The sequence below is a fragment of the Brassica napus genome, chromosome C9 (genome assembly GCF_020379485.1).
Source record: "Brassica napus cultivar Da-Ae chromosome C9, Da-Ae, whole genome shotgun sequence".
Classification (NCBI taxonomy): Eukaryota; Viridiplantae; Streptophyta; class Magnoliopsida; order Brassicales; family Brassicaceae; genus Brassica; species Brassica napus.
In genome coordinates this window covers 56763259-56865076 of record NC_063452.1, presented here as the reverse complement: position 1 = coordinate 56865076, position 101818 = coordinate 56763259, and the positions used below count along the sequence as shown (strand labels likewise).

The window sequence follows — 101818 nt, the reverse complement described above, 5'->3', positions numbered from 1 at the left end:
ATTTAACAACTATGACCTTAATATTTGTTAACTGACAACCTTAATTTGTAACGTAATTGTATCACCTTAGATACTAACATTTTTTGTAGTACTATGTTAACTAATGGAAACTTCACTAAGGCCAAACTTAACATGTCAAATTATATGCTACCTTACCGTTTAGATGCTAACATGGTAAAATTAAAAACCTTAACGTGTTTGTTAACCACTAACATTCTTTGTAATTTTGTATTGACCGGTAGGTTCTTCTTTCGAGGTGTAATAATTTAATCATTACTGATGGCTGTTACCGGTGTCTGTATAGTGCTAACACGAAACTTAACATCTTTGTTTTTTTTTTTTTTTCCCAAATTGAAAACTTTATATATAACAAAAGGCTTTTACAACCATCAAGAGCATATCCGATTACGATTCCACAAACCTCCCCAACAAAAACCGTTATGATACATAACTACACAATCATCATCAACACCCACATAAGGGTGGACCAAAAGGAAATTGCCATGACTCTGTTAACTATCATATGCTCCACTTTCATTCACGTACATATGATCCAACCAACGTGGATGGCCAACCGCTACATAAGACTGCATCAGACCAAGCTGCCTGACACTCTGAGCGATGAAAGAGGCACATCTAACTGAAGCCAAAAGTCCAAACCTTAACTCCCATGCCTCGAGAGACCGTAGCTCTCTCTTAATCTCTGTAGCTTCAAACTGTAAGTTAGGCCACAAGGCGGGTTTCTCTATTGCCTCAACTATATCCCCAAAGGTTGAAAGAAAGATCACCTTATTCTTCTTCAAACTCTTCATACTTTCTAAAACCCACAACCAGATCTGTAGCTTAGCCTCATTGATCGACTTCACATCTGAGAAAGCCCTCCTACTATGTAGTAGAACTCTTCTCTTCTCATCTTTCACTATCCACGCCGCCCCCATGAACCCAAGACCTTTCGACCAGTCCATGTCAAACTCACAAAGGACCCATCCTTTGGCAATTTTCGGAGCATTACCTAGTACTCCCTTCTCTATCACACCCGCCTCCACTTGGTCCATTCCACTCTGAACTTGTTGAGCTACAAACCATACATCAGCTTCCTCTTTGGCTTTCTTTCTGATTTCATCTGCTTCAAACAATTTTCCTTCAAAGATAAAGGCGTTTCTGTTCTTCCATAAGTACCACAGGACCCACGGCCAGCTTCTGTTGATTTCAATATCGAACCTTACATCCTTACTCACCTTCAGGAGGTATGCGATGTTTTCATAGATCGAATGGTCGCTGAAACCACCCCGAGGAGAGGGGATATTGGATACCGCCCAACACTTCCTAGGTAGGTGGCAGGAAAAGAGTATATGGTTCACCGATTCCCCTTCAAAGCCACACAGCTGACATCGATCATCGCACTTCATTCCCCTTTCCCTTAATAGATCAGCTACCGGCAGGGCTTGAGACACAGCTTTCCAAACAAAAGTTCTTATCTTAGGGGGCGTCTGCACTTTCCAGATTTGAGATTTCAGGCTATTGAGGGATGGTTGAGCTTCGGCAACTTGACGTATCTCTTTGCTCTTTTCCTGGGCCGCTAGCCAATAACCCGATTTAACCGAGTAAGCACCTGATTTGTTAAACTTCCACACCCAGAAATCTTCTTTAGACGTCACCGGTTGGTTATTCAAAAGAATTTGGATGTCTGAAGGCACAAAAACCTCTTCCAATGCCTGAATATTCCATCTTCTATTTTGGAAATCTATCAGCTCCCTTACCCTCAAATTCACATTGAATGTACAGTTTTTTATCCAGGGAGCTCTCATGCCGTACCCATCCGCTTCATCTTCTACCCATTTGTCCGTCCAAACGTGTATAGAGTTTCCATCGCCAACTCGTTTCTGCAGACCTTTAAGTATCAGTTCCCTCCCAGATAACAAACTTCTCCAAGCAAAGGATGGCTTGTCACCCAGTTTGGCGTCCAAAAAGTTAGAACTTGGAAAGTATCTGCTCTTGAGGAATCGGGCCAACAAGCAGTGGGGGAAAGTAAGAACTTTCCAGGCCTGTTTAGCCAGCAACGCCTGATTAAAGGCTTCCAAGTCTCTAAATCCCATTCCACCACTCTCCTTTGGCAAGCAAAGCTTCTCCCAAGCTATCCAATGGATTTTCCTAATATGCGCATCAGATCCCCACCAGAAGTTTGCCATGGCACTGGACATATTGGCACAGATTGTTTTCGGGAGTTTAAAGACTGACATCGCAAAAACAGGCAGGGCCGATGCTGACGTCTTTAATAATATTTCTTTGCCGGCCTGTGATAGGTTCCTTAGGTACCAAGCATTCAGTCTACCATTCACCTTTCCTTTTAAATAGCCTAGCAGGTCTACCTTAGAGCCGCTAAAGCATTCCGGCAGCCCCAAATATTTGCCTGAACCTCCTTCATTCGAGATACCCAGCACCCTCTGAATCGCAAGTTTAACAGCGGGATCAACCTTAGATCCAAAGGATACGGCTGATTTCTGCAAGTTGATCGTCTGTCCTGTTGCACAGCCATACACCTCGAGCACTTGGTTCAGAGTCCTAGCTTGATTTTCAGACGCTTTGCACATAAACAAACTGTCGTCGGCAAATAGCAAATGGTGAACTGAGGGCCCCTCCTCAACAAACTTCAAGCCGTTTAGCAAGCTTAATCTTTCTGCTCTATTCAATAGGTGTGTAAGCCCTTCCGTACACAACACAAATAGAAACGGCGAGAGGGGATCACCTTGTCGTAGACCACGTTGCGGTTTGACCATCCCAAAAGGTTGATCATTCACCAGTACTGCAAAGGAAACAGAAGTGACGCATGCCATAATCAGCTTAACCCATCTGGCGTCGAAACCAATAGCCTCCATCAAGCTCCTAAGATAGCTCCATTCCACCTTGTCGTATGCCTTTGACATGTCCGTTTTCACCACCATTGTCTCAGTCATGATGCTCGGATTAGTCCGTATAGCATGAACCGCTTCATGGGCAATTGCAATGTTATCTGTAATCAGCCTCTCCGCCACGAAGGCAGATTGATTGACGGATATCAGCTCAGGGAGGATGGGCTGTAGGCGATATACCAATACCTTTGCGATGATTTTATACAGGACGGAGCATAAACTTATCGGTCGCATATCAGCCATAGTCTCGGGCTCCTGGACTTTAGGTATGAGACAGATATATGTGAAGTTCCAATCCGCCGGCATTCTCCCTGTTACAAAGAACTTCTTTACTTCAGCTGATACTCTTGGCCCTATCTCATCCCAATATTGTTGGAAGAAGAAACCCGACATTCCATCCGGCCCTGGAGCACTTGCGCCTTTTATACTGAAAACAGCACATTTGATTTCCTCATCAGAAACTTCGACGGTCATTTGCCGGTTCATTTCATCTGAAACTCTTGGTCTCATATCCTGTAGCAAAGGCTGGTAGCTTGGGGGATTAGAAGATCTGAAAAGCTCATTAAAGTAGTCGACCGCCACTTGAGCTTTTGCTGCTTCTGACCATTGCTCTACTCCATTCCCATTCTTGATTCTAACCAGTCTTTTCTTCGCTCTGTTTGCCTTAACCGATTCATGAAAGAAGTTGGAGTTTCGGTCACCATATTTAAGCCATTTTTCCATGCTTCTCTGCTGCCAGTAGAGTTCCTCTTCTTTATACGCTCTACATAGCTCTTTCTTTATCACCCTGATCGCATGCCAACACGGGTAGTTTCTTGATTGAAACCATTCTAGCCTCCTCTCCAAAATATGAATTTTATCTTTGGCATTGAAGACCCTCTGTTTCTTCCATTCACTCAAAGCACCACGACAGTCTCGAAGTCTTTTCGCCACATTTCTATTTTCGGACCCTTCCGCTGCACCTCTCCACGCCTCTATGATCTTATGTTTCACTCCCGGTTGAAACAAGAATTTTTTGTCAAATCTGAACTGACCCACTCTTCTTTCTTGATAAGCTTGAAGTTTCAGTAGCACAGGTCTGTGATCAGAGCCTCGTTTGTCCAGGAACCTCTGATTCGACCCAGGAAAAAATCTCAGCCAAGCTTTATTCCCAAAAGCCCTGTCTAGACAACATTGGATCCACTTATGCCATCTTTGCCCCGCCCATGTAAATCTGATGCCAGATGACTCTAGTTCTTCCATTCCACAAGCCGCAAGCATATCCCCAAAAGGTTTGAATGAAGCTTCAGATCTCATGGGGCCTCCCGTTTTTTCATCATTGTTGAGGATGTCATTGAAGTCTCCAATTAAGCACCACTTATCTCTTCTGGTGACCCCTATCCTGCTGATTCTTTCCCAAACAATCTCCTTCCCCTCTGAAGACGGTTCACCATATAAACATGAGAGGAAAAAACTAACCTCTCCATATTGAACCTGCATATCGATCAGATTCTTATTTGCATATTTAATATCCAGCTTGATGTCGCTTTTCCAAAATAATGCCAAGTCCCCACTCAAGCCTCTCGGATCAATTGTGAATACCCTATCATACCCGAGCCACTGCTGCAAATCCACCAAAATGTTTCTACAATTCTTAGTCTCCATTAAGAACATGATCTCCGGGAAATGAGTTCGACGTATTTCCCGGAGTCTCTGAATTGTCAGGTCTTGAGTACGTCCCAAGCCCTGGCAATTCCAGCTCAATATGCTCATTAAATATTGGGCGATCCCTTCCTCGGGATCACCTTTAGGGTTTTAGACTTCTCCGAAACTAGAAGATCCCCAACTTCAGTTTCTACCTTTCTCTTCTTACTCCCTTCCACTCTCTTATCAGCTGCTTTATCCCATAGGACTCCCTCTTCCTTTTCCGCGTTCAAAAGCAGCCTAGGATTTCTTCTTGACTTGGGAGGACGTCTACGCTGATATGTTTTCTTCTTAGTCCCGGATGAAGCACACGGTTCCGAAAAACCAGTACTAAACACCGTCGAACTAGGAGGAGAACCCATATAAATGGCATCAAACTTAGTGTCATCACTTCCACCCATTGTGATCTTTTCAGCGTTCCATCGTCCTGCTGTATCAGCTCTGATTGCAGAAGCCATAAATTTCTCCTGTTGGTTTCTGCCTTCCAAAGGCTTCTTTAATTCCTCATAGCTGAAAACTATCCCTTTCCCTCTGTCAAAGTCTTGAGAAATAATGGGAGGTGTCTCAAGTCTCAACATTGTACGCTTCAGCATAGGATCTTGTTCCACCGCAGCTACCGAGCCTCTCACTCTTTCTTGCCTCACGTATCTGTCCTCTTCGGTGGCCAACATCATATACTGTCTCATTTCATCCAGCACCTCTTTTATTATTTTCGGCTTTCCAGTAATTGAACTTATCCCCACCTGATCTTCAGTAAGAACTCCAAAAAGAGGATCATTTTCTTTTAAAACAACTTGTTTTACTTCCATCTCCTTTGAGATCCTTTGGCTTCTTACAAGAGTTTCATCTTTTCTTCTTTTCACTACCAGAGGACACACCTTTTGCTCATGGTTCAGCCTATGACAAGTAAAGCATCGCTTTTGGATCCTTTCATAGTCAAAATGGATCTTCACCGGCTTTGCTCCTTTAATGTTGACAACCCTTGACATCTTCAAAGGGTTCGCCACATTGAACTTCACTTGGACTCTTTCATAGGGTTGAGTTTGCGGTTTTGTGGGGTCAAAGATAAATTCCTTAACTTCTCCCAGCAGCTCTCCCAGCGCCATGATAGCTTCCTTTGTGTAGTAATTCATAGGAATGTTGCTAATCCGCACCCACAGCAGAATAAACTGCAGATAATCGTCTGGTGGTTCTTCAACCCACCTCTCAATCGCCAAAGCCCATTCATTGAAGGTATGTACTCCTTTCGCCAATACATCAAGTAAATCGTACTCATGGTCGAAGAAGAATTGAAAACGCTCCTTGGACAGAGCCACTCCTCGACATCTACCCTCCTTCTGCCATTTTCCAGGCATCCTCCAAATTAAAGTTGACATTTTCTGGCATTCTGGGTTTAGGATTCTACCCACCAGACTCAGCTTATTCTTCTCATTCGAACAGAACCCCGGTAGATCCGGCATTTCGAACGGTTCATCTTCTTCCTCCAGTGAAAGAGCCATCAAGGCTCTGTCCATTGCCGCCGACATCGGTAAAGATAATCTTCGAAGCTCCAATCAGACTAAAACCAAAGACGTTCACCCGATTGATTGCCCCAAATCCGATCTAGCTTTTTCCACGTAACATCTTTGTTACTAGTGACTAAACTACTAGTACAATCTTTTAAATTGGCTTACAAAAAGACTTTTTCAGAACTTTATCTTGGTTCTCTCTCTACCAAATCAAGTTGGAATTTATGGTTTTTCATAACTCGCTTAAATACACAATCAAAAATTCAAAACATTTACCCTTACATACCCCCATTCGCTGTTAGAAGAAGGTATTTTTACGATTTTCTGAAAAATTCAAAATGTACCTTACACAGCTGTCAAGCAGAACGAGTGGATGGAGTAGTAGATAGCTGGAAACCTATATCTGATTAAAACACACAGATTTGTACTTCAAAGATCACACACAATCTCACTTTTCTCACCTTCTCCCTTACGTGTCTGCTCACTAGGGGTAAAAAGGTCAAGGAGTAGCAAAATATATACAATGGCCGAGGTTTTTTTTGTTATAGAGTAAGTTATTTTTTCTTTGTACATCATTTTATTAGTTACTAAAAATTGGTGTAAAGGGATTACCAAAAAAAAAAAAAGAATTGTAGTAAAGAAGTAAAAATGAAAAGAAATAATTGTTTTGGTAGGGAAAAGTCGTGGTTACGTTGAAAAGCCAATCAGTCCACAACCTGTATAAATAGTTTTGGCCCATAATCCACAAAAAGCGAGAGGAATGTTCGCTAATAATAATAAATATTCAATTTGAGAAAAGATTCTTTTGGGGAGGACTAAACTAGTTCGTGAAATTCTTTAGCGTAAATCATTCATTCCCTTGAATCTCTCTCTCTCTCTCTCTCTCTCTGTAAATTTCGTCACCGTCTCCTCCAAATCTATCTATCTTCGTCGCCTGATCTGTCCTCCTCTGCTTCCATAACAAAGAGGAAACACAAAAGACAAAACAAACAAACAAACAAAAAATTAGCGAGAGTTCTTTTTTTTAATTGGTGAATTAGGAGCGATGGGACAAGCATTTCGTAAGCTATTCGACACATTCTTCGGCAATCAAGAGATGAGGGTAACGCTTCATCTCTCTATGCTTGCTTACTTTTTGCAATTATGTGGATTGTTTGTTTATTTCCTTGGGTTGTTTTGGGATGGATCTCGCTCGTGTTATTTTATCGTTGATTGTGTTGGGATTTTTAGTCAAATAGCTTATCATAAACAAATTGATTGAATAGAGAATTTGAAGAAATCTTTTTAATTGGCAGGTGGTAATGCTGGGGCTGGATGCAGCTGGCAAAACTACTATTCTCTACAAACTTCACATTGGTGAAGTTCTCTCTACTGTTCCCACCATTGGTAAACCTCTCTCTCTCTGCCTGTTTCTTAACAACTTTGCAGATCTTTAATAGCTCTTCTTCTCATCATCAGTTTGTAAAATTAGTGTGATTGATTCCTTGGTTCTGGAACAAGTTTTTAGATACATCTTTGGTGGAAGATGTTAGATCCATTCTATTAACGCCTTACAAACAAACAAACAAACAAAAAATTTGATTGTTATTTAGTAATCAAACAGCTGCTTTTGCTTTAATGAGACGAAAGTTGGGATCAGAATGGATATATTCTCCTTCAGTTGAACCCTCATTTGATTGTAGCATTCTGTAACGATGCCGCCAATATATGTTTGTGATGCCTTTTACTGCTCAAGCCATGTGTGTGAATTCTCTTGTGCCATGTCAGCAGTTATGAATGATAGATGATACTTGGTGTGTTATTTATATCGATTCCTATGAGGTCATTGCTTTGTACATTTCTCCTTCGGTTGCTTATTTTTCAACTTTTGGTACGCAGGATTCAACGTTGAGAAAGTTGAGTACAAGAATGTGATGTTCACGGTTTGGGATGTTGGTGGCCAAGAGAAACTCAGACCTCTTTGGAGGCACTACTTCAATAACACTGATGGACTTGTACGCTTCTTCTCTCGGCATTTTGGTTTTAGTCATATTGTTTTGCCAATCTCTATGTTTGTCATATGTTATTCTCATCTTTGGTTATTATGATATTTGCAGAGTATAATATTATATTGCTTGGCTCAACTTTGAGATCTTTGTATATCTTAAACTGACCATGGTCTAAAGTGTACTCTAACATGCGCTTGCTTGCAGATATACGTGGTAGATTCTTTGGACCGAGAGAGGCTTGGGAAAGCAAAACAAGAATTTCAGGTTCTTTTCTTCTTATCTTAGATTTTTCATAAGACATTAGCTAGCTGGATAGTTACTTAACCTGCTCTCTTATTTCCTCAGGAGATCATAAAAGACCCATTCATGCTCAACAGTATCATTCTCGTCTTTGCAAACAAACAAGACATGGTAACATCGAGCTCTAGTCTTGTTTCTTTTTGTTTAGTTATTCCCTGATCTATGTTTTATCAATTCCTCAATTAGACTTATTTAATCCATGCTGAATGTTAGAGAGGAGCCATGTCACCGAGAGAAGTATGTGAAGGTTTAGGCTTATTTGATCTCAAGAACAGGAAGTGGCACATACAAGGAACTTGTGCTCTTCGCGGGGACGGGCTTTATGAAGGCTTGGACTGGTTATCATCTACCCTTAAGGATGTCAAAGCTGCTGGTTTCACCTCCGTTGGACCCTCCTTTTAACTCTTTTCACCTGGTAATATATGAAAACAACCTGAGAATCCACCAAAGCTAATCAGTCTCAGTGACCTTGAGTTCTTGAAAATGATGTCTTTTCTCCTTGCAGGTTGTAAAGCAGTTATCACACAAAAATCAGAATCTCTAAATACTTTTGTTAGGGAAAGATTCCTCCTCCTCTCATGGTGCCAACATTACAATATACTGAATTTGACTACTTTTTTTTTTTCCATGAGAGCGCTTTCACTGTATATTCTTTTGATGAAATTTGTTTCATCTCTAAACGTTCCCTTTTTGGGTCATCTTTTGTCCGATTGAAATTTAGTTTATAACATTCTTTTGAAATCATTATTCTATTTTTATATCAAGTATACAACATCAAAGCTGTATATATAAGGAAAACATCATTACGATACTTAATAATGATTATATATTTAAGTCTTCTTATTATTTTTTTTTATAAAAATGTCTTCATTGTTATTATAAGAAAAAAGGCGATCGAAAGTCCACTTCATTTGAGGGATTACATATATTTCTTTCCATTTTTAATAAGTTGGTGCAAGGGAATAGGCTGACCACCTGTACTCTAATTTGGGAGGATAAAAACCATGTGTGAAATATATACCATCTTCTCTTGCATCCCAATAGTTTTTCTTACCATAATGGACAATGATACCACCACCTTCATATGCCTTCAACAATGCATAGTACTTGAAACCAGGTCCCTGCCATAAGCCACAAATGACTTCAGTCTTGAAAATACTTTCGTAAAAACTGAAATCATAGGTTTGCCCATGACTCAAGAAATGATCGCCTAGATCATCTTCGTCTGTGATACAATGGACCCTGAGAATGTTGTTTGGTTGAAGAGAGTTGTTAAAATGTACAGAGTCTTTCGGAAAAACCGCTCCATTACTCAACTCAGCACACAATGCAAAGATAATCAAAAAGCATGAGAGGCGGCGAGTCATTGTTTTGATTTATTGATTTGTTCTATGTTTGTAAGTTGGTATATATTAGAAAGATATAAACTCTTGACTTCTTAAAAGTGTTTCATGAAGTAACGTTCATGCATTAAGTTTTGCTCCCTTTCTGAATCTTCTTAAAACGAGTAATATACTTACCATAATATGAAAAAGGAGTCGATGCTCAATTCCGCATTTTCTACAAAGCTTCTATACATAATCATACATATTAAATTATTACTGTTTGACTAATGACTTCGATATACTTTTCTTCATTTATCGTAATACTTTTGGTCAAATATGTGAATATTATTTTGGGGTTGCCAAAAATAACTTAAAACTTTTTTTTATAAAAATGTAAAATTATATTTCATTGTCAATCAAATGCAAAAATAATCTAATTTGTTAATAAAGTTATCATTTATTCATTTTTACGAGCAAAAAAAAATTAGAAAATTTCATAGTTAAGCGTGGATAAGATAGAGTTGTGGTCTGATGAGTGATCTATCGGAAAATAATTCGTAATATTATGAACAATATATAATTTTGTAAAAAAAATTTTGAAAAGGATAATGAGTTTGAATTCAAAATATATTTTAAACTACATGTTTGCCAGCGATTTTGCTGGTATAGAAATATTATACGAAGAAATATATATTATGTTTACAATATAACTTTTGAATAATAATTAGAAAATTTTTAAATTAACTTTCTAATTTCAAATAGTTTGATAAAAAAAATGTCAGTACTATATTTTTAGAAAACTGTAATACTTAAGGATAACTGAATAAAATTAATCTATAAGTCACCTAAATTATCTCTTACATGTAAATCAACATTTTAATTGGTTTAGATAATTGGTTGTAAAATTATTGTAGAATTATTTTTTATTTTATTTTAACACATGAAAAAATTAAATTATTTTAGCTGTCAAGAAAAAAAGAAAAGAAATTCTTTTGTGTAACTCCAAAAAGACCAAAATGATGGTAGGAGGTTTCCATCTTAAATTTTTCAGTTCAAAAGACATTTCGTTAACTCTCTGGATAGTTCCTTAACCTACTTCTTATTTCCTTTTGTTTGGCTATTCCCTGATCCATGTTTGTTAATTACTCTATTGACTTTAAACCCATGATGGATACTAGAGAGGAGCCATGTCACCGAGAGAAGTATGTGAAGGGTTAGGCTAATTTGATCTCAAGAACTATTGAACATTTGCTCTTTGTCTTGACCTTCTTGAACTCTTGTAAAGTATTGTGAACCCACACACTCTTTTTCTCTGGATTTTTCTGTTTTTATTTGTGTAGAGATTTCTTTAACAAACCACCTTTTCATTCATTCTTGCTTACTTCTTACAACTGATCACACTTGAGTCTTTATAGTAGACTTATTCCTCACGCTAATCATGATTCGTTACTCACTTACACATAACCCATACCTCTACTCTTTAGATCATTCTTACACTCCAAAGCTTCACTATTCTAAAACTACTTAACATCTATCTTGCCAACTCTCTAGTCATATCTGAACTTAGTTAGTTTACTAACCAACTAACTCTTAACTTGTTTAGTTTGACTTCTCTTCTTCCTTCCTTCATCCATGAAACTTGATTATTCTTCCACTTAGTGGCGGACCCAGACTCATTTTTAAGGGGTGTCAAAAACTGGGCTTTGGCCCAATATTATAATAAATAAAAGAAATTTATCCGAATAAATACATGAAGACGTATTGAACTCGCGTTATGGTGTGTCGAAAGGAGATTTACCTGACCAAATGAGCTACCAAATCTTCACGGACATGTACTAAAATAGTGAACTTTAACATTTAACCTGTGTCAGGTGACACCCTATTCACTAACGTAGGTCCGCCACTGCTTCCACTTCTTCTTGCTTGTTTTTCTTATTCTTATCACTGTCTTTCACTCTTTCATTTGCAGGTTTTACTCAAGGAATCATTTCTCAACACTCCCTCTTAATTTCTTGAATTGTTGCCTAGATTCTAACTCAGAGTTTTAAGGTTAGTTACCTTAGTAGCTTCTTTGCTTGTTCTGTTGTTTGTTAGAGGAGGACTCATCAACACACTTGCATAGCTCCTTGGCATGTTCAACTTCTCTGTTTTACTTGCACTTTAAGTCTTGATAGGTTTGGTTTCTTCTCCAACTTTGAATTGATATCAAAAGGCTTCCTGCAACTTTTGCCTCTGATGTAAGAACCTTTGTTGACGTCGCAGTGACGTTCTCTTCTTTCTCATTGGTGGTTGACTTGCCACACACACGTAACTCACTTGTTCCTTCCCCACCTGGTGGTTGAATCTTATGCATTGATGGGTAGTTCCTCTTGTACTTGTCCACTTTCTTGAAACTTCCAAAGTTAAATCCTTTGTGCTTTGGCCCTTGATCCATCTTTTCTTTTCCATGTGACTATTTATCTTTTTTTTTTGAGTGTTGATCAACTGATTTGCTAATCAGTCTCTGCTCTCTCTATTTCTCAAATACACTTTCTTTTCTTTGGTTGGTGTCCTCTTTGATCACCAAGTTCTTCATTCTGGTTCCTTGAACCACTTCTTTGATTTTCTTGATATCTGTTTTGTCTTTGTTAGAATCTGTTTTTCTCTGCCTCTCACCATTGACAGCTTCTTCAATCTTCCATGATTGCAGTTTTGATTCTTCAAGATAACCAGCTCCTTGGATACATACTTCCTCACTTGCCTTTGGATCAGTGGTGGTTGTGGTTGGTCGCTTGCATATCTCCAAGTGAAGACAGAAGCTTTTCTTAACCATTCCAATATCAGCTATCTTTCTTCTCGATTTGTCATGGATAATACACCTTTTATCCTTGAAGGTAACACCAGAGTCGTTTTCAAACATCTGAGAAACGCTTAGTATATTCTTGGCTATGTTGGGGACTAGGAAAACATTTCTGAGCATATTGAATAATTTGTAGAGCTGATATATCTTTGTCTTTGAGTGCTTTTAAGCTTGCCCCTTGCATAGTCTCCTCCTGGTGTCTCTGTCGATTTTGATGGAGGATCTAGAACTCCATCTTTTACAACTTCTCACGGTTCTCTGTTCTTCAAGGTGTTTTGCATTCGAGCTGCCCAGAACTCATAGTTCTGTCAGCAACCAGTTGAGATGATTGTAGGTTTATCGACATTTTTCACTTCTATTATTCCTTCACTTCTTCTTCTTATATTTTGCATGAACAGGCTCCACATCTAAGTATGCTCTGATACCATGTTGAACTTTTGCTCTTTGTCTTGAGCTTCTTGAACTCTTGTGATTTGTGAAGTATTGTGAACTCACACATTCTTTTGATCTATTTTTTTTTCCTTCTATTTTTATTTGGGTAAGAGATTTCTTTAACAAACAACTTTTTCATTCATTCTTGCTTACTTCTTACAACTAATTATACTTAGTCTTTAAATGCATTTTAGTGAGTAACAAATTATTTTATCCGCGATTACATGTACATTATATGATCTTGAGCCATGTACAGTATCAATATAAATATTTTAAATTAAAAAAGAGAAGTAAACTAGGAATATAGAGTAAATTATACATAAGTATGATTATCTTCAGATATTCATTCGGGTTAGATATTACCCGTTCAAATTCCGATATTCAATTTCTCCTAACTTAATTTTACTACTGTGGTTTGGATTCCGGTTCGGGTTTTTGATATCAAGTTCGGGTATGGGTTTCAGATAAAATGCTCATACCTACATAACATAACTGTTAATGTTTTTCAAAATAATACATAAGGGATATTTAATTCTTCTTATAAAAATTTATAAAAAAGTTTATTAATTGTTATAAGAAAAGGGAGATCGAAAGTCCACTTTATTTTGTTGGGTTAAATATATTTATTTCCAATTTTAATGAGTTGGTGTAAGGACATGGGCTGCCCACCTGTACTTTAATGTGGGAGGAGTTGAATCATGTGTGAAATATATACCATCTTCTCTTGCATCCCAAAAGTTGTTCTTACCAAAATGGAGAATGACACCACCATCATATGCCCTAAACAATGCATAGTACTTGAAACCAGGTCCCTGCCATAAGCCACAATTGACTTCAGTCCTGAAAATACTTTCATGAAAACTGAAATCATAGGTTTGTCCAGGATTCAACAAATGATCGCCTAGATCCTCTTCGTCCGTGATACAATGGACCTTGAGAATGTTGTTTGGTTGAAGAGAGTTGTTAAAATGTACAGAGTCCTTCGGAAACAACGCTCCGTTACTCAACTCAGCACACAATGCAATGACAATCAAAAAGCAAGAGATGCGTTTCATTGTTTTGATTATTGATTGTTCTATATATTTAGGGTGGTATATATTAAAAGATATGAACTCTCGACTTTTCAAAAGTGATTCACTAAATAATTAACGTTCATGCATTCAGTTTTGCTCCCTTTTTGCATCTTCTTAAAACGAGTAATATATTAACCATAATATGAAAAGGAAGTCAATGGTCAATTCCGCATTTTCTACAAGTCAACGGTCAATTCTGCATTTTTTACAAGTCAACGGTCAATTCCGCATTTTCTACATGCATTAATGGCGTGATTGTGTTTTCTTTTATATGTGTGATAAATCTCTTATATATTAATAGAAAAACATTTAAAAATTTATAAAACGTAGTTTGTACTAACTAAAAAAGTCACATGTTGAGTTGTCACGTAATTAGAATGCTAATTTTACTTACGTGACGGCTTGAGAATCAATTGAGAATTTTGTTAATCTAAAATTAAATTGTCAGGGAATGTTATATTATTTAGTATGTCCATTATAGACCATTCATTTATCAAATTAAAATTATTATATATTCTTTTCTTAAATAAAACTTACGGAATTACTTAATGTGATTAAGGTATATATGATAATTAATGATTTTAAATAATAAAGATTTGCTAACAATATGTATGCTTTATATCATTTTTGTTGAATTATCTATTATTAAAATAAATTACACAATTACACTAATCATATAATAAAAATTTAGATTTTTTGTATATATTGTATTTTGAATTTTTTAAAACGATTATAAATTATTAAAACTGTTAAAACTCTCACATATACTTTCGTGATCAAGATTTAATTTTTTTTTCTATAATAAGATACAATGACAATAAAATCATATGAATAAATAATTATTTTAATAGGTATTTATGTTTATATATATATATATATATATATATTTCATATCGTTTAAATTAAACTATACATCATATGAAAATACATACTTATATTTTGATATCTGCGTTGAACATATATTGAAAAGTTAATATTTTAATTTTGAAATCTTCATTCTTTTTTTAAATAGATTATAAATTATTGAAACCACTAAAAATTACATATTAAAAAATCGTTGGTGTAAAATTTTGTTACACAAATATGCAAATAATCATAAAATCATATGAGCAGAAACCTCATTTAATAAATATTCATATTAAAAGTATATTATATATCTATGTTAACATCATTTAAATTTAATTATATATCATATACGATAGATAAGATTGATTGTTTTGATTTATTTACCCTAAAATGATTGCGAGTAAACAAGAGCGGTCGTTTGATTTATATACGCACACCAATTTATTACATATTAGTAACTGATTTCTTAGTTATTTAATATATAATTATTATTTTATTATTTCATAATATGTAAAAAAACATAAAATAAGTAATAAATATAAAATATTTATTTTGCACAAGATGCAAATCTTCACCTGAGTATGTATCTCTTTAATAATTTTAAATCTTAAACATTTTCTAAATCTTAGGCCAAAACAAAATAACGAAATGAGAATAAACTCAAAAATTAATATTTATATCGACCAATAACCAAAATGAAAAAAACGACACCGAAATGAGAAAAATATTGAAGATAGATAGGATTGGCGCGTGAACGTAAACTTCTCATAATCATAATTAACTTTTAAATTTCTAAATTATGATATAAAACCGAACTGACATAGTTTCATTACAACCAAATAGTAGGCCTGAGATCTTCGGCTTAAACGTTAGGTTCTTATGCGATAAGTGATTTTATGACCTAAAATATTTTTAAAAATAGGATCAGCTCATCAGTAAAAAATTATGCAATTAACAAAAAAGTTTTTAAAAAATTGTTTAAGGGCCAAAAATATTAATACGATTAAGAATATAAATTTTATTTTTCTATATGATATCTCTTAAATAATTTACATATAAAATCATCTTGCGTAAAGCGCAAGTTTTATCCTAGTCTGTTTATTATATTGGGAATTTTGTTCAGAAATAAATGCAAATTTCGTACGAATAAAGAAGCTGAAAATTTATACCATTTGATGCTCAATACATATCATAAAAATTGAAAATTTACACCAAAAAAATAATATTGCCAATTTGCCATATGACTATTATAAAATTATATATTGCTCATTGTGAATTTACCCTTACTTATACAATATTACGAATCATTTTCTAATAGACCACTTATCATTTCACTAGTTCTACTTTAGTTCAAACACTATAAAGTTTTTTTGTTTTTGTTTGGTCATAACAAATAAAATATTTAATATTTAAGGATAGTTAAATAACATTAATATAAATCACTTAAAATCGTTCTCTTACATACATGGAATCAACATTAAAACTAGTTTCGGCAATTGATTGTATAATTACTTTTTACTATATCTTAACACGTGCAAAATTGAAATACCTTAATAGTCAAGAAAATAAAAAAAGAAAGACCTTTTTAGTATAGCTCCAAAACGATGATTGAAGATTTCTGTAGCTATGACATATGCATTGTTGAATTATTTTACTAATTTTTTTTCATTTGGTTGATTGTTGTCAATTTATTTTAAATCCAAAAAAGTATTGTTCTTTTATGTGTTTTTCCAATGGATTTGAGTAAATAAAAACTTTAGATATGATTTTGAAAAATTATCTTTTAATTTTAGATACAATTAAAATATTAAAATATTAAGGGAGAATTGCCAAGTGTGATTCAAAACTTGGAGTCAAACCCAAAACAATACCCCAACTTGGGTCAAAGACAAAAGTAACCTAAAAGGCTATTGAAATTACAACTATTCCCTTGTGACCAAACAAAAAAACAGAATTTTTTTTACGTTTCTACCCCTCGCAAGTCGTCTGTTTAGACGACTTGAAAATAAGTCGTCCAGACGACTTAACTGAAAGTCGTCTGCTTAGACGACTTAACTGAAAGTCGTCTGGACAGTTAGTCTTAAACATAATTTAAAAATTTTGTAAAAAATATTTTGATAAGTGAAAAATGGGAATTATGTAATTAACATATGTCTTCGGAGGTATAAATTAAGATATAACAAATTTCAATTGTTTTCAGCATAGATGAGTGAAAGTAGTGAGTCATGATATTCTTTAGTTTATGTTTCATCAACATATGTTGTAGTATTGTATGTGTTCTTAGGGTTAGATTTTGGAAAGCATTAAAACCGTTTTTGAAGATTTTTAAAATTACTTATGCGTGTTCATTTCTGTGTATAGTAAACACTATTTAAGTATAATTTGATTTTATAACGTGGTTAGTTAGTTAATCTAGTCATTTTAGTTTAGGGGTTCATTTTAGGGTCTAGGACGACTTAATATTTTGTCGTCTGAAAACAGACGACTAAATATTAAGTCGTCTGTTGTACATTATCAGCCAGAATAAGTCGTCTTAACCGGACCAAACCTTAAAGTTTACCAATGTACTTTTAAAGCTAACCGGATTATTTACCCAATATATAAGGTGATTTTTTTTTTTTTTTTCATTTTTCGCGAAATTCAGAAACCCTAACAGTTCTCTCTCAAAGGCGATTTCGAATTCCCACGATTTCCGAACAAACCATCGTTCTCAACGTCGGCTATCTATCTCACTTCATTCTCACCGTTGTCGCCGCAGCTTCTTCTAACCCTAGCGCCGCCGATTCCTCTAAACCCTAGCGCCGCCGATTCCTCTAAACCCTAGCGTCGCCGCTTCCACTATTTCCGAACAAACCGTCGCCCTCGCCACCGTGGTCACCAACGTTCTCACCGCCGCTTCCTCTAAACACTAGCGCCGCCGCTTCTTCTAAACCCTAGCGCCGCCGCTTCTTCTCTGTAAACCTTAGCGCCGTTTCTCTGTAAACCCTAGCGCCGGTAAGTCATCAATCTCGAGGAAAAGATGAACATAAAACGTTGTCTCTATTAATTTACTCATTCTCACCGTTTCACGTTTATTTTTTCAGATCTATAACCGCAATGACGAGTACTCCAACTCCTTCTGCGACTAATCAGGTCCGCTTTGTACTGGAAGACTTGTAAGTAATTTAAGTCGTCTGGAAAGTCTTCCAACTGGACGACTTAGTAGATGACTTAAATATAAGTCGTCCATTTGGAAGACTTTCCAGACGACTTAAATTTAAGTCGTCTACTAAGTCGTCTGGACTTATATTGTTGTCTTTGATTATTTTGCAGACAAAAAAGATGGATATTCCAGAACTCCCCCGTAGGTTATACACATCAGGGGAAGAGCCAGAAGCCCACAATAGCATTTCGTATCATACGGATAACAGCAAGTTGCATACTGCTCTTAGGGAACCTCTTACTGATGACGAATTTGAAGAGTTGAAGGAGTCGAGTTTGGGAGTTTTCATCAAGTTCAAGGAGCAGGGATTTGGTTGGGCTTCAAGGCTGGTTCACTACATGCTCAGTTTCAAGCTGGACATTAAGAAGAAGTATGAGATGTGGTCTCTCGTTGGTCCAGAACCTTTGAGGTTTTCACTGTTAGAGTTTGAAAACCTCACTGGTCTAAACTGCGAGTACATCGAGGACCTTGAGACACCAAAATGTGACGTTACCCAAGAGATGGTTTCTTTCTGGGGGATGCTGGGAGTTCATCTGGAAGCTGGGCCAACTACTGATCAGATAATAGCAGCACTGAAGAGATGCGGGGATTGGTCCAGGGAAGATCGCAAGCGGCTCGCGTACCTCTCCATCTTCACTGGATTCATTGAAGGGAGAAAGTTTTCAACCGCTACACGATCTACTCTGGCAAGGCTAGTGATGGATTTAGAACGGTTTGAGAATTATCCATGGGGGAGAGTCGCGTTTAAGGTGCTGATGGACTCTTTGTGGAACAAAGAAATTACTGGCTGTTACACCGTGGATGGGTTTATACAAGTTCTTCAGGTCTGGGCGTACACAGCTATGCCGGAATTGGGTGCTAGTATTGGTGGTCCCAGAGCAGACAGTCCGTCTCCACCGATACTGGCTTACGAGGGCAGCAGAGGCCGCAGATCAATGAAAGCTGTTATCTTGAGTCAGGTATTTACTTCAATCCAAAAGACTGCGCAGACGACTTATAATAAGTCGTCTGGAAGGTCGTCCAGCTGGACGACTTATCTAACTCGATTCTTCTATTTACTGCAGACCCGCGTGATCAACTTTGTTGAGAAGGACATTAGTGAAATGTGGCCAAAATGGGACTCTGATGTTGAGGACCTGCCCGCGGAGAACATCATTAAAGTCATGTATGAGCGGAGACCGTGGAAGTGGACCATGGATTGCTGGGAAGTCACTGGTACTAAGGTCTATACAAAACCTAAGGTTGTGACTCCATCGAAGAAAGCCAAAGAGATGGTTGTGTTGGAGGAGGAGGAGGAAGACAATCCAAGACCTCGGAAGAAAGCTCGTAAAGAGGCTCCTAAAGTGGCTAGTGAAGAGGCTAGAGAAGAGGCTAGAGGGGTGACCAGAGAGGATTTGGAAATTATGTTCAAGGGCGTAGCTGACTGCATGAAAGAAGGTTTTAAGAAGTGCATGAGGGAGATTAGGAAGTTGTCCGATAGATTGGAAGCTGTGGAGAAGAAGGTTGGTGTCACCAATCAGGCTACCCCTCCACCTCTAACCAATCAGGCTACCCCTCAAGATAAACAGCCTACCCCTCTTGCCAAAGAAACCGGGGGTAGTAACAAACAGGCTACCCCTCATGCCAATGAAACCGTGGTTAGTAACCAGCCTCCTCCTCATCAAACCAAACAGCAGCCTCCTCCTCCTCAAAAGAAACAGCCTCCTCCTCCTCCTCAAAAGAAACAGCCTCCTCCTCAAAAGAAACAGCCTCCTCCTCCTCCTCAAAAGAAACAGCTTCCTCCTCAAAAGAAACAGCCTCCTCAAATCAAAGAGATTAGTATCAAATCCAGGGTTAACTAGTTGTCCAGACGACTGTAAAAGTTGTCTGGACGACTAGTTGACCCTGGACGACTTAAACGTAAGTTGTCTGGACGACTAGTTGACCACGGAAGACTTAATTTTAAGTCGTCCAGGGTCAACTAGTCGTCCAGACGATTTATATTTAAGTCGTCCAGGGTCAACTAGTCGTCCAGACAACTTTTATTTAAGTCGTCCAGGGTTAACTTGTGTGCAACTTTTATTGCAGAGATGGTTGCCGGAGGATACAGCAACCGAGGCGAACTCGGTATATAAGATCTTGCCGGAGGATAAAGCAGATGGTGTCACCTCCAAAGAGATTGTTGCTGTCACTTCCACCGATCACCAACCGAGCCTCGCTTCCACCGATCAACAACCGAGCCTCGCTTCCACCGAGCCAAGCGATCCAGTTTCAGAACCGAGCCTGGTTGTATTGGACAAGCGTGCAAAGAGTAAACGAGCGAAGAAACCTGCTCCCACTGTGAGATCTCCTTATACGGCAGAGAAAAAAAAAGATAAAGTGGCAGCCTATAATCCATTTCCGCCAGTAAACAAAGATAAGTTGAAGGAACTCGCTGATTGGTTGAAAACTGATCCGTAAGTGATTGCTTTACCCATAATAGCTTGATTTAGTCGTCCAAAACTGATTGCTTTTTTGTTTGCAGTCATTATTTAACTAAGACCGAGGACAAACCACGTACATCACCAACAATGTGGTACCACTTCCTCCGGACAGCCAGAGAATGGCTGGAAGACTGCGTAAGTCTTCTGCACACGATTTAAGTCGTCTACAAAGTCGTCCAAGTAGACTACTTTCCAGACGACTTAAAGATAAATCGTCTGGAAAGTCGTCTACTTGGACGACCACGTAGACGACTTATATTTAAGTCGTCTGGTAACTTCTAACTTGTTATATTTAATATGCAGCATATAGATGCTTGGATTAATGTGCTAAGGCAGAGGTATCAGGAGAACCCACAAGCTTTCAGGAGCGAGCGAATGTGCTTCCTGGATCACAACTTTTCCCAGTCTTGGAGAGAGCAGTATCAGCTCTTCAAAACATCGGAACCTGATCACAAAGGTTTAGGAAGAGTTCTACCTGGTGGGGCGTCGAATTTTTATGACGGATCAATACCTTCATTTTGCCAATCAAACAAGAAGTGGGGGAAGGACATTGATGATATCTATGCGCCAGTGAACTTGAACGACAATCATTGGGTTGCTATCTGGATATCGATCCCTAAGAGGCACATAGTCGTCTGGGACAGCATACCTTCATCTAGTGTACCAGACGCATGGGATGCGATAATGGAGCCTTTTCTCCAGATGGTCCCTTATCTGCTTGTTGAGTGCGCAGCCACCGACGAAATACAGGTCAAATACGGGTTGGAGCCATACACATATGAGAGACCGCTGAAAGGTGTACCCACGGCCAACAATGGTGATTGTGGCGTGTACGCTGTAAAGTACATTGAATGTCATGCTCTTGGGGTCTCCTCTGACCCTAAAGACTTTGCTAGGTGCAACGCGTAGAAAATGAGGGATAACATGGCGGTGGATATATGGAAGGAGCTTGTTGATCAGCATTTGAAAGAAAATGTGGATGGTGATAAGTTCGTGGGCATGTATGATTAGATTTGTGTTTGTATTTGAACTTGTCTTTGTATTTGAACATGATTTTTTAACGAGCGAAGTATTTGTATTTCAGTTTGTCTTTGTATAGATTTGTAAATATATAAGTTGTCTGGAAGAAATAAGTCGTCTGGAAGGTTTTCCAACTGGACGACTTACAAATAAGTCGTCTAGAAGGTTTGGACGACTTATTATAAGTCGTCTGGAAGGTTTTCCAACTGGACGACTTACAAATAAGTCGTCTAGAAGGTTTGGACGACTTATTATAAGTCGTCTGGAAGGTTTTCCAACTGGACGACTTACAAATAAGTCGTCTAGAAGGTTTAGACGACTTATTATAAGTCGTCTGGAAGGTTTTCCAACTGGACGACTTACACTGGACTTCTAAAAATAAAATACACTAGACGACTTAGTAGAAAGTCGTCTAAAAATAAAATACACTGGACGACTAAAAATTTAGTCGTCTGGACGGGTAATCAAGACTGGACGACTTAAATTTAGGTCGTCTGGACAACTAGTCAACTGGTTGTGTTCATTGTGGTTTCGTATGGCCAGTTTCCTTGCAGTTTGAGCATCTCTGTGCCCTGTGTTTCTTCCTGGGTTTGTGTCCTCTCATCCTAGATAGCTCCAACCAAGATTGCCATCTTGATTTCTTCGGTCTCCCCTGACCACGCTTTAGTTCTGGAGGAAAGCATTTTCGTTCCTCAATATGTTGTGACACGATAGGATATATATTCTCTGAGTATCCTGCATACAGATAATTCTTTGAGTACAGTGGACATACAAGTGTGGAGATATGCAAACCAGCATGTGTTCCAGCAGCTATAGCATGAGAGCAAGGTATTTTCTCCACTCCATAGACACCACAATCACACTTTGCATGTTCCAAATCAACCACACAGTCCATTTTGCCACCTTTGACAAAGAAATGCCATCCATCAATTGGTTCGACCGTCATCGTATCCGCTATCTCTTCTCGAACAGCAAGCAAGTATTCAACACCCCGGCTATGTTCAGTTGTGAGACTCAAAGCATCTTGTCTCCTTTTCCAATACCATTTTCCTAACTTCTGCCTTATGAACTCCAGCAGGAACGTAATCGGAAATCCTCTTGCTCGCTTCAGTGCGGAATTAATAGATTCAGCAATGTTGCTTGTTTTTATGTTGAACCTGTTCCCCTTACAATAAACCCTTGACCATAGCCTGACGTCGGCTTTCTCCAAATACGTTGCAAGTTCCGGGTTTGCACTCCGTATCTCAGCCATGTACCGGTCAAAATCGTAAACCGTGTGAGCATAAGCAGCCCCTTTCACCAAGTACATGAGATGTTTCCCTTTAAACTTTTTGACAATGTTATCTTGAAGGTGATAATAACATATTCCTCGGGTTGCCCAAGGAAACACCTTATCACACACACTTTTAATGGCCTTGTGCCGGTCGGAGACTATCACCAGAGGCTTGTCATGAGATATACAACTAGCCAATTTTGTGAAAAACCATTCCCAAGAAGGTACATCTTCCTCATCCACGATCCCAAAAGCCAATGGGAATATCTGAAAATTGCCATCTTGTGCGGCTGCAACTAACATAGTTCCTCCATACTTTCCACTTAGGTGAGTTCCATCCACCACAATGACCCTTCTCTGATACTTAAAACCTTTGATAGAAGCTCCAAAAGAGAGAAATAGATACTTAAATCTTTTCATAGAATCAAGTTCTATCGCCGTGATAGAATCAGGATTTGCAATGGAGATTTGCTCGAGATATGATGCCAGACGCGAATACCCTTCTTCTGCTGATCCTCTCACCAATCTTTGTGCATATAACAGTGCTCTGTATGAAGTGGTGTAATCAAGCGCCATGCCAAACATGTTCCTCATTGCATCAGTGATATGCTGCGGAGTTATCCCATCAATGATTCCAACACGATCAATGAAAAGACTACCTACATACTTCGGAGTACAGTGTCTCCGCTGAGCGATTCGGTCTCCCACTGAGCATAAATGTTTTTCCACATACTTTGTTACCCAAAACGTGTTTGTCCCATGTTTGACACTCGCTCTGACCTTCCATCCACAATAGCTAACCCGACATGTTGCCACAACGAGAGTTTTCGTTGATTTGTATAATCTGAAAGAAAACTTACCCCTCACTGCTGCCAACCGCAGCTCTGAAAGCAGTGCACCCTTGCTAACAAAACTCTGGTTGACATAGATACTGGTACCATTCGATTTTCCTCCTTCAATAGCATTTGTCTTAGCATATGTCTTTTGGATTTCTTCAAAACAAATATTATCATCATCTTCCTCGTCCTCATCTGGAACCTTTCCATAAAGACTGTAATCCCCACCATTCTGATCCGTTTCACCAACAATAGAATTATCAGCATCCTCCTCCCCATTTTCCTCCTCCCCATCTTGATTTTCATCTTCAACAAACTCATTATCACATACATCTTCAAAACATTCATCAGCTTCATCATCATCACCAACATCTTCTTCCCATTCACCAGCTTCATCATCATCACCAACATCTTCTTCCCATTCACCAGCTTCATCATTATCACCAACATCTTTTTCCCATTCACCAGCTTCATCAATATCCCTTTTCTCTGAAACCGTTTCGACCTTGCTGCGGCTTGATACACAAAGACATACTCTATGGGTTTTGAGTATCTCCAGCAAGTTTCGAACTTGTCTATCACTTGTAACATGAATGGGAAGACTGCCTGGAGCCATCATCATTTCTGCTGGTAATGAGTAGCTAATCTCCACACTCACTGTTCTCATGTCCATGTTATAATCTTCTTGAGCCATTGCAACAAGTTCAGCATGTGTTGAATCTTCATTCAATAAAAACAATCTTGCTCCTTTGAGATCATCAACCACAAAATCCCAACGGAAATCTCTCAACAACCATTCTCCATACACTGCATGTAACTGAAAAATCATCTGCAAATATTCAAAATAAAACACATTAGTAAACATAGAGAAAATGAAGAAGTTCAATAAACATTGCCGCAGAAGACTTAGCATTAAGTCGTCCAGAAGACTTAAAGGTAAGTCGTCTAAAGAGGTCACTTTTGCAATTGAAAATTAAAAGGGACGACTTAATTCTAAGTCGTCCGGCTTTGTTTGTTAAAAAAAAAACTTCAGACGACTTATATATAAGTCGTCTACGAGAAACGGGCTAGTTTTGCATTTGACCGAATCGTGTCAGATCTTTGACTATTTCTGGACGACTTATAATTCAGTCGTCTCTGGGAAAGTTAAAATTTCAATATTTTATGAAAACTTGACGACTTACGTGTAAGTCGTCCTAGGTTAGTTTTGTAATTGAAAAATAAAACTTCATAATTTAACTTTAACCAGACGGCTTAATATAAAGTCGTCCCTCCAGAAGACTTAATTTAAAGTCGTCAGGGGAAAGCAAAGTCGTCCAGAATTTTTCCCAATTTTCTGGTCAAACCTTGCTTATCCCGGACGACCTTAAATTAAGTCGTTTAGCTGGACGACTTTCATCTAAGTCGTCTGGAGAAAGTTAAATTTCAAGTTTTATTTTTCAATTACAAAACTAACTTAGGACGACTTACACGTAAGTCGTCAAGTTTTCATAAAATATTGAAATTTTAAGTTTCCCAGAGACGACTGAATTATAAGTCGTCCAGAAATAGTCAAAGATCTGACACGATTCGGTCAAATGCAAAACTAGCTCGTTTCTCGTAGACGACTTATATATAAGTCGTCTGGAGTGTTTTTTTTTAACAAACAAAGCTGGACGACTTAATTTAAGTCGTCCGTTTGACCAGAAGACTCATCAGTAAGTCTTCTACATACAGATGACTTACTAGTAAGTCTTCTACGCGAACAGATCTTGAAAAAAAATTCAAATTCGTACCTTAAACTAGGTGAGATGACTTCGTTTGCACACAGGGTCTTCTCCAACCACCCAGAACCTCAAACGAAAGCAACCGTAAGTCAAAACGAAAGAAATATGGCTCTGTCAACCATAGCCCATATTTTGAATCAAAAGCTTGAGTTTTTTGGATGAATATAGAGAGAAAGTGAAAGAAATGTTGTTTTTAGTTCATAACAATTGAAACAGAGAGAGTGTAAAGAGATTTACGTGCATTAAAAGGCATTAAAAGCTCCAAACAGTTCGTACAAGGTTGTTGCCACTATTCATTGCAGTGGCAATATTGTAAATAATTGAAGAAGATGAGGTTGAGACAGTAAAGAAGCCATTTTCGAAAAAAAAAAAATGTTAATGGCATTTTCGTAGATAAAATGTATGTGTGGGGTTAAAATCTCAAAAAAAAAAGGAGTCAAAAGAAAATGTTAGTTTTCTGTTTGACTCCAAGTTTTGAGTAACTTTTGCAAAAAACCCAAATATTAAAATTAAAGATAATTTATTGCAAAATTACTTTTTATTTTAAATAAAAATCTAAAATCATCAACCATTCAAAATTTCACCTATGAACATACATACATGTAACCAAAAACCACTTAAATAATGTATCTTTTAATATAAGAGTGATATAATTTTTGTATGATTTATAAATCCTTACAAATATACACTTCTACAATTACAAATAGTATTATAAGCATTTACAAACAATTTTTTTTTAATAAAATTTTATGTTTTATTGTTCACATTGTTTACAAGTCTTTGGTTACATGACTTAATAATACAATTAATCGTTAAAATAACAATTATTTTTATTTTATTTTTAAATCTGATTAAAGTACTAAATAAAATTATTGAAGATGATGATTCTAGAATTACTTTTATTTTCGAATTTATATAAATAAATAAAAATATAAAATCTCATCAAAATTAGAACAATACTTATAAGATTTCACATATAAACGTAATGTAATCAAAAATCACTTAAATGACATCTATTTTGATATATGTATAACAAGAAGTGTGATATAATTGTGTATTATTTATAAATCTTCAGAAATATATTACAATTATAAACAGATCTATAAGCATTTACAAATGATTTTATAAAAAATCAAAATTTTATTAATGAAGTTATAAACCTTAATAAATGATTCAATAACAGTTATAAGTAATTTATAAATTCTGATAAAATGATTTTATAAATGAAGTTCCTTCACCATTTTCACGAGTTTCCTCATGCTAACATCTTTCAAATTCTCTTCATCGATCTCCACCTTCTTTTTCTTTGCCTCGCCTTTGCTCTCTCCATTATCATCACTGTTAACAAGATTCATCATCACCATTTACATGTTGTTCTCCTTGTTAGTAGTACCGACATTGTCCACCTTCATAGCCGAGTTCTTTGATGCTGATTTGTTTGGTCTTGGAAACTGAGCTGAGATGGACTCTGCTACAAATGGAGATGGTGGATCTGTGTTAATTTACTGTAGCCTCTTCAAAAGGAAGAGGAGAAGCTGGAGCAGGTACAGATCCTTCTGGTTCAGAAAGAATCATCTCTTCTTCAGCAATATCAGATTCAGATCCATGAATGGTTTGGTTTGAATCAGCTTCAGAGATAGTGAATCCGAGTCAACACCAGAATGATCTCCTTCCAAATCACCATCAGTAAGGTGCACCACTGTGTCTTCATCAAAAGTGTTGATTTTCTCAGTCGCAGCAGGATCATTCTCCTGATTTGTCTGTTCTGTTTCGTGGTTGTCGGCTTGGTTTCAACTATGCACTCTCATGAATCATAATACTATGCACTCTTTCCCTATCAACAAAAGTAACGATTGTACGTTCATATATAAGTTTTTTTTTTTTGAAAAAATTCATATATATATATGTTATGTTGAATTAAATCACATGTTAATATTTTTCAACTACTGACCTTGTTCTCGTTGAATATTTTGACACACAATGAAGCTAGATCTGTCAGTCGTCACTCTCTATCAGCCAACCGTCTTAGGCGTTTGTGCGTCCAGATTACAATAACTGTAGATCCCGTTTGCTTCTAATGGTAAATAATCTTAAAAAATCCGATATGAGGCACAAATATTAATTTTACGATCAGTTTTTACGAAGCGTAATCAACACAGAAGAACTAATGGAAGGTCCATACGAATAATGATGGTGGAAGCATTTTAAACACAAGAGTTTCCCGTTTGCTTACTGCTTTTCAAAACGATAAGTAAATAGTGGGCAAAATGAAGGCGAGCCCGCTGGTCAAAGCGGCAAAGCTTCATATCATAGCCGTTTGCTGAGTTGACTTTTTGAAAAAGTTTGTTGCGTTGACTTTTCAGCTTTGTACTTTTGTTTACGTATCCTCGGGGGATATTCGCGTCGAAGATTATTCGACAGAAAAAAAACTGATAATCTTTTTTTTATCTTGAGTTAAAAACTGATAATTTTACAAGTTACAATGCCTCAGAATTGTAGGTTACATACATATTACTGTGTGTTCAAAAAAAAAAAAAAAAAAAAAAAAAACATACATATTACTGTACATTACACACGGCCTGCTGATGACAAGAGGCCAGCAGTGCACCCGCCCAGGACCCATTGCTAGAGGGGATCCATAGTTTTTTTTTAATGTATCAGTGTAACTCTATTTTTTGTAAACTACACATATAATTTTTTAGAAAAACGAAATTAATAAATATAAAATTTATAAATCTAACTTTATGGAAACAAACTCTTATTTATGTTAATTTTTTAAAAAAAATTTAACCAAATTATAGTTAATATTAAAATATTATAATCAACACTAAAAGTAGTTACCTAATGTAAATTTTTTAGGCATGAATATATTTTATCAAGACGTCTTCGGTGACAATACAATTCAGGTATCCATTTCACTTTCACTTTCAGTTTCATCAATTCATTTTTTATTCTTAAATCCAAGCGTATTTTTCTTTTTATTTAACTTTTATAAATTAACTTGACTTTTGTGAACAAAAAAAAAAACTTGACTTGGAAGTATAACCGACTAAAGATATTATATTTTGAAGGTTTTTGTAGAAGCAAATGATTTCATTCTAAAAAAAAAAGCTATAAAAAGAGCAAGACTGTTTTAATTTTATGGTTATGCTTACCTTTCCAAACGAAAATGATTTTATTTGACTTTTAGCTACAATATCAAAATTTCATTTCATCGGTTTAGAGTTACCTTTTTCTTAATTTTTCCCAGGATTACATATAAGGCTAATCATTACAAGTTTTCACGAAAATTTTGACTATATGATTCCACCTCGAATGAGACATTAAATTTTGACTATATGATTCCACCTCGAATTGATTACGTATAAGGCTAATCATTACATATAAGGCTAATCATTAGGTCGTTAAATATTTTTGCTAACTAAGGTCGTTAAATATGCTGCCACCAGTGAAAGAAATCTGCAAAGGGTACCATTAACGGGACATGACTACCATGGGTCATTGTGATATTAACCCATTATCTTTTTTTTGTATAATATAAATTTAATTACGTTAGATGGTTCACCACGACTTCCCTTCTGCCTCTGCTAGGGTCTCCGTCGTTAGATAAATTTTACGTCGACGAAGCTCTTTCCGCCATCTCATTCTTTAACGATTGGGGATTTAAGATCGGAGACACTAAGAAACCCTACAACACCATTAAGAGTTCCTAACTCATTCATGGTAAAATGCAATACAAATTTTCATTATGTATCAAACAAACAGACACTAAGCATTATTGGGGTTACTGGCCCATTAGTAAAAGACGCACACACCGTTAGTGAAGTATGCGTTTAACCTCTTATTTTGTTAGGTATGTGTTTAACCTCTTATTGTGTTAGGTACGTATGCGTTTAACAATTTATATATATATATATATTTTTTTTTTGATAAAAAACAATTTATATATTGATCACACATTACATGTACTTTGAAAGTAAGCAAATTAAGTAGTGATTTATAATAGGCATTAAATGTTAAAAATTACAAAATAATTTGATTGTTTGGGTTTACAAAGTGGATTTACATAATTAAATTTACTTTAGTTAGCTTCATATGATTTGATCGGAGCCGTTTGATGCGTACGTTGACTAGTTGGTGAACTATTGAAAGACACACAAGTTGGTGAACTAGTTCTGATTTGGATCGTTAAATTGAACCTATTTAAGTTGTTATCTTTATATATTTTAGTTATCTTCAAATAGATTGTACATATGACACCAGTTGGTGCGTTTTCTTTTCAAGGATATATAATCTTAGTCAGCCATTTTCCGTGTGATGATTATAATTCTTCTTTTGAAAGGGTTTTTCATATGGATCAAAGTGTATAGAACAAATGAAAGAACCTGTTTCAAACAACTACCGAGTAAAGGAAAATGAATACAGATTAATCTGAACCTTCCCACATAATTTCAGAAATTAATTAACTTTACTATTGTATGCAAGGTTGCTGATTTTTCCAAAATACATGTCACTTTATTGATTGATTTATTAAAACGCGTCACTTCAACGACTAGAAGAAACATAAATTCTAACTAGATCAAGTAAAGGAACATTTCAATTACGCGATCGTCTGTTAAGTAAGTTATGCCATTTTTATACAGAATTAAGGTGATCGTGTGTGTGTACAGCTCTGCTAAATTAAATGGATTCGTTAACTTATTATCAAACTAGTAACTAGTTTTCTTCAGGTCTAAGGTTTCAAATTCACTTTTGATTCATAGTTTATTCTACCAAATTTGTAAATGGTTTTGTCTTAATAAACTTATAGAAAACATTGATTGTATAATCCATTTGAGATTAAACTAACTAAAAATTGATTTTGAACATTTAAACGATGACATGATCCATCATTAACAATTTGACGCTATATGGTTTTTATTGTTAATTTTATCAGCAAATATTAGCAAGCTACATGTATTTTACTGGTTATACGTATATATACAATAAATTTAAATAACAAAAACTTAACCATGCATGTTTTGTATATCAATATTAACAAGCTACACGTAAATATTAAAATTTTATTAGATTTATATCTGTAAGGTAAGTGGGAAAACATACCCATGCATGTGTATACTACGTACAAATAACTATCTTGAGTAAAAAAATTAAAAAAGTAAAACTCTGTTACATCTATTTAAGCAACTACTGGAGCCAAAAGCTTCAAACATATTAAAAATCTAAACGCTCTCTCTAAACGCTCTCAGTCCACATCTCTTGTGTGTTGTTCATCAATCTTTTAGATAATCTTAAGATTAGACAGATCGCCTTTCGGGAGAGAAAAAGGTAACCATTCTGATCAAATACAAAATGAAACATTTTAGATAAAACTTTTTATGAAATGATGATCATGCAAAGATTTTTCATTTTAAAAATCGCTTGTCTATCCATGAATACCAAGTAGTAAAATGAAAATTTACTGATGCTGTGAAATCTAATTTTAATTGAGTTATAATCATATCTGTTATAATCAAAGTGTACTATATGTTTATTTTGGATGTTTATATTGTTAAGAAAATGTTGATTAATAAGTTTTAGTTTTCTTACAAGTTGATTATTTTTTGTTTTTTTTGGCGGCAATTAATTAATTTTTGTTTTGTAACATAAGAAATGGCAAATGACAATGTTGGTTTCAATGGCATGATCGGCACGGGAGGAGCAAACAACAGGAAAAAATGCAGTTAAACTGGAAGCAAACATGCGACGTGAACAAGCAAAAAATAATCAACAAGATGGTGAACCAGCGGAAAAATTTTCCATTCCTGAAGTAATGTTTAGTTATTATTCAAAAAAAAATGTTTAGTTTATGAACTTTTGTCCATTTGCTTTGTGGTTTCTTTTTACATATGAATTCTAACAAAATATTTTGATATTGTGCTAAATGTTTTATTTTTGTACAGGACTATGGAGATGGTAGTATTATCAACTTCATTTGGACTACTACAAATAAGCGGCTGCTAGAGCTAATTATTGCACAAACGGAGGGTATCAATATTTATATTTTTTTTTATGAACCAATATCAATATCAATATTTATATTTACTAAGACTAAAAGGGATGTTTGAGACTGAAACTACATAACTAATAAGCATGTATTATATGTGTTGTAATTGTAGTTGATTGCTGGGCTTGGGCTTTAGTTAGAATTTTGCAGTTCTTCCACAACAAAGATATAAGTGTAGTTGCTCAGCAAACATCTTTGTCAATCAAATCTCTTGTCAAATATGTGATATTGGGGATGAATGAAGCAAAGGAACCAGGGGCCCAAAAGAAACTAAAGAAGAAAAGTTTGGCTGTTTCTTCTTTAAAAAGGGCCATTGATTACATTCTCAATGTGGGAATCGAAAGAGACTATGGAACACAGGTATATAAACTAAAGTAAATTAAATTCTTATGTAAATCCACTATACAGATATGTTTGTCTAATAAAATATGTGTCTCCTAAGTAAGTCGCTTAGTAAGTATAAGTTTTGACTTACTATTGTGACATTATATTGACTAGAACATTTCCCGGGCTACGCCCGGGTTTTTTGCATAAAATTTAACTACAATATAAATTTAAATGTTATTTTTTGAGTATATATACATGTATATTTTTACAGCACTAAAAGAAAAATAATTTATGAATCTGAAACTATTTAAAATTAAAATTTATTGTTTTTTTTTTGCAATGTGCATATTTGGTTAACTATGAAAAAAAACCATTTGGATACCCAGAGTATTGTACCTAAAAATTGTTCTGTTCCAAAATGCTTCGGTTCTTCAGACCAAACTAATCTTTGAAATTTCAGATTTCTTGCTACTCAAGCTACTATTTGGGGTTGAAGGGTCGTTGAAGATGTTAATGAAAACAAACCATGTATGATGCATGTATCATATGACAGATTTGAACCGTTTGTAAACACAATAAACAAAAACCACAAAACAATGAGAAGACTAATATGACTCACTTCGCTTTCGGTCTTGAAGAAACTTTCAAACAATGAATAAAACTAACGAATAATCTCATTTGGAATCTGTCATTTTCGGGGTTTGACGATCATGTGAAATACAATTTATGAGGTAATGTTGCAAGTTTTGATCCCTTCAGCAAAGATATTGACTCTTTAGAGCATCGGGCAAGTTTGTAAGTACATGTGATCCCTAATTTGCCTAACGAAGCCACATAAACATTTTGAAATTCAACAAATAATGTATGCTAAATCATCTACTTACAACTGTTGCTTTTCTTCCAAGTAACTTTGCTGAGAAGAGTAACCAATTCACACGAAGGAAAACAAAAACAGAAATTGATAAATACGGAAAACAAAAGAGTTTGGTTATTATTTCCCACTTATATTACAAATATAACAAAATAAAGAGACAGTAAACCAAAGAGTTTGATTCTGGAAAACCTTTCGGCTCACCTACACCGGATTTGATTCCACAAATGAATTGGTATCCAAAATTTCATATCGAGTGAACAAAATAATTGAACAGAAATTATTGGCATGCTTTACGAAGAAGCTCTAACGAAGATGTAGCTTTCCTTTTGCCTACCTCTGTTTCCAATGTTGGACAGATCCATCAGTGGGCACAACTGCACCGAATCTACCTACTGAGACCAGCCTCTCAGTGTCTCTCTTACACAGCGAAAGCAATGGCTACGCCTTCTCTCAGATTGTAGCTTAATCCACCCGGAGAGTATCTATAAATGCCAGTAAAGTATTAGTTTTTACTATCGCGGCTTTCATGTCTAGGTTACTTATATAGTCCAACAGTATTGTCTAAGCTTCATCAACACTTAGCATTTTTACCAATGCAGCTACTATACCGGCTCTAATCGTCCTGCCTTTGTTTCCATACTTAAGGCAGCGACTGAACAACGTCGTTGCTGCATATCTCTTCTCTCTCAGGTACTCGTGCTCGAGAAGATGAAAGTTTATATTTTTGTTGCTTTTTATTTTGATATTTCTTATAATTTTAGTATAAATTTTAAATTACTTATTTTATGAGTATTTTAAAATTTTACTTTTCATTTCTTATAAAACTTGTCTTCTAAATAGTTTTTATCAACATAAAATCTTAAAACCCATCTTCAACTTTATATTTATATAGATTGATTAGCCATTATTTTAGTTTATTTTGTATTGTGTAATCTATTATAAATGTATGTAATTATTTATATATAATACAAATACTTTATAAATAAATAAATAAACTTATAGATTAAATTTCAAATTTTATTAGTTGAGATATATTGGTATTAGTCACCTATTTATTTTTATATATACTATTTTAATGTTTTTACAAAAATTTAGACAAAATTTTTAGTATTCTCTTCGGATGATATTTTCTGATAGAATAAATGTAGCTCTTTAATAATTCTGCGAGTTTTTCTACTTTTTTGTTATTTTAAAAACTGATACTTACTATTAATTTTCTTTATTTTTAGTAATACAATTAAAATGAAACATTAATTATTATTTTTATATATAAACAACTTTAATTATTTATATCACAAATACAAATATAGATATATAATACATATATAAATTTGTTACATAACTATTTTTGCTTTATTAATTAGTTAAAATATGTACATTAGAACATATAATTGACTAATTAGTAGTCAAAGTTTAGTTAAACTTTAGATTTGAGTTGGCATATGAAACGCTTGCACACTTGGAACAGATACACCATGTCTCAATAGGAGGGAGGGATTCGCTAAAGTTCTAATTAAATCACTCCAAAACATGTTCGGTCACCAAGAAACATATCCCAATATATCAAATCGAAGAAACATTAAAAGATCAAAATAACAATATTATACAAACAAAGATTTTGAAGAGTCTCTACCTAAGATTTCTATACAGTTCCCCACACATTCTCAGAAGCTAGACCCTCAACAATTAGGTTTCCGTTCTCAGCATCTTCCCTGTTAGCCTTTTCCTTGTTCAGGGTTACCTAGTCACGCTACAGCCATAGCCCGATCAGTTAGAAGAAGATATATGGAGCTCGAATGAAAACAGGGGATGGTATACCAAAAACATTAAAAAGAACTACTGAATCTGTACGCATAAGGAACATTCAAGACATCAATTTCCATGTGCTTTCCACTAAATAAAACGTAGGGAGAGAAGGCTGTATGACTAAAACGTGTGACGGATGCTTCTCCCACAAAACACGATATACAGGCAGCCCATCCTCAGAACTTGCAAGTGTACGTAGACTCAGTAGCGGGGGCACCATCATCAACTTTTCCAAAAAATTTCTTCCATCTCCTGTTTCTCCTCTTCGCCCATCTGTTCTCTCTGTCTTCACTCGATAATATGTAATTAACGTAGTCATTTGAACAGGGAAGTTTCATACCAAAAAGATTTCAGTTGAGTTGTCCATAAAGCTTTTGACAAAATGTATCATTGTCATCTGGACATTTACGAATTTATAAATCTTTACTCTAATAAAAGATGAGCATTCTCCCTTTGTATATCCAGAAAAAAAAAAACTCGCATTTCCAACTTAGAAATCTTCGAGGTTTACCAATGTAGTAGCTTGGGTACCATACATACTTCCTCTAAACTGGTTGGAGCCAAGTTGCCTGGAAACACAATTTTTCTTTTTAACAAAACCCAAGGATTCTTCTGATTAGCCTCAAGGGAAGCTACAGTACAGTAATGAGAAATTAGCGGCATAACATATCTTAGAGTTTTTTAGTGATAGCTTAAAATGTCGTTACCTTCTTGATCCAGTGACTTTGGCTCCATAGAAATCTTCAGGAACACCTTAATGTGTTGTCACAAACATCACCTATGAAGCAAAACAGTTTAACCAAATTAAAAAAAAGAAAAGAGGAAGGGTTTAACCTTTTCAGGTAACTTTGATTCTGAGGTATTTTGTGGCCAAAATCCAAGGTTTTACAGTGAATTAGCTATCACCATCACCGTCTAGAGCAAACCCCCCAATATCCTTCAAGGTATCAACTCGAGACATGATGAATCCACGTTTATGTATCCGGTGAAGCTTTTCTGCAATAATTAAAATGATGCAATATTTCTGTATCTCCGGTAGATTTTTCTTCCTTTTCTCAACAGCTGTTTTAGAATCGGAGCACACCCACATTAATTCCATCTGATGCAGCCTCAGAGACCTGAAACTCAACCCCACATGCTCTGAATCTTACTTCAAAGTTTATTAAACCTCATTACCTATTAAAAGTCGTGACTGATGGAAGATTATACAGCAAAAATAAAAAGAATGTCTTAAAAAAAAAAGAGTAGCTTGTGATCACCAGTTGTAATCAGAAACAGAGGTGGTTCATTTAGATAGCCAGTAAAGACATATATAAATCGAATGGACGTTGTGAAGCTGATTTGCAGACTCTTTTTTTTTCCTCTTGAAGATGATGTTGATGATCTGGATGGCTCTCCAAAGATTTGACACAGTTAACTGTAAAAATAAAACTAAAATCGTTCAAAGAAAGAAAATATGGAAAGTATGGAAATTAGACCACATAAGTGAACTAAATACGAAGAAGACAAACACAAAGACTTAAGTCTTGAAGAGTGTTAATCAGAATCAGTTGATTTGACCAGATTGTTCTGAGCTGTAAGGTGGGATCGCCAATGCCGGTCTCGCTTCACTGTACTTCTTCCGTTTCTTAATGATAGACTTTTTAGAAAAAAAATTTGTTTCAGAAAGATGTATTTTTTTGTGTTTTCTATAATAAAATTGTAAATTTTAAGAAAATTAATTGACTTTATTGAATTACTATTGGTCAAAATTTATTGAAAATTGAAAATTGCAGAAAACAATACATTTATTATGGTAGTTTAATGTGTTTTATTAATATGTGTGAAAATACCAAAAAGTTTATCATTTAGGAACGGATAGAGTATTATTTATGCGATTAACTAATATAGTCCAGGAAAAAAATGAGCAGACCAGATAGAATCAGCACTCAAGATTCAAGACCAATAGAATCACCGGTGGCATAGCTTTTTCGGCAATCCGGTGAAAACGGCGTCTTTGCTATTAAACACCGGCGGAGTGAGATGTTTTCTCTATGAAAGCCAGCAATTTCCTTGTGAACCATAGTGGTGAAATCAGAAATCGATTGAGCTTACGATGACGACTAAGATATTTTCTACTTTATAGTTTGCCAGAGCTATAAGCGACTCTAACATATATAATGGGATAAACAATGGGAGTGGATCGATAACGATTAAAGAAGTAAAGAAAGAAATTTAATGATATGATTAAGAGTGGGTCGACTTAATTAGTCAGAAACGGTTGTTTGCAGAGATAATTGACTTTCCCGATGGGAGACGATGAAGGTGAAGCGGAGTTCTCAGGGATCACTTGCTTTGGAATATGTTTGGGCCAAGAGATGGGCTGTCTGAAACATAGCCTTTCAATAAAAATGATGCTCTCTGATTGGTCCCAATTAAAAATCCGACGTGGTGTGCTCCCTGCTCACCGTATCAGGCTTTTAGTATTGTGACTAGGGATTAACCCGGGGTACACCCGGAATTTTTATTTTTTTCTAATTTAAGTTGTTAAATTATTTATATTTAGGTTATGATATATATTTATATAAATGTTAAGATGCGTGTCATAATTAAATTAACATATTTTTTACTATTTAAATATTTTTTTTGTAATTTTGTTGGCTATCTAGTTATCATATTTAGCAAAACTATCTGTTGAGTGTTGGAATAAATGTTTTAGATATTTAATTAAACTTCAGAGTATTTTTGGATCGACCACATACTCAACAATCGATCGATCCGTAAAAAGATGGTCGATCTCCTTGGCCAGGTAAGTACAATTTTAGCAAAAAAAACTTTGATTTTCAAATATTAAGTATATAACTATTCTTTTGAAGATTGTTTTTTTGAGTTGTATTTTTTGATTAAATTATTGTATTATAATGTTTATGTAAATATTTTTTCTGATGTTTGAATTTGTGATGTTAGTATACTTAACCTAGATGATATTGATGTTTAACAATTTATTTTTTTCTGGAAATAGAAAATAATGATATATCAAAACGTATTTAATACTTGTTAAATGATAGTATAATGTAAATTACATCCATTATTTGAAAATAACCATTTGTTTTTTTATTTTTTTTTAAATCTGAAATTATTTTTATTTAAAAACATTATTCATATATAATATAATAGTTTAAGTTTGGAAGATTAATCTAAATATATAAATTATGTATATTTTTTAAAAAATAATTTAAGATATTATATATTGAGTAACTGAATAAATGTTGAATTTCTTATCTTGAAAATGAAAATTTTATATTTTTGTCTTCATGTTATACTCACCAATCCAGAATTGATATTTATAACTCAGTATGTTTTTAAAAAAACTTAGTTTTAAGTAATAAACGAATTTAATAAATTAAATTCATCACCTATAATGTTCTGTAAACTATATTTGAAAACTCTCTAAAATTATATTTTAAGCATAATATTACTATTATTTAATTTAAGTTATTTTAAGCATAATATATGCTAAACCAACTTAAATTATATTTACAATAGGACCATCCTAAACCGGTTAATAAACCAAAAACAATACTAAACCAACATGAACCAATACCTGATTCGGCGAGGAAAGAAGTGTTTCGGGATAAACGCTTGAATGGTTATTAACTGTAATGATTTGATCATGAAAGAGTTAGTATGAATATTAACAATAAAATTATGGATTAGATTAATTTAAATTTGTAAGAATACCTTTGAGTCTATGAAAAGCAATTCAATTCCCATGAATAAGTTTGGCTTTTGGAAGTTGCGGGTTTCCCAACAATGAATCCACCAAACAAAAAGTTCGTTGTTATAAAAAATCTCCTTCAAGGTCATTAAAGGTTTTTGGGACGGCAAGAGTTGATGGTGGAACCATTTTTTTGCTCGAGTGCTTTGAAGTTTTCCTTGATAGTGTGAGGTTGATGTTGATGGAATAATGACTTTATAGGGACTTTCTTGATGTAAAACTATACATTTTTTTTGTTTAATGTGGCATTTCCATTTTTATATAATTTACTACCATTTTAAGATAGATGTACATTTTAAGATAGATGTTTAAATCTTAATGTACTTTTTCCATTTTTTTAAATGTTTATTTCCATTTCTTATATTTTTTATTTACGTAATATCTATATTTTATATTTTAAAATAGATATTTAAATCTTAATGTACTCTTTCAATTTTTTTAAATTGTGTATTTACTTATATTATATATTTTACATTTTAAGATAGATGTTTAATGCTTAATGAACTTTTTTCCATTTTTTTTTTAAAAAATTGTATTTACTTATTATTATATATATAATTCATATATTATATATTTATATTATTTACTTATTATTTATTTTCCTGTATATATATTTCCATTTCTTGTACTTTTTATTTACTTAATATCTCTATTTTACATTTTAAGATAGATGTTTAAATATTAAAGTACATTTTCAATTTGCTTTAAATTGTATATTTCCATTTGTTATACTTTCTATTTACGTATTATCTATATTTTAAATTTTAAGATATATTTTTAAATCTTAATGTAATTTTCCATTTTTAAATTGCGTATTTATTTATATTGTATATTTACTTATTATTTATTTTTCTTTATATCGTGTATTTCTATTTCTTATACTTTCCATTTACTAATAATTTTATATTTTAAGATAGACTTACATTTTAAGATAGATGTTTAAATACTAATGTATTTTTTCCATTTTTTTTTTTAAATTGTGTATTTCCTTTTCTTATACTTTCTATTTGCGTAATATCAATATTTTACATTTTAAGATAGATGTTTAAATATTAATATACTTTTTCTATTGTTTTTAAGTTGTGTATTTCTTTTTCTTATACTTTCTATTTACTTAATATCTATATTTTACATTTTAAGATAGATGTTTAATATTTAATGTACTCTTTCCATATTTTAAAAATTGTGCATTTACTTATTATTGTATATATAATTCATATATTTATAATATTTACTTATTATTTATTTTTCTATATATTGAGTATTTCTTTTTCTTATACTTTATATTTAGTTAATATCTATATTTTATATTTTAAGATAGATGTTTAAATCTTAATGTTTTTTTCCATTTTAATGTAAAACAACAATGTTTAATAGAAGAACTTGGACAAATAGTCAAACAGTTATATTTATGTTTTTTTTCTTTTTTATAAAATAGTAATGTTACATTATGGAGATAAACCATTTTTTTTAGTGAAAAATGGTAATCTTACATATGTTTAATGTATTTTTTCCATTTTTTATGTTGTATGTTTACATATTATTGTTATTTTTAAATGTAAATAGTAATCTTACATATGTTTAATGTAGTATTTCCATTTTTTATGTTATATGTTTACATATTATTTATTATTTTCGAAATTATATATAATGTTTTTTTTTATAATATAGTAATGTTACATTATGGAGATAAGTCGTCTTTTTTTTAGTGCAAAATGGTAATCTTACATATGTTTAATGTAGTTTTTCCATTTTTTATGTTGTATGTTTACATATTATTTTTTAAAAATAAAAATGTAAAATGGTAATCTTACATATGTTTAATGTAGTATTTCCATTTTTATGTTGTATGTTTACATTTATTTATTATTTTCGAAATTATATATAATGTTTTTTGTTTTTTTTAATAAAACGGTAATGTTACATTATGGAGATAAACCGTCTTTTTTTAAGTGAAAAATGGTAATTTTACATATATTTAATGTAGTTTTTCCATTTTTTTATGCTGTATGTTTACATATTATTTATAATTTTCGAAAATTAGTAATATTAAAATGTAAAACTATATTTTATGCCACGTGTCATCTTTCTGGAGAAGTTTTTTTTGCTGATGTGGATGCTCTATGGAGCCTCAAAAGGTCCCTTTTATTAGTATAGCGGTAATGTTACATTATGGAGATAAACCGTCTTTTTTTAAGTGAAAAATGGTCATTTTACATATATTTAATGTAGTTTTTCCATTTTTTATGTTGTATGTTTACATATTATTTATAATTTTCGAAAATTAGTAATATTAAAATGTAAAACTATATTTTATGCCACGTGTCATCTTTCTGGAGAAGTTTTTTTTGCTGATGTGGATGCTTTATGGAGCCTCAAAAGATCTCTTTTATTAGTATAGATTTGCAGATGAATAAAATCAAGGCGATATTTCTTACCAAACCCAACGCGACTCCTGCACACATCAAAGGACTACTGGTCCCTCACGGTCTTATCGGGATTAGTGTTGATGTAGATGACAAGTTTCGTGAACTTAAGAATGTAAGTGAAGTAGTGATTTATGTTTTACAATAGGCCAAAGATGACAATAATTACAAAACTAATTTATTTATGTGGGTATGCATAAAATAGGAGATCAATGCATGAACCGCGAGAAGGGATGAACAGGCACGCTTTGATCATCGTTGGTCATGGGAGGACAAAGGATAACAAGCTGTTTTTCATTGTGCAAAACACATGGGGTACGATCTGGGGTATCAATGGGTATGGAAGGATCATCATCGAAAAGACATGCCCTATCTTTTACGTTGGTGAATTGGTGAAGTAGTTCTGATATGGATCGTTAAATTGGACCTATTATAGTTGTTCTTTTTACATATTTTAATTATCTTCTTACTGTGGTGGTTTTCTTTTCATGGATATAAAATCTTAACTACTCAAACATTGTCTGCGTGATGATCATATTTTATCTTATTATTATAATAAAAATGGAAAAGATATGCCCTATACTCGGTCTATTCTTAAAGTTTAGACCTTGTCATCGTTTTTAATTAGGACTCTAGCATATATAAAAATTCAGTATAGCCAGAATGATTCTACCAAACGTCATATAGCTTACACAACAAACACTGCCATATAGGTTGATAAAAATCAAGAAACAGTGACTGAGGCTAGAAGTCGACACATTTTACATCACAATACAAATATACCAATTTGCAAACACTGATCAATATAGGTGAGTGTCTATAGGAGTTGGTCTGCAGAGGATGGGAATAGGAGCTTTACAGTCCCCTGGAAATGTCACCACCTTGGCCTGGTACTCTACAAGAGGTCCATTAGGAGACTCCCGAGCCATAAACGTTATGGAAGATTTCCATGCAGCCGCCCAACGTTTAAAAACTCTCACTATATGAACAAATTCAACTGTTTTTCCCTATGAATGGAAAGTAAAAATCCCGATCAACCCAATGAAATATTTATCATTCATCAGTTTAGTGCCTAGTTCACTAATTACCTTTGTCTCGTTGAGTTTCTTAATACACAAGTTAGTAAGATTTGTCATTTTCTCCCGAGTAGTCTTGTTGTCATACCCTATCTCCTCCAGATCTTTAATTGGATAGCTTCCGCTAAGGGGTATATAGATGAAACCCTAAATTCCAGAACAAGTAAATAAGCCTATAACCTTAATTTCTGTAAAAATCGATGGAAATGAATAAGAAGAAGAAGAAAAAACCATTACCTTACTATGGAAAGCCTTACGTTTGTCGAGACGGTATTGCTCATAACGTTCCTCGTCAGAGAAAAGCTCACGATGATCTGGATCTGATTCATACTCACGACCTTCGTAGCTGTCCACGTCCCACTCGGGCATAGGATCCAGTGGATACGGGTCATGTGTATCACTATATCTATCGTCTTCCTCCTCATCCACGTCCTGGATTTTCATGGTCGGCGAAGACTGCTGTTCGGTCATGTCGTGAAGTAACTAAGAAACCCTAGAACCTCCAAACACAATTTAGATAATTCTAACTGGTATTATATCCCGTGGATAAATGCAAAAAGTTTATAGCTACTATTATGCAATTCTCTGTTAGGCCTACGGCCCAGCCCACTAACATTCCTCAGTTCACTTCCTTCAGTTAATGGCAAATACACGGAGCTTGCGTTATACCAAACACAGTTCTTTTCATCCACGCAGGACTGGTCCTGAAAGTTTGGAGGCCCAAGACCATTTAGTAAAGATTTAAAAAATTTGGGGGCCTAAAAATTTTTTTTTTACAAATTGGGGGCCTATTTACATATAAAGATTTTCAAAAATTTTGGGGGCCCAAGGCGAATGTTTCATTGGGCTTGGCCCAGGGCCGGCCCTGCATCCACGGTGAATTTCGATTTTCGAGTTATCGAGACCGAACCTATTGAAGATCTTTCCTAGTTTTTGTTCCTTAGAGCATCTCCAAGAGCAATCTTAGAACAGGTGCACTGAGAGTCTCTTTCATCGTCTCTACACATTACAATAATAAGTAAAAATAAAAATAAAAAAAATAAGGAAGAGTGACAGAAAACTTGCAAGACATCTCTGCCGAAAGAACCGTTCAAAAAAGTGTGAAAGATTTTGGTTTCAGGTGTCAATATTTAAGTGGTTTATGTTTTTTAAAATTAAACTTTAATTAAACTTATAACTGATTATTATAAAATATGGTTGAGGTACTCTAGAAAATATATTTCCCACTAATGGTGCTCTTATATTTAAGGTTTGTTGAATCTTATTAGGCCTGAGCGTTTTTACCTCAAACCGAAGTACCTACTTAAACCCGAACCGGAAAAACCGAAACCGAATCCGAATTGTTATACAAAAATATCCAAATGGGACTTATGAGCTTAGTACTTTGGTGTTTGGTTATAATCCGAACCGAACCGAAATCCGAACTATGATCCGAAGATATCCAAAATTAGTTAAATTAGTTAATGTTTTTATATATTTTAAGATGATTTAGATATTTTAGAGTATTCAAAATATTTTTAAGTTTGTTTCAACTGTTATTTTGTATAATTTTTAGTTAATTTAGTTAGTTTAACTAAATTTTAATTATATTTGTAAACAATTTATATATGTTGAAAAACAAAATTGTCAATTTTTGAGGTTTAGAAAATAGATTTGCGGATGATTTTAAACGTTGGTTACATCCGATCCGAACCGAACCCGAAAGGAACCGAACCGAACCCGATCCGATAATTAGTAAAATCCGAATGGTACTTCTGAGCATAACACCGAAAATCCAAAAATCCAAATCACATGTACTGAAACCGAACGATCCACCGAACGCCCAGGCCTAACCTTATATTTGAGGTTTGAAGGTACTCTTCTCCGGTGGTAAACTTTAAAACGAACCTTATAAGTTTTAGATTTTTACGTTATAATCCTTACTTTTGAAAAAATCAAATAAAACATAAACTTTTATAACAACTAAAAACATACAATAAAAATATTATAAAAAATATTGATTAATAAACTATTACATCATAAATAATGGAGTTGTGTTTACTATAGCCTCTTCAAGCAGAAGGGGAGGAGAAGTTGTAGCAGTTGCAGAACCTTTTGATTTCATCTTTGCGTCAACAATATCAGATCCATGGATTCCATGTACTGCTTGGTTTGAATCAGCTTCAGAGATAGCGACATCCGAGTCAACACCAGAATGATCTCCTTCCAAATCACCATCAGTTTGGTCCACCACTGCTTCTATAACATAAGTGTTGATTTTCTCAGCCTCAGGATCATTCTTCTGAATTGTTTGTTATGTCTCTTGGTTGTCGGCTTGGTTTGAATCAGCTTCAGAGATAATGTCATCTGAGTCAACACCTGAACTATCTTCCTCCGATTCAGCTTCTGAATCACCTTCCGGCTCAGTTTCTGAATCACCATCAGTTTGGTCCACCATTTTGTCTTTGTCAAGAGTGTTGGTTTTCTCAGTCTCGGAATCATTCACCTGAATTGCATGTTCTGTCTCTCGGTTATCAGTTTGGTTTGAACCAGCTTCAGAAATAGTGCCGTCTGAGTCAACACTAGAATTGTCTTCCTCCGGTTCAGCTTCTGAAACACCATCAGTTCGGTTCATCACTGCTTCAACCAAAGTGTTGGTTTTCTCATTCTCAAAAAAGTTCTCATGGATTGCCTCTTCTGTCTCTTGATGCTCGACTTGTACTAAACTGTCGAAAGCTTGAACGTTCTTGGACTCTGCGATAGAAAGACATTTTGGTTTAGAATTTAGAAATATAGACAAGAAAATTGATTAGTGCTCCTAATTTGTTGCATACCTTCATTGTCATTATTTGTCTCAGTGTTGGCATGTTCCGAGACAAGAATATCACCAAGATCAATATAAATCTCAGTATCTCCAATCTCATGATCATTGTCATTCTGCTTTGAACCTTCCTTAGAAATAGCTTTATCAGCCTCCAATGTTTCTTCTTGTTTGTTTACTTGGACTAAACTCCATGGAAGCACTTAAATCTCTACCTGGGACAACCTCACTATACTCAGTTATCTCCGGTGAGCCTGCATATAACCACAAAACGCATTATATACCAACCAGTTCACCTGATCAGAAGCATTGCAAGAGAGAAAAGGCATTGTATCTAACAAACCAGCTGGATTATTCTCCTGTGCAGATACTTTTTGTTCTATTTTTTCAATATTCTCAGCGTTATCCAAAGTTTCTGTAGTCTTCAAACTCAGGTCAGCCATACATTTCTCTAACAGCCTGGCTGATCTCCTTGTGCTGTACGCCGACTGAACCAATTCACCCTTCTTACTCTCCAAAACTTTGCTGCTACAAGAAGTTGCTCTTGGAGCTTTCCTTGTGCTCGTGCAGCAGGAGTTTTAGCCACATTGGCTTCAAACTTGACATTATTGGTCTTAGCTTCTTGAGCAACATTTTCTTGGTCCATTTCTCCATCAAGAGACTTCTTGCTCGTCAAACGACAAGAACGGTTCACCAACTGTGATGATGATGGCTGAGGTTCAGCTTTTACTGTTGTCTTCCTTCGCGTTGTTCTAACTGCCATATTTGGAGGTAGCTTTGCTACACTGGTTGGCGACTGAAGAACATTGGAGTCTGACCGATTCAAGTATTCTTCAAAACCGTCAACCTGTAAAATTATAAACAAAAAGAATCACAAAAACAAAGCATTAGTGGTGAAACTCCTGCAAATGCATATTGAGTAAGAGAACAGAATCTATGTGCGTTCAACGAAACCACAAACAATGACGAAGATGGCTTAACAACAAATCAGAATAGTGATCTAACAACACAGACGTGGAGGTAAACTCCCGCCTCGTTACTAATATTGTATCTGCCATAAAATGCAAGTAATATTCCGAAAAAGGATACCGGAAAAATACAGTTACTTAGCATTTAGTTATGGGCCATGAACTGTAAAGCCCATCTAAAAGCGTAAATTGCAGTCTTCGTTTTCTGATATTTTATAAAAATGCTCCGATGCCGGGAATCGAACCCGGGTCTCCTGGGTGAAAGCCAGATATCCTAACCACTGGACGACATCGGATTTCGTATAATCAATTGTTTGGGTGATATTCAGTCTAACTTCAATTAGCTACTCACTTGTGGTTGATTAACATCATTCTCTAAAGAGGGCCAATTTGTCCAACAAACATTACAACAACAAATCACATTCATATAACATCATAACACCGAAAGTTTAGGCTGCTATTGCAACATAATAATTCGACGTCAAATTTTAGTACAACACTCCGGAAACACACATAACATAAAGGAAAGAGTTTGTTTGCTAGGAGTCGTGAGTCTTGTCCAAATCCTCCAGGCTTGTTGGACGGTGTTAAGCTAGATGGGTTTCCAACCTAAAACCAATTGGTGATAAGTGGAGTGGCCCATCCATCTTATATTTTACTAAGGATCCCTTCCAATATCCGATGTGGGACATTTATCCCTAATACGCCCCCTCGAGATGATGGCTCTTTGAGCGTCAATCTCGGAATGTTCGGGCAAGGATCGATGGGCCGAATTTGGGCTAGATCGATAATGGATCGGATTGGACTACATGGATCGGGCTCTGATACCATGTTAAGCTAGATGGGTTTCCAACCTAAAACCAATTGGTGATAAGTGGAGTGGCTCATCCATCTTATATATTACTAAGGATCCCTTCCAATATCCGATGTGGGACATTTATCCCTAATAGACGGAACCAAGCTTTCTCCTCCATTCCGGAGTCCTCTTGACTACCGCGAGAAAGCTTCTCGTCGGCCGTGTCGGTGGTGGAGGATGAGGAAGGTCCAAAGACACCGGTTTGAGGATGAGGAGACCAATATTTGTCAGACTCGGACTTTATCAATTCATCAGGCACTTTACTCGGTTGCAATTCTTCCTCTACGTTCTTATCATACGCTGATGTGTGAGCATTCCTGTTAAGCAATACACTAAGAGGAGACAAAAATTGATTTTAGTGGTAATGTGGGCGTCTTCCATGTATACATATATATCTTTTGGATTTTAGATGAAAGTTTGAATATGAGTTCCGTTGTTCGTTAGGTGAGACATTGACTATAATATACAACCACGTACGTGCATATATATATATATATATATATCAAGAAAAACGGTTAGATCACCCCACCGATACATCTATTTAGTACTATCGCTTACCAACCCTATACTATTCTTCAATTTCTCAACTATTTGATTTTTACTTTAAAATTGTATATATATATAAATATATATATATATATATATATATAAAAGTTTGGTATGGTTTATGTTGATTCAGTTCACCCAAGTTAGCTTTTGTATTTGAAATTTTCTTAGGAGTAGTATAGCCTTTTGTTGAAAAAAAAGTTTGGTATGGAAAATAAATGGCTATTGAAAACCTTACCCATGCAATTCGTTCATTTATATAGATTTTAATTCTACTAATAAATAATGATTTGACGTAATGTTTTCATAATGATTAGCCATATATCCATGATCTGAACGATATCGTTCCTAGCTCTCATTACGTTGCATTCCTCTGCAGATTTTTAACTATATATACAATAATCCAAAACCTACTAACATTTTGTGCCGACCCATAGGATGAAACCTCAAGAATAGGTTATTAGTAAGAACATAAACATAAGTCTACACCAAAAACTTACTAATAATCGTTTAGAATGGATGTACTTCACATTTCTTAGGGACGAATATTACTGGATGTACTTCACACTAATCATTATATATATATATATATATATATATATATTGGATAAGGCCATTTAATGTTCTTTGAAATTTTCCTTGAGCGATGATGTTCGATCAAATGTGTGTTAGAGCTATAGCTAATAGGAGAATTAAATTGTACATGTATTTCTGGATGGAGAGTTTTCACTGGTGTGGTTTTGTGGAAAATATAATTGGAAAATTCATGAGTTGTTTTTAAAAATCATTTCCTACCTTAAATTTTCAGGAAATATCAGTAGTTTATTAAGTACATTCATTTTCGAAATATTATTCACTTATAAACATCAAAAACAAACATGCTCCCTTACACCAAGAAGATTAGATACCTTTAATTAGTGCCACGAAAAGTAGGCAACAAAAAATGTCTTTCAGTTTTTCTATACTTATAGTTAAGAAGATGGGTGAATAAGATACCATTTAAATTTAGGAGATAATGGTCAGCCCAGGTTCATTCGTATCTAATTTTTGAATAAGATATCAATATCCATTATTTTGCACGATGTGTTATAAAATGATGTCTCAGATACAGGATAAATAAATTAATGACTAGAGGTGAACGAACGACTGAAGTTCTACATATTCGATCTTTTTATGATGACTTTCTCTTTTAAAATGCTGATAAATCAACGCATATAATAAGTGAAAATCAACGCATATAATAAGTGAGGACAGTCTCTTAAATTTATCTTTATCACTTGACCTTTTGACCTTCTCCCATATGAATGGAATAATCTCACTAATGACACATGTCATATTGTGAATGGAATATTTTTGGCCTTTGATATTATCCAATTGGATATGCCATATCCGAGTACAGTGTCTGTGCTTCTATGTAAGAAATACATCTCCATAAAACTAAAAGTCTAAAACTAATTAATTATTCACTGATGTTTCCTTTTGCATTTTCAATTTTTTTTAAAGATTTTTTTTGTAACATTTCAACATTTTTGAAAAATAAACATTTTAATTTGTTTTGCAGCTACAGTATATAGTTGTCTGCAGATCATTGATATGATGATTTGATTTAAAATCTTGAAAAGCCCACAATTTAGGCAAGACACTAGGGGACGGTAATAAATAAAAAGAAAGTTCTTTTTTTTTTGGTAAAAGATAAAATAAAAAGAAAGTTCTTCTTGAGTTCCTTTTGTGAATGTGTGTTACTCTTTTTAGCTGGTTTTGTATTTGAAGCAAGGTTTTGTTTTGATTGGGACAAATAACAATAGGAAGTAAAATATCAACATCTCCTATGATTCATATTTATACATATATATATATATATATATATACGTGATAGATAACACAATAATATAGTCAACCTGTACATCTTATTTACTCTCCGTCCATGTTTTGCTTTCTATTTTTATCCTTTCAAGAAATATCAAAGGCAGAAAGATTGAGAGAGAAATGAAGAGGTACCGATCGAGAAGCGGAAAGATCAGATGCCACGGCGCGTGGGAAAGCGCATGAACGGAGGCTGTTAACTAAGTGCTTCCCGATCACCTGAAGACTCTTGGATTTGGCTGCCATTCAACTTTATTTCTGTACTCAAGATTGAGAGAGAGAGAGTTGTGTTTGGATGAGTATTAATTGTGAATACTTGCAACTTGTCTGTTTTTATAATACTATACAAGTGTGGAATGAGACAAGAGAACGATTCCCATGTTGCTCCGTCAAATAATAGTATATAATTAGTCAATTCACCACCGATCCAACGTCACCGTTTATACCATGTTGAACAGCATGAACATGGACGCTTTTTATGAACTAGGCCCATCTTATCAAATAAAGGACGCCCATGATAAGGAGCTCGAGTCAGCTTCATTTGTATATTTATTTTTTTTACAAGAAAAAGGTCAACAATAGGAGATGAAAATGTATTTACATGCTGTAGTGAAGAGAGGAAAAATAGCTTTCGAATCTTCCCTTCAAATTATATGGAGAATTTGGAATTCAAAGAATGATCGATTTCTGTTACTCCAATACGAATGAAGCAGCTCAACACAGTCAATAGAAAAAACTATGATGGATTAAAAGGAGTGGTTTGAATACAATGCATAACTCTATTTGAAAAAAGTAGTTCATTGCATGATATATCGGATAATTGTGAGATTAGATGGGTGTTGTTATGATCAAGGTGTTGTTAAATGGTTTGGTGATAAGTTGTTATTTTGCCTTGATGTAGAAGCAAGTGCTTCCTTAGGGGTAATGTTTTGTCTAGACAACATTGGTGCCTACTGCCTATGAGGTCATACTTGAGAGTAATTCTAGGTCCTTAGAGCATCGTTATTGCTAGGACCAAGATTTAGTTTCTTAGGATAGTTTATTAATATATGAGCATTAAGAGACAATGTTAAGATACTTGCATAAGAGTGTAGATTATTGGTAGATACGTTTTTAGGTTCTTAGTTAAATAGTAAACATATAACGGAGGACAGAGGAGTGAGAGATATCTGGTTTATAATCGATTCGGCGGAGAGATCGGTGGACTGAGTGGTCGGTTGAAATCGACGGAGAGATCGCCATCAACTGAGAGACCACGAGAGAACGGAGACGATGTGAATGATTACGAGAACGGAGAGATCGCTGTCGACTGAGACACCACGAGAGAACGGATCGGTGTGGAGTGAGGGGTGGGTAGAAATCGGCGGAGATCACTCCGTGGAGTGAGGGGTCGGTTGAAATCGGCGGAGATCTTTGTGCTCTGGTGAAGTCGCCGAGGAGAGAGAGAAGGAGAGAACGGAGACGAAAAAAATGATTTCCACACGGTTCACGCGACTTTCCCTATCCCATTCGGTCTTGCTCTCTACCGATGACACGTGCCCTTAAGGACGTGCATAAAACACTTCTTAATTAACAAACATCTTCATCGTTTTTAACTTATTTTGATTTAATTTTCGTGTTTTAATACCTAAGATACGCCGATATATACGCCGATAATTATGCTCTTAGAACATGATTGATGGAGGTTTTTAGGATGGAGTTTTTAGAAGAATATAAGAGCTACAACAATAAGACTCTTGGTGGGAAAAATAAGATGAGAATTTGTACTCCCTACACACCAAATATCTCATATTTGCACTCTATACCCTATATCCCTCTAATTTTCTTCCCCCATCATTACCATTTTCCCTCATTTGTATGGTATCTCATCCTTTTAAGTATATTGAGTTAATTTGTTCAAATAAGATTCTAAAGGCAGCTTTTAAATTTCAAGGAAAACAAGCTAATCATTATGCACTATGCGGATCTCTTAGCTAAGAAAGCCTCTCTCTACTTTCTTTGGTATCTTAACTATCTGTCGTAAAGTGAGTGACACATTGTATGTTTTGAGGTATTAAACAGGTGAAGTATGCGTTGGAATTTTTCTAATATATTTTTGATGAAATACGTGAAAAAAAACTTTCTTCTGAGATGTGACCATATAACTACAAATCTCACACTGATAGTTTACAATCCTTTATTCTAAACAGTACAAAAATGCAACAACAAAAAAACTCATACTATATATAGACAGTCTATGTGATTATGAGATTATCTTTTGAGGAAGATGAGAAGAATGTGGCCATAGTGGACCGTGCATAGCACACGAAAATGATGCGATTACCACGGAAAGGTTATCCACTTGGAGCTTTTGATACATCCACTAAAAAGAAAAAGAAAAAAGGTTTTTCTTTGCTTCCTCTCAAAACTCATGCAACAGCATCGAAGCTTTATTGATCTCTTCACGAATTAAGAATCAAAACAAGCATCTTCTTCTTCGTTTTGGATGGCAACCCCTGGTTCGATTTAAGGAGCTACTGTCTCTTCCTTGTACACCAAAACAGCTTCAACTTCAAACCCATCTCCCAAACTCCATTCCTCGTCTTCTTCCTTTCCCCTGGTCTCTCTCTCTTCTTTTCATTTCTTTTTGGGTTTAGAAAACTGGATTTCAGGGAGTTGGAAGATTCGAAGAAGAGTGTATCAGAGATCTTTGCTGTGTCCGATAGAAAGATCGGAGTTTTAAATGGGGCGAGAAGATTCGAAGTCAAAGCGAGGACAGCGGCTTCGAAAACCATAGAGGTCGAAGTAGACAAGCCTTTGGGTCTGACTCTTGGACAGAAGCAAGGCGGTGGAGTTGTCATCACTGTTAGTTTTTTTTTACTACTTCAAGTGGCATTCTTTATGTATATATGTTGTTTAATAAAGTTATAAGGATTTTTTAAATTTCAATGTTTCAGGGTGTGGAAGGAGGTGGGAACGCAGCAAAAGCGGGGCTTAAATCTGGAGATCAAGTTCTGTACACAAGCAGCTTCTTTGGAGATGAGCTTTGGCCTGCTGATAAGTTGGGCTTTACTAAAACCGCTATTCGGGCCAAACCTGATTCTGTCTACTTTGTTGTCAGCAGGTGTGTCTGTGTGTGTGTGCTTGCCTCTCCTGATGTGGTTTAGGTGGTGATCTTGTTAGAAATGTGGCTCTCTGTTCTTAAAAAAAAACGAATTAGTTTATGATGCAATTTATGATCTTTGATCAAACACAGAGGCGCAGAAGTTTTTTTTTTTTTTTTTTTTTTTGAAACTGGCTTTCAAGAGGCGCAGAAGTTGATGTCAAGAAACTAAACAAGCGTCCGGCTCCTCCTCGGTTTGGAAGAAAGTTAACCGAGACTCAAAAGGCTAGTATTGTAACTTGATCAAAGGCTTAGATGGTTGGTTCATCTGAATATTTTCTCTCTCTCTCTCTCTCTCTCTCTCTGTTGCAGGCAAGAGCTACTCACATTTGTCTTGATTGTGGATTCATATACACTTTACCCAAACCTTTTGATGAACAGGTGAGTCTGAATCCTTCACTATTGTAACTTGAACAAGTGTTTTCTCTGATGTTTTTCTTTGGCAGCCGGAAACATATGTATGTCCTCAATGTATTGCACCGAAGAAAAGGTTTGCGAGGTATGACGTGAACACAGGGAAGGCCATTGGAGGAGGACTGCCTCCCATCGGTGTTATTGTTGGCTTATTAGCCCGGTCTTGGTGCTGTTGGAGCTTTGCTTGTGTACGGTCTCCAATGACGTGTCTATAATCGTCTCTCAAAGTGAATTGTAAACCGAGAATGAATGTTATGACGTCAATTTGAGAATTTAATTTCAGATAATGACATATTAAAAAGGATATTTATCAATTTTATATTAGAAAAAGGTAATTTACATTTTTTGGTAAAGGATAAACGTTAATCAGTCCTAATCTAATTATTTTATAAATTAAAAATATGGAAAACTTATAAAGTTTTATAAATACACGTCCAAATATTCCAAGGTTGTTAAATTATCAATACCAAGTCATGTCTAGAGCAAAAGATTTTAAAGAAGCTTTCAAGAAGATTGATCAGTACAATAATGGTGAGATTTCATGGGAAGAATTAAATTTTCATGGCATACGCAACCGTTCTCTTCCTATGACGATGTCTCAAGTCGATAATATGTTTGGAGAGCTTGAAACTGATGGCGAAGACCGAGTTTTCGGAGCTTCTAAATATCTTGTTAATCAGCTTCATTCATCTCTTCCGGTTAAACATGAAGATGTGATTAATGAAGAGCTGAAGAACGAGGTTAGTATGCTTAAACATGATAGTAGTGCTAAGAAAATTGAGAATCAGGTTGAAATTCCGAAGACACCAGTTGTTGAAGAGAAGAGCTCCAAAGAGTTGGAAGATTGGGTTGTAGTAGAGAAGAGCTCCAAAGAGTTGGAAGATTGAGAATCAGATTGAGTTTTATTAGGTTTTAGTATTTTTGATTTGGTTTAATTTTTTGTTTTGTGTTTTGGGATTTTGATAGAGCTTTATTTCTTTTCCAGAAATTTAGGGTTTTCTTTTTGTTGCTTCAATTTATGTTTTCACATTGTGAGGTAACAAAAACATTCCTTACGTTTTATTAGGCTGCAATGAGGCATATTAAAACTAAATAAAATCAATAAAGGTAGGTTTAATTTATTGGACTGCATGCTATTAGGCCCATTAAAGCCTCGAACGTGTGAGACGCGTACGCCATACTCTTCCCATTTTCCTCTTCCTTTTTATAATACGCGTTAGACCTAAACGTGCTCACCAAGGAAAAAAAATAGAAATCAAAACTCTTCGCCGCACAAACCTTCAGGCGAACAGAAATGGCTCTCAAATGGGTTGTTTTAGGCTACGCAGCAGCTGCTGAAGCGATCATGGTGATCCTCTTGACGATGCCAGGACTCGACGGTCTCCGAAGAGGATTGATCGCCGTCGCACGTAAGCTCTTGAAACCGTTTCTAGCGATTGTACCTTTCTGTTTCTTCCTCCTTATGGAAATCTACTGGAAGTACAAGACTCGACCTTCCTGCTACGGCGATTCATGTACTCCTTCCGACCACCTTCGTCACCAGAAGTCGATCATGAAGTCTCAGCGTAACGCGCTACTTATAGCGTCAGCTCTCACTTTCTACTGGATTCTTTACTCCGTCACGAATCTCGTCGTTAGGATCGAGCAAATTAACTAGCGGGATGAGAGGTTTAGGAACAGGGTTTAAGACAAAGCTTTGTGTTATGTCGTTAGGCTTTTGTTTTTTTTTATTTGTCGGCGTTTACAATGTTTGAACTTTCCCTTCTCCATAATCTCAGAATTGGCAGTGACTAATTTGATCTTTTTATTAAATCAACCTTAAGATAATTTTAACACGTTCTTTAGTTCTTCTAAGTAGGAATGCAATAACATCACCCCCTAATGCTTTTTAATACAATTAATAGGTGAATAAAAATAACTCCCACGAACATTCGTGCAAGAAGCCGACACCCCCTGACCTGCTTTCGCTGAAACAATATTCACATGGTCCATCACAATATCTTCACATCCCATGTCCGCATTGCAGTTAAACGTGACGGCTTCATCGCTCGCAGATGAGCCGTAGATTCTACTGTAACGAACATCGCTCACTTTCACGCCTCTTCCATTACCAGACTCAGTCTTGTAAAAACGATTTTTACCACCACGGTTTTGATAGCTACTATTCTCAAAGCTTACTTCTTCGATTTTTCCCCGGTTCAGGTAATTCTGCTCGATGATAATAGGGTTCCGTGAATCCACCATCCTTATATCCTCAAATGAGATTTTCCGTGCATATCCTAATCCGTTCTACAAAAAGAAGAGAGCCAGTTTAAGCTGTAAGTGATAGGCTTAACAAAAGATCATGATGAAATGGACAAACCTGGTATGTCTTGATTCGGACACCGTTCATTGTGTTTGACAAAGTGCAGTTCTTTACTCTCACTTCTTCAACGGTTGCAAACTCTCCATTTCTTCCAAGGCTTCCCACGCTGTAATATCATATCCATATTTTATATAATTTAGTAATATGTATCAATCATTGTTATATACCTTATTTTTAAGTTGATTTTTAAATTGTGAAACGTGAATTTAGCTAGGGATTACCTGATGCCATGACCGGGACCGCAAAAAAGGCCGGTTATGTTGATATAAGAGGAACCGGAATTAATAGCAATGCAATCATCTCCAGTGGATATCACTGAGTCACGTATGTCGACTCCTATACACTTTGATATGTCTATACCATCCGTATTGGGACTATCACCAGGTGCAGTCAAATTAAGTCCCGAGATGCTGATGTTCTTTGAGCCGGTTAGACCTATGTGGTTCCGAGGACTGTTCAAGTGTTGGAGATTATACATCCTCAGACCATTACAGTTGTTGAAATGCATTGCCTAAGAAGAAAGGATAAAGAAACATTAATAAGTTGTAAAATGGTTGGGTTAAAGATTATATTTTAGTATTTTACTAGTCTAAGATCTTGAAAATGGACTTACGGTGGGACGATCCTTATCCTGAGCATGTCCGGATCCCCACCACACAGAACCACGACTGTCGAGGGTGCCTCCTCCTTTGACACCTCCTCCTTTGACAACTAGACCGTTGATACTATCAAAACTAATCCATTCAGGGAAATTTCCCACGTCCCAGGTGTAACCCGGCGCAACAAGATTGCCTCTTATCTATGCAATCAACCCACAAAATCATATTATCGTGTTGCTCAAAACCAAAGATATGATTTGTGTTGAATGCATTTCACTAATTTAGCAAAAAATGGTGTACGCAAATCGTTGGCCAAAAGATACACGGATGGTGCCATAGAGATTACCAGATTAAATATTGGTTTGAGTTATGGTCTAGTAATTAAAGTTCAATTATATTTCTAATTAATAATCTGAAACAAAGAAAGAGTAGAAGTATATATTTACCACAAAGGTGATAGAGGAAGACTTGCAAGGACCTGCGAACTTAAGAGGCTTAAGCATGCACGTTTTTCCCAGAGGCACTAAAAAGCTTTTATCACTTACTCCGTTACATACAGCTTCCCATGCCTTAAGAAAGGCCTGAAATATATAAAAGCATGTTTATGTATATATACGCATACATCAATGCACACATATGATTAACACAAAATGAAAAATATGATATCATATACCTGAGTATCATCGGTCTTCCCATCGCAGACAGCTCCGAAATCAGTTACACTTATGAATCTATGACGTTTATTTTCATTGTTGTTAGCCGTATGAACACTTCCTGCTAAGCAGAAACCTAATTTGCTTATTTGAAACAAACATAACAATACGAAGAACAACGAAGACTTCTTCATCTTTACACGAAACTTATGTTTTATGATACTTGATAATGATATATGTCCATGTCTATATATTTATATTAAAAAGGTTATTAACTGATAGATATTTTGTTTAAATTTTTGTGTTTATGGAAAGATTATACACCGACTTTCTGTATTGGTAAAACTGAAATTCATCAGGAACGTATAGAATGAGATGTGGAAATATTTTTTAACTATGGACTATACACTCTAAAATGTTAGGACAAAAATCCTAAAAGTCATACAATACAAGATTTGCTTATTGACCGAAGTGATACTTTACTTATATGCTTGATTCTTTTATGGTTTGATAAACTTCATGACTGATACATGGGAAGAAATGATTTATAGGTTATTTTAAATTAAGAAAGAAAAAAAGAAAGAAGTGATTTATAGGTTATCTAAAGATAAAAATAATTTGATTACTAGAGACTAGATAGAAATCAATGTGCTGCTCACCACACCTTTAGTTGCATCATCATTTGTCTTCTTTGTTTTTTTTTTTGTTTAGCCATAAAGTTATGGTATCTAGGCCCCATAGGTTCTATAAGGCCAGAGCAGATATTGATAAACTGAACTAACTAATCCATGTATAGTTTTTTTTGTCATCTAAAAATTTCTTAATCGATAACATTACAAACCCAAACATGGGTGGCTACAAGTCTGAAGCATCGCAACTAAATACCAAAAGAGAGATAACTAAGTCAGCAATTTAGATGAAATCTAAACCCGAAGCCACAAGACGGCGGTTGCTAAGGAAACTCCCCAGAAACTAAATGACCATAAGTAAGACTCCAAATCAACGTGAGATAATTTTGAGTCGCCACCAAGATTCACAAAAAAAAAATAATGACTCCTCAAAACTCAATGGCAAAATATTGGAGCGTAAGACAAACACAAACAACTACACAATACCAAAAACTAACAACCCTAGATGGTAATCAAAGAGATAATGAGAGAAACCAAAGCGTCCAGTCGCTTTAGTAAACGAAACCATCGCTGTAAACACCCTATCCAACTCCAACTAAACTCGCCATCGGACCTTGAACAGGCTCTCCACGCGCCATCACACTACGACAAAGCCTAGAAGAGCTTTCCGCACACAACCTTATTTAGAGATGGCAATTGGGCCTTTCCGTCTCGGCCCATCCCGTCCCGCCCCGCTGCAGATTTTGTTTTGATTGGGCTTCTGCGGGTCTGATCCGTGCGGGCTGCGGTCTTCAAAAGGTATGACCAAACCCGCCGCGCCTTTTTTATGGGACTTAGCAGGCCGGCCCGTGGGCTTATAATGTATTTCATAATTTATAGTGAAACGACTTAGTTAATCCATGTATGCAATCTTATAAGTATGCAAATGTAGTGAATCCATGAATGCAATCTCATTAATGTATTTCATAAGTTAAATGAATGCAATTCATGAATGCAGAATGGAAACATTATGAGCCTATTAATTTGAATGCAATGTTTGCACGAGAACATTATGAACCTATTAGTTTGAAACATGTATTGGACGATTGCAAATGGTTTGTTTTTAAGTTTTAATAATCCATATCAAACATCGGAATGATTGATTCATTACACAAATCAAGTTCAAATTCAAAGCAAAGTGTATTTCATAAGCAAAGTGTATATGAACAAAGTTGACATGAGGCTAACAAGTGTATTTGAACAATCTTGACATGAGGCCAACGAGTTTCTAATAAGCAGCAAAGTATATCATAACAGACAATTACACAATGACCAAGACTTAATTAATATCATAACAGACAGAACATATAGCAATGACAAGACTAATTAACAAGAATGGAGAAGATGAATAAGATGCATGGAGTAGATGGAAAGAAGGAAATGAATTGTTGAGATGGATCGAAGAAGAGAGATGTGCGGAGGAATTATCTGTTCTTGAATCGCCGTTTCTCTCTGTTTGTTTTGCATGGAGTAAGTGAAGAATTTTTTTGGATCCCAATGTGTCCCGCAAAAGTCCATTCCCGCACAGTGACATCCCCCGAGGCCTGCTAAATTTTGGGCTTAGAATATACCTGACCAAACCTGTCCCGCTCCAAACCTTATTGGACCAGACCTGCCGTCTAAGTCCTTAATTACAAGGAATGTCAAAGTGGAACCTGGACCGCGGGCTTGTCTCGGTAAAACTTGCTGCGGGGCGGGATTGGGCCGGCATTTGGAAGCCCGCAGAGTAGCTAACCTCGCGGGCAGGACTTGTTGCGGGATGGGCGAAAAGTGGGATGGATCACAGGTTAACCTGCGGGATTTGGATGAACCGCAAGTTTAAAATGTTATCTTGATTTGGTGTTTTGCTTTATTACAATTTGAGATTTCTTGTTTAAGTTGCTTGGTTTTGTTTTGAGTACTATGATTTGGTGTTTTTTTAAATTTAATTTGGTTCAGACTTAACATCTCATCTTTTACATGCACTTTAAGTTTGGTTATGACTATATATACATAATCATCTCATCTTATTCATGCACTTGTAATAGAAAAAATAGACTTCAAGAACTTCAAGAAAATAGACTTCAAGAACAAGAACAATATATAACAAATTTTGTTGAGCTTGAATAGTAGATGCTTCATGTATCTTCATTATGTGCATTTCGGTATGTAGTGGATCATCCTGAAGCGTCCTGGAGCAGCCTGCAGCGTCAATAAGTGTCATGATGCACTCCTTTGGTGTCCAGCCCTCGGAACGGTCTGTAAGGGACTGTGCACTTTGGCAAGGCGGGATTGGACCGTTCTTTTGGAGACCGCAGCCCGTACGGGCCTGATCCGTCGTGACCCGCGAAAAAACGAGCCCGCTGCGGGACGGGACAGACAACCTGTTTGACATTCCTATTAATTACCATCTCTAACCTTATTAATACAGCCGGTAAACAAAGACTAACCACCACAGACCACCAGATCTGATAAGATCTGAGCCGACATAATCCGATTTGATACTCTCGCTTTAGATCTGAGATATTTAAGGTACCATCTAGAAGAAGAAAAGGAGCTAAAAGAACGACATGATGTCGTCGACCGGAGAAGGTGAAGATCTTTTCTTTCTTTTTTTCCTCTCGCTCTGTATTTTTTTTTTATGTTTCTCTAGTCTTTTCACTAATCCATGTATAGTTCAATCATTAGTTTTTTTTTATACTAAATCTTAAAACAAATTTATGATTTAAACATAAGGCACAACTAAACACAGTAGAAACTCTATAAATTAATACTTGATAAATTAATAAATATTATAAATTAATATTTTTTCCGGTACCTATTTGGAGAGGTTCAAAATATAACACAAACCAATAAATAATAAGATAATAATTTTTTATAAAGTCTTATGTAAATATAGGGTCTCATATCCTAAATTAATAATTCATATATATACATTTTTATATAAGTACAAACTAAACATTATATTTTTGGTTTTATATTCACAATGAAATTATCTCATCTTTCTTAAAATTTTAATATATTTTGATAATATTTAGTAAAATTATATCTAAAACCACATTTGATTCTATGAAAAATAAAAAATATACAGCAAATAATATAATAAAAATATGAAAGTCTAATTTCTAAAAAATATACAGCAAATAGCCCTGTTCTAAAACTCGGCCGCCTAGCCGCCTAGGCGGCCGCCTAGGCGTTACGCGTCACTTTTCCGCCCCGATTTATGTCAAATCGGTTTAAAAAATCGGATATCCGATTTTTTTCCGCCTAGACCGCCTAAATGACCGCCTAGCCGCCTAAATGACCGTCTAGCCGCCTAGGCGGCCGCCTAATCTATTTTTTTATTTATTTTTTATTTTTTATTTTTTTTTTTTTTATTTTTAATAATATTTTTATTTATTTATTTGATCTAAAATTTTATAAATATCATTTATATTCATAATTTTGATGAAAATTACACTATATTAAGTTTATATATTCTATTTGTGTGTTTTATACAATCTTAAACATGAAAATGTATTAATGTTATACACAATTAAAGATTAACATGTTTATAACATAGTAAACCATCTAAAAATTCCGCCCCGCATAATTTCCGATTAATCCCCGATTTTCTCTTTAGGCGCTAGGCCCAACCCGACCGTCCGACTAGCGCCTAGCGTGTTCCCGAGGGGCAAATAGTATACGGTAGAATCAACTATTTTCTTATTTTATAAAAAAAAATATGCAAAAATGGCGATCTAGGGTTTTGATGTATTCTCGAAGATGGGATCCGGGTATTTGCGTAGGAGATTGGTTCATCAAGGAGTTTCAAGAGCGCGATTCGGATGACTGGAAAAAAGGCTTTCCTTCAAATCAATCAGGGATTGATTTGAGATTCAATAAGGAGAATTTGGGGAAGATAAGAAAATGGAAACTTTGGATTGATCGGTGCAGGGCCCCGATCATTATCAAGGTGAAATCGTCGAACTATAAACGTGATATTTTAGATTGCGATTCATCTCAATATTTTGGATTTGGAACTGGATTGATTGGTGATTTTTGGTTGATTCTTAAATTTGGAACAGCAAGATCAGGCAAGAAGGAATTGGTTTTTGGAGGTTTATTTGGCTTAATGGGTATAAGGAAAGTAATTCTTGTTTTGGTTCTTTGGATTTTTGTTAAATTTTGGAATAAAATTAGCTTCTGGTGTTTCTGGTACTTTAATTTGCTGGGAGTATTTGTTCATCATCAGAATGGCTCTGTTACTTGGGCACGAAGATGTGGAAACGTTTGGAGGCTGGTATGTATAAGGCAAATTGTGTCTGTTGGTATGGTGCTGTGGTCTGTTGGAAAACGCTTGGCTCTGTATTTAGGTGTGTGGCAGGAACGGGTGAGAGTTGACAAGTTATGGTGGAGGCCTTTACGGTTACGGAGATGGGGCGAGAGAGGATTGACATGGCGTTTAATGGAATATACTGATTGGTACAATGATGGCTTTGATCAACAACATGAGTTTGAGATGGTCATGGAGTATGAGAGGCTTCAAAACTTTGGTTTTTTTGGTGTTATTATGATGTCAATTGCGGGGAAATACATGTATAAGGGGAATGGAACAGTGGATTTGGACAATGTGTGGCACGTAATACTGCACATCTCATTTTCTTTATGCAAAGTCCTATACGGTTGTCATAAGGAATTGTGGAAAAATTGTACTTTCACTGGTGTAATTGAGTCTAAACCTTTATATTGTTCGGAGTTTACAATATTTTTTTCTTGTGATGATTGTTGTGGTGGTTTTTCTCATTGTTCTCACAATACTTGGAGTTTTTGGGATTCATTGGTAATGTTATTGGAATATTTTTTAATGATGATTTTCTTCATAAGGATGATGATTAGCTCGTCAATAGATCTCAGGAGGGGTTATAGATCGACACGAACGGATGCTGGGAAGTTTATAGGGTATGTTGATGAGTTCTACATGTTATCTAGAACTACATTTTTGGTGCTCCTTGTCAACAAAGGTAATCAGTCACGAAACAAAGGATTTTTAGAAGAGATAAGTGGTGGGGGAAGGAAAGTGTGCCTAATATTCTTTAGTTCAGTTTGGATAATAGAGGATGATGTTGGTGATGTCGGTTCGAGTATGGTTTGGCTAATAAGGCATGGGAGTCATATAGGAAATGATTTATGTTATATTGTGTCTATGTTAAACGTATATTTAAAGGTTTTTTATGGAATACGGGATTTCTTGGATTTGTGGGTATTTAAGCCAATCATAAAATGGCTGGGTATCTTTAAATCCCAATGTTCCGGCTCAAGAGAGCAATACAACATTTTTTATATATGAAAATATTAAGCTGGAATTGTAGAGGTCTTGGGAGTCATTGGACCATAAGTTATCTTCGGGAGACATGGCATAAAAACACAAACCGGATTTTTTTTTTATCTGAAACGAAACAGGATTTTGAGTTTGTACAATGGTTTCAACCACACTTTGGATATGATAGTTTGACTACTGTGGATCCAAATGGGAGGAGCGGTGGTTTAGCTTTTTTTTATAATAATGAGTATCAGGTGAAAATTTTATATTCTAGTAATAGAATGATAGATATTGAGGCGGTCGTCAAAGGGAAACAAGTTTTTCTTACTTTTGTTTATGGGGATCCGGTGCAAAAGCTAAGAGAACAGGTATGGGAGAGACTAACTCGATTTGCATTGGCACGTTCAGAACCTTGGTTTATTATAGGCGATCTAAACGAAATTACTGGGAATCATGAAAAGGATGGGGGCTCTCTACGGTGTACAACTTCATTTATTCCTTTCAATAATATGATAAGGAATAGTGGTTTATTAGAATTTCCGGCTCGAGGAAATACACTGTCGTGGCAAGGAAGAAGGGGCAAAGGAAAAGGAGCAGTGACGGTCCGATGTCGATTGGATCGGGCTCTGGCAAATGAGGAATGGCACACGCTTTTTCCATGTTCTTATACAGAGTATCTAAAGATGGTGGGGTCTGACCATCGTCCAGTGGTGGCTTTCTTAGAGGATAATTTTACAAGGAAAAAAAGGGGGCAATTTAGATTTGATAAAAGATGGATTGGTCAGGAGGGTCTTATGGAGTCGATTGTAGCTGGCTGGACGAAGAGTCAGGAAGGACACTCAGGAGACTTTGTTACAAAAATTAATAATTGTCGTCATGAAATTTCTTCATGGCGTAAAGATAATCAACCATCTGGAAAGGATAAAATCCAGGAGCTTCAACAGGCACTTGAGGAAGTTCAAATGGATAATAATAGATCACAAGAAGATATTATTGAGGTTTCTAGGAAATTGCAGGAGGCTTATAAGGATGAGGAGGAATATTGGCATCAGAAAAGCAGGAATATGTGGTACTCATCTGGCGATCTTAATACTAAATTTTATCATGCTTTGACGAAGCAGCGTAGGGTTCGTAACAAAATAGTGGGTTTCCATGATGAAACGGGTAATTGGATAATGGATGAGAAAGGAGTTGAGAAGGTGGCGGTTGATTATTTTGAGAGTATGTTCACGACCACGGCTCCAACGGAATTTGATAGTTTTTTGGAAGAAATAGCACCATCTATTTCTCCCAAAATGAATCAAATATTACTGAGAGTGGCAACGGAGGAAGAGGTCCGACAAGCTTTATTTATGATGCATCCTGAGAAAGCGTCAGGACCGGATGGGATGACAGCTCTTTTTTTCCAGCATTCCTGGCATATAATTAAAAGGGATGTGGTTGAGATGGTGAATAATTTCCTTCTTACAGGAAATATGGATCCACGTTTAAATATTACTAATATATGTATGATTCCGAAAGTCGAGAGACCCACAAGGATGACGGAATTACGACCGATAAGTCTTTGTAATGTTGGTTACAAGATTATTTCGAAGGTTTTGTGTCAAAGATTGAAAATTTGTTTACCAAGGCTAATTTCGGAGACACAATCGGCATTTGTGGCGGGCAGGTTAATATCGGATAATATTCTTATAGCGCAGGAAATGTTTCATGGACTGAGGACAAATAGGTCATGCCAGAACAAATTTATGGCAATCAAAACGGATATGAGCAAGACATATGATAGGATCGAGTGGAACTTTATTGTGGCTCTTCTTCACAAAATGGGATTTGATCCTCGCTGGACTAACTTGATGATGGAATGTATCTCTTCGGTTCAATATAGGGTACTTATCAATGGTCAGCCACATGGACTTATTATCCCTCAACGAGGCTTAAGGCAGGGGGATCCTCTGTCTCCGTATTTATTTATTATGTGCACTGAGGCATTAATCGCAAATATTAAGAGGGCGGAGAGAGAGAAACAACTTACTGGTTTAAAGGTGGCAAGAGCGTGTCCAGCAATCTCTCATTTGCTATTTGCAGATGATAGTCTTTTCTTTTGCAAGGCAAATAAGGAGGAGTGTCAAACCATTCTCAGGATTTTAAAGGAATATGAGGCTGTCTCAAGGCAAAAAATTAATTTCCACAAATCTTCAATTCAATTTGGGCATAAGATTGAAGAAGCCAGTCGTCAAGAATTGAGGAATATTCTGGGAATTCAAAATATAGGAGGCATGTGATCCTACTTAGGTTTACCAGAAAGTCTTGGAGGATCTAAGGTACAAGTATTTAGTTTTGTACAGGAACGCTTGAATAATAGGGTTAATGGATGGACTTTTCGATTTTTTACTAAAGGAGGAAAAGAGGTAATTATTAAATCGGTGGTTACGGCCCTGCCAAACCATGTTATGTCTGTTTATCGATTACCGAAGGCTACCGTTAAAAAATTAACAAGTGCAGTTGCTCAATTTTGGTGGAGCCCAGGAGGAAGTTCAAAAGGTATGCATTGGAAATCATGGGATAAATTATGTGAAACCAAAGATAATGGTGGGTTAGGTTTCAAGGATCTTGTTGATTTTAATACGGCAATGCTTGGAAAGCAACTATGGAGGCTGATTGAGAAGCCAAATACTCTCTTTTCAAAAGTCTTCAAAGAACGGTATTACAGGAATGCTTCACCCCTGGAACCGATTCGTTCTTTTTCCCCGTCATATGGCTGGAGGAGTATTATTTCTGCTAGATCTCTGGTTTGTAAAGGACTAATTAAAAGGGTGGGAACAGGTTCGTCTATCTCTATATGGAATGATCCTTGGATCCCATCCACTCGCCCGAGACCAGCAAACAAAAATTTTCACAACATTTATCCGGACCTCACAGTGGATTCCCTCATTAATTTGGAATCTCGCTCATGGAATTTACAGGCAATCATGGCTCTAGTGGATCCTACGGATGCAAAAATTATTGAAAGTATTCCTTTAAGTAGGAATCAGCTTGAGGATAGGAATGGATGGCATTTTACTAACAATGGAAAATACTCGGTCCAATCAGGTTATCAAGTGGAACGAGTATATCCTGATAAAAAAAACCACCAGATTTTTATGGCCCCACAGTGGATATTCTTAAAGCCTTCTGTTGGAAAGTGCGGTGTCCCCCAAAAATAAAGCATTTCTTATGGCAAATTCTCTCAGGATGTATATCGGTAATGAAAAATCTAAAGGCAAGAGGGATACAAGGAGATATATGTTGTGCTCGATGCGGAGATCCGGAAGAATCAATAAACCATGTATTTTTTGAATGTCCCCCGGCACGGCAAGTGTGGGCATTATCTAAGATCCCGTCATCTCCTAATATCTTTCCTATCACATCATTATTTGCTAATGTGGATCATCTTTTTTGGAGAGTTCAGCCAAAGATGGATGATCATCAGTTTGCATGGATTTTATGGTATATTTGGAAAGCCCGAAATAACAAAGTTTTTAGTAATCTGGATATTGATCCGAGGGACACTCTTCAATTAGCAGAACTAGAATTATCACTTTGGGCAGAAGCGCAGGTGAGAAATGACCCAACGAGGGGGCTTTCGGTACAGATCAGTCCTCCCCTAGCGACACCAGGTCGATGGTGCTTCGTAGATGGTTCATGGAAAGATAAGGACTCATTTTCAGGGCAAGGCTGGCATAGTACTTTACCGGGGTTTGATGGTCTGTTAGGGGCAAGGAATGTAAGAGCATGTCTTTCACCCCTCCATTCGGAGGTAGAGGCATTGATTTGGGCAATGAAATGTATGAAGAATTTAAGACAGTTTCAGGTAACGTTTGCAACAGATTGTTCTCAATTGGTGAAGATGGTTTCGGAACCAGAAGAATGGCCAGCATTCGAAAGCTATCTGGAAGACATCAAGCTTCTCAAAGGAAGTTTCCTCAACTCAGACATCGTCCATGTACCTCGGACGGCGAACCTTCGGGCAGATAGCTTAGCACGTAGTGCTAGGAAACAATCGTCCTTTGTCGTTCACATGGATGCGGAGTTACCGATTTGGTTTACAGAGTCAATATGAGTCTGTAAATGCTTTGCTGTCAAAAGAAAAAAAAAATAAAATAAAAAAATATGCAAAAAAAATCTAAAAAAAAAGAAATTTTGTAGGTTAATATCTCTATAAATTAATAAAATATTATAGTCTCATCATTATTAATTTATAGAGTTTTTACTATATATATATGCACCACCTACTGGGAGCCGCTCGGGTCTAAGTTATGGAGTACATACTAGCCACAAGGGAGAAAGGAGTTAGTAGAGCTGACGATAACAGTGCATCGTATGGGTTTTATTAGGTTTTAGGATTTTGAGTTGGTTTAATTTTTTTTTTTGTGTTTTGGGATTTTGATAGAGCTTTATTTTTTTTCCTGAAATTTAGGGTTTTCTTTCGTTGATTCAATTTTTTTTTTCACATTGAGAGGTAACAAAGAAATTCCTTGCATTTTATTAGGCTGCAATGAGACCTATTAAAACTAAACTAGATTTTGATCCGCGCTTTTAAAGCGCAGGATCATTTCGGTTGTTAAAAATTTATTGAAAAATATAAATATATATAGTTTTTAATATTGTTAGTTTTTAAAAAAATTGAACTTTACAACTATGTTGATTGATTTTGTTATTTAGTTTGGGATAAATAAATGGACTTATACTGAAACAATTAATAGAAAGTGGAATAATAAACTGGTTTCTAATTAATGAAACTATTTATTATTTTAAGTTGCAGTTAACATAATCTATTAATTAAAAAACAAATCAACATAAGATTCGTGGCACATTCATAACTATATATAAACAATAACATCATAACAAAGATTTGTAAATATATGTTAACATCAGTAACGTGAACTATTTGACATATCATCATACCATCATAATAGAATATTGATAACTAAACAAAGAAGTGACCAAGTTTTCTTGTCCTGCATATAAGATTAGTATTTTATATAAGGGATGATCACGTCATTTTCAAACGCAAATCCCTTGTATGCTACGGAAGATCCACCATTAAAACTTCATCGAAGAACTCTTACGGTCTTACCCGCTTACGTACGTCGTCACTCATTCCCTACAAAACAACATAATATATATGATCGTGATAGATAGAAAAATGGCGAAGCAAATATATAAGTAAAAAAATTGGCATTTTATTTTACATTCTTGGTTTACTAAAGGGGTGGACATTTTACCCGAGATATACCCGAACCCGTATCCGAACCCGATCCAAAAAATCCGAACCAAAATTCGAACCAAAGTAGAAAAATATCCGAACGGATATTGAATTAGGAGAGATTGGATATCCGAACCCGAGCGGATAATATCCGAACCCGAATGGATATCCGAAGATAACCGAACATATGTATTACTAACATTATATTTCTAGTTTAAAATATTTATATTGATACTACACATACTTTAAGTTCACATAATATACATATAATTACAGAGGAAGTGATTTACTACTCACTTAAAATGCATGTCAAATTTTTTATTTCAAAAATTAACAAAAGTTACATCCGAAATTTAAAAACAATAACCAAATTTGTGTCTTTTTAGGTTTAAAATGTTATGTCCAAATCTATTAACCATTCATTCTATTAAAAAATAAAAAATCAGGAAAGTTATATTTTTAAATACAAGAAACTTGAAAAATGAAATTTTAATTTTTTTCTTTCAAAATCTAAATATCTGAACCCAATCCGAAAGAAACTAATCCGAACTAAAAATACCCGAACCCGACCCGAAGTACAGAAATACCTGAACGGGTTCTACACCTCTATACCAAAATAACCGAAAATCCGAAATACCCGACCCGAACCCGAACGCCCCCTCTATACTAATATATAAATCTAATCATGTAGAGATTTGAATTTGAATGTGGGTGGAAAGATGAAACTGAGTTTATTGGGTAAGAAAATTTTAATGGGCTTGTTATTTTTTCTAATTAAATAACGCGTAAACCTACAAATAATTAGTAAAGATATAGAAATTAGGAAAAAATTAGGGTTAATTTCTATTTGTACTCCAATTTTAATAGATTAGATTAGATAGATAAAACAATAAAGGTAGGTTTAATTATTGGACTGCTACGCCATACAAGCCCACGTTTTGGTGAGACGGGTACGCCTAACAAGCGTTACGTGCTTCACACTCTTCACATCTTCCTTTTTATACCAAAGCGTTAGACCTAAACCCTACGCTGCACCAGATCCAATTCATCGATCAATCAATCTAAACCCTAAATCTTCAGTCGAACAACAATGGCTCTCGAATGGGTTGTCTTAGGCTACGCAGCAGCTGCTGAAGCAGTCATGGTGATCCTCTTGATGATGCCAGGACTCGACGGTCTCCGCAGATCGGATTGATCTTCGTCGTCACGCGTGAGCTCTCGAAACCGTTTCTACAATTGTACCTTTCTGTCTCTTCCTACTTATGGATATCTACTGGAAGTACGATACTCGACCTCTGTGACTCCGTCACCATAAGTCGATCATGAAGTCCCAGGTAACGCGTCAGCTCTCCTTTTCTACTTGATTATTTACTGTGTGACGAATCTCGTCGTTGGGATGGATCGAGCAGCTTAAGACAAAGCTTTGTTATGTCGTTACGCTTTTGTTTTTCTTTTTTTGTCTGCGTTTTCAATGTTTTCCTATTATATATGTTCTTATACCAGACTCAGTCTTGTAAAAACGATTTTTACTACCAAGGTTTTTTTTTTTTGATAAAATGTGAAATTTATTAATCTGTGTAAAGAATAGGCATGTACAAAAGATTGTAAGAGAATGTAAAAGCCAAAACTAATTTACAAGGCTGAAAGGAGTTTTATTTTCCTAAGTGTTATGCTGTGACTTCAAACCAACGACTCATTCATACTGATGGTCGGCCTTATAGCGAAGTGATGTGATCCTATTACGCACTGCCTTATCAATGGCCTGAACAACCTGATCGACCGAGCGGTAACCTGTCTGTTGCCGCCTTGCATTTATTTCCTTCCATATGTGGTATATGCAGGATTGAAACACCATTTTCATCAGAATCCGATCCATATTCTGAAGTCTGTTTCTACTCAAAAACTGAAAAGAGGTCATCCAATCTGGATCAGTTCTGTGCCCACTCAATCTGTTTGCCTACTTCTTTGATTTTGATAGCCTACTTCTTGATTTTGCCCTGGCTGATGTAATTCTGTTCGATGATAATAGGGTTCCCTGAATCCACCATCTTGATATCCTCAAATGAGATTTTCCGTGCATATCCTAATCCGTTCTACAAAAAGTAAAGAGCCAGTTTAAGCTGTAAGTGATAGGCTTAACAAAATATCATGATGAAAGGGAGATTAATGAAATGGACAAACCTGGTATGTCTTGGTTCGGACACCGTTCGTTGTGTTTGTCAAAGTGCAGTTCTTTACTCTCACTTCTTCAACGGTTGCAAACTCTCCATTTTTTCCAAGGCTTTCCACGCTGTAAATATCATATCCATATTTTATATAATTTAGTAATATGCATCAATCATTGTTAATAGCTTATTTTTATGTTGATTTTAAAATTGTGAAGCGTGAATTTAGCTAGGGATTACCTGATGCCATGACCGGGACCGCAAAATGCATTTAATTTTTAATTTTTTTAAAACTACACTTTCTTGTACGTAATAAAATATTGGGATAATTTGCAAAATACCCTATTTAAGACTTGAAATTTGATAATTGCATTTTCTATTTTAATTTTTGAAAAATACACTTCTTTAATTATGAATTGAATTTTTTACCCAATATATTTCAATAATTAAGATATTAATTCGAAATTAATATATAAATTCGGAATTAATAAAATTATAACATTAAAATTATTTTGTTTAAGACAAATATATGTGTTGAGATAAATATGTTATTTTATCATTTAAATTTTATAATAACAAAGGTAAATATGTGAATTATGATTTGTTTTGACTTTATCATGAAGTTTATACAGATTTTCCTTTATTTTATTTTATTCAACCTATATAAACAAGTAAAGTCATGTATATTGGAAGCTGAACATAACTACTTTCTGGAGAACCTAATACCTCTGTTCGAGCATCTTCCCTAGCTTTCCATATCTTCCAATATTTTGAATCAAGACCATATCTCTTTTTCATAGTACTGGAAATCAACTCTGGTTTCATATTTAGACCTGAATTTCCAAACTTTTGCAAAAGAAGCTTACTTATAACTTTGGAAGAAGCTCTCGGTCCACCAGTGTTTCTAGAAAAACATGTATGCTTGTCGATGTACTTTGTTACCCAGAAAAACTCGCTTGTCGGATTAGTCTTGGCAGCTCTAACCATCCAGTTGCAGCTTGTATCCGCACATTTGACAACTAACAACTTCTTGTCTGACTTGCTGACAACAATTCTGAATTTGCGTTCATTCGAAAGCATCTGTATACTCCAAGACAGCTCTGATTTATTTTTGAACCATTGACCCTTTTCAATGACCTTTGCATCATGAAAATTAGAAACTTCCACTTCTGGTTCTTGATTACTCTCCTGTCTATTGACATTCTTATTCTTATTTTCATGCCCTTTTCCATCAACGGCAATATCTTCACGACTGAAACCTTGATCATGGTTCCCTAGGTTTCCATTCTTCACCGAGATGCAAAGACGCATAAGCGTGGATTTACACATTTCACACATAGAAACCAATTGCCGATCATTGTTCACAAAAACAGGAGGTGTATCCTTAGGCATATCTCGAAGCATTGATTCTGGTAGTGCATAGCTAAGTTCTAACTCACTACCCAACCATTTTTTTTTTGAAGAACACTCATTACCCAACCTATTTATACCAAAATCTTCATGAACCATCTCAACGATCTCATCGAACTCCAAGTCTTCTTTAATGGTAAATAATTTACCTCCTGCTCTTGTATTCACCTTGAATCTCCATGATTCTTTATTCATCTTCCACTCTCCTAAAACTCCAGCCGAATGCAACATGATTTTCCTAAAAGAAAGATAAAACAGATTTATTGTCAGAATAAAATAGAATCAGAATTAGAAACTGAAATATGATTCATGAATCTACAAACCTCTAAGAGGAAGAATCTGTGAAACTAAGAGAAAAATGGGAAAAATTTCAGAAATGGCGAGGAGAAGAAGACGATACGCGTTTTGATTTCTTTTTTTTTTCAAAATAATAAGAAATATATATTATGTAGATATATTAAAAAGATATTAGATAGATTATGTACGATTTTTTAAAAAAACAATTTTTAAACAATATATTAGAAATTACAATTTTTTTTTAAACAAATTTTAACCAATATATTATAAATATTAAGAATGGGCAATTAGGTAAATATATATATATATAAGTGTATTTTCCCAAAAAATTAAATAAGGGTGTAGTTTTCAAATTATAATCTTATTGGAGTGCATTTCTCCAAATTTTCCCTAAAATATTTTTGTCCTAATTTGATTAAATTACAAATTCTTGTAACTAATTTAAAATCAAAATTATCGTAAATTTATAATTCTCGATTATCGTAAATAAATAATGCAAAGCAGTAATAAATCAGTAAATAAGTTGAACAACACTATTGTTCAGCTTCGCAAGGAGTTTGTTTGATGGAATGATGGTTTGCTAGATCTAGAGTTTCTATTCAGGTAATCAGTATTCTAATGATATATAGGCTAATTGTTGCTTGCAAGATATTATAGAACTCAACTCAGAGTACAAATCTAACAACTTCCGTTGTATAGACAGTCTAATATCTAGATCTTGGATCTCAACTCTCGTTTTATTGATCACAAGAAAGTGTCGATCGATATTCCAATGGGCGTATCGATCGATACACCTTTGGCATCGTCGATCGATTATTCAAGTGTGATATCGATCGACGCGCTCTAGTCAAGCTTTACGATCGGGTTGAATATGTGTTCACTAGGGTTCCTAAATCAGCTCTCGTATGTTTCTAGCAATCCTAGCTCAATAGAATTCAGTTCAGAGAAAAGACCAAGCGACGACATTATGCCTAATGATTCTAAGATCAGGGTTCTAGTTTATGACTCTAGAACACAAGCAGTAAAAACAATCCTATGATGAATATCGCAACTTAGCAGTTCTATTCAGACATGATGTTTGTCACAGAAATCATGGATAGAATAGATGAAATTGCAATAGATATAAAAACCAAAGACAATGGAGTTCCAGGAGGACTCTGAAGGAGTTCCAGGAGGACTCTGAAGGAGTTCCAGGAGGACTCTGAAGGAGTTCCTTCTTTCTCTCCTAACTAAGAACAAGAATCAAAGAAAGCTTAGATAGATGTAGCCGTCAACAATGGCTTATAAATAACATAAATAGGGTTTCTGGTCGTCCAAGGGTATTCTGGTAATTTGGAGTTGCTTATGGGCTTCAGTCGGTCATAAAATATGCTCGGCCCGCATTTTTGCATCCATATCGATCGATGTCAAGAGTTCTGATGTCAAGAGTTCTGCATCGATCGACATACGTTCCTCTTCTCGACAGCTTCCTCTCGTGAGGCAGACTGACCACTCCTCAGTAAAACGGGCATAACTTCTGGTACAGGATGCTGATTGACCTCAAACCGGTGGCATTGGAAAGCTAACTCAAATCTCTATCTTATTTAAAAATATGAGCTCCATCTAACGATCGGAAGGTCTACATCCATAGCTAGACATCTGACGCGTCTGTGCAGCTCTGCACTCAAAGGCTCCAAAAAACACCAAAATCACCACTTTCCTCCAAATCGTCCATGAACCTGTAAACACTCTAAATAGACTCTATATAGTAGTAATTAGTTATTAAAACACTTATAGACCATGACTAAAAATGAGTAGAAAAAAAAGTGTATGTTTAACTCTTGTGCTTTCATCTAAAACATCAACTATTTTGGAACAGAAGAAAGAATAGTAAGAAAGAGAGTGAAGATTTTATTAAATACGTTTTTTTTAAGGGACTCTGACCCATCAGTAGAGATATTCTAAACTAACGTGTCATTTCCACATTGAACAAGTTATATTTGTTACAATTAATTTTAATTATATAAGTAAATAATTTTTTTAAAATAGTATAATAATCATAAGAAACTTTTTTTTGAGAGCTTGTCCACTAATGATGCTTTTATTTGTCTTTTTCTTTTCTGAAGCCAGATATTTTGAGTTACGGTTTTCGTAAAGCTTAGAAATCCACAACACATATATAATATATTTATATACATAAATGTGTTTTTAGATGCTTTTAGGTAAATATCTTCAGTGGGAGTGCTCTAAAGTTATGGTATCTAGGCCCATAGTTTCTATAAGGCCAGAGCATATATTGAAAAAGTGAACTAACTAATCCATGTATAGTTCAATCATTAGATTTGTCTTGCTCTAAATCTTAACAAAAATTTATGATTAAACATTATGGCCCATCTAAATATATATGTATGTTTGAGTTGGGCCCATAACAAATAAAGACGGTTCTGGTGCTGAAAACGAAAGGAATGGAAGAGCGAGACAAATAAAAAATACCGAAAGTAGCCCTACGCGTGATACGAAGAAGAGCAAAGCAAAGAAAGTGTGTGAGTGCGATGTTCAATGTGTTTCTCACCCTCGTGCCTACTTTACGCTTTATTACTTACAAACGAAGAAGAACCCAATAAAATAAAACAAAATATAATAGGAATAGAGTCTCGCATCTGGAGAGTAAAAGAAGAAAGAAGAAGAAGATGGAGAAGAGAAAGGTGGTGATGTGTGGTGTGTTATCACTTCTGGGATTATTATCTGCTGTTACTGCCTTCGCTGCTGAAGCTACCAGAATCAAGGTCTCTCTCTCTCCCTCTATCTCTTCTTAGTTCTTGTTTTTGTCCCAGTCAATACTTTCTAGGGTTTATCTTTTCTTCTTCTGCTGAATTTGTGGTTTTTTTCTCATGATTTGGGGTGTAATAATATTCAATCGACGGTTAAACTGAAACTCTCTCATAAAGTTGTTTTTTTTTCTAGTAAACGACAGTTCCAATTTAATCGGATGTCCCAAGGGAGTTTTTTTTAAGTAACTTTTGTTGTGTCTTTGATTGTTTTCCGATTTAATCAGACACTCTTTAGTTCATCAATGAGACAGAGTTTGTGTGTTTGAACATCTTATTCTGGTAAAGAAGCATAGTTACTTACCTGATATGCATAATTATCATGAGGGTGTTTTGGAACAAACATCATTTTATACGGAATCTAAGTTAATGTAGCTTTTCGCCAAATCTAGGTTTGTATTAATAGGATGATCTTTGACAAAAAATAATTTGTAATATAAATGAACGACAATGCTTAAAATCACATTCCTCTTTGAACTAATTTGTTTAACTTTTTTATATAAATTAAAAAAAAAAACACTAGTTGAGGATGTTAAGCTTCTTGAAACTTTCTTGTGTACAATCACTTCTTCCCGGAGCTAAATGTTTTTTTTCTTCTGGTGTAAGCTAATAAGTTTCTTCTCATTGTTTCCTCTTTAAATCAACACAGAAATCACGGGTCAAGGTTACCACATTGGATGGATACACACGATGCTCTTACACCAGAAGTCCAGCTTACAATCTCGGTTTCGCTTCAGCTATCTTTCTAATGATGGCTCAGATCATTGCTAGCGTCGGTAGCGGTTGCTTCTGTTGTAGAAAAGGTCCTCCTGCTCCTACAAGATCCAAGTGGATTCTCGCCTTAGTCTCCTTCATTGTTTCCTGGTAGTAACTCTCATCATTTCTCTTAAGCCTTCCTTCTCTATAACTTGCTTGCAACTGATGATTGCTCTTCGTGTTGCTTTTTAGGTTCACTTTTGTGCTAGCTTTCCTCGTGCTGCTAACTGGAGCTTCACTCAACGATGAACACATCCAGGAGACAAAGACTGCCGACCACTACATCTGCTACATTGTGAAGCCAGGCGTTTTCTTCATCGGTTCTATCCTTTCGCTTTTCACTATAGGCCTTGGGATTGTCTACTACTTATGTTTGAATTCTGTTAAGCAAAACGTTGCTGCCGCAACAACGACGCCGGCTAACCAAGGAATAGCAATGGGACAGGCGCAGGTTCCGGAGAGAGTTGAAGATCCTGTCTTTGTTCACGAAGATACTTACATGAGAAGACAGTTCACTTAAAAAAAAAATACAGAACAAGGCTTGCTTGTGAAGCACGTTAGTGTTTTTAGGAGGATATTTTAGATAAAAAGGGTTGGTGCTTGTTTTGTTTTTATCTTTGTGGTTCTTGTGTGAAAGTAAGACTATGAGAGACTTGGTAGCTGGATTAATGAAACGATGATTAGTGTTGTTGGAATGTTATAATCTTAGGTTGCCAAAACAAAGTCATTCGTTATCGTCGTGAAGTGTATAGTTTCTCCCATTTTTTGTCTTTTACTTATTTATGTGAATCTAGTATGGTTGTTGGTAAGTGTCTATCTCTTTTATAAAAGTTAAATGACAAGTTGGTAAATTGGCTTGGCATAGATAGCTTTGAACATTAATTGGTAACGCATTTGCATTTTGCTTTTTATTATGCAATCAACAATTATTAGAAAATTATTTTTTTTGGTAGATGGCTAGTCTCCTACTTTTTATTCAAATCCAAACTTCGTTACAAGAAAATCTGTCTAGCTCTAGCAATCCCATGAATATCATCCGACAAGATGGAAGCAACATGCTCCGGAGCAAACTCGAAATAATGTAAACCGTAAGATAAAGAAAAAGCGTAGTTAGCTAATCCATCTGCTAGACAATTAGCCTCTCTATACACATGCGAAATCTTGACTAACCAGTCTCTTGATATGAAGCCATAACACAAACGTACTAGGAATGACAGGGGATGAGAATCATGAATCCCTGTCTTAAGAAAACCCACCACACTCTCAGAATCAACCTCCACCTCTAGCCGTCGGATCCCCTTATCCCATGCTATACAGAGGCCGTAATAAACACCCCATAACTCCGCCAATGGGGCTGAGCAAATCCCAATATTGATCGCAAAGCCTTCTCTCCACTCTCCATATTCATCACGCATAGCCCCACCTGCTGTAGCTAGTCCCGGATTTCCTTTAGAGGATCCATCAGTATTCAATTTGCACCAGCCATTACCCGGCTTACACCATGCGATCTGTCTCTCCACACGCGCACCAACGGTCGAGCGGGGCCGCAGTTTCTTATTTGCTAGTAACACCTCCTGAGTCTTATCTTTAACAAATTGCACCCTATCTCGACACTTCCCAGTTTCACCGAAGACATACCCACACCTCCATTTCCAACACCACCACACAGTCAACGCAAACATTGTAGGCCATTGATCTCCATTAGCCGACGTATCGTTTGTGAGATTCTCATACAGCCATTCTAAAAGTGGTTGATTAAAGAACCGTTGTTGTTTTCTTAGGTTCACAAGTCTTCTCCATAGTCCCATTGCAGCAGGGCAATCTCGAAGGACATGAAGGATTATCTCGTCTCCATTCTTGCACAGTTGGCACATTCCATTATCACTTAAGTGTCTCCGCTTCCTCTCCATGTTCGTCATGATAACTGATATCTTGCATATTTCCATTATCTTATCCATTCGTCCATGTGCATTTTGATCATATAGACTAGGATTTAGCCATGTTTAGGTTACATTTTGCATACATGAGTCTTTATCAGGTGTTGGAGTGCCACATGGAGTTCTTGGGGACATTTGGATGCATTTGGAGCTCAAAGGAGGTGAAATAGGTGATCATTGGACGAGCAGAGGATGGGAGCGAGGTTCTGCAGCGACGTCATGAGTTCGCTCCAAAGCACCTCTCAGAGCGACCTAGCTGGAGCGACCCCGTGAAGTCGCTCGCCATATTCATCCCGTTGGAAGCCCAGAGCGACTTGCCCAGAGCGACGCACCGAGGTCGCTCGCATCTCACACCCCTCTCGGCGCGACCTCCCAAAGCGACACCCCGAGGTCGCTCGCGTCTCTATGGCGAGACGACACGAAGCGAAGCACGGAGCGGCCTCTCAGAGCGACCCACTGAGGTCGCTCCCGAAGGCCGGAGCGACTTGTCGGAGCGACATGCCGAGGTCGCTCCGCGTCTATTGTTGGGTCGATTTCTATTTTAATTAAGGGCCCTTTGGTCATTTCAGTATGCACGTTTTACATTTCTAAAACCTATGTTTTAAAACATCTTTTGTAGCCGGCAGGCAGATTATCTTTTGATCTATTGAGAAATACACAAGAACTCTCTTGAGAAGTTCATCTCTTGGATTTTGATTGTTATGTTCTTGTGTTCTTGTTGATTTCTTATCTATTTCTCTACATGATTAATCTGAAATCCAATATGGGTTTAAGAGGAATCATGGAGATTAGTGAGTAATCACCTTTTGAATTCATGGGTTAGGGAGATCAATGGTGATTAGGTTAGTTCTAGGATGTTTTAGTGTAGATCATTCTTGGTCTTTGCTAGTAGAGTATTCATAATGCATCTTCTGAGTTGGCCACTCAAAAGTTGATCAATAGACATTTTCCACCCAAAAGGTATTTGATGAAATGCCTGGGACAACTCTCCTAGGCTTTTAGTATACTTTGCCAAAGACATTTGTTGTTAAATGTGCTAAGATAGCTAATAGACTTGTTAGTAATGATTGCTTTCATATTATTCAACCAAAGACATTTGATGTTTGAGATATGTTAGCAAACGAGCATTCATCTAGACATAGAGCTTGCTTAGAATTGTGTCTAGGCTTAAGGTTGATAGTTTGATTGATCATTTGCCATCCTTAGTTCGATACTTGATCACCCAAGGTCTAATCTCTATGCCCATGAGTTCTCTTTTCCCTTAGTCAAGAAAGTATCATTCTGTTATTGCTTTCTAGTTTTAGTCATAGCTTAAAACTCATCTAAATCATTGGTTGCACTTAGATTAAGTGAGTACTTGCATTCTCATTGCTTTGATATCCCTCAGAACTGGTTCGACAATCACTATACTACAACATTTGTCTTAAGAGCCTTGAAAACTCCTAACATCAAATTGGCGCCGTTGCCAAATTCTGAGTAGATTTGAACATTGAGATTTAGTCACTTACTTGAGACTAAGTCATTTTTATTTTCTTTTGTTACTGATTCTTCTTCTTCGCCTACCTTTAACTTTCAGGTGTATGAACTTGAGGAGCAGGGGTCCATCAAACCTAGTTCCAATAGTAGCAGACATAAGAGCTTTTGAGAGAGAGTGTGCTAGAGCTAGAAGAGAAGAAGAACAACAAGCCCACTTGCAGAGATTCGATATTGATATGGAAGATCAACTGCAAGGAGCAAAACACCAACCGCGGGCACCTCGACCCATTGGTACTTATGACCGGCCCAACATTCATGGGCATAGACTGGGAATCCGAGCACCGGCTGTGGCAGCCAACAACTTTGAGGTCAAGTCAGGACTCCTCAACGTGATCGAGAACAACAAATATCATGGCTTGGCTTTAGAGGACCCATTCGATCACTTGGACTGGTTCGACAGCTACTGTGGGTTGTCAAAAACCAATGGTGTGTCAGAGGATGCCTTAAAGCTGAAGTTATTCCCTTTCTCTTTGGGGGATAAGGCACGTCAGTGGGAGAAGTCTCTACCCAGCGACTCTATCACTACTTGGGATGAGTGCAAGAGAGCATTCTTGGAGAAATTCTTCTCATCCTCAAGAACTGCTAAGCTGAGAAATGAGATCTCCAGTTTCCAACAGAAGAACTTGGAAGGATTCAGTGAAGCCTGGGAGAGATTCAAAGGCTATCAAACCAAATGCCCACATCATGGTTTCTCTAAGGAGAGCTTGCTCAGTACCTTCTACAGAGGTGCCCTTCCTAAGTACGGAGCCAGATTGGATACAACTAGCAATGGGTTCTTCTTGGGAAGAACTGAAGATGATGCAGAAGAGCTGGTTGACAACATGGTGAAGAGTGATGCAGTCTACAGTGCAGATCACGACAGGGGCAGTAGGGGTGATGATAAGCAGACGAGGAAAGAGATCAAAGCTTTGGAAGACAAGATCGACCTACTCATTGCTGAAAAAACCAACCAAGAGCAGCTGAAGTTTGTTGGTAACTCCAAGCAGGACGATCCACCTGTTGTCCATGAGGTTGAGGGTTTGGAAGGTCAGGAAGAGCTGTGTTTCATCAACAACAATGGTAGCTGGTACAAAAAGAGCCCAACTTTCAGTACAACAACTGCCAACAGAAATCCTACCCCAACAACCAACAGATTGGTTATCCGCCTCGAAGCAACCAGCAAGGCAGCTATCAACCTCAGCAAAACCCCTCATCTGGTTCCTCTGCTCCTCAAGAGAGCAGCACTGACACCCTGCTGAAACAAATCTTGGAGTCTCAGACTAGAAGTGAGAAGCATGTTGGTTATGAGTTGAAGAACCTTCATTCCAAGATTGATGGGAGCTACAATGAGCTCAACAACAAGTTCTCACATCTTGCTTCTACAGTCAAGAATTTAGAGAATCAGTTTGCTTCCATGAACACTCACCAGACTCGCCAGCAAGGATCTCTACCTGGAAAATCTGACCAAAACCCCAAGGAGGCCAAAGCTATCACCCTTAGGAGTGGTAAGCAGTTACCTCCTACAACCCTCACCAGGGATGCTGAGAAACTAGGTGAGGAGGTGGCCATCAACTTAGATGATGAAGTGGTGATTGTTGATGAGAAAATCAATGATGAAATCTTGGAGAAGATTGTGGAAGCCAAAGGTAAAGGAAAGGTGGAGGAAGAGAAGAAAACAGTGAAAGATGGTGAAGTTCTTGCTCCAGCAAGTGAGAATTCTTTTGTTCCTCCTCCCTATGAACCCAAACTACCATTCCCTGGTAGATTCAAGAGGCAGTTGCTAGAGAAGTACAAGGCTTTGTTTGAGAAGCAAATGAGTGAAGCTCAGGTTGCAATGCCCATCATCGATGCTTTCATGTTGATTCCTCAATACAACAAATTCCTGAAAGATGTTGTAGCTGCAAAGAAGAAGGAAATGGAAAGCATGATAATTCTTACCCATGAGTGCAGTGCCATCATCCAGAGGCTTGATGTTCCAGAGAAGTTAGAGGATCCAGGATGTTTCACACTACCTTGTGCTCTTGGACCTATGGTATTTGAGAAATGTCTCTGCGATTTGGGAGTTAGTGTCAGCGTGATGTCTTTGTCTGTTGCAAAGAAGCTTGGATTCACTCAGTACAAGAAGTGTAGACTCTCCTGGGTGTTAGCTGATCGTTCAGTGAAGTACCCTGTGGGCATCTTAGAGGACCTACCTGTGAAGATTGGAAGGTATGAGATACCTACATATTTTGTGGTGCTTGAGATGGGTGAGGAGGCTCAAGGCCCATTGATTCTTGGAAGGCCATTCTTAGCTACAGCAGGAGCAATTGTTAAGGTGAAAGAGGGCACGATTGATCTCCATTTGGGTAAAGGGCATGTTCTCCACTTTGACATCAAGGAGAAAATGAAGAAACCAACTGTGTTCGGGCAAGCCTTCTACATTGAAGAGATGGGCACTCTTGCTGATGAGCACCTTGAAGAGTTACCACCTGAAGACGACGAGGAGGGAGCATCTCCCTCTACTCATTCTCCATAGAAGGTAACCCACTACTTTCCCTTGTATATACCATTTCGTTTTTGCATATTAGTTTTCTCTTTTTGGGTATCTCTCTCTCTCCTTGACAACACAGAGATTGTGTCATTTAAGTTTGGGGGAGGTACCAAGTATTTGATTATGTTTGCTTTGATGTTGTTTCATTGAGTCATGCATTGCATATCTATTTGCATATAAAAAAAAAATCATTTAGTTTGCATCATTTTCATCTCTAGGAGAGTCTAGAGCATATAGGTTGCATTCACTTGCATTGGGAGCAATGATTTTAAATGCCTTGTAAAGAACACTACTTTGCACCTGAGTAGTTTATGCACCTCTCAAAAGGACTTGTATGCTTCGAGCCTTGAAAACTCTTCCTGAAACTTGTTGATTGCTGAAACTCAGTCTTTGAAGCCAACTACAACCTTATTTGAACTGAACGAACTTAATGCATCTTGCTCATGGTCCCCTATGTACTGAATCATGGATATACACACTTGAGTTGTCACATCCTTTATGCCAATCTTTTTTGACAAACTCTAGTGGTACACTATTCCCAAAATCTCTTCCTCCTTTTAAGCTTTCATTATTTGATGAGTGAGGCCTTTTTTTCGGAAAGCCTTACATGTGCATAATATTGAGAGTATCGAGAACGACAATGCTTGGTCTTCATTCTTGCTAGATTAGGCACTCTATTGTCTAGCTATAGGTGGGGGTGAGTGTTGTGACTATGGTTTGGAAGCATGAAAAGTTAAAAGGAAAAGAATAGACTCTTTGTGTTTAAATGGATAATCTTATTGGAATTAATAGATAAACGTCTAGCTCGAGTTTATGAAAAATCTTGGCCCCCGAAAAAATATAAAAAAATAAAAAAAAATAAAAAAAAAAAATAAAAAGAGAAAAAGAAAAAAAAAGGGGCTAGCAAAGTTGTTTAGAGCTAAGATTTGTTTAGAAGTTGAGAAAATCCTTTATAGATTTCAAAGAAAAAGAGTTTTATGTGTAAAGTATTCTTGGGATCTTTTGGTGAGAGATGGAAGTTGGGTTTGACATTGGGAAGTGATTGTGTAACTTGTATGTTTGGGAAAAGGGTAGAACAATGGAGATTGAGCATTGTATGCATGAGTTGGTCCATTTCTTAGATATATTATGTGCAATGTCAAGGCTACTTGTTTTGAGAGTAAACCACTTTAAAAGATCATGGATTTTGAACCTCTTGACCCACTTGAATAGAAGCCTTCCCTTACTCAACTGAATGATTTGGACCAATTGACCATTTGCAAGAATTCACTTGATGCTATGCTTAATGAACTTGAGAGTTGGCTGATTTGCATGTGTGAATGCATGATGATGAGTGTAGGGATGAAAAGAGTTGAGTAGGCCTAGAGAAGCTAGAGTGTAATAAGAGAGTGTGCCCATGCTGGATTAGATGTTGAATTGAGTGCTAGTTGTGTTTCTTTTGGCTATGAGTTCTCACCTTCAAACCTCTCTCCCTATGAGTTCTAGAAAGTTCACTTGTGGACAAGTAAAAGAACAAGTTTGGGGGAGTTGATATCTTGCATATTTCCATTATCTTATCCATTCGTCCATGTGCATTTTGATCATATAGACTAGGATTTAGCCATGTTTATGTTACATTTTGCATACATGAGTCTTTATCAGGTGTTAGAGTGCCACATGGAGTTCTTGGGGACATTTGGATGCATTTGGAGCTCAAAGGAGGTGAAATAGGTGATCATTGGACGAGCAGAGGATGGGAGCGAGGTTCTGCAGCGACGTCATGAGGTCGCTCCAAAGCACCTCTCAGAGCGACCTAGCTGGAGCGACCCCGTGAAGTCGCTCGCCATATTCATCCCGTTGGAAGCCCAGAGCGACTTGCCCAGAGCGACGCACCGAGGTCGCTCGCATCTCACACCCCTCTCGGAGCGACCTCCCAAAGCGACACCCCGAGGTCGCTCGCGTCTCTATGGCGAGACAACACGAAGCGAAGCACGGAGCGACCTCTCAGAGCGACCCACTGAGGTCGCTCCCGAAGGCCGGAGCGACTTGTCAGAGCGACATGCCGAGGTCGCTCCGCGTCTATTGTTGGGTCGATTTCTATTTTACTTAAGGGCCCTTTGGTCATTTCATTATGCACGTTTTACATTTCTAAAACCGATATTTTAAAACATCTTTTGTAGCCGGCAGGCAGATTATCTTTTGATCTATTGAGAAATACACAAAAACTCTCTTGAGAAGTTCATCTCTTGGATTTTGATTGTTATGTTCTTGTGTTCTTGTTGATTTCTTATCTATTTCTCTACATGATTAATCTGAAATCCAATATGGGTTTAAGAGGAATCATGGAGATTAGTGAGTAATCACCTTTTGAATTCATGGGTTAGGGAGATCAAGGGTGATTAGGTTAGTTCTACGATGTTTTAGTGTAGATCATTCTTGTTCCTTGCTAGTAGAGTATTCATAATGCATCTTCTGAGTTGGCCACTCAAAAGTTGATCAATAGACATTTTCCACCCAAAAGGTATTTGATGAAATGCCTGGGACAACTCTCCTAGGCTTTTAGTATACTTTGCCAAAGACATTTGTTGTTAAATGTGCTAAGATAGCTAATAGACTTGTTAGTAATGATTGCTTTCATATTATTCAACCAAAGACATTTGATGTTTGAGATATGTTAGCAAACGAGCATTCATCTAGACATAGAGCTTGTTTAGAATTGTGTCTAGGCTTAAGGTTGATAGTTTGATTGATCATTTGCCATCCTTAGTTCGATACTTGATCACCCAAGGTCTAATCTCTATGCCCATGAGTTCTCTTTTCCCTTAGTCAAGAAAGTATCATTCTGTTATTGCTTTCTAGTTTTAGTCATAGCTTAAAACCCATCTAAATCATTGGTTGCACTTAGATTAAGTGAGTACTTGCATTCTCATTGCTTTGATATCCCTCAGAACTGGTTCGACAATCACTATACTACAACATTTGTCTTAGGAGCCTTGAAAACTCCTAACATCAATAACTTGGTGCGCAACCAACCATAAAAAAACTCTAACTCTTTCTGGTACCATAGCCCGCCAAACCCGACTGTAGAAACCCTCCATATTTGGTCTCGGTGTCTCGTCTGTTGTCAAGAGTGCATACGCTGATTTCACAGAGAAGAGACCATTCTTACGTCCTCCCCACGACATCCTATCCCTAGCCCAGGTGACATCATCGATCACCACCGAAGCTAAACGTAATCGATTCTCCGTCGATATGTACGGTTCAATTTGTTGTGTTAACCAACCTATCCCATTCTGCCATAAATCACAAGCTTTTGCCTCCAACAGTGCTTCCGGAATATCCACCATACTCAAGCCATGTAGAGGTTCATGCAACAACCAATTATCTTTCCAAAACCGTACTCGGCGACCATCTCCTAGTATCCAGGAAGCTCCTGGAATCACAACTGCTCGAATTCCCAACACCAAGCTCCTCCACGTCGGCGACCAGCTCCCCTGAGGCACCAACCATGATGATTCATGTATCTCACCTACACGAAACTTCTTACGCAAGATTTGCACCCATAATCCATCTTGTGTGTTCAACAATCTCCAGCCGAGTTTAGCTAAGAGAGCAATGTTCATTTCTTTTGCTGATCTTATGCCTAGTCCCCCCTCTCTCTTTGGTTTACAGATTTTCTCCCAAGACACCAAATGTTGTTTTTTGATCCCTTCACCACTCCCCAAGATAAAAGACCTAGCAATTTTATCCAGTTGGATCAAAGTCGACACCGGTAATGCTATCGAGCTCATCGTGTGAACCAGAATTGATGAGAGAACAGATTTAGTGAGAGTTATCCTTCCAGCTAAGCTCAAAAATCTCCTCTTCCAACCAGCCAATTTAGACGAAACCCTCTCAATGACTGTCCCAAAAGTCTCTTTATTAATTCTCTTCTGCAAAAACGGCATGCCCAAATACTTTTCCAACTCCTTTGTGCCTTTGATTCCGCTTTCATCACTGATCAAATTAGCTAAATCTCGATGAACATTTTCAGAGAAGAAAATTAGAGATTTCTTCAAGCTAACTTTCTGTCCTGATTCTCCACAAAACCTCTCCAGCACCTTTCGTATCACTCGGATCTGTGATACTGAAGCTTCTGCAAACAAGATCAGATCATCCGCAAAGCAAATATGTGATAAAGCTGGGCCACCTCTAGATAACTTGATTGGTTTCCACTCCTTCTTTGCAACAGAGAAGTCAATTTGGTGGCATAGTCTCTCCATACATAACACAAAGAGATATGGGGACAAGGGATCTCCCTGTCTAAGACCACGTTGAGGTGTAAACGCTTCTGTTCTCTCCCCATTCCACAGTAGACTCATACCTGGATTCATAACACACTCCATTATCCATTTGATCCATATATGTGGTAACTTCGCTGCATTAAGAGTATCCTCTAAGAAGTCCCATCTGATGCGATCTTAAGCTTTCTCAAGATCCAGCTTAAGTAACATCCAGCCTTTTTCCCTTTTTTCCTTCTCATTGAGTGAACTGCTTCCTGTACTACCACAATGTTATCGGTGCTAAGTCTTCCCGAGATAAAACTGGCTTATGCTGGACCTATTAGTTTTGGCATTAGTGTCTTCAGTCTCATCACCACTGCCTTTGTTATCGTCTTGAACAAGACATTACATAGACTAATAGGCCGAAACTGCATAATTCTTTTTGGTTTGAGAACCTTTGGTATAAGAACCACCATTGCATCATTCATGCCCTCCTGAAGAACTCCGGATTCAAAAAACCCTAGCCCACACCGAATTACTGATTCCCCCACCACATCCCATGAGTCTTGGTAGAAGACAGGTTGAAAACCATCTGGCCCTGGTGCCTTATATTTACCCATCGATCTCACCGAAGTCTCCATATCCACTGCCGAAAAAGGCTTATTTAAGCTCTCCAGTTCATCACGTGTAAAGTCAGTAAAACCAACCTTGGGTAGCTTCTCTGTATCGAGAGATATATCCTCAGTTGAATACAGTCTCTTATAGTAGTTCATTGCTAGTTGCTCCAACTGTTCTGACTGGTCAATCCAGTGGCCATCTTCACTCTTCAGCATCTCTATTCTATTCCTCTTTCTTCTCATAATGGTACTCGTGTGATAGTACGTCGTGTTTCTATCTCCAAGCACTATCCATTTCTCTCGTGATTTTTGGTACCAGAGCACCTCCTGCTGTTCAAGGACAACATCAAACTCTTTTTGTAATGTCTCCTCCCTTGCCAACAGACCATCTGATGGGTTTCTCTCCAGTTCCTCCTGAACTTCTTTTATATCCCCGAGCAGTTTCTCTTTTCGTTTGATCACATCTCCAAATATCTATTTATTCCATTTCTTAAGTTTCTCCATCAAAGACACCAGTGCCTCTGGAGTACTCATCTCACTGTTCCAAGATGTTGATAGTAGCTCCTTGAAACCATCATGCTTAAGCCACGCAGCTTCGAATCTAAACCGTCTCCTTTTCGGATCTCCTTTCCGCTCCGGCTCCATTTGTACATACATTGGTGCATGATCTGAAGCTAAAAAAGGAAGATGAGTGAGCACTGCCTCCTGCCATCTCACGCGAGTCTGCGCACTACACAAAACTCTATCAAGTCGCTTCGCCACAAAGTGATGCGTATCTTTACCTCTCCTCCAAGTAAAGGTATTTCCTCTGAATCCCATATCCACCAGAGCTAAATCATTAATCCAATCCCCAAACGCCAGAGAGTCTGGTGAAAGTCTACCATTCCCTCCAGATCGCTCATCCAATCTTAAAATGGTGTTGAAATCACCACCCACTATAACCGGTTCATCAATATTCTCTAACACCCGCTTCAACTGTCCCCAGAGACCACTCCTTCGACTAACCGTAGGAGTCGCATAGACCGTAATAATATGTATAATCTCAGTCCCAATCATCACCCTCGCATGCACAAACTGATCCGATGATTCCAACACCGTAATCACTCCCGCTTGATCTCTCCATAAAATCCAAATTCCACCACTTTGACCAATAGCATCTACACGAAAAGAGTTCTCAAACCCCAGGTTGTGGCAAATCTTCATTGCTTTATCTCCACTCGCATGAGTTTCGAACAATGCCAGAAAATCAGCTTAATATTTCTTCAAAATATACCTAATAGACCGTCTGAATTTAGGTTTATTTTCTCCCCAGCAATTCCAGAATAAACAATTCATGATCATAATTATAAAAATCTCTGATTGAATTCCCGGGGCACCCTGTTATGCTAGGGATCCCACTACCTCCTCCACCTGCACCGTCGTCGGTTCTTCCACCATTTGCTTCTCTGTCTCACTTCTAATGATCTCCATCGGATTTTCTAACCCTCATCTCGCAGCTGAAGAAGCTTAGGCATAACCCTGACCTCCACACTATCTCTGAAAACTCCACCAGGTCTCCCTGCATCCCTATTCTCCACTCTCAGTCGTTTTCCTGATGTCGACAGGTTAGTCTCTCCCTTGGTCGGCCCAAAAACCAATCCTCTAACCGGACTGTTAGTCGATTTTTTGGGCGTTCCTCTTACTCCCTCCATTATTTTTTTATTTCCATTCCCTCTCTCTTTATTTCCTCCATTCAAATTAATACTTTCATTGCTATCAAAAACTAAGGATTTCTTCTCTTGTAAGGTTCCCTTACCCTTAGCATTCTGAATGTTTACCTCCTGATTCTCCTTATCTCCCTCACTAGAGATCACTTCCTCACTCGGTTCCCCCGTGTTCGTATCCGTACCAAGACTTCCGTACTTGTTTGATAACACAAGATTCTCCGTTTCCTTAATATGTTTTGTTCCTCGGCCATTTCTATCAACCTCCTCATGTGATTCCCTTGTCATGGCAGTCACCGGCCGAAGTAACAGAGGAGCTCCTCTTCTCGATACCCTTGCCTTAATAAAACCCTCCTCCTGCTCTGGTAGTCCTTGTTTGGACGCTAGCTCAACAGATACTGACCTCTCCTTCTGTATTGGTAAAGCTGCCACTCGCTCCGCAATCGTTTTTGGGCAACCATGTACCAAGTGTCCATAGATACCACACTTTGAACAGATCTCCGATAGTCCCTCATACGCTACGAAGTATCTCTCACCATTAATCAACACCGTTCCTTTCAAAGGTTTAGCTAGATTCACCTCCACACAAATTCTCGCAAAACGAGCCCTTTCGAAGTTCAATGTAGTTTGATCCACACAGATCGGCCTGCCCAACCCCTTAGCAATTCCCATAAGGATCGATCGGTGATAAAAGTTCACTGGGATATTTGTTAATCTGATCCAGACCCGTGTTGTAACGATATCATCTCGTAGCGGATCGAACTCCGGTGACCAGGCTCTCACCATGAGGTAACTTCCGAAAGCCCTCCATGATCCTCCTGTTAACGCCTCCAGATATTCATCCTCCTTCTCAAAACGGACCATGAAGAACTGTCGAAGTAGGTCCATCACATACATCGATCCCTTCGGGCTCCATAATTCCCTTAGCTTCCTACTCAAGGCAGAGATCGGAACATTCCTCCCCAAAACCCTAACAATCATACGCTGCTTCCACATCCCGTTCATTGCTTCAAGTACCTCGTTCTCAATCGTGATCGATGGTTCTCCATCTTCTCCATTCGTAAAATCTACTCTGAGCCTTCTCGACACAAACACATCATCAATCAAAGCCTCTGGAACCGGCATACCTCCTGCCGTCGTACCCGCCGCCTTCGCTGCCCATGTGGTCACCCTATCAGGTGGGTTTCCTGGCGGTCTCGATCTCTCCCCCACATCCATCATGGTTGCATCATGATCCTCCGAATTCAAAGCCCTAGTTTCGTTTCTCGCCAAAACCCTAGTCTCGCCGCTCATCTTTTAGAATCAAGTTGGAATATGAAATTTATAAGCATTATTATTAGAAAATTATTTAGAAGATGCAAATGCTCTTTACCTAATGTTTAACTTTTCTAGAGCATTTTCATTTATAATATATACAAATTAAAAAAAAATTATATTATTTATTTAATTTATTTAATACTACCAAAAGTTATGTTTATATTCAAAAACTAAATTTATGTTTATAAAAATAAAATTTACAATTAAAATTTTATATTTATATTTAACCTACCCATCGACTCGACCAAACACGGTTTGACAAGAACTTTAACATGAAACTCTCTACAAAGCTTATAGAGAAATTTGAATGATACCCACCGTTAGTGGAACTACCACCACATGCTTTACCCAACCAAGCCACAACAACCAGCTCTTATAAACGTTTTAGTCTAATAAAATGCCAACACATCTACCATACTTCTTCTCATATATAAATAAGATCGATAGACACAACTAAATTTAAAATAACACATATAAATTGATCCTTGCTTTTTTTCTTATACTATTAATAATACAAAAAAAAATTACAAGGTAATAGAATGGTTGTGAAACTATATGGACAGGTTACGGCAGCTTGTCCGCAAAGAGTCTTGCTTTGTCTTCTTGAGAAAAAAATTGAATTTGAGATTGTTCACATCGATCTTGATACGCTAGAGCAGAAAAGACCAGAACATCTTCTTCGTCAGGTAAACGTTTCATGTTTTTTTCTTCTAAATAGAAACACACCATTGGTATAACTAATGTTTCTTGTAGCCATTTGGTCAAGTTCCAGCCATAGAAGATGGAGATTTCAAGCTTTTTGGTAACCATCCTAATAACAAAATCTATAAAATATTTCTTTACAGACTTGTTTTCTACATTTATGTAATGTGTGTTTTCACGTGACAAAAAAAAAATGTAATGTGTGTTTGAAATGTTGCATGCATGTTTGCTCAAAGAATCTCGAGCCATTGCGAGATACTACGCGACCAAGTACTCGGACCAAGGCACGAACCTTTTGGGCAAGTCTCTAGAGCACCGAGCCATCGTGGACCAGTGGGCTGATGTTGAGGTGGGTTACTTCAACGTTTTGGTACACCCTTTAGTGATGAACCTAGTCATCAAGCCGAGGTTAGGCGAAGAATGTGACGCCGCTTTGGTCGAGGAGCTCAAGGTGAAGCTCGGGGTGGTCTTGGACATATACGACAACCAGCTTGCCTCCAACCGGTTCTTGGCTGGTGATGAATTCACTATGGCTGATTTGACGCATATGCCGGCGATGGGGTATTTGATGCGTACCGATATAAACCGGATTGTTAAGGATCGGGCGAATATGAACCGGTGGTGGGAAGAGGTTACGGCTAGACCGGCTTGGAAGAAGCTTATGAAGATGGCTGGTTTCTGACTTAGCTCAAAATTATGATGATCCGAACAAAATAAGTTTCATATATTCTGTTTCTTCTGTTTGTCTGACTTTCGTTCGTTTCAATAATTAAATCAATCTACTTTTGAAGATTTTAATTTGTCAACTGGATGGTGTTCTTATATACGAAATGTTTCTATATTGATATGATAAAAATATACTTACTATTTTACATTTTGTTAGATACAAACATAAATTGCTGGATTATTATTATAGAACATTTCTAATAGCAGACAGCCTAATAAACATGAATAGATATCGTTTCCGTTGTTAATTTTTTTTGTTAATACGTCTTCATAACATGCGCATTGAGCACAGGTCACAAGAATCTCTGTTAATGTTTTTTGAAATCAGTAACTTCTTTTTATATATCACAAAACTAGCTCTCCAACCAAAATATTCCTATTTCTTCAGTAGCCAAGAGAAATAAAATATTTTTTTTTACTTTTTACATAGAGAAATAAGAATTTTATTTGGCCATTTATATGTATATATATTAATTAACATCATAAATTCGACCCTAAGCTTTTCCTTTAATCACAAAAGCCCTCTTAAGTTGTTCCTCTTGAACTTGGAGTCTTTAGTACTGATTTAGCATAAGCCAATGGCAGAGCTGCAATTTTCTTGGCTTTCCCCACATAAGCTCTCTTCGTAAAGTTGTTGTAATCATTCGCTTCAATCTCGTCCAATATTCTCCTGTACAATAGGAGCGACGCCCATACCTGAAAAAAAAAATCAAACAGCCAAGCCTTGAGGGTTAAATCGATCTAAAACAAAGTTCTGGGGTAAAAACGAAACAAGTTCAAAACAAAAATGTAAACGGTAAGTCGCCGACTTACCGGCCATCTGCTAGCAGCGTCCAGCTCAGTAATGCCTTTCTCAGCTTCGTCAAAGAACATTCTTGCTCGCTTAAGCTGCATTTTCATGAAGTTCCTCCATTTATCAGTGACTTTTCCCGCGAATATGTCTTCATCTGAGAGACCAGCTTGAGCTAACTCATCTTGGGGCAGATAAACTCTTCCTCTTCTTGCACTGAGAGAGATCAAAACCGGTTTAAGAATGAGACGTGAATCAAGAAACCGGTTTAGGTGGTATATGTAAACGCAAGTGAGAAAAAAAAAAGACTCACTCTTCGCCAACGTCTCTGAGTATGTTGGTAAGCTGATTAGCTATACCGAGAGCCAAGGCAGCGTTGTAAACACTCTCGGTCGTTGCTTTGGACTTGGGATCGATTCCCATAACCGGAACGCTCATCAAACCGACGGTTCCGGCTACATAGTAGCAGTAAAGGTAGAGATCATCAAAGTTCTTGTATCTGGACTTCCTCAAATCCATTCTCATTCCTTCGATCATGTCTCTAAATGGCTGCAAAAAAAAAAACAAATAAACGTTTAGAACAAAGGTTTATAACAGTTTCACAGTAGATTTGGATGCATGTGAAATGAGGCTGACCTGAATATCGACAGGGTATCTAGCAACGGTATCAGCGAGAGCAGCATCAAGCATATCGAATGGACGGCCACGGAATAGATCTTCTAGCCTTGCTTCCCATCTATCTAACGCCATGGGAGTTATGTGTGATGCATTAGGCCCATCTACCAGCTCATCAGTTCTTCTGCACCAAACTGCACGAGAAATATTGTCAAATCATCAAACCTAAAACAATAAAACTTAAAACAAAACAACTTTTTTGAAATCCTCAGATCATTTTGGGTCATTAGCTTACATTGTTCAGCATGAGTAATTTCCAGAGTTAAGACTACTGGGCCCAAAAGGCCCATTAAACCCCCATATTACTAACTAAGCTAATTCAATTATCATGGGTTTTAAATCTTAAAATGATACAAATTTGGATGCATGGGTATAAGTCTGGGCATGGACTTGTCTAAGCTAGCACACAAACCAACTAGAGAAGTCCTATGTCTACATGATTCATCTTGAATCTACTTTGTAAGCATCAATTCTAAAACAGTTTGTTAAACTATATGGCTCGTGCAGTAACTCACCGTATATAGCCCAAATCGCCTTTCGCCTCTCTGGTGTCATAAGCAAAGTTCCTGCAACAACAAAATACATAAATAACTCAGAAAACAAACGAATAAAATACTTCATTACACACCAAAGCTTAAAGAAGAGAAACAAAAGAGATGCTAACCAAGATAAAAGGTTTTAGCATATTCAGCGCAAACTTCGCCGCAACGATCATAAGCTTCACCCAACAAACTCAAACTCCCAGGGAGAACAATATCCCGTGGTTTCTTCACATCATCAAGTTCAGGAGAAGTAGACCTGAGCTGTTTGTTAACCAAAGCCGCTTGTCTAAGCACAACGTTGTAAACCTTCTCTTCAGATGAGAGTGCTATCTCTCCTGCATGACTTGCTACTACGCTCGAAGACACAACATTCCTTCTGTAGCTCATTAGAGAGGAAGAAGAAGAAGAGGTCCACGTTTTTGTTGTTTGCTTCCTCCTACCATTGTCCATTCTCTGATTCTGACAACGAGAGAGAACTCTAGAAGACTCTACAGCCCTTACCAACCCACAAGTGTTCATCGGGTCTGGATTAGGAGAAGAGGAAGCAACCCATAACACTGCTACAGAAGACATACTCGAGCTTCTTGAGATGAGAGGTGGAAAAATCTCAACTTTTCTCCTCCTCTTGGAAGAGAATTTTGTTTACTCTGTTTATTCCTCAATAAGATGAATCAAAATCCCAACTTTGCGGTTAAACAGTAATGATTTTTCCTGCAAATGGATCAAAACAAAAACGAGTTGGTGAGAAACCAAGTTCTCTGATTCTCTATATAAAGCGGGAAAGAAGCTCAATCTCTTCTAACAAGAAAGCAAACAAAACTCAACCGGGTTCATCTATTTTTCAATCGAAATTACGGGATAAAAAATAAAATCAAAAAGACAAAACTAGATTACGTTTCGTCGTGGTTAACTGAATGTATAGAAATGAACACTCCAAAAAAAAAAGAGCACGACAGTATCAGAACAGTGAGATAGCATGAGAAAGAAACCTTAAACAAATGAGAGATGGAAACAAAAGCTAACCTTTCGCTCGCTCTATCTCTCTATCTAAGAACAGACACGGTGAGACTGATGAGGAGGAGGAAGAAGGAGATTTTCAAACAATTAATTTAATCAAACGACAAGTAAAAAGGTTTGACCCATTAGTGTCCGAAAATTCTCCAGAAGTTTTAGTTTTGTTTTGCAAAAGTGCTTACTGTAATTATAGACAAAGTAGAAGACGTCTCTTATCGCAAACTCTCCTCACCCACTCAAAATTTTCTTCTCTTCTTCCTTTTCCCTCTGTCTTTTTTCTTTTTCTTTGGGAATTTAATGACAAGTCATAATATATATATATACCACACAATTTTTTATTTTATTTTTTTGTATGTGATTTTTTACTGGCTAAGTTAAAATGTCTACAAGTCCACTCGGGTGGCTCGTGTCATGTTTCAAGCAATTTTAAGGTCTCATATAAAATCCTAATCACAAATCGTTTATTAATTAGACTAATTAACGAACTTTAAACATGTGTGATTAATATAATACGTATTTGTTGGTAGAAAGGGGCACTGGGGGTTTGGGTGGGGGTAGGGATGTTAATATGGGCTCAACCGGACAGGGTTAGTCCTAACCCTGCAAACCCATTTGTAACCAAAACCCTCATTTTTTAAACAGGGTTTAAATAGGGTTGGTCCTAATAGGACCAGGGTTTAAATTCTAACCTTTTTATTTTGATTCACACAACTATTATACAATATTTAATAATGTTTTTCATCAAAAAAACTTAAAGTAGAGTTTTCTCGCCAAAAACTGAACAACGAAATTTTCCGTCGAAACCGCAAAATCGAGTTTTCAACTAAAACAACAAAATCGAGTTTTCCTTCCAAAAACGCAAAATCGAGTTTTTCGTCAAAACTTCGAAATCGAGTTTTCCCGCCAAAAAATCAAAATCGAGTTTTTCACCAAAACCTCAAAATCGAATTTTCCCGTGAAAACGTAAAATTAAATTAAGTTTTTCTGGAAAACCCGTAAAACTCAATTTCACGGTTTTGGCGGGAAAACTCGATTTGCCGGTTTTGTAGGGAAAACTCGATATTGCGGTTTTAGTTTTGGCGGAAAAACTCGATTTTGCGGTTTCAGCGGAAAAACTCGATTTTGCAGTTTTGGCGGGAAAACCTGATTTGTCGGTTTCGGCGGAAAACTCGTTTTTGCTGTTTCGGCGGGAAAACACGATTTTGTAGTTTTCGGCGGGAAAACTCGATTTGTCGATTTCGGCGGAAAAACTCGATTTGCCGGTTTCGGCGGAAAAACTCGATTTGCCGGTTTCGGCGGAAAAACTCGTTTTTGTGGTTTTGGCGGGAAAACTCGATTTTGCGGTTTTGGCGGGAAAACTCGATTTTGCGGTTTTGGCGGAAAAACTAGATTTTACGGTTTCTGCGGGAAAACCCGATTTGCCGGTTTCGGCGGAAAACTTGATTTTGCTGTTTTGGCGGGAAAACGGGATTTTACAGTTTTGGCGGGAAAACTTGATTTGCCGGTTTTGACAGGAAAACTCGATTTTGCGGTTTTTGCGGGAAAACTCGATTTTGCGGTTTTGGCGGGAAAACTTGATTTTGTGGTTTTGGTGGAAAAACTCAAATTAGGTTTTGGCGGAAAAAAACACAATTTTTTTTTTGACGGAAAAATTTTATTCTTAGTTGTGGAGCAAAAACTCGATTTTGCGATTTTGGGAGGAAAACTTTTGATTTTGATGCTCAACAAATTGGAGGAAAGAATCATATGATATCTTAATTTTTCTAGTTTTATCTTTAAAATTTAAGAACAAAAATAAATGAAATATTTTTTTCAATTAAATGAGTTAACCCTGGTACCAGCCCTAACCCTTGATTATAATAGGATCAAAATAGGGTTGGGTTAAAATAGGGCTGGGCTTATAATAAACAAAAGAGGGCTGAGCCCTAACCCTGTAGTTAACATCCCTACCCGTAGGTAACATCCCTAGGTGGGGGCCGTGGGCACATGCCAGTTTGGGTAAAAAGGCTTTGTGTGTTGACATAAGCAAAGCATGAAGAGAGATCGCACAGATGACAAGTGGACTCCACAGCCAATGGGAGAGCGATAACCTTATCAAATGCGGAGGGAGGAGCACCCAAGCGTAAAGTGCGCGACGATGCTTTTCCACGTGTCGTTTTGTAATTGGTTCATAGTGTATAAAGTTAGATTTCCGTCTTTGGGCCCCACCCACCCTCGCTCTCTCTCTCTCTCTCTACCCTCGTTGGCAACTTGATCTCTCTCTCCAGGACCCGGTTACCTCTCTTTCGTTCAGAAGGTTTGTCTTTTTTTTCCCTTTAATTTTGTTTTTTCTGGCTTTTTTTTTTCCTTGTGTCCCTGTCGTCTTGTACGTATTGTGTTTGCTTTTGTAAGTTCAATACATACGTAATACGTTTGCTGAGAAACGTTCTTGGCTTAACTATCATAGTTGTGTAAACTAATTGTATTGAAATGTCAATCCAAATGGCGCAAGTAACTTTGATTGTTTTTTTTTTGGCAGTATAGGATGACCAAAACGTCTTTTTTTTTAGTCAGTACTCACACTGATTGTTTTTTTTAGTTATATATACAGACCTTTTTCGATTCGGTAACTGAATAGTTGAACCACAAAGGCGAAACTGTTTGACTCAAGAACCAGAATCAAACACGCAAACTCTCTGATACACTCTTTGATGAACTCGACGACGTAAGTAGAAAAGTTGAGTTTGTAGAATAGTAGAGATAGGAAGAAGAATGCGGAAAAGATAGAAGATGGACACAAGAAATTGTTTACTCAGTGATTCACCTAGAATGGTTACGTCCACTGGGGTCTGGCAAGAGGCAATCCACTATAATCTCAAGTACAAGAATATGGAACCTCTCTTTCTCTCACAACCAAAGCTCACAAACCAAGTTAGGTCTTTTCTTGACGTCAAGAGAAATAGTACACACGAGCTCCTCTTATATAGTAGGAGTCTATTAGGTTAACCTAGTCGGATTAGAGCATTCGCCCCTTTCCATAAACCTATTAGAAAATATTCCAAAATACTTGCAACTTCCATAACTCCGTAAAAGTAATATTTCCAGGATCCTGCCGACTTCCATATCTCCATAAAAGTGACATTTCCTTTTCCTAACACGACGTCCTTGTCTTGGTTTAAGTTACTCAATCTTGTTTGATTTTCATCACCAAATCCTGACGCAGTCGATGATAGATTCTCTAACGTAGCCACTGATGAATCCCAACAAACTCCACTTTGATGACATCAAACATGATCCACTACTTAGGTTAATCAAACTCGTGCTTTGCCAGGCGATGCCGAATGCTCCTCAGTGTTCAGACATCCCAAGGAAGTCCACCGCTTCCTCAAACTTCTTAACCGGAACAACCTTGGTTAATATATCAGCAGGATTCTTAGAAGTACAGATCTTCTTCACACTTACATCACCTTGAGCGATAATATCCCTGATGAAGTGCATCTTTCTGCTGATGTGCTTAGTCCTCTCATGATACACATTGTTCTTGGCTAGACACAATGCACTTTGAGAGTCACACGATATCTCCATCGTGTCTTGCTTGAATCCAAGCTCCTCCGCTAAGCCCCTTAACCACATTCCTTCTTTGACCGCTTCAACCAGCGCCATATACTCTGCTTCAGTCGTTGACAGAGTCACTACACTTTGTAGACTTGATCTCCAGCTGATTGTATTACCACCAGCCATGAAAACATAACCTGAGATCGACCTTCTCTTGTCCAGATCTGAAGCAAAATCAGAATCACAGAGACCTTCAACCTTAAGTACTTCATTCTTCCTGAAGCACAGTTTCAGATCTTGTGTCCCCTTTAGGTACCTTAGTACCCACTTAACCGCAGTCCAATGAACCATCCCAGGCTTACTCATAAACCTGCTAACAAACCCCAATGCATATCCCAGATCACACCTCGTGCCTATCATAGCGTACATTATGCTTCCGATAGCATTAGCATATGGAATATCCTCCATACTTGTCTCTGCTTCAGCATCGTCTAAGGCAGACAATTTGAAATGTGCACCAACAGGCGTTGACACACTCTTTGACTCATCCATGTTGAATACCTTGAAAACCTTCCTGATATAACCATATTGAGATAGTGTCATAATCCCCTTCACACGATCTTCTCAATATCCATTCCCAAAATTCGTCTTGCTGGACCCAAGTCATTCATCTCAAATCTGCTGCTGAGTAGCTGCTTCACCTTCATGATCTCTGCTGCAACCTTTGACGCAACCAACATATCATCCACATATAATAGTAGATAGATGTACGTACCATTGGTTAACTTCTTGATGTAGACACAGTGATCATATTCACTCTTCATAAATCCATGACTAACCACAAACTGATCAAAACACTTGTTCCATTGTCTTGGTGTCTGCTTTAGTCCATAAAGAGCCTTCTGAAGTAGACAAACGTGATCCTCTTTTCCTTTAACCTGAAATCCCTCTGGTTGCTCCATGTAAATATCTTCTTCAAGTGTACCATGAAGAAACACAGTCTTTACATCAAGTTGCTCAAGCTCCAAATCCTGATTCACTGTAATTGACAACAAGTACCTTATGGACACATGTTTCACGACGGGTGAAAAAACATCTTGATAGTCAATACCCTCCCTCTGAGAGTATCCCTTAGCAACTAACCGAGCCTTAAATCTAGGCTTCACAACACCAGGTATACCAGACTTCAACTTAAAGACCCACTTGCAACCTATCACTTTACGCTTACTAGGCCTGCTCACAAGCTTCCAGGTTTGGTTCTTATCCAGTGAAGTCATCTCTTCACTACATGCTTCATCCCACTGCCTTCTCTCTTTGATGTTCATCGCTCCATGATAGTCTTGAGGTTCCTCGGCACATACGTCATCAGCTACATATAGCGCAAACGCTACTATATCCTCCGAGTTAGAGTACCGTGCAGGTGGCACTATTCTTCTCCGAACTCTATCCCTTGCTAGCTGATATCCTTCAAGACTTTCACCTTGTTCATCATCTGTGTCAACAGCTACTTCAGCTGTTTCGTCAACAGCTCCACCTAAAGGTTCAACTTCTGGTCCTGACGCAGATCATGTTGTTTCTCCCAGCACAATCTGATTTCTTAGCTTCTCTGTGACATCTGCTTTAACTTCACAGACACTCAAATCCTTGTAGACTTTATCTTCTGCAAATAACACATTCCTGCTTATAACACACTTCTTCTCCTCAAGAAGCCAAACTTTTTATCCTTTCACACCTGATGGATAGCTGACGAAGATTCCCTTTTTAGCTCTGGCCTTGAGCTTTCCTTGATCTGCATGGATGTAAACCACAGATCCAAATCTTCTTAGGTGCAGATAACATGGCTTCTTGCCCAACCAAAGTTCCTTCGGAATGTTCCCATCTATTGCAGAAGATGGACTCCTTTTTGTCATATACGCTGACGTAGACACAGCTTCAGCCCAGAATTATTCCTCTAGACCCGACTCAACCAGAAGGCACCTTACCTTCTCCATCAGAGTCATGTTCATACGTTCAGCTACACCGTTCTGTTGTGGTGTATATGCACAAGTCCTATGTCTCTGAATTCCATGGTGCTTACAAAAGTTGTCAAACTCTGTATTACAGAATTCAAGTCCATTGTCTGTTCTAAGACAACACACCTTCTTCTTGACTTGATTCTCCATCAACTTCTTCTATTCACAGAATTTACTAAAGGTTTCTCCTTTAGCAGCTAGGAAATATACCCAGACCTTTCTTGTGTAATCATCGATAATAGATAGGAAATATTGCTTCCTTGACAGACTTGGCGTCACATTTGGAGATCTCCATAAATCAGCATGTACATACCTGAGAGCTTCACCTGTATCATGTCTTCCGATGTTGAAGCTCAGCCTCTTCTGCTTCCCCATCACACATCTCTCACAGAACTCCAAAACTCCAATCTTCCTCTTATCGATCACTCCTCTCCGGGCAAGAATCTGTAGATTATTCATACTCATGTGCCCAAGACGTCTATGCCACAAGACTGTCTCATCCATAGATGGTTTCTTCCTGACATTGTCGTTTACTTCACCTGACACAGTCTTACCATCTAACAAGTACAATGACCCACACAAGGTTCCCTGAAGAGCTAGTTTACCATGCTTGTAAAACCTAGTCTTCCCATGTCCACCACTATGCACAAAGCCTAACACATCCAAGGTTCCAGTAGATATCAAGTTCCTTCTGAATTCCAGAATATACCTGACATTCGTGAGCATCTTGACAGAACCACCATAAGCTTTGATGTTCATTGTACCAATCCCTTGCACTCCAACCGCGCAATCATTACCAAAAAGAACCTGTCCTGAAGCCAATTCTTTAAACGTGTGAAACCAATCTCTCCTACACGTCATGTGGTAGGAGCATCCAGAATCAATCACCCACTTATCATGATGCCACGTATCTCCTACCGACAGTGCATCATCCGCTGATTCAAGATCTATCACAACGGTTGCTTTAGCTTCGTCTTCTCCTCCGCCATACTTCTTCTTGTAGGCGTAGCACTCCCTCTTGGTGTGTTCATGCTTATTGCAGAACCAGCAAGTTATCCTAGACCCTGAGATCGATCTAGACTTGCCATTTTCTTTCCTCACAGGATCCATCTTCTCAGTCCTTCCTCTAGCATAATATCCTTCACCACTATCATGTGAAGCCGTAGAGGACTTCAGATCCTGATCTTTAGACGTTGTTGCGCTTGTCACCTCTTCCAACGACAATGTATCCTTGTCGTACTTAAGCGTTTCCTTGAGAGAGTTGAACCGTGAAGGAAGCGAATTCAGGAGCAGAATCGCTTATACCTCCTCTAACACAGTTACATTCACGCTTGACAGGTGAGAGACAATCTTCAAGAATTCATCGATATTCTCATCCATACTCCGAGTATCGACCATCTTGAAGGTATAGAATTTGTGCTGCAAGTGAATTCTATTCGGTAGAGTCTTCAAAAGATATAACCTCTCCAGTGTGGACCATGTAGAAGCAGCTGACGTACACAACTCGATCTTCCTTAGCACATGATCTCCAACATTGAGAATGATCAGATTCATCGCCTTCTCTGATCTTTCAAGCCTTTCGGCTTCCACTTTCACCAACCTCTCCCTGAATACATCTTCGTCTTCATCCTTCCTCATCACTGACACAGAAGGTGACGTAGACTCTTCTAACACATCCTTTAAACCAAGGACAGACAGATGCGCAAGCATCCTCTTCTTCCACAATGAGAAGTCACCCTTCCCATCAAAACGCTCCAATTCAATTCTTGACTTCGCCATTGACAACGACACCAACCAAGGCTCTGATACCACTTTGTTGAACCACAACGGCGAAACTGTTTGACTCAAGAACCAGAATCAAACACACAAACTCTCTGATACACTCTCTGACGAACTCGACGACATAAGTAAGAAAGTTGAGTTTGTAGAATAGTAGAGATAGGAAGAAGAATGCGGAAAAGATAGAAGATGGACACAAGAAATTTTTCACCCAGTGATTCACCTAGAATGGTTACGTCTACAGGGGCATGGCAAGAGGCAATCCACTATAATCTCAAGTACAAGAATATAGAACCTCTCTTTCTCTCACAACCAAAGCTCACAAACCAAGCTAGGTCTTTTCTTGACGTCAAGAGAAAGAGTACACACGAGCTCCTCTTATATAGTAGGAGTCTATTAGGTTAACCTAGTCGAATTAGAGCATTCGCCCCTTTCCATAAACCTATTAGAAAATATTCCAAAATACTTGCAACTTCCATAACTCTATTAAAGTAATATTTCCAGGATCCTGCCGATTTTCATATCTCTATAAAAATGACATTTTTTTTTCTAATATGACGTCTTTGTTTTGGTTTAAGTTACTCAATCTTGTTTGATTTCCATCAGCAAATCCTGACACAGTCGATGACGGATTCTCTGATGTAGCCACTGATGAATCCCAACGTAATACAGTAACTATTAACATCATTAGAAATCAATAACATCAACCTTATTGAAGCTTATCTCATCATCATCATCCCACACACGCAGAACCATATAGCTTACATTATTTTAGTCCAGATGCATAAATAATCTTCAACAATAGATAATTTACTAACTTTTCCGGCAGTTATTAACTTATTATGATAAAGATGTTTCAATCTTACGATATACATAACTAACTAAACACAAGTTATTTCTGGTAAGTGGTTGGCAACCACGTTATATCATTTAAAACTATTAAATCAAAATTTATGTAAACGTAACGAGAAAATCACTAAGATCTGATGCAATTCGCCAAACAGTTCACGTTCTAGAATTGTTTGGCGAGTGATGGAGACACGGTTGCAATTAGAAAACGTGTACCCATAAACTGTGTTGTTGTCTTCCGTGGCCCATAAATTTTTATCCACGATTGGAAATTTATCGTTTTGTATATCAAGTAATATAAGTTGAATAAATTAGGTTTTATTATAAAAAGTACCAAATGAATGGACCGTAGTCACCATTTATATGGTTGCATGGCTTGACACGTAGTGCTACTTAATGCTGCAAGTTTCTTTTCTTTCTTTGCCTCCCACGAATATTATACACATTGATGACGAGTTGTAGACTTGTAGTTACTCACTTACTCTAGTTTCTAAAATGGTCTAGAAAAAGTTGTAATATAAATACAAACAAAATTCGTTAATGGCTACGTAAGGAGTGAGTCAACCACGTACTTACTAAATGGACATGCCATGTGGTATGTTTCCATAGTTCCATTATACACGAATCGTTGCGAGTACATTTTACAACTAAACATAATACTTACCGATAAAATCTCATTGATTCGATAAAACTCTTGTCGGTTTATATACAAACCAGACCAAATGC

At 36.8% G+C, this 101818-nt stretch overlaps 15 protein-coding genes, 1 long non-coding RNA gene and 2 other non-coding genes across 22 annotated transcripts; 9 read left to right on the top strand and 9 right to left on the bottom strand.

Annotated features, from left to right (window-relative positions):
* Positions 1-512: 512 nt before the first annotated feature.
* LOC125592761 lies at positions 513-6118 on the bottom strand. Its single transcript, XM_048768157.1, has 2 exons — positions 4694-6118; positions 513-4634 (listed from the first exon to the last, which is right to left on the bottom strand). Exons 1-2 carry the CDS (start codon positions 6116-6118, stop codon positions 513-515), a joined length of 5547 nt encoding a protein of 1848 aa, XP_048624114.1.
* Positions 6119-6853: 735 nt separating this feature from the next.
* On the top strand, positions 6854-13060 carry LOC106387709 (ADP-ribosylation factor 1-like 2). 2 transcript variants are annotated; one of them, XM_013827620.3, is made up of 7 exons: positions 6854-7202; positions 7396-7486; positions 7979-8094; positions 8293-8352; positions 8434-8499; positions 8602-8803; positions 8894-9132. In XM_013827620.3, exons 1-6 carry the CDS (start codon positions 7146-7148, stop codon positions 8788-8790), a joined length of 579 nt encoding a protein of 192 aa, XP_013683074.1. In that variant the 5' UTR covers positions 6854-7145; the 3' UTR covers positions 8791-8803; positions 8894-9132. The 2 variants fall into 2 exon arrangements, 1 of the variants encoding a protein (XP_013683074.1); XR_007329004.1 differs by lacking the exons at positions 8602-8803; positions 8894-9132 and adding exons at positions 10892-11762; positions 12403-13060 and having other exon boundaries at positions 6923-7202.
* BNAC09G40890D (S-protein homolog 8) lies at positions 9292-9950 on the bottom strand. The gene has a single exon (XM_013823833.3). It carries the CDS (start codon positions 9753-9755, stop codon positions 9330-9332), a length of 426 nt encoding a protein of 141 aa, XP_013679287.1. The 5' UTR covers positions 9756-9950; the 3' UTR covers positions 9292-9329.
* An 18142-nt stretch (positions 13061-31202) lies between the features above and the next one.
* Positions 31203-32636, top strand: LOC106383777. The gene is made up of 3 exons (XM_048768156.1): positions 31203-31271; positions 31405-31489; positions 31621-32636. Exons 1-3 carry the CDS (start codon positions 31203-31205, stop codon positions 31884-31886), a joined length of 420 nt encoding a protein of 139 aa, XP_048624113.1. The 3' UTR covers positions 31887-32636.
* An 8045-nt stretch (positions 32637-40681) lies between these two features.
* On the top strand, positions 40682-41139 carry LOC106383778 (KDEL-tailed cysteine endopeptidase CEP3). Its single transcript, XM_048769092.1, has 2 exons — positions 40682-40832; positions 40912-41139. Exons 1-2 carry the CDS (start codon positions 40682-40684, stop codon positions 41097-41099), a joined length of 339 nt encoding a protein of 112 aa, XP_048625049.1. The 3' UTR covers positions 41100-41139.
* A 173-nt stretch (positions 41140-41312) lies between these two features.
* On the bottom strand, positions 41313-42980 carry LOC106369838. The gene is made up of 3 exons (XM_048769091.1): positions 42012-42980; positions 41787-41921; positions 41313-41705 (listed from the first exon to the last, which is right to left on the bottom strand). Exons 1-3 carry the CDS (start codon positions 42243-42245, stop codon positions 41499-41501), a joined length of 576 nt encoding a protein of 191 aa, XP_048625048.1. The 5' UTR covers positions 42246-42980; the 3' UTR covers positions 41313-41498.
* Positions 42981-45766: 2786 nt separating this feature from the next.
* TRNAE-UUC lies at positions 45767-45838 on the bottom strand. Its single transcript has one exon. It is a non-coding gene; the product is annotated as a tRNA-Glu (tRNA).
* A 5408-nt stretch (positions 45839-51246) lies between these two features.
* Positions 51247-52707, top strand: LOC106387710 (the record flags this gene model as incomplete). Its single annotated transcript, XM_048768155.1, is given in 6 exon segments — positions 51247-51651; positions 51744-51910; positions 52093-52174; positions 52262-52330; positions 52396-52521; positions 52523-52707. Coding segments are annotated over 6 exon segments (894 nt in total), but the record flags the coding sequence as incomplete, so codon positions are not given.
* Positions 52708-52729: 22 nt separating this feature from the next.
* Positions 52730-53261, top strand: LOC106383781 (probable calcium-binding protein CML32). The gene has a single exon (XM_013823839.3). It carries the CDS (start codon positions 52837-52839, stop codon positions 53248-53250), a length of 414 nt encoding a protein of 137 aa, XP_013679293.1. The 5' UTR covers positions 52730-52836; the 3' UTR covers positions 53251-53261.
* A 346-nt stretch (positions 53262-53607) lies between these two features.
* Positions 53608-54157, top strand: LOC106387311. The gene has a single exon (XM_013827140.3). It carries the CDS (start codon positions 53658-53660, stop codon positions 54018-54020), a length of 363 nt encoding a protein of 120 aa, XP_013682594.1. The 5' UTR covers positions 53608-53657; the 3' UTR covers positions 54021-54157.
* LOC106387140 (probable polygalacturonase At3g15720) lies at positions 54150-57303 on the bottom strand. Its single transcript, XM_013826949.3, has 6 exons — positions 56001-57303; positions 55774-55908; positions 55342-55527; positions 54950-55239; positions 54726-54834; positions 54150-54652 (listed from the first exon to the last, which is right to left on the bottom strand). Exons 1-6 carry the CDS (start codon positions 56172-56174, stop codon positions 54242-54244), a joined length of 1305 nt encoding a protein of 434 aa, XP_013682403.1. The 5' UTR covers positions 56175-57303; the 3' UTR covers positions 54150-54241.
* Positions 57304-58635: 1332 nt separating this feature from the next.
* On the bottom strand, positions 58636-59532 carry LOC111210046. The gene is made up of 2 exons (XR_002661453.2): positions 59078-59532; positions 58636-59011 (listed from the first exon to the last, which is right to left on the bottom strand). It is a non-coding gene; the product is annotated as an uncharacterized LOC111210046 (long non-coding RNA).
* LOC106387711 (LINE-1 reverse transcriptase homolog) lies at positions 59081-64232 on the top strand. Of its 2 annotated transcripts, none has more exons than XM_048769089.1 (3): positions 59081-59219; positions 60372-60582; positions 60695-64232. In XM_048769089.1, exon 3 carries the CDS (start codon positions 61914-61916, stop codon positions 64209-64211), a length of 2298 nt encoding a protein of 765 aa, XP_048625046.1. In that variant the 5' UTR covers positions 59081-59219; positions 60372-60582; positions 60695-61913; the 3' UTR covers positions 64212-64232. The 2 variants fall into 2 exon arrangements, with proteins under 2 accessions (XP_048625046.1, XP_048625047.1); XM_048769090.1 differs by lacking the exon at positions 59081-59219 and having other exon boundaries at positions 60264-60582; positions 60695-60909; positions 60983-61971.
* A 9317-nt stretch (positions 64233-73549) lies between these two features.
* On the top strand, positions 73550-75304 carry BNAC09G40750D. Its single transcript, XM_013827621.3, has 3 exons — positions 73550-73811; positions 74503-74717; positions 74802-75304. Exons 1-3 carry the CDS (start codon positions 73716-73718, stop codon positions 75127-75129), a joined length of 639 nt encoding a protein of 212 aa, XP_013683075.1. The 5' UTR covers positions 73550-73715; the 3' UTR covers positions 75130-75304.
* A 3362-nt stretch (positions 75305-78666) lies between these two features.
* Positions 78667-78773, bottom strand: LOC125593529. The gene has a single exon (XR_007329433.1). It is a non-coding gene; the product is annotated as a small nucleolar RNA R71 (small nucleolar RNA).
* Positions 78774-86927: 8154 nt separating this feature from the next.
* Positions 86928-88445, bottom strand: LOC106383782. The gene has a single exon (XM_013823840.2). The coding sequence runs from the start codon at positions 88443-88445 to the stop codon at positions 86928-86930; it is 1518 nt and encodes a 505-aa protein (XP_013679294.2).
* A 470-nt stretch (positions 88446-88915) lies between these two features.
* On the top strand, positions 88916-89963 carry LOC106385547 (glutathione S-transferase F12). Its single transcript, XM_013825460.3, has 3 exons — positions 88916-89155; positions 89223-89271; positions 89408-89963. Exons 1-3 carry the CDS (start codon positions 89009-89011, stop codon positions 89851-89853), a joined length of 642 nt encoding a protein of 213 aa, XP_013680914.1. The 5' UTR covers positions 88916-89008; the 3' UTR covers positions 89854-89963.
* A 258-nt stretch (positions 89964-90221) lies between these two features.
* LOC106387714 (phytoene synthase, chloroplastic) lies at positions 90222-93306 on the bottom strand. Of its 3 annotated transcripts, none has more exon segments than NM_001315554.1 (7): positions 90222-90593; positions 90711-90903; positions 91001-91236; positions 91324-91496; positions 91878-91928; positions 92027-92615; positions 92928-93075. In NM_001315554.1, coding segments are annotated over 6 exon segments (1275 nt in total). In that variant the 5' UTR covers positions 92478-92615; positions 92928-93075; the 3' UTR covers positions 90222-90422.
* Between the last annotated feature and the right edge of the window lie 8512 nt (positions 93307-101818).

Excerpts from the sequence above, each read along its gene's own strand:
- LOC106383781 (XM_013823839.3), top strand. The coding sequence starts at position 52,837 with ATGTCTAGAGCAAAAGATTTTAAAGAAGCTTTCAAGAAGATTGATCAG.
- LOC106387711 (XM_048769089.1), top strand. The coding sequence starts at position 61,914 with ATGTTCCGGCTCAAGAGAGCAATACAACATTTTTTATATATGAAAATA.
- LOC125592761 (XM_048768157.1), bottom strand. The coding sequence starts at position 6,118 with ATGTCGGCGGCAATGGACAGAGCCTTGATGGCTCTTTCACTGGAGGAA. Across the intron at positions 4,635-4,693 it reads AGAAGTCTAAAACCCTAAAG|GGCTTGGGACGTACTCAAGA; the intron begins GTGATCCCGAGG and ends TGGAATTGCCAG.
- LOC106383778 (XM_048769092.1), top strand. The coding sequence starts at position 40,682 with ATGAATAAAATCAAGGCGATATTTCTTACCAAACCCAACGCGACTCCT. Across the intron at positions 40,833-40,911 it reads TGTAAGTGAAGTAGTGATTT|TGCATGAACCGCGAGAAGGG; the intron begins ATGTTTTACAAT and ends ATAGGAGATCAA.
- LOC106369838 (XM_048769091.1), bottom strand. The coding sequence starts at position 42,245 with ATGACCGAACAGCAGTCTTCGCCGACCATGAAAATCCAGGACGTGGAT. Across the intron at positions 41,922-42,011 it reads GTAAGGCTTTCCATAGTAAG|GGTTTCATCTATATACCCCT; the intron begins GTAATGGTTTTT and ends TCTGGAATTTAG. Across the intron at positions 41,706-41,786 it reads AGAAACTCAACGAGACAAAG|GGAAAAACAGTTGAATTTGT; the intron begins GTAATTAGTGAA and ends TTCCATTCATAG.
- LOC106387311 (XM_013827140.3), top strand. The coding sequence starts at position 53,658 with ATGGCTCTCAAATGGGTTGTTTTAGGCTACGCAGCAGCTGCTGAAGCG.
- LOC106387140 (XM_013826949.3), bottom strand. The coding sequence starts at position 56,174 with ATGAAGAAGTCTTCGTTGTTCTTCGTATTGTTATGTTTGTTTCAAATA. Across the intron at positions 55,240-55,341 it reads AGGATAAGGATCGTCCCACC|GCAATGCATTTCAACAACTG; the intron begins GTAAGTCCATTT and ends CTTTCTTCTTAG. Across the intron at positions 54,653-54,725 it reads TCCGAATCAAGACATACCAG|AACGGATTAGGATATGCACG; the intron begins GTTTGTCCATTT and ends TTCTTTTTGTAG.
- LOC106383777 (XM_048768156.1), top strand. The coding sequence starts at position 31,203 with ATGCGACGTGAACAAGCAAAAAATAATCAACAAGATGGTGAACCAGCG. Across the intron at positions 31,272-31,404 it reads AAAAATTTTCCATTCCTGAA|GACTATGGAGATGGTAGTAT; the intron begins GTAATGTTTAGT and ends ATTTTTGTACAG. Across the intron at positions 31,490-31,620 it reads AATTATTGCACAAACGGAGG|TTGATTGCTGGGCTTGGGCT; the intron begins GTATCAATATTT and ends TTGTAATTGTAG.
- BNAC09G40890D (XM_013823833.3), bottom strand. The coding sequence starts at position 9,755 with ATGACTCGCCGCCTCTCATGCTTTTTGATTATCTTTGCATTGTGTGCT.
- BNAC09G40750D (XM_013827621.3), top strand. The coding sequence starts at position 73,716 with ATGGAGAAGAGAAAGGTGGTGATGTGTGGTGTGTTATCACTTCTGGGA. Across the intron at positions 73,812-74,502 it reads CTGAAGCTACCAGAATCAAG|AAATCACGGGTCAAGGTTAC; the intron begins GTCTCTCTCTCT and ends AAATCAACACAG. Across the intron at positions 74,718-74,801 it reads GTCTCCTTCATTGTTTCCTG|GTTCACTTTTGTGCTAGCTT; the intron begins GTAGTAACTCTC and ends GTTGCTTTTTAG.
- LOC106387714 (XM_013827623.3), bottom strand. The coding sequence starts at position 92,477 with ATGTCTTCTGTAGCAGTGTTATGGGTTGCTTCCTCTTCTCCTAATCCA. Across the intron at positions 91,929-92,026 it reads TGCTAAAACCTTTTATCTTG|GAACTTTGCTTATGACACCA; the intron begins GTTAGCATCTCT and ends TTGTTGTTGCAG. Across the intron at positions 91,237-91,323 it reads GATACCCTGTCGATATTCAG|CCATTTAGAGACATGATCGA; the intron begins GTCAGCCTCATT and ends TTTTTTTTGCAG.
- LOC106383782 (XM_013823840.2), bottom strand. The coding sequence starts at position 88,445 with ATGAGCGGCGAGACTAGGGTTTTGGCGAGAAACGAAACTAGGGCTTTG.
- LOC106387709 (XM_013827620.3), top strand. The coding sequence starts at position 7,146 with ATGGGACAAGCATTTCGTAAGCTATTCGACACATTCTTCGGCAATCAA. Across the intron at positions 8,095-8,292 it reads TCAATAACACTGATGGACTT|ATATACGTGGTAGATTCTTT; the intron begins GTACGCTTCTTC and ends GCTTGCTTGCAG. Across the intron at positions 8,353-8,433 it reads AAGCAAAACAAGAATTTCAG|GAGATCATAAAAGACCCATT; the intron begins GTTCTTTTCTTC and ends TTATTTCCTCAG.
- LOC106385547 (XM_013825460.3), top strand. The coding sequence starts at position 89,009 with ATGGTTGTGAAACTATATGGACAGGTTACGGCAGCTTGTCCGCAAAGA. Across the intron at positions 89,156-89,222 it reads CAGAACATCTTCTTCGTCAG|CCATTTGGTCAAGTTCCAGC; the intron begins GTAAACGTTTCA and ends TGTTTCTTGTAG. Across the intron at positions 89,272-89,407 it reads TGGAGATTTCAAGCTTTTTG|AATCTCGAGCCATTGCGAGA; the intron begins GTAACCATCCTA and ends GTTTGCTCAAAG.